The sequence below is a fragment of the Zootoca vivipara genome, chromosome 11 (assembly GCF_965207765.1).
Source record: "Zootoca vivipara chromosome 11, rZooViv2.hap1.1, whole genome shotgun sequence".
NCBI classification, from domain to species: domain Eukaryota; kingdom Metazoa; phylum Chordata; class Lepidosauria; order Squamata; family Lacertidae; genus Zootoca; species Zootoca vivipara.
The window spans coordinates 16934898-17079076 of NC_142594.1; the positions used below are offsets into that span (position 1 = coordinate 16934898).

At 43.9% G+C, this 144179-nt stretch overlaps 1 protein-coding gene across 5 annotated transcripts; it reads right to left on the minus strand.

Moving 5' to 3' along the window:
- Positions 1-33902: 33902 nt before the first annotated feature.
- Positions 33903-97622, minus strand: LRRC3B (leucine rich repeat containing 3B). Of its 5 annotated transcripts, none has more exons than XM_088653790.1 (3): positions 97475-97622; positions 39763-39930; positions 33903-35171 (listed from the first exon to the last, which is right to left on the minus strand). In XM_088653790.1, exon 3 carries the CDS (start codon positions 35009-35011, stop codon positions 34235-34237), a length of 777 nt encoding a protein of 258 aa, XP_088509916.1. In that variant the 5' UTR covers positions 35012-35171; positions 39763-39930; positions 97475-97622; the 3' UTR covers positions 33903-34234. The 5 variants fall into 5 exon arrangements, with proteins under 5 accessions (XP_088509916.1, XP_088509914.1, XP_088509917.1 ...); XM_088653788.1 differs by lacking the exon at positions 97475-97622 and adding an exon at positions 95411-96715; XM_088653791.1 differs by lacking the exon at positions 97475-97622 and adding an exon at positions 96383-96662.
- Positions 97623-144179: the final 46557 nt, after the last annotated feature.

Sequence of the window (144179 nt, forward strand, 5' to 3'; positions counted from 1 at the left end):
GCATTTACTAATAATTGAAAGCTTTTAAACAGACAGCCATGGGGCTGAGCTTATTGATGATAAAATTGATCCCTTAATTGCAGAGTGACAATAGGACAGTTCTTCAGAACCTCAGATTCTCCTTCTCCTCCTCCTTCTCCTCCTTCTTCTCCTTCTTCTGTTTGGGTGCTGTATATTTAAGTCATTGGGGAAGGGCAGATATTTTGCTTGAATAAACAAGTTCTCCTCATGCTGAGACATTTGAGGATCTCTGCCACTGAACAGAAGGCTGAAACCACCAATCCTTTCCACCTGCCTCCCAAAATGAAAACCCTCTTTCCCTATTAATAAATGAAACACCTTACCTTCTTGATATCTGAAACCTTAGCACAAAATAATGCTTTCTCACAGCGGTGATGCAAATCTTTTCTAGCAGGTTATTTGGCAAAACTCTAATTCCTGCAGCCCATTCTGCACCGGTCTATGCATGTATTTATTCATCAATCATCTGCAAAACAAGCCATCTGTTATCGCTCAAAATGCTTCAGAGATATCCGACAATGTGATATCAGTGCCGAAACACACATTCTGAGATGTCTCTGCAGTTACAAAAAATTAATTTCCCTTCACATTAAAAAATTAAAAAGTAATTGTCAAACCTTGACTTGAAAAGATCAAATAATATCACAATGATTTAATTAAGTTTTATGCAAAAAGATGAGCTGAGAATGAAACCAAGAAATAAACTGCCTAATGTCAGCTTCTCTGTTATTAATGATGCATACTCAATAGGCTTATAGAAATACCAGAGGTAAATGATATAATCGTTTCATTCAGAATTGTGCCCTTGATAATTAAAGTAGATGTGTGCCTCATATAAAAGCAAATGCAGAAAGAGCTCTTGAGTTTGGAAGGGCATGCTCCATTTGAATAAATGAACTCCATCTGATGAAAACAACAACTGGTTTTGCCTATGGTAGTATTAGCATCTCTGTAGGGTGGTCAGGGTTGATATTTGGAGTCGAGATTTAATTCCTTCTCCAAGTAGTGGATGTCATGGTAGGGCTATACCGCTCACCCGGCCTCCCTTTCCCTGCATCACTGCTGTATAGGCACTGTGGTCTAAACCACTGAGCCTCTTGGGCTTGCTAATCAGAAGGTCGGTGGTTTGAATCCCTGCGACGGGGTGAGCTCCCGTTGCTCTGTCCCAGCTCCTGCCAACCTAGCAGTTCGAAAGCATGCCAGTGCAAGTAGACAAATAGGCACCACTGCGGCAAGAAGGTAAACAGTGTTTCCATGCACTCTGGTTTCTGTCACAGTGTCCCGGTGTGCCAGAAGTGGTTTAGTCCTGCTGGCCACATGACCCGGAAAGCTGTCGGTGGACAAACGCTGGCTCCCTTGGCCTGAAAGCGAGATGAGCTCCGCAACCCCATAATCGCCTTTGACTGGACTTAACCGTCCAGGGGTCCTTTACCTTTACTGGAATGCAGAGTAGTGGGGAGGGGGCAGTGAGATCAGCACATTGCAAATACGTTGGTGTGTTTACACTGCACCAACCTTGCTGTCTCCTTCATACCCTCCATCATTTCTCTGATGAAAATAGGGACGTCCCGTTCCATAAAGGTAATTTTACTATTTATACCACACACATCTGGCTGGGTAGCCCCAGCCACTCTGGGCGCCCTAGCACTCATGGTGGAGTACGGTTCCTGTCTCAGTGCTAGGTAGCTGGCAAGTAGCTTCCTGAATAAGTGTGGAGTTAGCACTGTTGTGGTGTGAACACTTCGATCCACTTTTGTGTTCACTGAATCCGTCTCAAAGCACTTTTTCCAAGGGTGTGTTGGTTTTGCTATGTTTGCAAACAGTGAATCCCATTCCTTGCTTTCTCTCTCTCTCTCCCCCCCCCAATCACTGCTGTGCTGTTGTGAGAGGAACATCACACTCTTCCTCTGCCTCAATGATTTTAATCAAAGCCAAGTCATGCAATCAGTTCTTTTTGAGCTCTTTCCACTGGCTCCCATTCCATTTCTGCTTCCAATGTAAAGTGCACATCAAGAAGATTGGGAATCCAGAGATCAGGTATAAAGCACCAAAACTGCCTGCAGAGATGGGCGGAATGACTCTTTCTTGCTTGCAATCAGCTGTGGCAAAGGCCAGAATGTGACAGTATATATCCCAACCTCCGTTCACAACCAATCACAAGAGAGTCTATGTTTATTTTTAGAAACACTGCATCATGTCTGTGTGAGCATTTGCTGGTTAACTGGCAATGCTGAAGGGGTCATTTTTGCTTATCGAATCTTTGCCCGGCAGAAACTCTTCGGCTCTTCTTATATTTTGATAAACCAATGATCCGATAAATCTGATAGCTGTTGACGGGGATGAAATGTATTAGTCACCCCACTAAATATTGAGTTATCCTTGAGATGCCCCAGAGTAGCAAACACTTTTCAGAGTTGGGCTGAGAGGCACAAAACAAGCCAAAAGATTCACCTCACTTTTTCAGCAGTTATGGACACTATGACTTCTTAAGCAGCAGCAGCAACAAAATTGCATCTCTTATCAAGAACAGTTGATGTCTCACATTGGTTGGAGGATAGCCTCTAACATTTCTCCAATAAACATAGGGAATATTCAACAACAACAACAACAACAACAACAACAGCAGCAGCAGCAGCAGCAGCACCCCACCCATTGGGTGGCCACAGCCACTCTGGGTGGCTTCATACATATAAAAAAACATATTAAAACATTATTATTATTTTTAAAAACTTCTCTCTCAGGACTGCCTTCAGATATCGTCTAAAGGTTGTATAGTTACTTATCTCCTTGGCTCAGAGAATGAATAAGTCCATACCCTCCAATATTTCTCAGACGAAAACAGGGATGTCCCAAGGAAAAGCAGAACATTTCAGGATCAAATCAGAAGCTGGGACGGCTTCTGTAAATTTGGGACTGTCCCTGAAAAATAGGGACACATAGAGGATCTGATGTTTTAGACCTTTGTGGCATGATGCCATGCAGATGTTTTGTCCTATAACTAGGTATGAGGACAAAATTTATCCGTACGCATTTAAAAGCAAACTTACAAAATGTGCACTTCCTGAAACAAGAGGTGAACTGAAACCCAGCCATCCTTCAAAACCCACACATCTCCAGATTTTGCAGTGTGGCTTCTTCAGCCAAGTCACGTGTACTAGGGAGAGGTCTGCACAATGAATGCATGTATCAGGTGCTCAAGGAAATTGTAGTCCGAAGGAGCTGGGGGGGGGGCGGGAAACAGGTTGTAGAAGGCTGCCACATTTCATGAAGGCTGTCAGAGAGCTTAGAGCACCCACAGTGAAAGCAACAAATGAAAACACCAAGCATGGCATGTCCCCAGCAGAAGGGACTTGCCATTTTAGAATCAGAGCAGGCGAGCTTTTCATAGAACAGCCATTATAAGTTTATCGAATTTGTTCCTATTTCCATGATGGACAGGCCTTAATGGGAAATGTAGGGTGACTGCAAAGCTTCTTCCTCTTTATATCCGTGCTGAAAACAAAAGGTAAAGGTTAAATATGGAAGAAGGATAGAAAAGCAATGAACTGGTCCTGTGGGCAATTCTACACTTCATTTCGTCATTGACCAAAGCTTTCACCTGCATATAAAGATACCACTTTCTCGTTCAAAAGGACTGGGTTTAAGATCACAGCGGCAGTCGCCAAATGGATGACAGCTGTCAAATTTCCATGCACACATAATTTTCACCCTCGTGGTAGCAGCATTCTCCCTGACTATAACGCCAGCAGAGTAATAAAAGATGAATTCGGTCATGCAGAGAGCACTGTAATAGTCTGGAACAGTGATTGCTAACTTCTGTATCTTCATGGCCAATCTGTCTTGCAGAGAGTGGTCTGGGAGATGGACATTTTCTCTGCACCCCAACTTCTTCGTGTGTCGTCAAGCCCAGTGAAGTCGGTGCCACCTAGCATTAATGGCTTCAGGGCTATGGAGCACATGCGTGTGGCTAGTAAATACAATACACAGAGATGCCTTATCCAAAACTTGTCTTAAGGCACATAATCCCGTTCCACTGCTGAGGTAAGCAGGCAGAGGTAAGGGTGTGTACAGACCACGAGTTTTGCTTCAGATCCTGATACGGTGCTTTGGGATCCAGCCCACTTTGGTCCAAAGAAGTTGCCTGGTTCAGCTCATGATCCAGATCAGTTTCAGAAAAAAAGCTTTGTTCCTCCCACGCCCCATTCACTATTATGGAGAAGGGAAAATTGCTGTAACACTTTCCTTTTGGCAGAAGTTGTTGGAATTTACCGAGTACAGGTAAATCGGACCATGGGCTGTTGTGCTGAGCACCTTTCAAGTGCATCACTGAGGAGTGGCCAGCAGGGAGAGCTATATTCTGCTTACAGCCACCCTGCTGGCACCACTCCCAAGTAGCGGGACCATGGGGAGGAGGGGCAGGGCAGAGTTTCATGGATGACCAGCTAGAGCTCCAGATTGGCACTGCAGCTCTGTACTCACTGCCTCCCCGCCCCTGCATCATCCTGATAAGTGGCTGGGACATGACTATCAGGAAGGCAGGGCAACCCACCTGTCAGGGTGTTGTCAGCGGCTCCTGGCTGGATGCCCAGGAAAGTAGAATCGTAGAATCATAGAGTTAGAAGAGACCACAAGGGCCATCCAGTCCAACCCCCTGCCAAGAAGGAAACACCACCAAAGCATTCTTGACATATGGCTGTCAAGCCTCTGCTTAAAGACCTCCAAAGAAGGAGACTCCACCACACTCCTTGGCTGCAAATTCCACTGCCGAACAGCTCTTATAAAGACAAGGAAAGTTTCTTACAGTCCTTTTTTATTTCAAACTTTACAGAGAGAGTCTATAGAACCCAGTCTCTTGGATAATGGCCCTGTCCCAAGTGAATCTCCATCCCCCGTCTCTCCCACTTCCTCATTCGTCATCATCATCACCTCCTCTACGGGTGCTGCTAAGTGTCCTCTGTCTTCGAGCTCTTTGCTCTCCTACTTTTAAGGCCCGCCACATTCTGCGAGATGGTGGGTCTGGAATGCTTTCTAACGACATGTCAACCAGCTATTCTGGCTCTCCCATGATTTCTCAACTTTCTCCCTCATCTGCCTCTGAGGTGTGACCTCCCTCAAACCCCTATTGTAAATCTATACTGTCTTCTTCTTCTTCTTCTTCCTCCTCCTCCCTGGAAGGGTCAGGATGGGGAGGCAGTCTCCACCACTCCTCTGCCCAGTCTCAGAGACCACCCATCCACTAGTTGTTCCCTCTATGCTGCTGGGCAGGGAGACCATCTTAAGAATCTCAGAGAGCAGGGTTTGTGCATGCGTTTGTGCATCTAAGTACAGGTTACCTCTCTGATGTAACTGTTTTCTTCTGGAGTGAAACCACGGGCACAGTTGCCATCTCTGATTTCATTGCTTATTTGCTTGTTTGTTTAAGAATGGATTTCTGCAGTCCAGAAAAATGCTCGCAGGGAATCTCAAAATCAGAATATCGCTGAAGGCAACTTGGCCTACCAGATTCATTTAGTTTGCAATGGTTTGCCTCCCACTGATTTATAAGCAAAAAGGATGCGTATTCGTGTGGTTAGAGATGCACTGGGAAAACTGTGGTGTTGACACATATAAAGATATCATTGATAACTTTGTTGTCGCTGAGGGTTATATTTGTTAATATGGCAGAACTGGTGGGACGTTGTTATCTGAAACACAACCTGCAGCGGCACAAGGCTGCTTGTGTGTTAAAATCCATATCTAAGGCCTTGCCCTCTGGCTCATCGCTGAAAGATGCTAGACTGGTGGATACCAGGAGCAGGGCCTTCTTGGTGGTGGCTCCATACCTATAGAATCCACTCCCCCCACTCTCACCTGAAAATATCATATCAATTTAGGCTGAAAACCTATATCCACTTATCAGTCTGCATTTCATTAAGCTTTGTGCTTTGGATCAATTTGTATCATTCATTGAATCATATAATTGTAGAGCTGTAGAGTTGGAAGTGATCCCGAGGGTCATCTAGTCCAACCCCCTGAACTGCAGGAATCTCAACTAGATCATACATGAGATGTGCACCATGACTTTAACAGGTGTATTGGTTTATATTGGTGTGCTGTATACAGTGTTACATTTTGTTTTACAACTGCACATCACCTTGTGAGGGCTATTACTCCCGGAACACAGTTTAGAAACCTTTCAAAATAAATAGAATGATAATGGTGAGTAGGGTTTTTAAAAATAAATAAATAAACAAAGGCACAAAATCATAAGTCATTGCCAGAACCAGCCCAAGGCATTTTGAAGCCTAATTCAGAGCCTAATGGTGGCCTCTGCTTATGTCAAGTCAAGATATATAGGATTCAAGACCAGCCAAGTTATTCTGCCACCTGCGGCAGAAAAGCTAACAAGCACCTCTCCTGCTCCCTAGCAGTAAAAAAATACAAAAATAGGAAATTAAATAACTTCCCTGACATTGCAAGCTGGCTGCCTGAGGCAGCCGCCTAATGGTAGGGCTGGCTCTGTTCAACAGTTTAGAAAGATTTATCAGCTGCTGCAGTGTTTGAAAAAACAGGCTATGTGGCCTCCCCGGTGCTTTGATGTTCATATGTATGCATGTGGGTACCACTGCTCTAGAGATAAGATGCATCCATCACCACCCACTAATTTCAGTGGGTGGTGATGGCAGCTGGCACTCCACTGGCAAGAGGCTATTGCTGTGGCGACCGACTCCTGCAGAAATCCTGGGAAGGGAATTGAACCCTGGAAAGTGATAATTTGTGCATTTGACACTAAACTGTTTTTTATACGTACCTCAGGGCAACAGCCGTATTTGGCCATTCAGCCTCCTCACGTGCAAGCAAGCATGTTAGGAGAAGCAAGGATGCATTGCCCAAGCCCTGCCCCATCTGCATGCTGTTGAGAGCCCTCCATGAGGTTGAAAGTGAAGTCTGGAGCCTCTTCAAGCCTCCATCCTCTATTTAAAATCCAGGTTTTGCCAGACTCCAAATCTGTACATGGACCTTTCGTCCCATGTCAGACCTCGCCCCTCAAACGCATGGATAGATGTCACACCAGAGGGGGCGGGGCTTGGCCATGCAACCCACTCTTCTTATTGTGACTTTACCTACATGTGAGGTGACTGAACCTGGAAAGGGTTTAAGTCAAGCCTTCACCGCTCCTTCTTTGCAGCTAGAGTATCTGGGTGCTACATATCAGCTGCTATTGAATGCAACATTTGGATAACACTGCCTGCACCCCTGTAAGTTTTCCATAATGCGGCAAAAAGCAACTGGGGAATGCAGGCAGGGGATCAGGGAGCCACGAGGAAAGGACTAATCCCATTGATCTGGGGGACATGTCCTAAATTTTTGCTATCTTCTGCCCCTCTCTCACCATCCAAGAACAAGACAACAAGGGGGAAGGCTTTAACTGTTGCATTTTGGCCTGGCACACAGGAAAGACTCTGCGAAGTAAACATCCTCCTGACTTCAGGCAATATCTAAAAGAACAACAGAACAACAGGTGCTGTAAAAGTTGATCTCCAGGATTTTAAAGCTCCTAGCCACACCATATATTTAAAGCACTCTTATGCCATGTTAACTGTCATGGAGAATACTGGGAACTGTGCTTGGAATTGTAACTTTGTGAGATCAGCACCATTCACAAACTACAATTCCCAATATTCCTTGGGGGACTCTAAAAAACAGTATAAGAGTGCTTAAGATATATGGTTTTCCCAGTAGTGATGTATGGAAGTGAGAGCTGGACCATAAAGAAGGCTGATCGCCGAAGAATTGATGCTTTTGAATTATGGTGCTGGAGGAGACTCTTGAGAGTCCCATGGACTGCAAGAAGATCAAGCCTATCCATTCTTAAGGAAATCAGCCCTGAGTGCTCACTGGAAGGACAGATCGTGAAGCTGAGGCTCCAATACTTTGGCCACCTCATGAGAAGAGAAGACTCCCTGGAAAAGACCCTGATGTTGGGAATGATTAGAGGGCACAAGGAGAAGGGGACGACAGAGGATGAGATGGTTGGACAGTGTTCTCGAAGCTACCAACATGAGTCTGAGCAAACTGCGGGGGGCAGTGCAAGACAGGAGTGCCTGGCATGCTCTGGTCCATGGGGTCATGAAGAGTCGGACATGACTAAACGACTAAACAACAACAACAAGAAGAAGATATATGGTGTTGATATGAGGGATTTCTTTTGCAAAAAAAAAAGCATTTCCTCCCCTGTGACCACTAGAGATACTGGGATTCTGATCCATGCTACTTATAGTTCATTAAGCAATGATTGATGAGGACAGCGTAATAGAGAAGTTGTTCTCCATTTCTTCCATCCCATCAATTTCCTTGCCTAGTATCTTCCCCGCCCACTTCCCACACAAAAGTCCTAGCTACAAAAAAGGTGATCAGGACTGACCTCTGCCTTTTACCACTCTCTCAGTGCTCTGATACCTTAATCTAAATCACCCTTGAGTGAAAAGTTTGCATTGCAGTAATTATTCTTAGCCTTAATGCTTTAAATAAGGTATTAAGGTTGGTTACAATGGCATCTAATTTCCTGTTTATTGTCTGCTTAAATGCTGTGACTTCCCCTGCTGTCCTTCAGTCAACTGGTAACTCATCTGTTTTTAATGAGTTGTCAAAAATGATTGATAACTGCCCTGTAATTGTCTCTGCCTGTTCTTTCAGGACCTCGGGGTGAATATTATGTATCAGGGTGAAAACTTGCATTTAGTTCCTTTACAAATCTTAATTCCTTTGCTTACCCCAGTCCTTTCCAGAAACTGCTTAATTTAAGAAGCTACAAGGAACCTCAGTGCCTACATTTTCCATTTAATCTTTCTCTGACTTATGAGCAATCGTTTCACATCATTACTGAAAAAACTCAGCCTCCAAATATTATGAAACAAATTTTTGCAATGTAGCAATGAACAAAACAGTCTGCAGTTTCTGAGTCTCAATTTTGGGGGTGTGGTGAGTTTTTGTTTGTGTTGTACTTAGACAGCTTTTGATTTTATGGTTTTATGTTTGATTTTATATTTAGAACTAGTGTATTTCAGCCCGTTCAATAACGGGCTCTAGAAAATTCTGGGGTTCGGAGAAGCGCTTGCGCAGCGCTTCTCCGAACCCTGGGACCTGTCATTGCTGTCGGCGGCAGGGGGACAGGAACGGAGGAGGAGAAAGCGCTGCTTTCTCCTCCTCCGTTCCTCTCCCGCAGCCGCCGACAGCAAGGAGACCTCCCAGGGTTCGGAGAAGCGCTTGCGCAGCGCTTCTCCGAACCCTGGGACCTGTCCTTGCTGTCGGCGGCAGGGGGACAGGAACGGAGGAGGAGAAAGCGCTGCTTTCTCCTCCTCCGTTCCTCTCCCGCAGCCGCCGACAGCAAGGAGACCTCCCAGGGTTCGGAGAAGCGCTTGCGCAGCGCTTCTCCGAACCCTGGGACCTGTCATTGCTGTCGGCGGCAGGGGGACAGGAACGGAGGAGGAGAAAGCGCTGCTTTCTCCTCCTCCGTTCCTCTCCCGCAGCCGCCGACAGCAAGGAGACCTCCCAGGGTTCGGAGAAGCGCTTGCGCAGCGCTTCTCCGAACCCTGGGACCTGTCCTTGCTGTCGGCGGCAGGGGGACAGGAACGGAGGAGCGCTTTCTCCTCCTTCCTTCCTCTCCCCCAGCCGCCGACAGGAAGGACGCGTGCACTCTCTCCCCCCCCACCTCCAACCGCCGCTCCTCTCACGGGCCAGGGAGGGTTGTGAGGAGGCCTTCGCCGGCCTCCACCCTCGCTTCCCTGACGTGCCCTGCAGTGAGGCAGTGTCCGGCGGGAGCGGCGGTTGGAGGAGGCAGAGGGGGGGGGAGAGTGCGCGCGCGCAGTCTCTGCTGTCCAATCCCTGTATCCCTGGGGCACATGCGCAGTACCCCAGGGACACACGGGACAGCTTGGACGCAGGGACATCTTGGACATTATTATATAGGATGTGGGTTTTGTGTTTACTTATTTATTGCAACCTGCTTTTTGTGTTATAGATCAGCACACAAATGCCTATATATCTATATATATCTCACTCTCTCACACACACTGTCACAGAGTGAGGTGGTCAGTAAATCGCACAGTCCAGAGTTGGAGCAAAACCATGATCTTTCCAGACTCGGCTGAGTGTCAGGCCTAACGAGCACAACAGCTCATTCCCCATAGGTCTTACTCCGTGATTTCATGGAGTCTTACTCCATAGGTCTTACTCCATGAAATCAGTTGCTGAGACTGAAAGTCCCTGCCTCCCCACAGCTGTCTGCTCCTCCCCAGGGCTTTTTCCAAGCAATCAGAGACTGAGCCTACCTGTCTGCCTTGGCTACTCCCTTTTCATGCCTTTTCTGGTTCTGGGAGTCAAGGGGGAATGGGAGCTTGTCTCAGCGGGACTCTTCACCAGCCTGACTCATCTATGCCTCTTTGCCTCCGCCTCCTCCTGTTTCAGCTTCTGCTTCTGGGCTTCTCTCTGCCACAGACTCGTCCAGCTCACTAAGCCCTGTTACCTCTGCAGCTTCCAAAACCTCCTCTTCCCAGTCTTTTCCCTCTGACCACTCATTGTCTTCCTGCCACCATTGCCTGGGCTCTGAATCGTCTTCCCTTGGTGGTTCCCCAACTGGTTCCTCCCACCATTCCTCTGCAACCAACCAATCCAACACACACACAAATGCAAACAGAATTAAACCCAGTTATGGGTCTAATTCAAAGTCATTCAGAAAGAATGTTGATGGAACAAGAAGCCACTGTGTGGTACTGAGCGATACAGCCCAAAATGAATGGATGCAGTCACTCAAAAACATTTGAGTGTACAAATTTCATGCTTCTGGTCTCTGCTAATTGTGTTCAGCTTTTGGCAGATTGCTGCTGCGATGATTCTGAGAAAACAGACTTTAGAAATGGGGGAGAGTAAATATTGCTTGAAAAGCGACTGTGTTGCTCTGAAAGGACAGCATGTTATTAAACTGTGTATGTGTGATTGAAGTGTTGTTAAACCCAAGCACTTTCTTCTTTAATTAAACATGCTCCTTTCTTTCTTTTAAGATGGAAATGTCAGCCTAGGAGCACAATGATAAAAAATTAATTATTCGGATTTGTCAACCAGGAGGTGATGCAATGGGAGGACAGGGAGGGAATATACTTTGGTTTTCGGTTTGTTTTTTTAATGCAGTTTATAGAAAACTAGTCAGTCTGCGATTTAGCTGAGGAGACCAAGAAGCAGTTGGGAAGAAGGAGGAGGAGGAGGAGGAGGAGGAGTTATTTATTTATAAAGTTATTTTTATACTGACCTCCTGAAAAACATCAGTACAATGACTTAAAAAAATACTCAAAAGCAATATGAAGCAATTGTCAAAATGACTGGCTACGCAAAGGACCTTTTGAACAACTGCATAGGCATAAAAAGCTCAAGAGATGCTTGAAAGTGAAAAGTGAGGGTGCTTCCTGAATCTCTGCTGGAGGAATGTTGCACAACATGGGGCCGCTAACACTAAGTACCTGGCTTCTAGTTGAGGACAACTGGGCCTTTGTAACACAGGCGGACAACTAGGAATGCTCCTCCAGATCTTCCCAGTGATTGATCTGAATTAAGGTAACCTAGACCCAAATGGTTCAGGGTTTTGTATATCCAGCACAAGAATCTTGACCATGACCCAGTATGGTGTTGGAAGCCAGTGTAGATATTTTAGCAGAGATGCTACATGCTGTCAGTTGTCTGCACCCTTCACCAGTCTAGGCTCTGTGTTCTTCACCAGCGGGAGTTCTGAACCAGGTGCAAGGGAAGCTCTTTACAAAGCCCATTGCAGTAGCCCAGCTACCATATGATTACCAGATTTTTTTTCAATGAATCCGGGGACACTTAAAAAAAATATATTCATGCTTTATTACCCATAATCACCGTATTTTTTCGGACCATAACAAGCACCTAGCTTTTTGAGGAGGAAAACCAGGGACCCCCCCCCCGGTTTTCCTCCTCTAAAAGGCTAGGGGGGCCACTGCAAAGGAGGCAGTGGGGGTTGGCGGTGAAGAACAAGCAGCATCCCTACGCTGCCCCCGCGGGATGACACATAATGGGAGAGATGGAGGGGGTGAGGTTTCACTCGGAGCAACACCATTACTCCAAGAGGCTGCATTTCTAAGCCTCTCTCTGTAAATATACCAATGAATAAACAACATTGGTAATAACTTTCCTCGTTTTATCGTTTTCTGGCAACCTACCCTGTGGGGGGTTGGATCCTCTGATGCCTGACAGGCCTAAACCAAGACTGAAGTGGATCCAGATGAGCTGTGGCATCCAAGCATAGCTGCCAAGTACCCCGTTTTCCCCGGGAAACCCCCATTTTTACTTACCTTTTCCTGGTGATCCCCCGTATCACTTCGTCTCCTGTTTTTCTCCGTTTTCTCCTGCCATTTTTTTTCTTTCTGATTTGCCCTTCTATGGGCACCAAAAATGACCGCCGCCGGCTTCAAAAGTCGCATCTACGCATGTCCGGAAGTGCATAGACGCGACTTCCGGTGTCAGCGGCGGCCATTTTTGGTCCCCATAGATGGGCAGAGCAACACCGGAAGTTGCGTCAACGCACTTCCTGACATGCGTAGAAGCGACTTTTGAAGCCGGCAGCAGCCATTTTTGGTGCCCATAGAAGGGCAAAACGACACTGGAAGTTACGTTGACGCAACTTCCGGTGTCACACGGCTGCCGGTCCCGGATTCTGCAGTCCGGGACTTGGAAGGTAAGCATCCAACAACACTTGCAGTTCCTCCGCAGCTGCCCTCCCCAAGAATGGGGGGAGCTGTTCCATAGCTCAATGACAGAGTGCATTCTGTGCATCCAGAAGGTCCTGGTTTTGCTCCATGGCAATGGCAAGGTTTTTTTTTTTTTAAAGGATCTCAAGATTGGGGGTGGAGAAGAAATTTGATTCAGTTCACCTTTAAGGGCAAACCTTCCTAATGCACACTGACATTGGTTTCACTAATGTATTCTTTAATATGCATGCTTTCTCCTAATGTATGCGCAGTTCAATCCTGTGTCCAGGGCGGCTGTCTATCAGCTCCATCTGGTATGCAGGCTGAGACCCTACTTGCCCGCAGACTGTCTTGCCAGAGTGGTGCATGCTCTAGTTATCTCTCGCTTGGACTACTGCAATGCGCTCTATGTGGGGCTACCTTTGAAGGTGACCTGGAAACTACAACTCATCCAGAATGTGGCAGCTAGACTGGTGACTGGGAGCAGCCACTGGGACCACGTAACACCCGTCCTGAAAGATCTACATTGGCTCCCAGTACGTTTCCGAGCACAATTCAAAGTGTTGGTGTTGACCTTTAAAGCCCTAAACGTCCTCAGTCCCGTATACCTGAAGGAGCGTCTCCACCCCCATCGTTCAGCCCGGACACTGAGATCCGGCGCCGAGGGCTTTCTGGCAGTTCCCTCACTGCAAGAAGCAAAGCTACAGGGAACCAGGCAGAGGGCCTTCTCTGTAGTGGCACCCACCCTGTGGAACGCCCTCCCATCAGAGGTCAGAGAGATAAACAACTGCCAGACATTTAGAAAATACCTAAAGGCAGCCCTGTTTAGGGAAGTTTTTAATCTGTGATATTTTAATGTATTTTAATGTGTGTTGGAAGCCGCCCAGAGTGGCGGGGGCGGGGGGGGGGCTGGCCAGATGGGTGGGGTATAAATAATGTTATTATTATTATTATTATTATTATTATTATTATTATTATTATTATTATGCATTTTTGTATGTCTTGGTTGCTGGTGAAGTGCATTGCAAAAATGGGAAATGTGCAAATTTCATCCCAAAAAATTTATTGAGAATTTTGAGATAAGCTACAATAAGAATCAAACTAGTGCAAAATTTGGAAATGTACAAAATTAAGATAATAGCTATGCTTCGGTTAGCATATTGGCTTGGACTGTGTGGATTAGGAATCTTCTCATTCAAATGCAGACAAAACCAGATTTCTCATCTGTCCCTAATGTCAGCCTAGATCCGCCATTCCTGCTAAGCCCTTCAGTTCATAGGGAGAGAAGATCTTTAAAAGGAGCGTGATGATAAAGGTCAATTCGGGAAGCGCGACAGTGAGGGCCAGTCACAGAGACAAGCTGGAATCCGTTCCAGGGAAAGGAAACAGTGGCAGGGGGAAGGGATTGAAAAGACACTCGTCTATATTTAGAAAGACAGGTGTTGACTTTACTGGTGCAACTGGATGGAAACTGAGTAGCGGTGCTAAGAATAGAAGAGAACAAAAGGAAAACATTCAGCCTCTACACAAGCTAGGCTAGGTGCTCCGTTTCCAGGGAGTTTTGAACAACGTAACCCCATCAAAGTATTTATTACCCAAGTGTTTGTGGCCGCTAAGCCTCTGAGCCAATGTGTCCATGTGAAGAAGAGACAAATATAGCCTTTGTGGTTGCAACATTAGCCAAGGCAAAGGGGAGCCCCCTTAGCATTCTAATTGGCAGTCTTCTAAACAGGCTGCGAGTCTATCCAAACGGCACATCGATTGAACATTTGAAATACATGATCTTGTGAAGAAATGTGGCGGCACAGTTTACAAGGAGTAAAGAGAATTTGCTTGTGTTGATGTTTTGCTTGAAGGCGGTGCTTCTGAAACAGCAGCTGTTGAAACAAGACATGGCAAACAGGGTAATCCCCGAGCTGAATAGTGGTGGATCTGTCCGCAGCGATGATTGTTAAAAACTGCATGACCACACACAGGGCATCCCTGCAGGTTATGCCTATCTATGGTGGGCCTGAAATTACCCTCTGAATAGGGCAGAGGATGTTCCAACAAACAGAATCCCCACTCCAGATGATGCAAGTTGATAGCCAATGGGATGTGCCCTGCTTGTTCTGGAGGAGATACTGGCTACCAGAGATGCACAAATCTGTCAAATTCTCTCCGTTTCCTCATTTTCCCAAATCCTCCTAACTGCAGACATTTTTGCAAAGCAATCTTGCTTGATTACACATTTCCCCAAAGCTATTTTCCCTAACAGAATGCATTTTTTGTATTATATATGCATTTTAGGCACACTTTACAACAGTATTTTGCATTTTTGCATACATTACTTGGCTAGAGAACTGTGTTGCAAATTCAGGTAAATGCAAGTATTGAAGGATGGCTAATTGTATCAGCTTGCATATGGTTTCAGAAAGTGTCAGTCAGGTAAGGTTTGCCTTTAAATATGAACTGAATCAAAGCCTAACCTTAACTGCAGTCTCCAAGTGACATGAGATTCTTGGGGTTCCAGGGTTTGTGTTTCCTTTGGAATAAGGTACAGGAGAGACTGTGATGTCTTTATGATATATGGTTTATTTACACACTAGCTGGCCCTGCCATGCGTTGCTGTAGGTTATTTGTATGATTTCCCCTACCCTGTGCTGATCCATGATGTATCCCTGTGATTCCCCCCTCACCCCCTCCCTCACCCCTGTGAATCTCCCAACTCTGTCCTGATCCATGACCTATTATGCCCCTTCTTCCCCCCATCCCGGCTTATCCCTGTGATTTCCCCCCTCTCCGCCCCCTAACCCCCCCACTTACCCCTGTGATTTCCCTCCTCTCCTCCGTTCAACCCCCCCCCCCCCGGTTATCCCTGTGACCCGTTCATTTTGCACACAATAATTTCCCCAATGCGCATGTTCTGTAAAATTTTGCCCTGTCCCAACCCTGACCCCCCTACCCACGTGTGTTATGTGAAATAACATTTATTCTACCCAAAGGCACGGCCCTGTAAAAGGCCCATATTCAGTTAGTTCTATGCTGCGGCCTATTCTGCCTCCCCACTCCACTTAAATCCACTCAGCCTAGTCTGCAAAGCCGAGACGAGATACTGTGGAGAGGGCAGGTTTCCTCCCTGTGTCTCCCCCCACCCTGTTCTGACCCATTACCTATCCCTGCCCCCTATTTGGCCCGCCCACCCCAACCAGACAGGCCCCTACCTCCACTTGGCAATGATGGGCCTTGTTGCTGCAAAAGGCCTGTTTTCAGTTGGTTGCTGTGGAAATTTGTGATGTCATCTGGTGGTGCGGCTTTGGAGGCAGCAGTGGGCGATCTGCCTTTCTATTGGATGCTGCTGAGAGCTGCTGAGAGCTTCAGAGCTTCTGCTGGTGACGTCTAATTTGGGCGCCACTTTTTTGTGTTTAATCATTATTTTAGGTATGAAAGGTTTGCTTTTTTGGGGGAAATTTTTTATGCCAGATCCCTCACTGGTGGGCATGGAACGTTGTGGCCAAATTTGTTACGTTACAGTTCAACGGTTCAACGGTTCAACTGTTACGGAGAAAGGCTGTTACATCTACGTGCGCAATGCCTACATTTATATATAGATATAGATATATACAACCCGAGCCTACGATGGAGGGGTTCACAGCATTAACACTCCAAGAGGGTCTTGCTTCTTCCATAGCTGCAGCCTTGGGATTCCAGCAGAAATCAGGCATGGCTCTGTCGCTCAGCTGCCCAGCCTGCAGCTCTGCTTCTAGCTTCTTGCTCACATAACTCCACTCTCAGCTCTGCCCTTTGTCTTTCTAACTACCAGCCAGTTGTGGGAAGGGTGCCCACTCATTATCGCACAAGGAAGCTAGCCTGGTTATTCCAGGAATTTAAAGGGTCTTTGCATACAACCTACCCCCCCCTCCAACTCATAACAGTAGATTGGAAGGAACTTATCTAGGTTGGGAGGAACTGTATCTAAAAGTCAAGGACCTTTATGCATATTACAAAATCAGCAGTACAAGTCTATATACAGTATGTTGTATCTGTGATGTATGCTAGACATATGGAAGCACTGCCCACCTCTCTCTCTCCCCCCTTCACCACATGTGCACATGCCAAAGAAAGCAATGATTCATTCAGAATAAATGCAGCAAACAACAACAATGAAGTTTTGCAGTCTCATTGTAGTGGGTGTCTGTAGGGTACAGATGATGCGGCTGCTAATTTCATAGTTCAGTTCAGTTCAAGTTTATTAATAGTCCACAGAGCTTCAAATGCAGCCCTCCCCTAAACGGTTCTGTACAATCAGAGGGGAATAGACTAAATTCACGGGAAGACTCCCTAACAATGCATTTTAAATTATAAACCTGAAATTAAGGGTGGAGAATAACTTCATTGGGCCAGATTTTCCCATTGAAGAGACCTAATTTGGACCTCCCATACTAACATATGGCTTATGGTGTAATTGTCTTTTGGATTTCACAAATCTCTGAATTTTATAATACAAGTTTCGATTTAAAAAATAATAACACCAGAATACAGGTATTCTAGGATCAAATACATTTGGAAATGCATACAGTATGATGAGCTAAAACATGTATTTATGTATGAATCTTGTGATAAGACACATATCTGAAAACAGATATTTATATGGATTTTAAAGAAAACCAGGTTAATGGGAAAAGGAGACAGAACAGACTTATGAGCATGTGAGATCAACACAGGTCGAAAATCTGTCAATCTCTACTCTGAATAGCAAATGCTGGGGACAAACAGCAAGGGAGGGCTATTTCCATCACACCCTGTTTTGCAAAAAGTGTCTGGCTGACTCCTCTTGGGAACAGATGGCTGGACCAGAGGAACGCCTGATCCGATATGTCAAACACTGCGGAGCTGTGCCTGCCCTTATCAAAGATGGTCATGTGAAATGGGAACCACCACACTGCATACTAAACAGGCAGCTTTGAAAGCAGCCAGCCAATCGGAGAATGAATCTCACACAAGACTGGCATCCCTTAGAATCTGTGTGACTCATGGAGAAGGTGACAGTGCAAGAACTGGCCCCAAGTGCTCAACTGTGCCAAACAGGAGGGCAAATTGCATTTCAGGAAAGGCTCGTGTTTTCCTCAGCAGCAAATATGGCCCCGGAAAATGAGGATACGATCCTCCACCACAGTAATCACCTTTTGCCAGTTACGGTAAGTAAAGGTGGGCCAAAAACACGAACACGCTTTCAGGTTCTTTCACTTTTTATCACCTGCAAAATGGGGGCATTGTGCCATTCATGGGGGTGGGGTCCCCCTGGAATTTTGCTAACATTTTGGTGGTAGTGGTTGTCTACACTTAGCTTGCTTAACTCCATAAGGTGGCCAACTCCATAAGGTGGCTTTTTAAACTTAAATTTAAACTTTAACATTCACTTATCACAATGTCTCTCCAGGAATCTAGGCCAGAATACTCCTGGGAACTATGTTAAGACATGACATAGCATGTCTCCCAGGGACATTCTTATGGAATAACGTTACACGTCAATTAATATATCCCCATGCACTTCAAAAAACCTCCCCATTTTCTCACTGCAATTACCCTTCCCTTTCTCATGGGGTGCATTTTCCATTTCAGGGGCACTGAAAAATATCCCAGCAGGTGACAGTGTTTCTATTTTACTGAATACAGTATATGGTGGTGGTGGCGGCGGGGTTTGTCAGCGTCGCTTGTGCAGGTTCTCTGTTGTTCGCTTGTGTTCCTTTGGTGGTGAGAGATGGGGTTGGTCTCCCCCATCTACCTCGTTTCCCCCTTTCCTTCCCAATGTCTCAACATATGAAACTGATCTGTAAAAATGTTACGAGAGACATAATAATAATAATAATATCCAACAGAAATATTAAAATACAATAATTTATTAAACATTAAAAGCTTCCCTAAACAGGGCTGCCTTCAGATGTCCTCTAAAAGTCTGGTAGTTGTTTTTCTCTTTGACATCTGGCGGGAGGGCATTCCACAGGGCATTCCACAGGGTGGGTGCCACTACCGAGAAGGCCCTCTGCCTGGTTCCTTGTAACTTGGCTTCTCGCAGTGAGGGAACTGCCAGAAGGCCCTTGGTGCTGGACCTCGGTGTCCGGGCAGAACGATGGAGGTGGAGACACTCCTTCAGGTATACTTAGCTACTATGCTAAGTCCTGCCTTCATCACCAGTTCTCTCCTTGTGGCATCATTCCAAGAGAGATCTAGGAGACCACCTTCTCTCCCACAAACCTGCTTGCCACTTCAGACCTCTTTCCAAAGCTCTTCTTTAGCCCTTGAAGTTTGGATTTATGACTATCAGAGAAAGGGCCTTTTCTGCAGCACTGTTGGGCTTCTGGGACTCTGCTGTGACATGTTCAGTTGGTGCCAACTTTCTGATCTTCTAGGCAGCAGGCAAAGTCTATCTTGCACTTTCGTGCTTGTGACAGCTTTTGATGGTTTTTATGACCCTTATAAATTACCTTTCACATGGAGCACATCCATATGAGTTGTTTATTGAACATTCATCCTGAATTGTTTGCAGGGAGATTAGACCAGGCACCCCCAAACTGCGGCCCTCCAGATGTTTTGGCCTACAACTCCCATGATCCCTAGCTAACAGGACCAGTGGTCGGGGAAGATGGGAATTGTAGTCCAAAACATCTGGAGGGCTGAGGTTTGGGGGTGCCTGGATTAGACTATTTAAAGAGCATTCATTCTGATTTAATTGCAAGAGGTTAGATGATGCTGTGTTAGAGCAATTGATAGGCTACACTTTCCAGAACATCACTTTCCTTACTGCAAAAAGTCCAGAACCTCGATATTAACTATAATAGTGCAACCTGAATTTATTAAGTTTGTGATTGAATCCCAAGCCAAAATAGCAACATTCAAGAAGTGCTCTTGCTGTCTTTTATCTTGATTGCTACTTGCTGGTTCTACTGATCTTTTTGGCTGATTGTGTGGGTGTATTTTAGTAGCTTTTCTGAGTGTGGTGAAGTTTCAGGATTAGTGTACCAGGTTCACTGAGATAATGTGCTTCTGTTTGCCTTCGTCCAAAGCATCTCTCTGCGATTTATTATTATTAATCCAGGCAGGTGAATTTCACACCATAGCTGCATCTAAGTATACAAACAGAAAAATGTGGGGTCGAGTTAGCATTTTTGCAAGCAAGAGAAGAAGGAAGCTTTGCTTTTATGCATTAGGGAACAAGCCCATATTAGAATGAAAGCGCTGGTTTCCACTCTGGCAATTCCTAAGCCAATCCTATTGCAGAGTCCTAATCTCCAAGAGCTGACATTTCATGCCTCAGTCAAGAGTTAAAGCTCTGCTTCCATTTGAGAACTTATCACAGAAAGCTGTTATGCACTGCTCACATATTCTATTTAAATATTGGGTACCCGCTGGATGAAGAAGCTCGGTTATCTGACCTTTTTTTTTTTAAAAGACAACCAACTTCCTTGCAATATTCATATTATAAAAACCACTATGCACATTTATCAATGGCTCCTTTGCTAAAGACTCAGACTGCAGTTCATAAGGCATTGCTACTCTAAGGTGGCCTACTTTACCACAGCCTTCTAACCGAAGTTATTCTCTGCACTGGGCAGAGAATAAATAGGTTTATGGAGTTTAAATCCAGCTTTCTCTCTTATTGAAGTCTTGTATTATTCCTAATCATATAAAACCACTGCAGATTCAACAAAGTGGGTCCGAAGAAGAAGAAGAAGAAGAAGAAGAAGAAGAAGAAGAAGAGGAGTAGTAGTAGTAGTTTGGATTTGATATCCCGCTTTATCACTACCCGAAGGAGTCTCAAAGCGGCTAACATTCTCCTTTCCCTTCCTCCCCCAGAACAAACACTCTGTGAGGTGGGTGGGGCTGAGAGACTTCAGACAAGTGTGACTAGCCCAAGGTCACCCAGCAGCTGCATGTGGAGGAGAGGAGACACGAACCCGGTTCCCCAGATTACAAGTCTACCGCTCTTAACCACACCACCACACTGGCTCTAAGGTAGCCCAGTCCTCCAAAATCTCATGCGTGTTTCTTATTCTCCTATGCATTGCTTTTTTAAAATATGGGTTTATTTCTCCTAGAACTACAGCTTTTAGTTTTTAATTCCCAACCACCAATGGCTGAATTTTCATAAGCCAACCTTTGATCACAATTAAATTCAAGGCAGGGTGCCCCCCAAAATGCCTCCTTCGTCAAAATGAGGAATGCACGTCAGGATCATTAGCTAGTGGGTGCCGAAGGGCCATCAGAGTTATAGACTGGTTGTGATTTCTGCCTCTGGCATCACCAGCTGCCTCAGTTTTTCTGCAGTTTGGTTTATGCCACATTCATCTTGCTGTCCACTATTTAACGTAATTTCCGTAATGAGTTATGCAAGATACAAATAATCAACGTAATCCGTGATGTGATTATTTCCACACCATAAATTCCAATGCAAAGGAAACAATTTATATAGCAGGGTGGGGGTGGAGGAATGCAATCAGTTGTGTATTGTTAGCAGACTGAAAACAACAGCAGAAGCAAATACGGTTTGGAGTCGCTGGATTGATTTCTATTCTGGACCGTAATGTGCCACGTGGTTGCCATTAGTCACATCTAGGCAGGTGGTAAACAACAGGATTGAGGAATGAGTTGCCCTGCAGATGTTAAGAGTCACAGAATCATACAGCTGGAAGGGACTGTGCAGGTCATCTAGTCCAGCCCCCTGCATTATTTTGCCCAAGGTGGGGCTGGAACCCACGACCCTGAGATTAAGAGTCTCATGCTCTACCAACTGAGCTGTCCCAGCTTTGCCAGACTACAGCTTCCATCCTCCCTGATTTACCATAGTGGCTGGGGGTGATGAGACTTTGAATCCAACAACATCCCCATCCCTGCAAAGACCAGACCTCTGTTTCCATAGGTTATTTACCCTGTGGCGCTGTGGTCTAAACCACTGAGCCTAGGGCTTGCCGATCGGAAGGTTGGCGGTTCGAATCCCTGTGATAGGGTGAGCTCCCGTTGCTCGGTCCCAGCTCCTGCCAACCTAGCAGTTCGAAAGCACGTCAAAGTGCAAGTAAATAAATAGGTACCACTCCAGCGGGAAGGTAAACGGCGTCCTTTACCTTTACCAATTTATTTCCTCTGCCTACACTTCTTAAATATTGTCCTCTCCCCCTTTGTTGGTGCTGCTCTCAGTGCTCCAAGTGATAGGGAAGAGAGCAAAAGTACCCACTTTGTTAGAGAGAAAGGACCGCTTCAGTCGGTGGCTGATTTTGCTCTGGGCTGCCATTACACTTCTTTGTGTGTCTAGAGTCCTCCCTCTCATCCGATTTAAATTCAAAGCTTTCAAACAGGCACGGAGTAATTCACAGACTGAACAGAAAGGGCGTAACAAGGCAAAGCTTTAAGTTTCTTGCAAAGCTTGAGTTGTCTTGAAGAAAGTTGCTGCTCAGGCACTGAACCTTCAAATCTTTGTGTCTAATGCAAGAAAACAAGCAAGATCTTTAAGCCACGAAATCCATAACTGCCAGGCACCTGGAGGCAGAAACCTTTTCCCTAAAGCCTGCCCTCAGGCTCTGTGCTATAATAAACTAGGAGACAACCTGGAGGAGTCAACCTCCTCTGGTTGTACATTTGTCATTTTCCAAGCAATCTCTTGCGGGCTTGTATTGTATAACCCGCTAACATGATACACATACTTACCATGCGCATAACTGTAACACCTGATGGCAATCCAAAAAAGAGTACACTGCACATCAGTGAATGTGCAAAGCATTCTAGGATCTTAGCCTTTGTGACATCATCATCGGTCCTGCTGCTTGACACTCACTTTAGAACAGAGGTTTGAACAGCCCATGGGCTGAACGTCACATCCAGCCCACAATTATTATTATTATTATGAACGCTCCCCCTAAAAAAATTGCGGACTCTTCCCAAAGGTTCCAAAGCTATTGTACTGTGACATCCAAAAATTTCTATGGTTCTTCAAAACAACAACAAATTTGCCTAGTTAATATGCTTTTAGAAGAAGAAGAAGAGTTTGGATTTGATATCCACCTTTATCACTACCCAAAGGAGTCTCAAAGCAGCTATCATTCTCCTTTCCCTCCCTCCCTCACAACAAACCCTCTGTGAGGTGAGTGGGGCTGAGAGACTTCAAAGAAATGTGACTAGCCCAAGGTCAACCCAGCAGCTGCATGCGGAGGAGCGGGGAATCGAACCCTGTTCACCAGATTAAGAGTCCACCGCTCTTAACCACTACACCACACTGGCTCACGCTTAATTTTTACAAAATTAAACTTTAAAAAAAAGTTTCATTAGTTGCTCCCAGAGATACACTTTAGGTAATGCCAAAAGGTTTTTTTGTGGGGGGGGGGGGGCCATTGTCCTTTTTTAAAAAGAAAAAAGAAAAGAAAATTATATGTATGTTTCCTGCTGTGATTTGTTTTGACCCTCTCAATACACCCTTTAAAAAGACCACACCTACTTTCCATTTTTGACATACCCACTTTGACATGCCCCTGCAGCCCATGAAGAGTTAACCACATACAGTATCTGTGTGTCCCTTGTCCCTTTCTGTCAAATGCTAGTCATCCTTGCTTTATTTTATATGCAATATTTCTTACCTGCCCTTTACTGTAATGTCCCAGTGCAAGTCAACAACTGTAAAATATATAGAGAGCTATAAAACCAGGTGTAATTATATTAAAAAAACAAGTAAAACTGTACCAATGAGGGGGGGAAACCCAGAATAAATTCAGCAAAAGAAGTGAGTACAACAAAACAAAACATCTTAACTGCTGAAGACCAGGGTAAAGAGGGATGCCTTCAGCAAATGGGGAAAGCTATACAGTGGTACCTTGGGTTACAGACGCTTCAGGTTACAGATGCTTCAGATTACAGACTCCGCTAACCCAGAAATAGTACCTCGGGTTAAGAACTTTACCTGAGGATGAGAACAGAAATTGTGTGCCAGCGGCATGGCGGCAGTGGAAGGCCCCATTAGCTAAAGTGGTACCTCAGGTTAAGAACAGTTTCAGGTTAAGAACGGACCTCCAGAACGAATTAAGTTCTTAACCTGAGGTACCACTGTACAGTGAAGCTGGTAGAAACAACTCTGTGGAGAGGGAGGTCCACAATTTTTGGACTGCCACGGGGAAAGACCTCTCCTGGGCCACAGTTTCCCACACTTCTGAGAATGGCAGAACTACCAAGAGAGCCCACTCTGTAGATCTCAACCCCCAAGAGGATTTGGGGGGGTGGGAGATAAGGTGTTTAAGGGTTTAAAACACTAACATGAATACCTTGAATAGCACCCAGAAACAAACAGGCAACTTGTGTAGCTTGTTTTGAAGCAGGGTTTATATGAACTCTGAATGGAACCCACAAGTTTCCGAATAACCCCTTGTAAAGCGCATTGCAATTGTCCAATCTGGAGGCTACTATAGCATTTATTTATTTTTAATGCTTCCTTTTCCTCCAAAGAGCTCTAGGTGGTGTGCATGGTGATCTCTCCCCTCATTTAATCCCCACAACAACCCTGTGAGGTAGGCCACGCTGAGAGGCAGTGACTGACCCAAGGTCACCCAGCAGGCTTCGTGGCCAAGAGGGGATTTGAGCCCTGGTTTCCCAGGTCCTAGTCCAAAACTCTAACCATTATACCACAGTCACCAAGTGACCTCTGTTTAAGGGGAGCTGCAGCTGGCAAGCCAGCCAGAGCTGAAAACAGACACTCCTAGACACTGGGGGTGACCTCCAGTGACATGACCTGTTCCTTCTTAGAGAGTGCTCATCTCCATTGAAAACTGGCTGCCCCCCCCCAACCTCCTGAACTCAAGAACTCGGAATACACAACGCCTCTGCCTTTTCGGGATTCAGCAACAGTTTATTGGCTCACATCCAGCCCGTCACCGCCTCTGCAATGATGTCCCCCCCCCCAGGGGATGAGCAGCTGTTCTGTTTGTCAGCATCGTTCGGCTGACCCCTTCTCAGCAATTAGAAAGCTGCGGATATTTCCTATTGCTTCAGTTGAGCCAAAGGCTATGATAAGCAATGTGGAAGCCTCATTACTCTGGCCAGGTACAAACTTAGAAAACACACCTCCTCCTTGCATGCTCCCTTGTTTGTTTTGAAAAATTAGAGGATTGATTGGTGACCTTTAGTTTTTAATTCCACTTAAGCTCCTTACATTTCTGAATGCCCAAAATTGTATATTTAACTAACCACGGTGGCGCCGATTGTATTGCATTCATTATACACAAGTGTTGTTGTTGTTGTTGTTGTTGAATGCTGTTTAGACACTGTTCTCTGTCCCTTGTGTCCAGCGCCAGCTCTTCTATACACTCTCGAGACTAGAGGCTTAACTCATTTCCTCTCTTGTATGATTGCTTGCAAATCATTGCTTGCACTCAGCCTGTAGGCTCTCGGAGAAGATGAAAAACCACAATACAACAAGTGGTAAAACAGCAGGAAAACAAATAAAACTCGTGATGGCCTGCCACCAGCCATAGCTCAAACAGGATCAGTACAGAAATAAACGCAAGCTGTTTTTCTGCTAACGTCAGCTTGTTTCCCAAGCCCACCTGACTTTGGAAGTTATGCCAACCTCTTTCTCTCTCCGACCCAGCCACCTCAATTCTCCTAACATCCCATCAGCATCTTGATTCTTCAAAGTCTTCCCCCACTTTGCTTTGAACCAGAAATGGACCCTCCAGATGTTGCTGAAATCCCGTTGGCTCAAACCAGCATAGCCACTGATGGAGAGTTGCAGTTAGGGAACGGGCCACTAAGCATTGCTCTTCTTCCCTCTCCAGACGTTCAGTACACACACAGGAGAAGAGGGATGTTTGAAGCTCCCTCGTTTCTCAAGAACTGCAGGGCAGAAAGTCCCAACAGGTTGTGACAGTCACTTGGCAGCAAGAGACAAGGGCAAGAGCCATAGTAATAAAGGACAGTGAGATATAAGGGGCAGTGGGAGCTGCTTCTTTCTCTCACCCACATCTAGAAGCTAAGCTCTGCTTCCGAGGCTGTTCTGTGTCCCCCTGAAGCAAGGCAATTGGCGAATGGTATAGAGCAGGTATCCCCAAACTTCGGCCCTCCAGATGTTTTGGACTACAATTCCCATCATCCCTGACCACTGGTCCTGTTACCTAGGGTTCATGGGAGTTGTAGGCCAAAACATCTGGAGGGCCGCAGTTTGGGGATGCCTGGTATAGAGTCTTTTTGGTGGTGGCACACCAGCTAAGTAGGGAACAGCGGCTCACTGATCAGAATGTTGCTTTTTCTGTTCTTACACTGCTTCTAAGTGGCTCCAGCATATCTCAAAAGCTCTTACAGGAACTGGATACCCCCAAACACAAAACAAGTTTTCATAAACACCCTCAAATAAAAACCGCAGACTAGTCTGAAACCATTTTGAACTGACATAACTTGTGGCTGCTATAGAACACAGAATCTCTACACTGTAATAAACAAACAATAATTTGAACTAATTTTGGGATCTTCCGGAGTGGCTGTTCATTGAGCGTTCCTGCAGAGAGGTTTGCACAAAACCTCCGGAGAAGTTATACAACACTTCCTGTTTCCTGAGCATCCACCCTGATACATTCATGCAGAGGCGATATGACATTGCCAGGTTTCAGTGCAATTTCCCCATCACTTTTCACTTAGGCAAGTGACAGGATGGAGAGTGTAGATAGCAATTTAGAAATATCAAGCAGCCTGTATGGAAGTGCCCTTAGCCTCAGTTGCACCATATATCTGCTGTTACAATGCCAGGTTTAATCCTACCTCCAGCTGAAAAAAAAATCAGGTAGGAGGTGCTGGAATGTGTATGTGGGGGGAAATCTCTCTACCTGAGACCCTGCGGAGACATGGTCTGTCAAAGTAGACTATGCTGCACTAGACAGCACAAAGGGTGCTTCCAGACTGTTGCTATTTTGGGTGGGATCCAATCACATCCCAGAAAAAAATAGGTTACATTGATTGGGAGGTCTTCCACAACAAACTGCTTCCCTCAAAGGACAGACTTTTTGTGATAAGGATAGTGACGAGGAAACACACTTGAAAATGTGGGATGACACTGGCTTTAATACAACACCATCTAACCTCCGCACTAACAAATCAGGATGAAAGCATAATAAACAGGTCACATGGAATCAGCCAAAGGCATAAGGCAGATTATAATGTTCCTATAATCAGGAAAAAATGAACTAAAAAAATAATCTGCATCAGAAAGTTTACAGCCTGCATCAGAAATTTTTCAGATGTCTTAAGAGACTGATCTCATTTAGCTTGTTTATTTTACTTGCATTTAGTAAACAAAGCTAAAAATCTTTTGAACCTGTCAAGCTTCCCTAATATCATATTTTCAATCGGCATCTGTTGTTACTAATGAACTTATGAAACAGCAGAAAAAACCATGGAAAAATAAGGCACCCAAAAATTTTCCATGATCCTTACTTTAGGAATACATCATTCCTTTTTGCCTTTCATCCCTTTGCTGTTCTATGGATTTATTTCTAATTACCTAACTTTTTTCAATAATAATTTTTTATTAGTTTTCAATTAAAGTCCAATAATAGCCTCATTATAACAATACGAATTTATAATACAATTATTAATACTAATTGTTCAAATACCAAATTATATAATTTAGATAAAGTGCCGCCCCTGTGTGCTAGATTTGATGGTTATTTTCTTTATTTCTGCGTTCCAAAATTATATTCTGGTCATAATAATAATCCCTCATACAACAACTGCAACATTAATAACTTCTATTTGTGTTGACACATTAAATGATTTATAAAATTACAAGTGAGGTACTCAAACTATATCCTTGTTCTTCCTTTGTGTGGCAATTATTCTGTCTGTGGTGTTTCTTCTAGTCCTTGTTAGATGTTATGTCTTTCTTTCCTCCGGTTGTTGCTGTTATCCATCATGTCTTGGGTGGAGCTGATATTCCATTGCGTTGTTCCAGAAAGTTCTCCATTGCTCTTTTCGATGCATTGTTGCATTGCAACTTTAACAACAGCTGAAAAAGTCACTCTGTTCCAGTAAATATTACCTGTTGTCACCATTTTACCTCTCAGTCTGGGAAGAAGAGCGGTCTGTCAAACTGCAGATGACTCAATAAAGAACCTTAGCAGTTCCTTGGCAGTTCACAGACTCCTTTCATCCTTCCTTCCAACTGAAGATATATGAGCAATTATACTTCCAATTAAATTAAATTCCAAGTCCTCTTAGCGTTATTCAGTTCACTTCGTAAACAATAAGGGATGGGGAAGACTCAGCTCTAGGTTTCCATCATAAACCTTTTGCAAAATTGAGCTTCTCTCCCCCCCCTTTTTTTACACACAGTTCCATTTGATGTTATATTCCATATTTATAATCCAATTTCTTCCATCCTCGCTTGTACAAATATAATTTGAACTAACATTTAGAGGAGGGTTGCCGAATCATAAATGTAGAGAAGAAAACTTTAAATAAAGAAAATGTAGACCCCCCTCCCCCCCACTGTCTTTTGCACCAAATGAAGTTTATCTCAAGTTCAAACCTTAAAGTCCTTGCAGATGGTTTGTTCCGCAGTTTCTGATCTCATCTCTTCTAGCATGTGCCTGTACTTTTGTCCAATTATGCTCTAATTAACAGAACCTCTGCTTCTTAATGGTGGCGTTCAAGGATTTTCGGCAAGCGAAGTGCTTTTGCAGTCACCACTTCCCTGCCCCCCCCATTGCATGCAGGAGTGAGAGCCAGGTACCGAGATGAACTGCAAGTGAAGTCCGTTCACCCCCGGGGGGGAATTTGCAAGGATAATTACCCTCGATCATCCTTGTTTTTCCTTCGCCAACAACCTGCTGTTGTGGAGGCTGCCTCCATTAAGGCAGAGTGGAATCGGAAACCTATTTTCTAATTACCTAACTAGCAACTTTCCTGAAATTAGATGTTCTCTGGTCCTCTTTCTTTCACCACCATTTTATGTTGATCTGACTAATCCAGCTGTAAATCCCTGCAGTCACCCTGACCCCCCCCCAAAACAAAGCAAAACACCACTTTAGATGATTGCATTTTTTTTCAAGTGAGAGATTTGCATCATGAGTGAATCCAGAGGAAATTAAGCAAATATGCGTCCTATGCAAAGACTTTTACAATCCATTGTGCTTTCCTTTAAAAGTGACTCACAATGCATTTCTTCTGAAGAACGCACTTAAGTCTTTTGTATTGATACAAAATGAAACGTTAATATTATGTTTATACAAAAGCACTGATTTTCTCCTCTTATAGACCTGAGGCACTCAGTGAACAATGAGTGGTGCTTTTTCCCATTTCCTCTTTCAGCTTGGTGTGCCTTTTGTTGTTGTTTTTGGCATCTGTCTCTCTTGAGAGACAACCGAGTGTACCTCTGGGGGTGAAGTCAAACCACTGCATTAGCACCACTGAAGTGACCTCCCCAGGGCTCAAGCCTGGGCAGTGTGCATGGAGGTCCTGGGTTGCCTAGGCAACAAGACTAGGCCTCACTGTTGCGGTCCAAAGGAAATCAGAACAATACATTTGGCACCAGCTTGGCTGTAGGAGTTGCTGGAAGGAGGTACAGTCATACCTCTGTTTAAGTACGCCTCAGTTTGAGTATTTTCAGTTTAAGTACTCTGCAGACCCATCTGGAATGGATTAATCCACTTTCCATTACTTTCAATGGGAAAGTTTGCTTCAGGTTAAGTACGCTTCAAGTTAAGTACGGATTTCCGGAACCAATTACACTCATACCTCAGGTTAAGTACGCTTCAGGTTGAGTACTCCGCGGACCCGTCTGGAACAGATTAATCCACTTTCCATTACTTTCAATGGGAAAATAAAAAAAATTCCTTCAGTAGCACCTTAAAGACCAACTAAGTTTTTATTTTGGTATGAGCTTTCGTGTGCATGCACACTTCTTCAGATACACTGAACATTCAATGGGAACATTCAATGGGAACATTCAATGGGAAAGTTCGCTTTAGGTTAAGTACGCTTCATTTTAAGTACTCCACGGACTGTCTGGAACGGATCAATCCACTTTCCATTACTTTCAATGGGAAAGTTCGCTTCAGGTTAAGTACGCTTCAGGTTAAGTACAGACTTCCGGAACCAATTGTGTTTGTAAACCGAGGTACCACTGTATACCAGTTGCCATCCAACCATCTTAGGGACGCCACTCCTCATTTTTGTAGGGTTTACTCCTCACTTATTTCCCCTAGATGGGCTATCTTCCTTGGTTGACGAGCCCCATCTGCCCCTCATTTTCCTCTACAACATGTGCAGAAACCGACTTCATCTGCCTCATCTGCTCAATCTGCCAGAACCTGTGTTTGCATGCAGGAGAAGTCCCTAATTCACTGAGGGATTGAGACCCATAGACTACCAGGTTTAGCCGGGCAGTCAAAGCTTTTTAAGGCTTAGATTAATATTACTGGATCTGAGTAGAAGTCAGATCCTTGGAAAAAATCTGTGTGATGCATTTTTTTTGTCTTTCTGTGTGCTTGGTAGGGGAGATGATCTGGGGGAGGGGAGAGGATCCCAAAAGGTTGGTGCCCACAACACTCACTGAAAAATTAAAATGTATCCACAGGCCTTGAAAGGCTGGAAATAGAAATTGTTGAATGCACCAAAAAGTAGACAGGATTGCAGGTTGCGTCCTGAGCAGAGGCAATTCAGCTCTGTGCCTTGGGCCCCCCAGCATCTGGTTGAACTCTTGTTGTTTTTGCAACCCTTAAGAGAGGTTCCCAGGCAAAAAATAGCCAAGGATATTGCAGAGGCAGTGGCTGGCCTTGCAATTTGAAGAGAAGGACAAGGGAAAGTTGAAGCTGAAAATGAGTATATATATCTACCTGTGGACTTTCCCCCACCCCCACCCCCGGAAGCCAACTCTTTGGGGGGGGGGGAAACACAGCCAATTTAACACCTCTGATGGGAATACTGGAGCATGAACATTACAATTTTAAAACCCGAGGCTAAGAAGGTAATGGAGAAAAATCACACATCACCAAGGGACTGATGAGGATCAGGGAGGGAAATTCCACAGCACAGAAAGCTGCTTCCAAGGTAGTGAGATGAAGCAGTTGATTAGCTAGGGAGCCTCTTGGCTTATTCCCAGTCCTCAGCTAGACGTTGCCCGCCTGCTTGAAGACAGAAGCGCTCTGGCCCGTGATCAGGGGGAGGAGAGAAGCAGCAAAGGAATGGCAGAGGCCTTTGGCCTTCCTCAGCCGAGAGGCAGCCTCACTTTCCACCAGGATCCCATGAAGAAAAAGGCATGGCCTACGGAGTGAGTTCTTCAACCTGACCAGACCTTTGATCCCAGCCTGCAGCTTGAGGCCCTATTTAAAATACTTCAGCACATTTGTCTACCCTCCTCCTTTTCTCTGTGAGGAACAGGTGGAAATGGAGACAGGAGGACAGGATACCTTCATTAGACAAAGAGCAAGCAATAAGCTACTGACCAGGAGAGGCATCAGAAAAAGATGAAGAAAAGTTTACTAAGAACAGGATCTTCTGAATGGTGGCTCACCGACTGTGGAATGCTCCCCACAGAGAAATATTCCTAGCACCATCACTATCAACCTTTAGGCACCAAAGATGCTCCCATTCACACAGGCATTTTGTTATTAGTTTGTTGTTCATCCTTTAGTTGGGTGGGGTAGGATGTGATGATGATGATGATGACGATGATAATTTATACCCCGCCCATCTGGCTGGGTTTCCCCAGCCACTCTGGGCAGCTCCCAACAGAATATTAAAAACACGATAAAAGATCAATAAAAGATGTTTATTTCCTTGACATCTGATGGGAGGGCATTCCACAGGGTGGGCGCAACTACCAAGAAGGCCCTCTGCCTGGTTCCCTGTAACCTCACATCTCGCAGCAAGGGACCTGCCAGAAGGCCCTCGGAGCTGGACCTCAGTATCCGGGCTGAACGATGGGGGTGGAGATGCTCCTTCTACTATACTGTTTCATTTTTAAAATAATAATTACAAAAATGAATACTGGGATAAAGTGTCGATAAAGCTGTTAACAAAATTAACATACAAAAATGCATTACGTTAGGCAAAATGTATTTGCTTGTATGTGCATATAAGGCAAAACTGCATGCAAACATGTATATTGCAATAAAAATGCTGATGAATTTTCATGAGGACTTTTTTTTTTTAATGCAAACTGATGATGTATGATTGGACAGCTTCTAATGGCATCATCCTATTTCCATTTTCTCCTTACATGAGCAGACTTGTGCAAGACCTGTGCAAGAGCAATTTCAGCCTTAAATGGAAACTCTGGACTTTGAAGTCATCTTCTTTTTACTTGCCATTTCGTATTGTATTGTTTAATTAATGTTTTGCATTTATTTTAAATTTATGTGGAGTGCCTTATCTGAGTGGATGGAGCAGCCGAGTAATTTCGTTGTTCCCGCAGGGAGGCAATGACAATACAGTGGTGCCTCGCTAGACAAATTTAATTCGTTCCACGGGTCTTTTCTTATAACGAAAAATTCGTCTAGCGAATCCCATAGGAATGCATTGAATTTTTTTGAATTTTTTTTTTGCCCATAGGAACGCATTAATTGAATTTCAATGCATTCCTATAGGAAACCATGATTCGCTAGATGAATTTTTCATAAAACGAATTCGTCTAGCGAGGCAACCTCCGTTCGAAAAATCCTTTCGTTAAGCGGAAATTTCGTTAAGCAGGGCATTCGTTAAGCGAGGCACCACTGTAAAGATTATCTTATCTTATCTTACAAAATATTGGGGCTGCATATATGTGTGTGCCAATCTTCCTGTAGATTAAGGAAATGCCCCTCTTTCTGCCTTCTCTGACATTCAACTTTACTCAGAGTAGGAAGGACAATCAAATCAGTCCTGAGTCTCTTCCTGCTGCTCCCCCCCCCCAATGCTCTGGGAGTTACCTGCAACATGAGGAAGCCTGTCTGCACACTTTGGGGTGTGGGGAACTTTAGGAAAAGGCAAGTATCTCCACTAGGAATGTTAGAGGAATTCAATTCAGTACTCATTTAAAGGCAAACTTGTCAAATTTGCCCTTTCCAAAATATTATGAAAGCACAGTCATCCTTTGAAATCCTCACTTCTTCCTAGTTTTGCAATGCAGTTCTTCAGTCAAGCAATCTGTACAAAAACGCAGATACTAGGGTAGTGTGCAGAAAGATATGCATATATCAATGCAAATGACATAATACAAAAATGCACTTTGGGGGAATTGAAATGCAAATTGTGCATATTAGGAAAAAATGCATATAATAATCATAGCTGCCAAGTTATCCCTTTTTTTAAGGGAAATTCCCTTATGCTGAATAGGCTTCCTCGCGAGAAAAGGGAAAACTTGGCAGCTATGATAATAATGTGTTTATTAGGATCAATTTGCAGCAAAATAACTGACGGATTTTCATGAGGCCTTTGAAAACAACAACAAATAAACTGCAAACTCTTGTGGGAATGTGCAGAACCAAACTAAAGAATGGAAAAAATGGGAATCGGAGAGAAAGTGAAATTGACAAATTCATCCATTTCTAATCTCTACACAGAAGGAAGCCTCCTTGCGCTCTCTCTCTCTCTCTCTCTCTCTCTCTCTCTCTCTCTCTCTCTCTCTCTCTGTGTGTGTGTTTTTTTTAAAACCCTCTGATGTAGCAGGATTATCTTGGGAGGTTTGAAAGAACAGCTAGTTATTGGATTTCCTTCCCTCCTCTCAGCAACACGATCGGTTTCCCTTGATGCTTTAAGCTAAAGCTTGATGCCAATTGGAGAGGGATGGGAGAGAGGCGAAAGATTACAGACAGACTGGCACTGACACACACACACACACACACACACACACACAGTACTAAGCAGTCACAATGTGTTCTTATCGTTACAGATTTTGCCCAATTCTGTGAAATTGTACAAATATTTTTTTAAAAAAGATAAAGCTGAACAGTGGCAGGATTTTCCAGGATGAAAATCACCCTATTTTGTAGGGTGATCACCCCTGATATTTTGTACGAGTTAGTGGTTTACAAACAGTCTTATAATTCTATACCACAGCCATTCTAGACTCCGTCTCCCCCCCCCCACTTTCCCCTCTCTCATATTAACATGCACACGCGCGCACATCGGGCAGACTTCGGTTCAATAAATCAGCCTGTATTTACATGGTTCAAAGTTAAGCTTTTATTTGGTTTCAAATTAAAAAAATAAATTTCATTATTAAAGAGTGGAATGGGTCTAAACTAATGTTTACATATTAGTTTTACTTTGTTTGGAATACCACCAGAGAAAACAATAAAGGTGTACTGTTATCACCCCAAACAGAAATCTTTTTGTTAGAAAGTTTTGACAGTGGTATAATTCAGCTTAATGGGGGGGGGCGGGGCGGGAGAAGTCTTACAGGTTTACAACGAATGTTAGAAGTAAACACCTGGCGTCCGTGCTATGCACACCTAATTTCCACCTTGTAGCCAATCACTGAACCCGGGGCACTATACGACAGTGCTTATGTCATCTGCTTCCTCTGGCTTCTTTTGCCTGCTTGGTAGGGATTTCAAGTACTCGAGGTGCCTGCGCGCATCCTCCTGATTTTGCCGCACGTAGTAAACGACGTAGGAAATCACCATGGTGAACCAGCCAAACATGGTGACTAGCATAGCATAATCAGTAGTCTTTTTAGGGAGGTTGCAGAGGTCGGCGTCGGCAGCGTTGAGGAACGGCCTCCCGGCGTGTTCGTCGATTTCCGAAGTCTTGCAGATGATGCTGTTGGCCGTTTCGTGGTTGGAGGCCATGCTCCTCAAGACCTGCTGCAGAGTGCAATCGCAGTGCCAGGGATTGTTTGCAATCCTAGCCCTGGCCTTTAAGTTGTTGAACGCGTTTTTGTGCACGCTTTTAATCCGGTTGTCCGACAAGTCCAACATCTGCAAGGTTTCGGCCACCCCTTTGAAGGAGTGTTCGTCGATGAATTCGATGATGTTCTTGGATAAGTTGAGGACTTTCAACTGGTGCAAGTCCTTGAAGATTTCATTTGGGATGGAGGTGATCTGATTGGAGTCCAGGTAAAGTAAGACAGTTTCAGGAGGGAGATCCCGGGGTATTTCCTTGAGGTTTGCATTGCTGCAACTGACATTCAAACCTCCAGAATGGGAACAAAGGCAACCTTTGGGGCACATACTGGCAGAATGAAAGCACAGTATCATGAGGACAAAGCTTTGTAAGAGCAGACACATGGAGAGGGAGCGAGTTAACCACAGGTCGACCAGATGCATGCTGGGATGTCAGCATAATCACACAGCCACTTCTCATTTACCCAACAGTGGTGGCAAAGGGTCTCAGGCACAAAAATCTCATCCTCTTCGGCGACGTTGCTCAAGAATGTGTTAATGCGCGGGCTTCCTCATGGTCGGTTTTCCTTTCGAAAGAACATTCCTGGAAAATCAAAACAAAAGAACAACAGCCACCAATCAGACTAGAAAAGACACTCATTTCAACAAGGCACAAATGCAATTTACTGTGCACTCCTTGGCATGTCTACTCAGAAGTAAGCCCCAATGAGGTTCAGGAGGACTTACGTTGCTGTACTCCAACTCCCATCATCTGCAATGTTCAGGCATGATGGGAGTCCAACACACCTAAAGAGTTGTAAATTCCCCATCCTTGATGAATAGGAGTATAGTCTTAATTGAAAAATTCAATGGGGTAGTCTATTATTTTATTAACGCACAGTGCCAACGTGAGTTTCATATATATATTTCCTTCAGAGAACAGACATCATCCCATCTAATATTACCATTCCTGAGGGACATTGTTTCCCCGCCTTTTCTTTTTTAAAAACAGAGTTTTTCTAGAACAATAGTAATAAAACTTAATTACTTTCTTCCTTTTACAGTAGCAGACACATTAATAAGATTTACAGTGGGTCTCCAGCAGCAGTAACAAATTAGGCAAGCGTTTTTGTGGTTAATGGCCTTGCAACAAAGTATTCCGTATAGCTTTCAATTCAAATAAAACTATTTAAAGGAGGGCACATTCTTACAAGAAGAATGCACTCGTTTTCAAGGCAAAACAAAATATTGCTGGATTTCATGGCACAAATACAAGCTTTCTTGCCCAGTTTCCTTTTCCTTCAGAATATTCCAATCTACCTGCATGATAAGGAATTTTGCTACATGTTTGTGGCAGGGACACTGGAAATAAAGAATCTTAAACAATAATACATTTTATTTTAAATTATCACTAGCACTATAACAGAAATGATGGAATACACTCCACTGTAATAATCAAAAAGCTCTCTACAATTTTACAGTACCTAAGTGGAACAATGAAAACAAATGAATGTATTTTTGTCTTTGAACTCTCTGAAGAAAAATGAAAATATTCAAATAGTTTCCCCTTAATTAAATTTGAACAGAACAGGAGAGCAGACAGTGAAATGTTAACATACAAGATTTTGCAACACAATTGCTTTATTGTCCTTTTATTATGAACTACAGTCCAGTTTTATAAATCAAAGCAGGTTCTTTATATAGAGACATTTTCTTTTATGTAGAAGCTGAGAGATTTGCCCACCTTCCAAGCTATATTTACATATAAATTATCCTTATTTTATACACAAAAGGAAGTTACTGCTAATTGAATTCCTAGAATGTAAGCTGTGTGAATCATCTTCAATTTTGAGTCCTAAATTTGGGGATAATTTACACATCGTCTGTTCTCTTAATTAAGGACTGGGTGCAGTATACTGGATATAAAGTGAGGGACAAGCATATGAGAAATCTCTAAGAACCCTAATTTAGCTATAGATATTGTGAATTTTGGCAACTCCCAACATTTTAGTCTTTGCTTCCCATCTGTAAAATGGGAACAATAATGACCCAACTTAAAGAGCAATTAAGAAATGGAACAAACCCAACTTGCACACCTAAAATGCTATATAATATGGAGGTATTAGCAATTTGATTTTTTTTCCCCCAAAATGAAAGTGTTGCAAGGTAAAGCATTTCTATTCTGGAATCCCTGCCACAATATAAGTTAGTAGAAGGCCATTTTTAAATAAATACCAAACATGCACAACTTGTCAACAGAAAACCATGAGTTTTGTGTGTGTGTGTTTTTGGCGCCTGACTGCTTTTCTTTTTAATTTTAAAAAAAATATCACGGAAAGGTAGCATTTATTTATTTATTAAGACATTTGTGCTTAATATTTCAAACATCTCTAAATGGTGTACAGTCAAACAAACAAACAAACAAACAAAGAAACAGAATATCATTAAAAGACTAAAAAACCCAACCCCCCTGTAACCTAAAACTAGTAAACCAGCAATATAAAAGCAAATAAAACAAAAATTCTGAGAAAACATCTAAAAATTGTCCAATCTTATGGGTTGGAGAACGCTTGGGCAAAAAGACAAATCTTCCCAAGACGGCTGAGCATGGAGCTCCTCCAAAGCACATGCAGTTTGGCCCCAAGAATGTAATCCTTGAGCTTCCATTGTTTCCTACCATAAGTACATTGATGGGCTAAATGCTCTATGCTTCCGGAAGCCATTGCCCTGAGGGACTCAACTCATTCCAATACTGAAGGTTCCATGTGGGCATTTCAGTGGTGTAATCACTGTCTCAAAATTTCACAAAGTACATGTTGTGGCTATAAATCCATAGATGTAAGTTTATCATACAGACACAGATGGGCTCACATTAGCGATTGTCCACCTGAATTCAGGTGCAGAAATTTCAGAATCTCATCAGTAGGGCTTAAACGAATCTTGGTATTGAATGGGTTTTGTTCTGCTTTCTGCATATTGAATCCTAAGTACTAGTTTGGAACAACTGCATGAGAGCTTTTATGGAATACAGTGGTACCTCGGTTTACGAAATTAATCCGTCCCGGAAGTCCGTTCTTAAACCCAAACCATTCTTAAACTAAGACGTGCTTTCCCTAATGAGGCCTCCTGTGCCCTTCCACCGTTCGGCTTCCATTCTTAGACCGAGGTAAAGTTCGCAAACCGGGACACTAATTCCAGTTTTGAGGAGTTTGTAAACCGAATAGTTCGTAAACAGGGCTGTTCTTAAACTGAGGTACCACTGTATCGGATAATGCTGGATATAAAATTGATAGATCTTGGCTTATCCCAACCTATGTCACATGGTTTTTCTAAGATAGGAAAATCACAAGGAAGCAGCCCTGAACTGCTTGGAGGGATGCTGAGATACTGTTAGGGCTCAGCCAAAGAAGACCACCCAACATAAGTAGATAGGAAAAGGCGTGATGGATACAGGGGTCCCCAGACTATGGCCTGGGAGCCACATACGGCCCCCGAGGCTCTTTTATGCAGCCCCTGGGGACCCCCACCGCCCGCTCTTACCAGCGCAGCGGCCGACTTCCGACCCGGAAAAGCAATGGAAATAGCTTGTGTGCACGCGCAAGCATCATTTCCGGTGTACTTCCGGGTCGGAGGAGGCTTCTGCATAAGCGCACAAGCTATTTCCGGCGCTTTCCAGTTCGGGAGTGTGCCAGAAATAGTGTTTGCGCACGCGCACGCGCAGCCGCACGCTCCCGCACCCCCTCCCGCACTCCCCCACCCTCCGGCCCACCATGCAATCGGCGTGGCGGGCACCTGGCCCAAAGCCGGGTAAGTTTGGGGACCCCTGGATCAGGATGCAGAATCCTGTTCTCACAGTAGCCAGCCAGACCTGACCACAACAGTGGTCTCCCCACTTGTGATTCCTAGCATCTGATATTCAGAGGTGGATCATCAGATGTGGAACATAGCCAACAATATTCTCTGCAAATTTGTCTAATTCTGTTTTAAAGCCATCCAAGTTGGTGGCCATTTCTACATTTTGTGGGAGAACATTGCATACAGTGGTACCTCGGGTTACAGACGCTTCAGGTTACAGACTCCACTAACCCAGAAATAGTACCTCGGGTTAAGAACTTTGCTTCAGGATGAGAACAGAAATTGCATGACAACAGCGCAGCGGTAGCAGGAGGCCCCATTAACTAAAGTGGTACCTCAGGTTAAGAACAGTTTCAGGTTAAGAATGGATCTCCGGAATAAATTAAGTTCTTAACCAGAGGTACCACTGTAGTTAAAACTATGCACTGTGTGAAGCAGTACAGTACTTACTTTTGTCGAACCTGAATTCTGCAACATTCAGATTCGTTGGATGGCTCTGAGTTCTAGTTACAGGTAGGTACAAAATAACAAAATAAAAAATTCCTTCAGAAGGTATCTGAAGTTATCTGAAGAAGTTATCTGAAGAAGTGTGCATGCACACGAAAGCTCATACCAAAATAAAAACTTAGTTGGTCTTTAAGGTGCTACTGAAGGATTTTTTTTATTTTGTTCTGAGTTCTAGTATTATGGTGTGTGGGGGTGTGTTTCTATCCACTTCCTCCATAGGGGAAATGTCGCCACCATGACTGAGACTGAAAAGTTGGGGACTCTTTTCAGCGGTTGGGGTACGGGAGCAGAGATCAAGTACAAGCATACATTTACCATTGGTGCTTATTCACGCTTCTCACTACAGTTCTACTCAGAAGACACCAGAGAGAGCAGGAAGCATTGCTTTTATCCTTAACTCAGATCTGGCGTAATGGCAATGGCATGCACCAATTAAGAGCACAATTGTTTTTCCACCAGGTAGCGATGGCAGTGGAAAAGGTGAGGGGGGGAGCAACCATTGTGTGAAACCATTTTTATGCCTTTCCCCATATGACACCCTCTCGACCATTTTGAGCTGAACATTCATCTCCGTCAAAGTTTTGGCTCAGCTGAGCTCTAAAATATTTTTTACAAATACGACAAATAACAACATAAATAAAATTAACAGTGATGTATGCATGTGGGGCTGAATTCAAACTATTGGTTCTCATATAAAAACAAAACAAAAAAACCGAGTTCTGAGTTTTGGGAAGTAGCTGCTATGCCATCTAAATAATCTTTTAAAAAATTAGAGCTGGGTATGAGGAAATTCAGAGACATGGTGTGTAATAAAAGAAATCTGAAGAACCTGCCAACTTATCGTAGCTTTGATGTTTTTGGTGAGAAGCCTTGGAAGTTGCCAGGTAGCCTCTTATCTGATGATATCCTCATAGGGTGCTGCTTTTTTCTGACAAAGAGGTAGAAAGAGATCTTGCTGAATGAATCACATGGTGCCATCTCATATCTTATGGGCGGGAGGTCTTGGGGACAAAAAGAAAGAAAACGATTGTAGAAAAGGTTGCGCAAAAATGTTTATTTAATGTTTAAAAACTACTCTTCTCTTCCTTCTAATTTCATAATATGGAACTTATCATAGCAATCAAGCCAAACAAAAAAAAATCTACTGTGCCTTATCCCTGTTGCTAATAATGATGATGGTAAAGGCGGTGATGGGGTGAAACAGTTCTAAATATTTTTAAGTGACGAAATATGGTAGGATGAATACTCCTGCAGACAAATCGCAAGCAATGAAAACCGATTTCGATGAACCAAATGTGTAGTGCTAGTCCGTAAGATATCTCTAAGCAATGAGAGGTTTCTAGTAGGGATCTTAAGTGAAATGCAAATTTTGCCAATGACTCTCCAGAACTTGATAGTAAGAGATAACAGCCTTGAAAAGGATACTGAAAATAGCAAGTTGAATGCTGAAAGAAACTAAGGGGGCATTTACAATGTGCGTTTGCAAATTTTCAACAATGAAGCAAAACATTTCTGTAGCTCTGTGAGGAGTAAGTTCACTTTTAAACAGAGTTCTTACGATTTGATTCTTGCACTCATACATTAAGCATTACATAACAAAACAGGGGTAAAACAGTTGTTTGTTGTACTGAGAACAATAATTTATCCAATCTTGTACCCCCGTTTCACCTCTTAGGCATACATTTTGGGGGGGCAGAATAAACAAAGGAAAAGTATATGGAAATCTTGAACCTCATTGCAAGACTTCCTTGCAAAAGATTCGTAAGACCCAGAACCTTATGAATTCATCTCATTTGATGATTTTCTGTTTCCATAATTCAGGAATATCTCAAGAATATGTCCTAAGCTAAATCCTGGCAATAACCTTTTAAAGAAAGCTTTCTATACAGTCTTTAAAAAGTTTACCAAAGTCATAGTTCTAATCACTGAAAAACAATATTTCAAAGGCATCAAACCTTTAAGCCTTTAGTAACCAAGCATCTGGGATTCTGAATTACCTCTATAGACTTTCCAAATCAGTTCCTTTATAAACGCAGCAGAAGCTGGCTGAGGGACATACACAGGGAACCCATTAATCACCATCTGCTACATTTAGCAACAATCCACAATACTATATAAACCCATAAATTCACAACCAAGGAGCTGTATACTTCTCTGAGCAAAAACATTTCTACACTTGTACCTGTATCTTCCTGAATGGTGCATCTGAACACAAAGTGAGGAGTTATCCTGATAAGATAAAAACAGTGCTTTTATGCTGCTGCTGTTTTATTTAAAAAATATCCCTCACTGTAGAGAAAGTTAAAGGGCTCCTGTTGTTTTCTTAACCCTGTCTTTCAAAAACCCTAAAGAAAATGAAAAGCACTCCCAGATTAACTGGGCTCCGGCCACAGCCAGAGTTGGCTAAAGCCAGCCAATCATAAAATGATATACAGTGGTACCTCTACTTACGAATTAAATGCGTTCCGAACGCACATTTGTAAGTTGAAAAAATGTGTAAGTCGAATCCCATAGGGATGCATTGGGAGAAAAAAATTGTAAGTCGAAGCAACCCTATCTAAAAATTCGTAAGTAGAAAAAATCCTATCTAAACCGCACCCAAGATGGCGGACGGAGCTCCGTTCGTAAGTAGAAACATTTGTAAGTAGAGTTATTCGTAAGTAGAGGTACCACTGTATGAAGAAGGGACTAGAAAAGAGCCAATGTTGGCAACTGTGGCCAGCAAGGAAGTTGCAGAGGTAGACAAAATATTGGCAAGGTTACATAGAGGCGAATGGGTAAAAGGGTAATTTGTACTTGAAAACACAGGTGCTAAACTGGAAAAAAAATAAAAATTAGAAGTTCTGTGAGTCACTATAAAAGTCCCAGGCCATTATTTTTTTTCCAGAGAGCATTGTCTCACAAAACGGTTGCCACTTCTGCAGATGGCAATGGACATTTGTGTTCATAGAATTGTAAAGCTGGAAGGGACCACGAGGGTTACCTTGCCTATGCTATGCCCTGCAATGCAGCAATCTTTTGCCCAACATAGGGCTTGAAGAACATTACATGATGGAAACACACTCTTCTGCAAACTAACACACACACACACCACACACACGTGTTTGTGTGTAAATACATGATGAATACATACAACCACAAACACTCATCCAGTTACTATATAGCTCTTACATGTATCTTCAGAATTCAAGAAGGCTTACTCGCAGGTAAGGAAGTACAGAAAGGCAGCCTAAAATACCAACTCCGAGTTAAAACTGAACAAAGCTGCTACCCATAGCTCTATCCCAGGCACCCCCAAACTGCGGCCCTCCAGATGTTTTGTCCTACAACTCCCATGATCCCTAGCTAACAGGATCAATGCTTGGGGAAGATGGGAATTGTAGTCCAAAACATCTGGAGGGCCAAAGTTTGGGGATGCCTGCTCTATCCTGTTACGGCAACTGTTTGCATTTTGTGGAAAAATATATATATAATAATATATATAATCTGTGTGTATGTATTAAAGGAGAAAACATTATGTAGTAACTCCATGACTGAAAAATGCAAAAAGAGAAAGAACATTAAGGGATTGGGGGCATAGCTGCCAAGTTTTCCCTTTTCTCGCGAGGAAGCCTATTCAGCATAAGGGAAAATCCCTTAAAAAAAGGGATAACTTGGCAGCTATGATTGGGGGAAATCCATTAAGAATGTTTTTACTTATTACACCCCTAGTAAAAAGGTATCGCTGCTAAAGTGATTAAGACAACTAAATCAGATTTTTTTGTTCTATTAAAGAACATCGTGAGAAGTCACTTGAATGAAGATAATCTATGCCGGCGTGGGAGCAGATCATGTTGTTAAAGAGAACAACAGAACCAAATGAGACAAATGCTCTAAAACAAAAGAGGACCAGATAATACCAGTGCTTTTTTCTTGGGGGTACGCAGGGATACCCATACTTCTAAACATTTTGTGAATTTAAAGTTTGGCCTCATTGAGGGGTAGTATTTCAATATGAGTAGGAAAATGAGAGTATCCCTAAACATTTTTAAAGAAAAAGAGCACTGCATATATTGCATCATTAAGAAGTGTGGCAATAGGAACATAAATAGTCACCATCTGAACACAATGTTGAACACTTCTGAAATTTTAAAGAAAAGCAGAACGGCTAACCACCAACAAGTACAATTAGGAATGCAATATTTCAAGCCACTGTAATACAGTAAAGGTAAAGGGACCCCTGACCATTAGGTCCAGTCGTGACCGACTCTGGGGTTGCGCGCTCATCTCGCATTATTGGCCGAGGGAGCCGGCGTATAGCTTCCAGGTCATGTGGCCAGCATGACAAAGCTGCTTCTGGCAAACCAGAGCAGCGCACAGAAACGCCGTTTACCTTCCCGCTATAGCGGTTCCTATTTATCTACTTGCATTTTGACATGCTTTCGAACTGCTAGGTTGGCAGGAGCTGGGACCAAGCAACGGGAGCTCACCCCGTCACAGGGATTCGAACCGCCGACCTTCTGATCAGCAAGCCCTAGGCTCTGTGGTTTAACCCACGGCGCCACCCGCGTCCCCATAAATTACAAGTTACAAAATGTAACTTAGAAGGATGCAATTATAAGATTTGAAGCCATTGTCTAAGGCAGGAGATGACAAGAGGGACCACTGCTGCCTTGGTATACAAATCTCCACAGGAGGTAACTGGAACTGAATAGCTAGTAACAATCACGGCCATGCAATTAAATCCAATACCCTCTTAGGAAGCAAACTGCAAAACAAACAACCACAGAAGATATAATTTCAGAAAAGGGAATAATAAAAGAATGGCATGTGGTCCCCAATTACCAGTTAGAAAGCGGCTAATAGGAGAGGTAACACACATACAAACTGTGTAGAGACCAGTTAAGAACACCAAAATGGAGGCTTGGGGAGAAAGCATGCCCCCAATCCATTTATTTAATTTTTAAATAGATAATCATTCTACTATGGGGAGTGCTTTGCAGTATTTTGAAATAAAAATTCAAAGTAAGTTTTTCATTTATACTTAAAATAATAATAATAATCTGGAATCGGTTTACAAAGGATTTGCGCCTGCTGTCTCAGCTTGGAACCCTTAGATGTTTGGAAGAAATACAGGAAGAATTCAAAACCAACAATTCAGAACCTAAACTGGTGCATTCTAGTAAATTCTCATTCATACACACCCACCCAGGCACACACCTCAGTTAAGGATCAAAAGAAGAAAAATGCCAGAAGTGTACTGCACTGTAGTGTGTGCTCATAGCAGGGAAAGCAGGGGAGCTGGTACATTTTTATGTTTGTTTAGTTTGTGTATAATAAAAATGCAAACACACACACAAACACACAAAAAGCAGTAATAATAATAATAATTAATAATAATAATATATTATTTATACCCCGCCCATCTGGCTGGGTTTCCCCAGCCACTCTGGGCAGCTTCCAACTGAATATTCAAACAGTACAGCATTAAACATTAAAAACTTCCCTAAACAGGGCCGCCTTCAGTTGTCTTCTAAAAGTAAAATAGTTACTTATTGCCTTGACATCTGCTGGGAGGGCATTCCACAGGGCGGGTGCCACTACCGAGAAGGCCCTCTGTCTGGTTCCCTGTAACCTCACTTCTCGCAATGAGGGAACCGCCAGAAGGCCCTCGGTGCTGGATCTCAGTGTCCGGGCTGAATGGTGAAGCAGACATGCACTGAAGTAGGACTGCTGCCTTGCCCCTGTGACTGGGGGGTCCTGGGGTCCTGCGGCATTGACTATGACACCAGCACGCCTTGTGGCATGCATTTTTGGCAACCGCAAAACTTTGGGGGCCCTTTCATTGTAAATATTGGGGGTGCCTATACTCGACGCCTATCACTGAAGCAAAGCCAAGGAAGGGCTATCGTGGGGCTTAATGGTACGGTGGAACCTTGGTTTTTGAACTTGATCCATTCCAGAATACTTTTCCGCTTCCAAAAGGTTCGAAAACAGAGGATCAATGGGTTGGCTACAAAATCAATGGGGGGATGGACGAAAAACAAGGAGCGGAAGCTGTTTGACTCCTGAAAATCATTTGAAAACCAGAGCAGTTACTTCTGGGTTTTTGGCATTCTGGAGCCGAAACGTTCCAAAACGGAGGTGTTCGGGAACCAAGGTTTTACTGTAGCATTTTTATATCTTGCTGAAGAGCCAACCAGCAGAATATCAGGAAAGTAGCCGAGATTTAATTCCTTGTGCTATGGAATGGAAGTTATCCCCTTCACTTTTGCCATTCTTTGGTGGTAACTTTTACCACCCTGCTACCGCATGAACAGCTTGTAGCTCTTACTTCATCATGGTCTTTTAAGAATTATCAAGAGGTGGTGTCCTCGCTGGTGGCTCGGGGCCACTGGTGCTCTGGCACAATAAACTGTGGAGCAAAAACAGAGCTATACTTGTCGCATAAGACCATGGAATACTTAGCCTCACAAAGTCTTAATACTTAGTCCTTGCTCACTCCAAATTGTGGAATACAGCTGAACCACAAATAAATAATAATAATTATTATTATTATTATTATTATTTATTATTATTTCTACCCCGCCCATCTGGCTGGTTTCCCCCAACCATTCTGGGTGGCTTCCAACAAAAGATTAAAAATACATTAAAACATCAGTCATTAAAAACTTCCCAATACATAGCTGCCTTCAGGTGTCTTCTGAATGTCAGATAGTTGTTTATTTCCTTGACATCTGATGGGAGGGCGTTCCACAGGGCGGGAGCCACTACTGAGAAGGCCCTCTGCCTGGTGACTAAGAGGGCCTTTGTCTCTTTGCATGGTCCTATGGGAGTTCACAAATTGCAATGCTCATCAGACTGGCTCTTGAGACATTTGCATAGTTAATTTTGTATCATCAAAGGAATCCATGCTGTTTTCCCACTGTGGTCCACAGTTCAGCCTAAACTTCTTTTTAAATGCTACTGATATGCATATAGGATATTTAACATTCTATATTTAAAGAAACAAAAATCTAAGATGGAACCTCTGTACACAGCAAGATGAACCACTGTATCAAGTGCATTTATGAAAAACAGGAGCAATATGAACTATTAAGTATTTTATTGTTACCAATGGAAAACACAACAATGTTTACTGAGTTGTCATTCGGCTACCGTTTACAAGGGAGAAATAATTAGAATTGTAATGGTCTGTGAGCACACACGTAAGTGTAATAAAAGGGCTCTATTTCATGTACAACAAGAGCACTAGAGGCCATTTAATGGTTGGCGTAATTTGGGAAAGCTGAATCCATGTAATCAGTTTCATCAAAACCTGAATTTCCAACTTCAATGCCAGATACCCAGCTTTTTAATTGCTATCAAGGTGCCAATTCCACTACCTAATCTTGTAAATTTCATTTCCTATAACATTACACTGAAAACACAACTTAAAAAATAAAAATGCAGATCATCATTAAGGCAAATGGCTAATCAAACAGACAGACAGACACACACACACCTTTAAAGGCCTGAAGGTATATAAAAAAGTCTTCAAGAGATACCTGAAGGTGGAGACCAAAGATTCCTGCTGAATTATTATTTATTTTGTATTTCTTAGTTGCTTTATCTCACCCAGGGCAACCCAAAGCAACTTACAACCAACACACCTCCCCCACAGATACATCAACACCAGGAGGGAAAAGAAATACATTAAAAACATCCCACCTACTTCTAAAAGGCCACAGATAGTTAAAGGCCAAGGCCTGGTTATAGAGGAAAGTTCGTGCTTAGCGCCTAAAGATATATAACGATGGCGCTAGGTGAGCCTCCCTGGGGGAAAGCATTCCCTAAATGGGGAGCCGCCATGGAAAAGTCCCCATTCTTGTGTTGCCACCCTCTTGTGGAGGGGGAACCCAAAGAAGGGCTTCCGATGAAGAATGCAGTGTTCAAATCTCCAATGGAGGACTGCTCCATAGCTAATGGCAACTAGTGCTGGGTAATGTATTGATACATCGTCAAAAAGCAGTTTGAATCATTTTAGACATGGCGATAGTTCGTGAATCACGATGTGTGTGTTTGTGTGTGCTATGCAAAAAATTGTGATGTGGGAAAACTGTGAAGCCGGTCATCGCTTCTCTCATGACACCTGCCACCCCTGTTGCTCTGTATTATAAAATAAAGTTGTCTTAATATATTAAAGGTAAGTGGAAACGTATCATTTTTAAATAGTAACAGTTGTCTGAACATTGGACCATTTGCCCCTTATTTCAGACGTCGTGATATATCGATACAGTGGTACCTTGGTTGTCGAACAGCTTGGCTCCCAAACAAATCGGCTCTCAAATGCCGCAAGCCTGGAAGTGAGTGTTCTGGTTTGCAAACGTTCTTTGGAAGCCGAATGTCTGACGCGGCTTCTGATTGAGTTCAGGAAGCTCCTGCAGCCAATCGGAAGCCGCACCTTGGTTTCCAAACGGTTCCGGGAGCCAAAGGGACTCCCGGAACAGATTAAGTCTGACAACCAAGGTACCACTGTATATTGCGATGTTCAACTGGTTCAACATCATGATGTTGAAAACCAGACATCACTCAGCCCTACTGGCAACACTAAATGCTAGACCACTGGTTGAGGCCAGTCTGGCTTCTATGACGCAAAAGGAGAACTAAGATACTGCAATGCATAGAAAACTAGCACATTAACGAGAAGGGTTCACTCTTTCCTCCTTCTTCATAGGAAGGAATGTTACTGTCTCGCTAGCTTGCTAGCGTCTCAGTTCTGAGTGGCACCTGGCAAAGGACAGAGTGCCACCGGCTCCTAATGAATGACCAAAACACCTTGAAGGACGGAACACTAATGGAATAGGAGAAAATAATTTTTTTAAAGTGAACAGCAGATTAGGCAGAAAGAAAGAAGTTCAAAAGATCACTGATTCAATGAATAATAGAGATGTCATCATTGAACAGTAAGCCTCGCCTTCAAATTATGTAATACCACTATTATCTAATGAAATAGCCTCTGGTAGCCCTGGTATCAGGAGTCACATTTAGAAAGGAGACCTCTGGACTCTGGGGGATCTGCCGAGTTGTCTTCTGTAAATTCTTCTTTACTTTACAACTGTTTTTCATAGCGTCTGGAAGGGCTAATGGCCGGATAGAGTTAAGGACCTCACACTATCAACCGTTGGCTCTTAACAATTATGGAATTATAAAATGGTAAGGAGAGCCACAAGAACATTTATAGGCATAATTATGCTATGATTTCACAGTCATTGAATGCACTGCTCCTTAGTACTTAGACTTGCTTAATTATACTCTGTGTGTAAGTGAATCAGCACTCTCCAACTGATGGGTGCGCAACATGCTAAAAATGAATTCAACTCTGCTTTCCCACCTCTCGAGTCAAAATTATTGAGAAAATATTACTTCATTGTTTGACTGTGTAAGTGCCCCCAACCTTTGCATTCTAAAGAATTGGAGGGAGGGAGGAAGTCACCTCTTTCCTTCAGCTTGTTTTGTCCTTCAAAGTGCCAATTATATAAAAATAGGTAGATTTAAGTGAAAGCCTGATTTTCATATAAGAAACATCCATTAAAAATAATGAACAGCCATGAAGGAAAGCAGTCCAGATGACAAAAGGACTTTTTGAAAATTGCTATTCAGTTTCTTAAAGTTCAGAATCTCTGCCATTCAATTTCCTTGCCTCCCTTTTCTTCTTCTTCTATCCTGTCCTTCCCTTACACACTTAAGAACAGAATTGGTGGTGTTAAATATACCATGGTCGTGACCTTACCCTGAATTCAAGAAATGTGGGTTCTGAATGTTGAATATAATAACCTCTAGACTCTCTGTTCAGACTTTATTTTCATGGCATATTCCTAACATGCATTAAGAGGAACAGAAAGCATGTCAACTGGCCTCTCCCTTTGTATGTCCTTGTCCCCACCGTCAGTGTAAGGGTATTTTGACCCCAAAGGTGTCATGGACTTTGAAGATGCTTGAACTCAGGACGCAAGGGAGAAACGTGCTAAGAGGAAGGCACACTTGGCAAACTTTCACCATCATCAACTCCCACCAGGGAACCTATGTTCCCGCTGTGGAAGGATGTGTGGATCCAGAATTGGCTTCCACAGTCACTTATGGACTCACGGTTAAGACCTTGTTCATGGAAGACAATCTTACTCGGCTACGAGTGATCACCAAAGAAGAAGATTTTGAGCTCTATGAGTTGCTGCCACCTACTTTACTTACAAAAATAACACTCCAAACATGCTCAGAGGAAACACACTTTCTGCTCGCCCCACATGCCCCACCTCAAAGTAAGCTTTTAGGTCTAGGAGCCCCACAAAGCCTCAGAAGGAGTGGGTTGTCTTTAGCATATGCGCCCCCAAATTCAGTTTAGCCGCCCCCAGATTTTTTTAGTTGTTGAGGTTTTTGGGGAGGGGGGGAAGCCAAAGTTGTTGACCTTTTTTGGGGGGGAGGATCACTCACCTGTAACAACGACGCAGTGGAAATAACTGCTTTTGTTTCCTGACTCGCCGGGAATATTTGACGGAGTAACAGAGTGATGGAGGAGGGGGCGGGGAATTTTGCTCCGTTGCTTTTCACTGCCATCGATCGAGAGGGACCGGTATACAGTAGGTATACATTTGGCACTCCCCAGAATTCGGCGCCCAGGTGCATCACACCCCTTGCACTCCTGGGTAAAGACGGCCCTGGGTCTATGCCACTGGTCTCCAACAAGTGGTTGATGATTTTGATTTTGAAGAAATTCTGGTGCTTTGCGGTACTTTCCTCTTGGTGTCTATGAAAACTCCAGAGCCCCTGCCATTTCCCAGTGGTCTGAGAGACCACCGGGGAGCAAAATGCTGAAGTGCACAGGCACACATACCGGTCTGAAGTTGCCCAGGGCATGGGCGTACCCAGGATCAAAACTAGGGGGGGGCAAGGGGAGGGGCCAAGGCACGGAAGGGGAGGGGCCACAAAGTGGGCGGGAACAGCGAACTCGCGCTCCGCCGGGCTGTGCCCCTCCCTAGAAGCAAGGCTGGTGGGCGGAGGCGGAGCCCAGCCCAGCGGAGCGCGAGTTCAGCGTTCCCGCCTGCCGCGCCGCGCTCTCTGGTTCCCCGCCGCGCTTGGCCTTGCCAGAGGGCGCGACGGGGAGCTGGAGGGAGGGCGCAGCGCGGCGGGCGGGAACGGCGAACTCGCGCTCCGCCGGGCTGTGCCCCTCCCTAGCAGCAGGGCTGGTGGGCGGAGGCGGAGCCCAGCCCAGCGGAGCGCGAGTTCAGCGTTCCTGCCTGCCGCGCCGCGCTCTCTGGTTCCCCGCCGCGCTTGGCCTTGCCAGAGGGCGCGACGGGGAGCTGGAGGGAGGGCGCAGCGCGGCGGGCGCGGGCGGGAACGGCGAACTCGCGCTCCGCCGGGCTGTGCCCCTCCCTAGCAGCAGGGCTGGTGGGCGGAGGCGGAGCCCAGCCCAGCGGAGCGCGAGTTCGGCGTTCCCGCCAACCGCGCCGCGCTCCCTGGTTCCCCGCCGCGCTTGGCCTTGCCTGAGGGCGCGCCGGGGAGCTGGAGAGAGGGTGCGGCGTGGTGCGGCGGGAATGGCGAACTCGCGCTCCGCCGGGCTGTGCTCCGCCTCTGCCCACCAGCTCTGCTTCTAGAGTAGGGCAGCTGCCCTAACTTGCCGCATGGTGGGTACGCCCTTGGCCCAGGGACACTTGTGGCATCAGCCAGGAGTTCTCTGACCATCAGCCAGTACTTGAGAACGGGAAGCAACTGCACTGGGTACCAATAGTTTTCAGTTAAGGCAGGAAGCACTATTCCAGGAAGTTGAATGCCTTCTATGCTGTTGGCCACCAAGTTCCGCTTGAGAAAGTAGCTGACAAAATTGGGATTAAGTCACATAAAAGAGAATCTGACCAGTTTGTTGTGGCGCATGTGCCTAAATTATGCTCTCGCCACTACCATTCTAATGTTTGAAAACGTCCTGAAATGCTATTGACTGCGGATGAAAAATTATTTTTATTTAAGGAGTTTATTCCAAAGTTTACCTACCAGCACATAAGCAGTAGAAACCTAATATTTTGCTAAACTGCCCACTGCATTGTACAGTTTCTTCCTGTTTAGACAATAGCTTTCTCCTGCATAGTGTAAAATAAGGCCAGTTGACATGTGCAAGTGTCTAAAGGGTTCAGGAAATCTCTTTTCTATACCCCATTCAGTGGGCAGCATATAGACTAGGAGTGCTTGAAGAATTTGATCTTTGACAATTCCAACAGAAACAAATCTGATTCTAGCCTTCTGGACTAATGAACAATTAGCGCTTGGCTCTTCACGAGCCTTCACAGTTTCTAAACATTGTGATGTATTTCTCTGCTAAAGAAAACACATCAAAATGTGTTTAGAGATGTGTATTTTGAGAGAAAATGCATTTAAAAATAAGGGTTATTTAAAATGTGTATTAAAAAAAATCAGATTAAAGATGAAACAGAACACGTTTAATGAGTGAATGTATGCAAACCTGACATATTGGAGATAGGCTGATTTACCATTCCCTAGTGCAGCCCCATCACTTTGTCAGAAAACAGAGAATTTCAGGCTTTTGCTTTCTCGTTATTTTTTAGAGAGAAAGGTAGATAAGCAAGGGCACCCAATTTACTAGGCTTTTCATCATCTAGTACAGTGCCAGCTCATTTCTTGCAATTAACAATTCCAGATGATGTTTGCCACAAGCAGAAGTTTCAATTTTGCACACCACTGCTCACCTCATATCAAGGAAGACGGGATATATTTTTTAAAATGCAGTTTTACTCATAGCTAAACCATATAATTTCTACCCCTGACTTGGCTCTGCAGTTCACTTTCATGATTAAGAGTATTCTGGGAAATGATTTATAATGAGATTTTAAAAATGCTGAAATATACATTTTCAAAACACAAACACACACACACACACACACACACACACACACACACACACACAAAACAGAAGTCCTTTTACTTGGTACAGAGATTTACAAGCATGATAAAAATTGTTTTTATATGTGACAACTGCAACATGAATACTATTAGCCCAGCGATGGAAGCAAGAGGAACTACCAGCGAAAGAAGAGTGGCAGGTGAAACTGATGGACTATGCCAAATTGGCGAAATTAACTAGAAAAATTCGGAACCAGCAAGGCCAGGCTTTCCTGAAAGATTGGAAGAAATTTATGATATATTTGAAAGACAATTGTAATAAACTGACATCGCTTGTAGGGTTGCAAGAAGTTTTGTAAGGAGAATTATATGAATTATTGCGAAAAGGGACTAAGAAGGGAGCTTATTTAAGATTTGGATGTTATAGCAAAAACTATTATAATAAAATGCAAAATCAGAAAAAAAAGTTAGAAAACCATTAGTCGAGGTTGACGGAAGTCCTAGGCTGTTTGTTATATTGTGTAAGATGGGATGTTATGTTTGGAAAACATGTGCAAAAACCAATATTACATGTGCAAAAACCAATATATATATGGTCATTAGTCCATACACACATACACACACACACACACACACACACACATGGAGTGTTTTGCAGCAGTCAATAACTTACTTTATTTATATTGTTATCGATCTGTAGATGCTAAATGATTTGGTTAAAGAAATGTTAGGATTTAATTAGAACAGGCACGTCTAACAGGTAGATCATGATCTACTGGTAGATCACTGGACGCCTGTGGTAGATCACTGGTAGATCACTGGCTCCCCCCCCCAAGAAGCTCAAGAACTTTGGCTCCCCTAAAAATGCTCAACATTTTAGCCCTTCACCTCCCAAAAAGAGGGCTTTCCTCCCACCTCAGAAAAGCTCAACAACTCTAACCTGAACCCCTAAAAACGGGGCTTTCCTCCTCCCTAAAAAAAGCTTAACAACTTTGACCTGAACCCCCCAAAAGGGGGTAGATCACTGCCAGTTTTTAACTCTGTGAGTAGATCGCAGTCTCTTCGGAGTTGGCCACCCCTGAATTAGAATGTTAGGACCAGTAATAGCCAGTCTCATGTGTGTTTATGATGTGGGTTAGCTGCTGTTAATCCCCTGGAATTAGCATATGTGAAGAGTAAATTAACTTTAGCACACTACTTGGGTTGTTTGTTGGACACTGTAATCGTAGCCAAATCAACAAGTGTTAAGGAAGTGGGACAGACATCTTGTAAGGTGACCGCCTAGGGGGATAAATAATTAGGGAGTCCAGGATTATGCATTAACACAACACAGGATCAAAGGAAATAGGCGTGAGAATGCAAGTGTGAGGCCTCTCCCCAGGCAGAAAAAGAAAGCTTAGAAGCAATGGGGTTGGTGTTAAGAATGAAGTAACCTGCCAACCTAGCAGTTCGAAAGCACCTCAGAGTGCAAGTAGATAAATAGGTACCACTCCAGCAGGAAGGTAAACGGCGTTTCCGTGTGCTGCTCTGGTTCGCCAGAAGCGGCTTAGTCATGCTGGCCACATGACCTGGAAGCTGCACGCCAGCTCCCTCGGCCAGTAACGTGAGATGAGCTCCGCAACCCCAGAGTCGGTCACGACTGGACCTAATGGTCAGTGGTCCCTTTACCTTTTTAACCAGGAAGCAGAGAGGCTGCAGAGGAGGGATGATACTATGGAATAAGCTGGTGTATTTGGGGGTGCTGCTGCTGCTCCATAAGTAAGCTTAGGTTGTATATATGTAAATAAGCCACATTATTATTATTATTATTATTATTATTATTATTATTAATTTGCATACTACCCTTCACCCACATATCTCAGGGTGGTTCACAACATAAAAATACAATAAAACAAAAAAACCAAAAAAAAGTAAGAACACTAAATAAAAACAAAGACACTGTGGCCTCTGTGGTGCCTGGTTTTCCAAAGGAACACAAACCCTGGAATCTCGCTACCGCTCAACAGATTGGGGGTGGCATGAAACAATATTAGGGCACCTATTCTATTTGTCTCAGTTGCAAAATTTGTTTCCAGCTTATTTGATGCAGAGGCTTTAATTCTTTTATGTTAGTACTGTCCACATTTGCCTAGTTTTTTTTGGGGGGGTGGACTGCATGCAGAAATAAAACCTTTTGCACGTAAAAAGGAAAAGCACAAAAACTACTGGTAGTTAGTCCATTTGCCACAGGCCAGAGAGAGAGAGAGAAGTTTTGATCACTATCAGAATCATCTGCAGGCTGTTATTTGGCAGCTAACATAGAAGACAACGGCAATAAGTGTAAAAACCAGCACTATTTTTTTCCCCAGGGGGTACTCAAGGGCACGCAATACCGGCACCTCTTTTGTTGTTGTTAGAAAGTGTGGCACTTACTGTACCAACTTCACGGTGAGTACTGGCACCTATTTTTCTAGGAAAAAAAGCACCAGTAAAAATCTATGCACATTTATCTGGGAATAAACTCCACTGAACTCAGCTTGCTTCCTCAGTAAACATGCATAGGATTGTGTTGTAAGGTAGTTTTGTGTGTGTGATACTCCTTTCTTATGTGCATGAAGATTCCAGCCAGGCTTTTAGTGGCAAACAGATTCCTGGCTGTGCTTTGATAAGTGTCTGGGCATAAGATTAATGCTTTCAGCAAGACAGGAGACATGATGTAATGTGTACATTTTCACGGTTCTACGCAAAGGATGGGCCACTGATAGAGATGAAGCTCAGTCTATATTGGGCAAGGGGCAGGGAGTACCGATTCTCTGTTGTTTCATCCTATCAGCAAATTCACTGTATATTCACATGCCACCAACAATCAAATCTTTTAAAAATGAAGTTTGAAGTCTAGTTTTAATAGCCTGCATTGATTAAAACAAGAGAGTTTAAAAAGCCCATACCAAAAAAATTCCCCTTTCCTCTTTGTGATAGTTGTTTCCTTTCTTCCCTGGGTCTCTTCAAAGCTACCTCATGCTTTCTCTAAAACCAGCTGATGGGAGTTGTAACACCAAACATCAGGTTGGTAAAAGGCTGCTTTAAATACAGTCGCACCTTGGATCCCAAACGCCTTGCGAGTCAAACGTTTTGGCTCCCGAACGCTGCAATCTCGGAAGTGAGTGTTCCAGTTTGCAAACCTTCTTTGGAACCCGAACATCCGATGCGGCTTCTGTAGGTTCCAATTGAGTGCAGGAGCTTCCTGCAACCAAATGGAAGCCGTACCTTGGTTTCGGAATGTTCCGGAAGTCGAACGGACTTCGGAACGTATTAATGGACTTCCGGAATGGATTCCGTTCAAAGTACCACTGTATACTGCACAATGTATAGATCTATGAATACACCACACAGGGAAATTTCAGAGGTCTTTGGAAATGGACTGCTTGGGGTGAAGAAAGGGAATTCCACCTGTATTGAACTGCAAGGCAAAGCCTACCAACGGATGCAGCAAGTCACATAAACAGCCCATAGTTGTGTGACATAGGTAAAGGACCCCTGGACGGTTAAGTCCCATCAAAGGCAACTATGGGGTGCAGCGCTCATCTCGCTTTCAGGCCAAAGGAGCCGGCGTTTGTCCAGACAGCTTTCCGAGTCACGTGGCCAGCATGACTAAACCAGAGCACACGGAAACATCAGTTACCTTTCTGCCACAGCTGCTTTCAAACTGCTAGGTTGGCAGGAGCTGGGACAGAGCTCACCCCGTCGTGGGGATTCGAACCGCCAACCTTCTGATGAGCAAGTCTAAACCACTGAGCCACCCGCGTGCCTTTTACATAGGGACATAGGGAAACATGCGTAAGCAAGGAAGCCTCGGGAAGTAATAAGGCAGAGCGCAATATTTCAGCACCTGCTAGCCTGCCCTAATTAACACATGTTTTATACAGTGAGACTGTTTGGAAAGAATAATGAACGAGCTGCAAATACCAGGAACTCAAAACAGGAAACACCAAAGAAAGCATCGGGGTAATTAGCCGGAGGAAGATCTGTTGATAATAAGGTCAGCGAGGTGGAAAAGACGTAAACAACGATGGGATATATTCAGCAAGGAACACATTAGTACATAGTACCTACAAAATGTTAATTCACCGCGGCAGCACAAATCGTTTAAGAAAGATGGCTCCACCAGCCACTTGAGGATCTCCTGCCAAGAGGGAATTCAGGCAAACGTAAGAGAAAAAAAATGAACCGGAGGCCGCTGTTGAAAAGAATGGCTAAAATGGAATGACATTCGCATCGCTGCATCTGAATTATTGCAACTTGGGGGTCTTATTGCTTTGCAGGGCTTGCTTGCTGGTAGCTCAGATGGTGCATGTTCCAAGGAACTCTGCAATCCTACCCTAGGTAGGCTTCCTTGGAAGCTAACAGGGTTGAGTAGGATTTAACGGTAAAGGGACCCCTGACTGTTAGGTCCAGTCGTGGACGACTCTGGGGTTGCGGCGCTCATCTCGCTTTATTGGCCGAGGCAGCTGACGTTTGTCCGCAGACATTTTTTCCATGTCATGTGGCCAGCATGACTTAGCTGCTTCTGGCTCAGTGGTTTAGACCACAGCGTCCCCTGCCCCCCATTGGAAGTAGGGCGACGTATCAATACATCATCCAAAATCGGTTTGAAGTCCACATCATGGTAATGGATTCATAATGTTCGACATGGCTATATATCGCAAATCGTGATGTGTGTGTGCTATGTAAAAAATCGTGATGTGGGGAAAACAGTGAAGCCATTTGTCACTTCTCTCATGATTCCTGCAGCCCCTGTTGCTCTGTACTGTACAGTGGTACCTCGGGTTACAAACGCTTCAGGTTACAAACTCCGCGAACCCAGAAATAGTACCTCAGGTTAAGAACTTTGCTTCAGGATGAGAACAGAAATCGTGAGGCCCCATTAGCTAAAGTGGTGCTTCAGGTTAAGAACAGTTTCAGGTTAAGAACGGACCTCCAGAACGAATTAAGTTCTTAACCAGAGGTACCACTGTACTATAAAACAGCAGTCGTAACAATATGTTAAACATTAAGTAAAAATGCATCCGTTTTAGACCCGCCAAGTAGTAACAGTTGCCAGGACACTATCCCATTTGCCTCTACATACAGTAGTTAGAACCTTATTTCAGACATCATGATATATTGGTATATTTCTGGTGATATATCACAATGTTGAAAACCAGGCATTTCTCAGACCTAGCTGGAAGAGCCATGCCTACCTTACAACTGGATGAAGAAGAGAGCTTTCTGAGAAAACATTATATTCTTGCAGCAGGCATGCAGCCTTGAGGAAAGGTGTTTATTTTCTGCAATGCATAAATCAGTGATCAAAAGAAACTATTGCTGAGAGAGACTGAGCAGTCCAATCCTACGCATCTTTACTTGCTTGAATGGCAGGGTTGAATTTCTAAAGCTTTAAAAACTTGTACTTAATAAAAATAAATAAATCTTTTTAAAGATTTTTGCATTTTCTCAGAAAAGCAGCATTTATGTTTACATGTGTGTGTTTTACTTTAATACATACTCTTTTATATGTATCTGCCCGGACACTGAGGTCCAGTACCGAGGGCCTTCTGGCGGTTCCCTTGTTGCGAGAAGCCAAGTTGCAGGGAACCAGGTAGAGGGCCTTCTCGGTGGTGGCGCCCGCCCTGTGGAACGCCCTCCCATCAGATGTCAAAGAGAAAAACAGCTACCAGATTTTTAGAAGACATCTGAAGGCAGCCCTGTTTAGGGAAGCTTTTAATGTTTAATAGATTATCTTATTTCATTTTTCTGTTGGAAGCCGCCCAGAGTGGCTGGGGAAACCCAGCCAGATGGGCGGGGTACAAACAATAAATTATTATTATTATTATTATTATTATTATTATTATTATTATTATGCCACATTCAATCTAGTTTATGCTCAGGTAAGTGTCCAAAGGGTTATAGCTATAAATAAGTCACACTGAATATAGTGGGATTTATTTCTCCCCTACGCATAGAAGCCTAATTACACTTTTGTGCACTGCTCTACACCGAAGTCTCTAACTAAATTAAACAAAAAGGCCCTCATAACTAGTCTTGTTGATGTTCATGGAAATATATGCTCACGTGGTTCATCATCAGTACCTATCCCTCCTCGACTCTACGCTGAAAGGGCTATTTTTGTCTTCCTAAGAAGTACAAACATATCTATTGATGCCAAAAATATAATTAACAACAACAACAACCCACTGTGTGCTTGCAGAGAGAAATGCAAAGGCAGAAAATTTGCTTCTCACACAGAAGCCCTAAGATTCAACCCCTGGAATCTCTAGGTAGGCCCGGGAATAATCCCTCTCTGAAACCCTGCCAGTCACTGAGGGCAATACTGAGATACATGGACCAGAGATCTCACTTGGTAGAATGCAGCTTCCGATGTCCAGCAGTAACAGGTATTGTGTAGATACATCTGGTCTGCAAATCCAAAGCCATCAGTTGGTTTAATGGTTTAATGGTTTAAAGGGACCCCTGACCATTAGGTCCAGTCACGGACGACTCTGGGGTTGCGGCGCTCATCTCGCTTTATTGGCCGAGGGAGCCGGCGTACAGCTTCCAGGTCATGTGGCCAGCATGACTAAGCCGCTTCTGGCGAACCAGAGCAGTGCATGGAAACGCCATTTACCTTCCCGCCAGAGTGGTACCTATTTATCTACTTGCACTTTGACATGCTTTCAAACTGCTAGGTTTGCAGAAGCAGGGACCAAGCAACGGGAGCTCACCCCGTGGCGGGGATTCGAACCTCCGACCTTCTGATCAGCAAGCCCTAGGCTCTGTGGTTTAACCCACAGCACCAGCCACATCCTTTTTTATTGTCCACAAACTACCATCCATACAAAGTGTCCAAAACAACAGGACTTTTATCTGCTCAGAGACTTAATTTTTTTCTGGCTTCCAACACTTCATGAGATGCAAAGTTCATGCTTTCCATAATGTTGCGCTCAAAACATATAAGCTGAAATAAGGAGCAATAGCCTCCATAAGGAGTGGGGTGCAAAATGAACTATGATACTGTATTGCTATGAAATCAGATGACAATGAAAGATTTAATCCAGGACTGCAAGAAAAATAACGAGTAGCACAAACTGTGACCCACCGCTTAGGGAAAAACAACCCTATGAAAAAGCAAAGGAATAATGAATTCTTCACCTAAATAGGAATATCTTTCAAGTGAAAAAGCTCAAAAGGCTCAGAAATTCTTTTTAACGTGTGATTTAAGCGCAGAACGAATGTTCATGATGATAAAAGCAGTTTATTTCATTTGAACTATTTTAAGCTGCTTGAAAGGGGAGGGAACCCCCCCTCCCAAGGTGGCTTGTAATTAAAATAAAATACGGTACAACAACAAATGCATTAAAAGTCAGCAAAAATAAACCACAAACATCAAGCCCCCAAATACCAGAATACATAAGTATCAGCAGAACAAAATGAAGAAAAAGCAGGCAAAAATAAGTGGGTTTTCCAAACATCTGACGTGATGAGCTGTCATTCACTGATCTTCTACATTAAAAAATTAAGTCAATCATCTATTCAGCATAAATGTTACAAGAGGCTATGCCAAGTGCTTGCAAGCTGACAAGACACACTTAATCACAGCATAATTTGCAGGCATTTATTAAGGATTTTGTTTCCACTTCACCATAGCATTTCTTCAAATGTACAAAAGCAACTTTGGACATGTGCTAAAAACCCGAACAAATTTCCTAGGAAAACAAAAATGGCAAAGGCTTGCAAGTGCAAACAATATGATTTAATTTGTCTGGCCTGGGTGTTGTGGGGGTGGAAGGGGGGGGGAGAAAAAAAGAGATTAACATGTTTTTGTATATCTAAAGACTTCTACGCAGCAATTACAATCATTCCCCAGAGCCATTCAAGGGAAGGGCAAAAAATAAATGGGATCTGGTATATGTGAGCCCATTTGAGGAAGAGCTGGGAGATTCATATTCCTTGACAAAGTTCATTGGAGAACTTGCTACTAAGTACTACCTCGCTTTTACCTACCTCATGGTGAAGGTAAGATGAATCTCAACCCAAAATACATTAATTAGCAATGGTTGCAAGGGAATTTTTTTCTCGCCATAAGAACTAGGTCAATTCCACAGAGATCCTCTCTTCCTCGCATACCTTCTTTGGCATACATTCCAATTCCCCATTCTTTCTAACTGGGGAAAAAAATCTTTTATTTGAAGTTGATAGACCGGAAAAACTTCTCTCTTTCTTTCCTGAATATTAGGTCAGTTAAATATGCAGCTGGGTCATTTTAAAACATCCATCATAGGACGTTTAATTCTCATACTCTGTAGACAGAAATCTTGTACAGCCGTACTTTGGTTTTCGAACAGCTTAGTTCCCGAACGTTTTGGCTCCCGAACGTCGCAAACCCAGAAGTGACTGTTCCAGTTTGCGAACTATTTTTGGAAGCCGAACGTCCGATGGGGCTTCTGATTGGCTGCCTTTGGGTTTTGAATGTTTTGGAAGTCGAACAGACTTCCGGAACGGATTCCATTCGACTTCCAAGTTACGACTGTGCACCATACAGCAGATGTTGCCAATTGGACACCCACAAAGTCCTTCACTGGAGACTCCAGACTCTCACCGCTGTTTTTATGTGATTAAAACAAAGGTAAATGTAAAGAACCCCTGACAGTTAAGTCCAGTCGCAGAGGACTCTGGGGTTGCGGCGCTCATCTCGCTTTACAGGTCGAGGGAGCCAGCATTTGTCTGCAGTTTTTCTGGGTCATGCGGCCAGCATAACTAAGCTACTTCGGGCGCAGCGGAACACCAAAACCAGAGCAGCGCACGGAAACGCTGTTTACCTTCTCGCTGGAGCGGTACCTATTTATCTACTTGCACTTTTTGGTGTGCTTTCAAACTGCTAGGTTGGCAGGAGCTGGGACAGAGCAACAGGAGCTCACCCCATCGCAGGGATTCGAACCACCGACCTTCCGATCAGCAAGCCCAATAGGCTCAGTGATTTAGACCACAGCGCCACCCGCATCCCTTTTATGTAATAGCAAACCCTTATTAAGTGCAGGGGAGATTCCTGCTCTCTCACCCCTATCCAACTCCCCCGTCCCACAACTATGTCTACAACATTAGTAACTGGTACATTAAGGCCACTTTGAATGGATGGTCAATAATTACAGATAACCAGTTCACAGGGTCACAGATGCCTCGTTTTCAGAGGATACAGGTGTCCGTCATGAAAGCTCAGTCATCATCTCATACTACTAGAAGGAAGCTAACAAATAACCGCAGAAAGAAAAAGGACCATTTGCAATGTCAAACATCAGTAACTAAGGAGGAGAGCCAGGCAAGGAAACGAAATTAAAATTTACTGAAGCAAGTAATATGAATTATTTTGATCTTTCAATTAAAGATCTTCCAAAACGTTATTGCAAAAAAACAGAACAAAACAAAACCTTCGGCCTGCAAGCCCAGACATGCAAATTACAGAAACTTAATATTAACAAAAAAATCCTTTATAAGTTTATATGCTTTCATCCGCACATGGCTTTACAAAATAAACAAGGTTCATATTTTGGTTAGTTTAAGCAATTAAGTGTAAAGTCGCTTTTAACGAAAATAGCACCTGAAAGGACTGTTTGAGTAAGCACTTCTTTGTCTACAGAATTCCGGCCCACATAGTGGTATGTGTTTTAAATACTGACAATTTGTAACTCTTTGTGATTAAAAAACCTGAAAATGACTAACAACATAATCCTACATGTGCATGCTCAAAATTCAACAGAGCTTATTCCATTGCTTACTCCACAGCACAATGGGCCTTATGCCCAGGTAAAGTAGATTTAAGACTGCAATCCTATGGCTCATTGAGTTTGGAGGAAGACCAGTTGAATAAAATAGGCCTTAGCACATAGCATTTGTCTATGCATTTGCAATCCTGTGCGCACAGGGCAAAACTAAGATGACATCCGAACCCATTTTGGTAAATTGGGGGGGGGGCCTCAGGGGTGCCTACATTTGCAAATTGGAAAAATGCTCAGGGCACTCCTCTTACCTTGCAAACTATTCTACTGCCTGCAACAGAGTGCCGCTTTCATGGCTAATTTTGGTGGGGCAACCGGGGGGGGGGCACCAGAGAAGGCCGTGGGCCGCCTGGCATATATCACGCCACCAACTGGAACAGATCGGCAGGCATGCTGGCACTGTGTTTTCTTTGATGCTATGTGAAGGTCCTGTGTGAGTGCCTGGAGGCAGTTGGAGGATGGATGACGGCTAACAGAGGTTGAATCCTGACAAGACGGAAGTACTGTTTGTGGGGGACAGGAGGCGGGCAGGTGTGGAGGACTCCCTGGTCCTGAATAGGGTAACTGTGCCCCTGAAGGACCAGGTACACAGCCTGGGAGTCATTTTAGACTCACAGCTGTCCATGGAGGTGCAGGTCAATTCTGTGTCCAGGGCAGCTGTCTATCAGCTCCATCTGGTACGCGGGCTGAGACCCTACCTGCCTGCGGACTGCCTCACCAGAGTGGTGCATGCTCTAGTTATCTCCCGCTTGGACTACTGCAATGCGCTCTACGTGGGGCTACCTTTGAAGGTGACCCAGAAACTACAAGTAACCCAGAATGCGGCAGAAGGACTGGTGACTGGGAGTGGCCGCCAAGACCACATAACCAAGGCCACAGATCTTGAAAGATCTACATTGGCTCCCAGTACGTTTCCGAGCACAATTCAAAGTGTTGGTGCTGACCTTTAAAGCCCTAAATGGCCTTGGTCCAGTATACCTGAAGGAGCGCCTCCACCCCCATCATTCTGCCCGGACACTGAGGTCCAGTACCGAGGGCCTTCTAGCAGTTCCCTCATTGCGAGAAGCCAAGTTGCAGGGAACCAGGCAGAGGGCCTTCTCGGTAGTGGCACCCGCCCTGTGGAATGCCCTCCCAGAGAAAAACAGCTACCAGATTTTTAGAAGACATCTGAAGGCAGCCCTGTTTATGGAGGCTTTTAATGTTTAATATATTATTTTATTTTTCTGTTGGAAGCTGCCCAGAGTGGCTAGGGAAACCCAGCCAGATGGGTGGGGTAATAATAATAATAATAATAATAATAATAATAATAATAATAATAATAATAATAAGGTTAAGGTTAGTCCTTTGGTCTGCCAAGCTCAGTGTTGTCTACTCGGACTGGCAGAGGTTCTCCATGGAGCTTTTCAGAGGCCTTTACAGTGGTACCTTGGGTTACAGATGCTTCAGGTTACAGACTCTGCAAACCCAGAAATAGTACTTCGGGTTAAGAACTTTGCTTCAGGATGAGAACAGAAATCGTGCGGCAGCAGCAGGAGGCCCCATTAGCTAAAGTGGTACCTCAGGTTAAGAACAGTTTCAGGTTAAGAACGGACCTCCAGAACGAATTAAGTTCTTAACCCGAGGTACCACTGTATGGAGACACCAAGGGTTGGGCCTGGGACCTTTTCCGTGCAAGGCATCTGCTCTACCACTACGGTCTGGTTTTCTACACTGATATATCACCAGCTAAACGCCACAATATACTGATATATCACAATGTCTGAAATGATGGTGTTATGTCCAGGCGTCGGCTGGCTTCACAGTTTTCTCCGCATTGTGATTCTTGCAAAAGCACACATACACACATAATGATTCGCGATATATTGGTCAAACATTATGAAACCGTTATCACATGTATGGCCTTTAAACGGGTTTGGGACAATATTCTGATATATGACCCAGCCCTATCTACCATTGAGCGATGATCCTCATTATAGCAGCTCTGTGTGGGAGGGGAGGGATGTGGAAGAGAACTGCAGTGGGCCGGGAAATGTTTTAAGCAGACAAGAGCACCATACGGTTGCTTCTCCACTTCATGCTGCCCACGTGGCGAGCCCAATTTCCCCCAGGCAAAAATAGTAGGGCTGCCGAGGGCTTGTCACACACACATTTTGACCCGAACTCTAAAGTGCAAACAACCACAGCAGACACGCTGCAGAAGATCTTGGTGGTGTTCCAGGGGGGGGGGGAATCATTCTGTGGCAGTACAAGATCTACCCTTGGATGCTGTTAACATCTCATTAGAAACCTATTAGACCTTGTAGGTGCGTTAAGCGATAGAATCAGCTACAAAAAGTCAGCAAGGCAAAGGGGTGAGTCATCCGTCTGCTTGCTGAACAGCAGCCCACATTGTATTTTCAGTCCAAATGAAGCGCTGCATTGAATGAAAAACCAGTTCATAAAAACTACACCTCTGGGGAAGCAATCGAGAGAGAGCAAACACACGAACATAACACGTGCATTGCCCAGGATTAAACCACGCAAAATAAAATACACCGTGAGCATTTTAGAAATTTCCCATATGATTTGTATTTCCATACGATTTCCCATAACATTCTGAAGAGCTCAAGAGAAACCTGATTGCATATGTCTTCCCCATTCTCTCCCTGTTCAGGTGGAGCCAGCTCTGCCATTAGGCAATTTGAGGCGGCTGCCTCAGGTAGCAGAAGCCCACGAGACGGGAAGAGGCGGCACTGGTATTTGGCGCCTGAAATTGACATTGAACTACACACATTGCTTGTTGCATATCTGTGCTTAATCTGTAGACCCCCCCCCCCCAAATCTGGAACATCTTCCTGATCTAGATCAGGGGCCCTGCACCAGTTTTCTGCTGAAAATTGCTCCCTCTGGGATGCTTTTCGGCTCTGAAAGTGACATTTGGTGTGAACAGCCTCTTTAGGGGCAACCAGGTAGGGGGAGACATTCAGCAGAAAATGAGCACAGGGATTCAGATCAGGCTCTGCAGCTGTTTCTCCTCTAGAATTCCACGCTTTAGGCATTTTACCCATCTATGAAAACGAGACGGAATCAATCTAATTGATTCCATTGATTGAAATGGAGCCTAAATGGTGGTGCCTCGCTAGACGAATTTAATTTGTTCCACGGGTCTTTTCTTATAACGAAAAATTTTTCTAGTGAATCCCATAGGAATGCATTGAAGTTTTTTTGAAGTTTTTTTTTTTTTGCCCATAGGAACACATTAATTGAATTTCAATGCATTCCTATGGGAAACCGCGATTCGCTAGACGAATTTTTCATAAAATGAATTCGTCTAGCGAGGCAACCTCTGCTCGAAAAATCCTTTCGTTAAGCGGAAATTTAGTTAAGCAGGGCATTCGTTAAGCGAGGCACCACTGTACGGTAATTTCATCTTGATCCAAAAATATGATTCCAGCATCCTACTGCTAATGATAAAACAGGATGAGACAAACTCTCCTTTCACGTATCAAATGCCTTAGTTCGAAGATTCAATACGGCTTCACGAAGAGCGGTACAGCCCATTAAAAAGTAAAGAAGCCAAACCTCGGATCTTGCAAGCAATACACAACGAAGGTCACAGTAAACAGTCAATGTTCATTCAAGGGTTTCTGTTTTTTTTTTTTTTTTGTCACTGAACAGCAGAAACATGACCCCAAAGTACAAGTCTACAGCAGATGTGAATTGCTACCGATAAGAAACCCAGTAAGCCCTTCAGGATACTCTTGTGAATTAAAAACTGATCCGCAGCCAAGAACATTGTGATACAATGGTACAGGTTTATGCGCCTATTATTGGAGCTTTAGTATCATGTAAAAGGATATAGCCTGTGTTTCAAGGTACTGTGGGAGAGAACCAGAAAACCAATTTCCCCCCAACTTCCTTTCAAGTACGTCTATTTACAATAGGCCAGGCAGAAGAAGTGTGTGCTATCAAACTTACCGCACCGAAGTGCTTGCAGCAAGATTATGTGTCATGGGCGTACCCAGCGAGTGGCAGGGGGGGCAGCTGTGCCCCCCCGAAGCAAAAAAAATTACCGTATTTTACGGACCATAACCCGCACTTTTCCCCTCTGAAAACTGAAGGGGAAAAGTCACTGCGGGTTATGGAAATCAGGCTGTTTCCGCCCCCTCTGCGGCTGCAGCCAGCGACAGGAACGTGGGGGGGGGAGCAGCCCGAAATCAGGCTGTTTTTTGCCCCCTCCACGGCTGCAGCCAGCGACAGGAACGTGGGAGGGGGGAGGAGCTCCATCCTTCCTTTCCCCCCTTCCTTCCTTCCTTCCTTCATTTTTCTCTCTCCCTCCATCCCTTCCCTTCTTTCTCTCACCCCTTCTTTCCTTCTTCTCTCTCCTCCCTCCCTCCCTCCTTCCTTCCCTCTCTCTTCCCCTCTCTCCCCCCCCCCAGTTTTGATCCTGGGTACGCCCCTGTTATGCGTTGCAATTATCCTGCATTTGTCTTCCAAATCACTCTTGCTTTAAGCAGAGTGCCCTCTGCTTAGCCCCTTCTTCCATCCATGCGCCCTGGTGGGCTTACCTGACAATTGTGGGAGGCAAGCAGCAGCACTCCAAGCAGCCCGGTCTTGCTGGCATTTAAAATTCCTCGAAGCCTGGCTCCCAATATCATGTCTATCAGAACTCAGGTCTGTCTGGAGTGCCCAAACCATTGGACTGTTTCTGTTTTGTTTTAAATGGGGGCACTGAGCAAGCATCAGCGTTTGAGCTCGGGAAGCTACCTAAGGATGCCACGTTTTGACGTTGGCCCTGCCTGATGGTCACCATATTAACCCATCGGACAGATCCAGACCTGCTTAGCTGCTTAGTGATGTACCTGCACAGTGTGCTTTCAAAATATTTGACCCATGAGCGCTCACTTGAAGTGCTGACAAAAAGCTCGTAAAAAGGCTCGTGCAGAGAGACAGTGTGGTATAGTGATTAGAGTGCCGGACTAAGACCTTGGAGAGCCAGTTCAGATGCTTTAATTGGCCATGAAGTTTAGCAAGTGACGTTGCGCCAGTCACTGTCTCTCTTCCCAGTGTACCTCACAAAGGAGTTGTGAGGATGCAATGAGGAGGGTGAGCTCCCTGGAGGGAAAGTGGCATACAAATTTAATAATAAATTAAATTAAATTTCAGTTCAGTTCAGAGTTTATTACGGCTATAAGCCCATTAGGTATAGAATGCACAACATAAAATACAAAAATATAGAGATCAGATTTCAGCAGACGGCCACACCACAGCCATTGGAGGTAAACGTAAACATAAACATAAGCATATAAAAACTACTATTAGAAATAAAACTTTCAGTGGCCATACAACAGACCACTTCGTCTCTTTTGGGAGAGAACTGAAGTTAAAAACCTCGCTACTTGCAAGGTTATATGGGGGTCGTAGTCCTGTAAAATTAAGGCATAAATTAAATTAAATTAAAGGCACTCAGATTAAGCTCCACTTCCATTTCTTCCCCACCCCCAAAGGCCAAGGACTTACCACCGAATGCAGCAAAGGGGGAAAGCGATGATCAAGCTACCCCAAGAAGATAATCCCAGAGGGGAAATGCTGCTGCTTATATATTACTTCTACTAGGGAGAAGGCTTGCAAAGTCCCAGCTCTGATGATGGAAGAGGCTCCTTTAAGGAGACAGAAATATGTGCCATTTCCCTACTGCTCAAGCCAAATGCAAGTTCCTGCCTTTGGGGCCAGGGAATGGGGAGGCAACAGAATGTGATGAGCAGGCTGTGCTCACCTTGGGTGCACACATTTGAATTAGGGGTGTTCAACCCTGGTCAAATGCTCATGATGCTTTTACAGAAGTTTTTTTTAGGGGTACAGGGTCCTGAGATGCAATCATGTGACACCATCTCTTTGGGAACTGGGCCCAATTTAAGGTTCTGAAACATGTACAGTGGAACCTCGGAAGCCGAACACCTTTAAACTCGAACGTTTCGGCTCCCGAACGATCGAAAACCAGAAGTGATTGTTCCAGTTTTCGAACAATTTTCGGAAGCCGAACGTCTGGTACGGCTTCCAATTGGCTGCAGGAGACTCCTGCAACCAATCAGAAGCCACGCCTTGGTTTTCAAACTCGTCCGGGATTCGAATGTACTCCCGGAACGGATTAAATTCTAAAAGCAAACTGTATTTTAATGGCTTGGGACCCAAATACTTGAAGGAGGCATCTAGCCCAATATGTACAGGCCCATGCAGGAGGGCGTTTGTCCCCAACTCTGTGAATCTATCAAGAGGCACAATATTTTTCTCTAAGGATTTCACTTCTTTGTTCAAGCCTCAGTCACCCATGATCTTCAAAAGGTGTTTCTTGCACACTGTGCTAATCCTCTGAGGGGAAATGTAAATGCAGCTAGTGAGAAAAGTGCTTTTCTGTGTGTGTTTTTTTCCATATGAAGGATCAATCCATCACAACCCCCCACGTACAATCTGAAGTAGCACAGCACAGCACAGCACAGCCCCGAAACATTGTGAGTCAAAGCCTGCAGTGAAACTGTTATGAGGTGATGTGCAAAACTCAGTTGGGAGATATCCACTTTTGCAGCGCACCCAAGCCTCATTTTCAATTCCTCCTGAAACCAGAACAATTACATACCAGCACAGCTAATACAGTCCACATCAACAGGAAACAAGTTACAATACTCTGTTTCCTAGCGCACAACCTTTTACCAAAAGTTAAGTTTGCCATTAACATGGCCTTCGCATAATTCTCAAGGGATTAATTAAAACCAACAGCCCAGACCAACAATGCTTAACTCCTAAGTTCTTTTGGTTTTTATTTTTAATTATTTTTTTGAAATAACTTTTATTTGATTTTACAAGCATAAAGTTGTAACAACACAACCATCCACATTTACAGATTCCTCTGAATCTCTGGACTTCCCATCTCCCCTCCATGGGTCCTATCATTAAACCTTTTATATTGCATCTTTTCCAATAATCCATATTTTATTGTCTCTACAGTACTTGCTACATTACAAGTGTTACTACAATCCTGCTAATGTTTTCATCTGCTTACAGTGGTCTCCAAGATAAATAAATAAAAAACCCCATTCTTTGTTAAAGTTTTGGTCTTCTTGGTTCCTGAGCTTTCTGGTCCATTTTGCCATTTCTGCAGAGTCCAACTATTTAATTTGCCATTCTTCTCTGGTAGGGACTTTATCATCTTCCCATCTCTGGGCTAATAGCATCCATGCGGCTGTCATCGCATTAAGTCATAAGTTCTAAAGAGACTCATGTTTATCTGGGGAAGGGGCAAGCACCTGCTTTGCATGTAGAACGCCCCTGGTTCACAGAGAGAGGCCCTGGTCTGAAACTCTGGTCAGCCACTGACAGTCAGTGGACAATACTGAGTTAGATGAGCCACGGGCTCAACATAAGGAAGCTTCCTATGTATCAAATACAAAAGACGACAGGGCTCCTGCAACTCTAATGATTGTGTAGAAAGGAGAATTTCAAGTACAGCTTGTGGTGCATTCAAGATTTTAAGGCAGCAATAGAAACAACTGCTGCCCCAGCTAGGCATCATCAGTTGCTGGGCAGCTCTATAAACTCTGCCTGCCCTGGGGGCTGGGATGCCCCCAGCCGGGCCATCCCTGAAGGGGAGACGCCAAGGGAGTCATCCCTTGGGAGGTGGCACTTCAGGGGCAGAAGAAGGGTGTGGGCTCTTTTGCCAAAATTATTTAATGGGGCATGGAGTTTTAACTTGGGTCGGTGTTGTTTCATTTGGGAGGGTTGTTTTAAATTGTTTAAAATGTTAATGTGAATTTGGATGTTTGTATTTGTGGGCTAGGGCTTTTGTCGGGGAGTGTATTTTTACTATAGTGGTACCTCGCAAGACGAATTTAATTCGTTCCGCGAGTCAATTCGTTTTGCGAAAAATCCGTCTTGCGAATCGCGGTTTCCCATAGGAATGCATTGAAATTTCTTTTTTTCCCCATAGGAACGCATTAATTAAATTTCAGTGCATTCCTATGGGAAACTGCGGTTCGCAAGACAAATTTTTCGCAAAATGAATTCGCCTTACGGGTCACCATCAGATCGCATGACGCATTCGTCTTGCGAAAAATTCATCTTGCAGGGCATTCGTCTTGCGAGGTACCACTGTAGTTTGTATACCTATGGTCAATGGTTATACCGAAATGTATTTTGTGCTTTTATATTGTGCAATCCTGTGTTGCGAACCACCCTGAAACCTACGGATATAGGGCAGTATACAAATTTAATAAATAATAATAATAATAAAGGTAAAGAAGACCTGTTCCCTTTTGAGTAAGGGCTGTTGCACATTTTACACAGGAGGCAAATAAAAGTTTTCCACCCATGTACATCCAACAGATAGTTGCAGCCAGGGCTTTTTTTCAGTAGGAGCTCAGGCAAAGCAGTTCTCAGGTGGGCACCATTTGCCATTCTAAGAGAACAAGGGTGAGTTCTGGCATCTCTTTTTCTAGAAAAACAGCCCTGTTTGCAGCCAATCATGATTTTAGATGAGGGTGCCTGTACAATGCAAGCATTGATCGTATTCGCATTTTACTTTTTCGATGCACATCTTAAACATGGAGTGCAAAACATGGGTTAAGGATAGAGCTTTAGGGCTTTACAGATATCCTGTCTGAACCCTGGTTTGTGCTTTTCCATTACCAGCCACGACTGTTGCTTCCATCAAGCTAATTCACTTTTTTTTCCCCAGTTGCTGCTTCCCTTTTCAAGGGAAGAGCTAATCCTAGAACCTAATTGCTTTAATTTTCAAACAAAATCTTTGCTTACCGCTTCAAATAAAATGACTATGCCAAATTACCAGAAAAATATCAGCTGTGGGCATCTTTACTATTGTAAGGTACTGAACGCCAAAGAATAGAAATGGAAAGGCTTATGGAACAAAGCAGAATCCAGAGGATTTTGAATTTATTCCCATATTCTCCTGTTAAAAAATTACAACATCATTCATAACAAAGCTCAGAAATGAAAACTTGAAAAAAAAATGCATGCTAAGAGATAAAGGGATTATCTTTTCAGGATTGCAGGCAAGACAACTTTAAACGGATGCACGTTTTGAGTGATTGAGGCTGCAAGCGCATTTACAATAATTATTTCCGACTACATGCTGATTGCAAGATACCAACCTAAATAAAATCTGCTGTTCAGAGGCTTCCATTCTTACTAAGACGCCTTGAATATATTAAAAACGAATGGTTATTTAGAAGCATTTGTACACAAGGCATCAAAGCTTTTATTTAATTCTTATGGGTATGTCAGAGTTCATAACCAAAAAAAAAAAAGTCTTGATGACATTTCATCTTTCAGCAGAAATAAACCAAGTTGGGCAAAATTCTAGAGCTCATTTTAAAAAATCAAGTTGCCTTTGGTCTCAAATCACAGCTGCTTCTGCAATATCACAACACTATAATTTGGAGGTCCTCTGTCTTCCCTATTTTTTGTTTTGTTTCTGTTTTTTGTTGTATTTTGAAATGTCTCAATAAAATTATATTTTAAAAAGAGGCATATTATTTGTAACTTCAACTTTAATCTGCAGACGTGGTAACAACTGAAAACATCCCCACATTTTTCATTTAAGACCAACAGAAGCGAATAGCATCGAAGCTCTGATAACTTTTAATGTATTACACTAGGCACCCACGTCGTTTATGCCCAGGCTTCATGTTTCCCTACACCAGGGATGGGAAACCTACGGCCCTCCAAATCTTGACCCAGTATAGCTGAAGGAGGGTCTCCACCCTCATCGTTCAGCCCGGACACTGAGGTCCAGCGCCGAGGGCCTTCTGGCGGTTCCCTTGTTGCGAGAAGCCAAGTTGCAGGGAACTAGGCAGAGGGCCTTTTTGGTAGTGGCACCCGCCCTGTGGAACGCCCTCCCGTCAGATGTCAAGGAAATAAACAACCTGACTTTTAGAAGACATCTGAAGCCCTGTTCAAGGAAGTGTTTAATGTCTGATGTTTTATTGCATTTTAAATATTTTGTTGGGAGCTCCCAGAGTGGCTGGGGAAACCCAGCCAGATGGGTGGGGTATAAATAATAAATAAATAAATTATTATCATTATTATTGAACTCCAACTCCCATCAGTCACAGCCAGCATAACCAATGGTCAGGCATGATGGGAGCCATAGTCCCACAACATCTGGAGGGCGACAGGTTCTCCAAGCCTGCTGTATACTGTGTTTGCTGAAGACACACACTGCCAGAGCAAGACGTTCTCTACTGCCCAAGGAAGACCTGCTGCCCTAGACACCACCACCCCATATGCAGGCCATCCCCTGTTGTTGTTGTTGCTGCTGCATCAGTAGTTGCAGTACTACTCCAGCCGGAGGAACCTTCAGAATGGAGTTGCTGCCACAAGCATTATGTGGACGTGTGTTTTAATGAGCTGAATAGAATGAAAGTTTACGAGTCACAGGGCTTAGTTTATTTTTTGGCTGCTATTTTGTTTACTATTGTTTCTTAGATTATAAATGTTGTCTTGATTTGTTAATCGTATCATAAGACTTTTGCTTTAATTGTGATGTTTAGTCGCAGCCAGACACTGGAGAGACCTGTCAGGAGTAAGCATGGACCAATGGTATCAAATAGAATGGGAAACAGCCTTATTAGAAAAACTAACCAGGAAATTGAAACAGACATGGGGACAAATAGAAGAGGGCGCCTTCACTCCAATATGGTTACCCTTTCATAGCCCAACAAGACAACAACAAGAACCCGCCAACAGCATTCGAATCAATCTGGCTAACCTGACCCAAAACACACACACACACACCCCAGTCACATATGGAAACAAAGTTCACTATAGCCAATCACAAACAAATAGCCACACCCTAGGCCAATCCCAAGCTCTCTCACCACTAAAGGAATACAAGCGAATAGTAAAGAGGACCCACACAAGTGACGCTGACCCAAAACCCCACACATAAACTAAGTAGAATAGAAACATTTCCCCCCTACCCCACTCACCATTCCCCCCCCACCTCTTTCCCCCTTTTCTTCCTAATGTAACACTAATGTCTCAATGAACAAAACTGATCTGTAGAAAATGTAACTTGCAAAATGAGATATTGCACATACTTTTGTAAATAAACCAAGAAATCTTTAGTAAAAAAAGGACCATCTCGTCCTCTGTCGTCCCCTTCTCCTTGTGAATCTTTCCCAACATCAGGGTCTTTTCCAGGGAGTCTTCTCTTCTCATGAGGTGGCCAAAGTATTGGAGCCTCAGCTTCACGATCTGTCCTTCCAGTGAGCACTCAGGGCTGATTTCCTTCAGAATGGAGAGGTTTGATCTTCTTGCAGTCCATGGGACTCAAGAGTCTCCTCCAGCACCATAATTCAAAAGCATCAATTCTTTGGCGATCAGCCTTCTTTATGGTCCAGCTCTCACTTCCATACATCACTACTGGGAAAACCATAGCTTTAACTATACGGACCTTTGTAGGCAAGGTGATGTCTCTGCTTTTTAAGATGCTGTCTAGGTTTGTCATTGCTTTTCTCCCAAGAAGCAGGCGTCTTTTAATTTCGTGACTGCTGTCACCACCTGCAGTGATCATGGAACCCAAGAAAGTAAAATCTCTCACTGCCTCCATGTCTTCCCCTTCTATTTGCCAGGAGGTGATGGGACCAGTGGCCATGATCTTGTTTTTTTTGATGTTGAGCTTCAGGCCATATTTTGCGCTCTCCTCTTTCACCCTCATTAAAAGGTTCTTTAATTCCTCCTCACTTTCTGCCATCAAGGTTGTGTCATCTGCATATCTGAGGTTGTTGATATTTCTTCTGACAATCTTAATTCCAGTTTGGGATTCATCCAGCCCTGTAAATCCTTGCGACAACTCTGTGAAGTATGGCAGTTTTTAAATACTGTCTTCCTTTGCTCTTACCCACTGACAATTAAAAACTGAGAATAAAAATAATACAGTTCTCAATTTCTATTCCCTGTTCCGCAGTTTTAATCAAGGGCTGGTAAAAAAAAGTAGCTCACTATAAATGGATTCAGCTGGAGCTTTGGGGGGTGGAGAGGAAGAATGCACAAAGAAACAAGTTTTTGGATGCCTTTCAAAAAATACAGCAAATAAAAAAGTATTCATGCTGGTACCAGCAGTTTTGAGATGTTGCATCTTATTATACTTTGTTTCACTTCGTCACCTTCCTTCACAAAGTCTTGTTGTTTGAACAGGATCACCATCCATGAAAACTGAAGAATACCATTTTGACTCAAGAGAGCAGGAGGTTTTTAATGCCCTGCTGAACTCCTCATACTAAAGCAAAACTCCAAAAGAAAGTGGTGCTACGATATGAGACATTTGAAATAAGCTACGGGTAATTTGGGTGGGCAGAGAACGAAGTGCCCACGGTTCCTGACATGACAATACAAGTCTATGCTTCACATTTCTAAATGGCATTTGAAAACGCCAGTCAGCACAATCCTTTGAATATCTGCTCAGAAGGTAAGTCTGGAATTCTAAGCACATTCATTCATCCCACCGGTCCTGAGAGATCTACACCGGCTCCCAGTATGTTTCTGAGCACAGTTCTAAGTGTTGGCACTGACATTTAAAGCCCTAAATGGCCTTGGTCCTGTATACCTGAAGGAGCGTCTCCACCCCCATCATTCAGCCCGGACACTGAGATCCAGCACCGAGGGCCTTCTGGCAGTTCCCTCATTGCGAGAGGTGAGGTTGCAGTGAACCAAACAGAGGGCCTTCTCGGTAGTGGCACCCGCCCTGTGGAACGCACTCCCAGCAGATGTCAAGACAATAAGCAATTATTTTACTTTTAGAAGACAACTGAAGGCGGCCCTGTTTAGGGAAGTTTTTAATGTTTGATGCTGTACTGTTTTTAATATTTGCTTGGAAGCCGCCCAGAGTGGCTGGGGAAACCCAGCCAGATGGGCGGGGTATAAATAAATTATTATTATTATTATTGGGAATAAGTCCTATTGAATCCAAGGAACTTACTTATTGGGCTTATTTGGGGGGGGGATGGTGGACAGAAGATGGATTTGGAAAGAGATGCCATTCTCGCAGGAACTGGTTTTTTCAGCTATTATGTGCAATTTATTTCTGACTTTACACCAGCCTCAGGTCAGGAAAGGTTGCTTATACATGGCTTTCTACCCCAACTCCATCTCTGCTTGCTATAAAAGATTTGCTGAAATCTGTCCCACTGAGATAAGGTGGGCTAGGTACTTTTTTTAAAAAAAAGTAAAAGTAAAAGTAGCATGCATACCCTCCAGCTACAACATGAACCCAATTTTGACTTTCATTCTACATCAACTCCCCAAATCAAGCTGATTCCTGGGCTATATGGGAGTTGGTTACCATAAATCCCAGATAGAGTTCTTTGTATCCCAATGGCTGGCTGCCTCAAGAGAACCTCTCTGCATTGGAGTAACCTTGCTGAACTTGTGGTTAATTAAAAACAGCTTTGCTGGCAAGCTCCACAGCGAAACAGGACAAGGACAAAGAGAATTTGACCCCCGCTTAAATATGCAATAATATATCATGATCAATGGAAACCAACTATGGTTGGTTTTTTTTAATTTAAAAAACAGTACTCTCGATAACAGGGGGGGGGAGGATGCTCTTTTCAAGGGTAAAGTTATATTTCAACCAGACAAGTTCCGAACCTTCTGAAGAAGCTGGTGGCTTATCTGCATAGAATTTGGAATAAGGGAAACCTTTGGAAGCTCATACTTTATGCATTTTCATACCAGGAAGATCACGGCGTTTCTGCAGCAGTTTGTCATCTCATCTGCTATGACTTTGCCAAGCCCATAATTGCACTTTAAAAAATGTATTAAGGTCATATGAGCTGCAGTACCAATGCCAACCTTGGATTTAAGCCCTGGCCTGGTAGCCATAGGCGACAAGGAATTCCATGCAGGTGAGTGAGCAAACTACCGGGGCAGAATTTGAGTGTTCTATTTTCCTTCAGTGGGCCAGCACAAAAACTAAGTAGGAAGCCGGAAGAGGGAATTCTCTTGTGTCCATCACAGAAAGGCAGTGGATGAATGCAAGTGAAATCTCAGTCTCTCCTCTGTCAGCCCCCAGCAGACTAATAACATTTGTGGGCTTATTTACAAAGCAGGACTACACGAGAGCTGTAGTTTGCTTTTACAGTAACCCAAATGGTACCAAACATTATCTGCCAAACATACAAAACTCACATTATTGGTAAACAAACAGAATGAAAATACAAACAGCTATCACAACATTACATGCAGAAAAAGGAAATGTTTCAGGTATTCTCAACAGAAGCTTGACTGGTATCAATCTGCAGGTTCGGATCCTGACTTAAACCCTAGCTAACTTTGCTCTCAGTTAACACTCAGTTAACTTTGCTCTAGCTAACTTTGCTCTAGCTAACTTTGCACTAGCTAACTTTGCTCTCAGTTAACACTTACAGTTGCATTAATCCAGGCATAGGCAACCTCAGCCCTCCAGGTGTTTTGAGGCTACAATTCCCACCATCCCTGACCACTGGCCCTGTTAGCTAGGGATGATGGGAGTTGTAGTGCCAAAACATCTGGAGGGCCGAGTTTGCCTATGCCTGCATTAATCCAATTAAGCTGTGGGAGGACAGGCTCAATCAGACTCCAATAACTTGCAACATTAACGCAAATGTAGTACTTTACTACATTTAAATGTAGATTTAAATTTAAATGTAAATTTACTACATTTAAATGTAGTACTACTTTAAATGTAGTACTTTAAATGTAGTACTTTCTACGGTTTTTCTACGTGTGTGTTTTAATGAACTCTTTCTCCCACTTCAACTATGGCATGATTAGACTCGCTCAGATCCAATAGTCAAATACCACTGCAGTTTAAAAATCTTTATGAACTGATTAGCAACTGCCACAGGCCATAAACCCCAGTACAGGTCAATTCATAAACTGCCATATTCCTTTCATTTGCTTGTCCCGCATAGTTTCAGTACCAGATAGCATAGCAGACTCGGCCAGCAAATTCTGTCAAGGGCACTTAACGAAGGATTTTTCTTACACAGTTATCATTTCCCTTTGGATGGGTCAAGAAACAACCACATGTTAAAGACGTATTGTAAACAGTCTTTCAGGAAACATACATACAGTGGGACCTTGGTTCTCGAACAGCTTAGTTGTTGAACAAATTGGCTCCCAAACACTGCAAACCCGGAAGTGTTCCAGTTTGTGAAAGTTTTTCGGAATCTGACGTGGCTTCCACTTGAGTGCAGGAAGCTCCTGCAGCCAATCAGAGGCTGCGCCTTGGTTTTCGAACAGTTTCGGGAGTCGAATGGACTCCCAGAACAGATTAAGTTCGAAAACCAAGGTACCACTGTAGATTAATTTCACTGGGTATACATGCAACAGGAATCTACAACGGGCAGCAGCTTCTGAGACTTGTACATCCTGCTAATTAAATGTTTTTTACTGTTTTCACTCAGATGGCACACACAAATGTCATGTGTGAAGCCGTCCCCATTCTTGAACACACACACACAAGGCAATTTATCCCACACTTATCTGCAGTTACATGGGAGATTCTGGATTTTCGTTTAGTTACGAGCGAAAAGAAACGTGGGGGAGGAGGAAGAAGCTGGCTCATCGACAGAACAGAACCTTCAAAAAGCTAAAATTAGTGATCTTTCTAAAAAGCAATGAACTCTGGGGGAAAAACCCACACATTTTGGATGGCAATGCAACAGGGTGGCTTCTAATTTCCCATTCACCTTTGATGAGCATCAATGTCAGAATTCGGATGGGAAAACCAAGATGCAAGATAGGGACGAGAGCAACCAGTGGAAAGTTGGCCCCACGATTACAATGCTCTCTCTCTAGCTTTATCCAAAGAAGAAAAGAGAAGAAAATCAGGGAGCCTAACATGGTGGCGACATGGAAACTTGAACGGAATGAGTCCCTATGCTATTTCTGGTCGGGAGAATTGGGCTTGTGGGTCCAGGAAAGGCAAGATGAAGGGGCAGCACAGAGGGAAAGCGAGGCAGAGACTAGACGTGACTGCAGGCCAGAAACCAGAGTGGGAATTAGTTGCAAGGCTTCGGTATTAGTCACTTATAATCCTGTCCTCTCTCTATGTGGTTTAGACAAGCATAGATAGTTCTCCTCCCACTCAGGTTATTAATCTGGCAACCCTGTTGTTGTTGTTGTTGTTGTTGTTGTTGTTATTGTTGTTGTTGTTGTTGTTTTAAAAAAAGTCAGGCTGGGAGAAAGTGACTAGTGCAAAGTCAACTGGCGAGCTTTAAGGGCAAGTAGGGATTTCTATGATTTCTGAAACGCTAGAACAGGGGTCAGCAAACTTTTTCAGCAGTCCATTGTCCCTCAGACCTCGCCGGGGGCCGGACTATATTTTGAAAGAAAAAAAAGGAACGAATTCCTATGCCCCACAAATAACCCAGAGATGCATTTTAAATAAAAGCACACATTCTACTCATGTGAAACAAGCTGATTTCCAGACCGTCCGTGGGCCGGATTGAGGAGGCGATTGGGCCAGATCCGGTCCCTGGGCCTTAGTTTGCCTACCCATGTGCTAGAGTAAGAAAGCTGGAAGAGACCTCAAAGATAGTCTATTCCACCCCACTTGCCAATGCAGGAAATCTAGCTGTATTTTGTACTGTATTATTATTTTATTTTATTTTATAAGTTTTAATTATCTCAATGTAAACCCCCTTGACAGTTTATAAATATTGTTATAGATATATAAATCTCTTAAAATATCTCCAATACATCATAAGCAGTATGCTAATCAGAAATATGCTGCCCGTCCTAAAAACGTTAACCAGACTAGACACTGGATAGTCAAAAACAGTGGCCCCATAGCATCCATACTGCAGTCACCTGTCAGGAATAACAGCTGAAGTTTTATTTATTATGTATTTTATGTATTACGTATTTTGTGTTCCCATGTTGCATTTTTATGTTGTGAACCACCCAGTGATTTTCAGATGAAAGGCAGTTTATTATTGTTATTGTTGTTGCTATTGTTATGAAGCCAAAGTTAAACATTTTTTCAGCCCCACTGATTTAGGGGAAAGTTTAAGTACATTGAAAAATGTAATTTCTGGAAGTCAACGGGATTTAGAAGTGTTTGTTTTTAGTAGAATTGTGCCCACAGCAATTATCTTTAAGAAGCTTTCTTCTCTATTTTATTCTTTCTCCTCTTTTTCACCTTTCTCTGGGCTTTTACTACTCTACAGAACCTTCAGAGCTTCCCAATTATCCTCATTTAAATGCCCAGGGTAAACATTCAAATATTGGTGCTCCTGTATCTTACTAAAAACCCCTCTGACTGGAGGTGGGGGGTTTTCCCCCAAAAGAGCATATACTAAGAAAAGATCCTTCAACAGCCCAATCCTACCCCTCTGTGGGACTTTTCTGCTGGATATATTTGCGCCTAGAGACCAATTAGCAGCTAAGGCACAGCTGATGAGAATATAATGAGGAAATGGAAAGAGATAAACCGAGCTCTAGGGGGAGAAAGGAGTTTGACAGGGAACTGGAACTTAAGCAGGTGTAAAAGGAGTCTTCAGAAAACTCTTGATAGACTTGCAGACTGACTCAAATGGAAAATTAACAAAGCAGTAGACTCTTGCAAGGGAGAATTTGTACACTGGCCAAATTACATGTTTTTCATTATTGCCTCACATTCAAAAGTCAAAAACGACAGATTCACAGTTCAATGGGAACTGTAACAAAAGGTTTCTACAGTTCTAAAAGCTGAAGCTTTTCGGTTCCAGCGTGCAATTCTAAATAAGAACAGATCAGGCCGGTGGCCCGTCTAGTCCGGCATTCTGTCTGGCCACAACACAGATTGCTACAAATAATGGCCTACGCAATTACTGGGAAGAATGGTTGAATTAATTATAAGAAAATGAAAGCGAACCTTTTCCCTCACAACATCAGCTCATCTTCGCCAAACAAAGCAACCATCTTCAAAGGCCAGACAACCATTCCAGGTTGACATTTCAGCTAATGTACACCATACTGTACAATCTACATGCAATTAGGTGTGAACAATTATTCTTTAATCGTGAGTAATCTACTTTGTGGTGCTTTGCAGCATGAGCTTTAGGTCTATGCCAGGCATAGGCAACCTTGGCTCCCCAGATGTTTTGGAACTACAACTCCCATGATCCCTGACCACTGGCCCTGTTAGCTAGGGATCATGGGAGTTGTAGTTCCAGAACATCTGGAGAGCCAAGCTTGCCTATGCCTGGTCTATGCCCTCCCCCACAGCCATTTAAAACTCTGCTCAGCTGCAGACTCAACACCTCCACTTCTCCTCTTACTTTTACTATCTGTCAAATGGAGCTGCAAATTTTGGCCTTCTAATGCTTGTTACCAGAATTACAGAGGTGTACATCGAGCACTGAAAATCCATACCCTTTAAAAAAAAACACAGTGTTCCCACGTAATGTCTGCTGGAGAACGAGTAACACCCAAGAATTTGAATTTGTTTTGTTTTATCACTAAGAGCAAGCTAATGCTTATTTTAAAAAATGAGACAATACATTGTTAATATTCAGTGCCAAGAAATATATAATAAAAATGCGTTACTTTTGTCCCAGTATATGTCCGAGTCAGACAGAATCCCCTCCTCCCCATAACTAGTTTCCAAAAACGGAACGTATAACATACGAGTAGGAAACACTGTTCAGACCGAGGGCCACATTTCCTTACGGTAAACCTTTTAGGGACCGCATGCTGGTGATGGGAAGAGCCAGTGTCAAAATTGGGGCAGAACAATGGGCGTATTTATTCAGCAATATAGGGGTGGCAGGGGGACCGTGACCCCGGGTGCAAAATTATGAGGGGGCACAACCAGGTACCCCCATGCAGGCGCTGGCTTCCACAGGGATCCCTGCCCTGCCTAAGCAAAGGCAGCAGAGCAGCTCAGGGCCACAGTGAGCGGGCGCAGATGGGGGTAGGCAAGGGGCAACCCCAGCATGGCCCAGCCTGCTTCTGCTCTCTGCAGACGTTGGGTGGATTCACCCGCCAAGCACCACGTCAGCCGGTTGGGCTCCCTTGGCTCTGGTGGGGTGTGTGTGCTCAGGCGGCGTTGGCAGCTTGCCTGCCCCGGATGCCGGCAACCGATGCTACACCACTTCATCTATTATCTATTAGACTGGCCTTGATTAGAGCCAGGGCGTTTTCGGCCATGGCCCCGGCCTGGTGGAACGCTCTCTAACAAGAGACCAGGGCCCTGCGAGATTTGACATCTTTCCGCAGGGCCTGCAAGACGGAGATGTTCCGCCAGGCCTTTGGTCAAGGTTCAGTCTGACTCATTTTCTCTTAGTATAAGAACAAGCACGAAGGAGGTTTCCCAGCCTGCTCACAGGTTCTTATAGTGGAAACAGTTGGTCTTGCAGAGCATTAACCGCTTTCAGTTTTAACCTGAGGATTGCCATTTGTTCAGTTTTAACTTTAATTTTAATTTATTTGAATTAATTTTGGGGTGCATTTTAATTGATTGATTGATTGTTTTTATGCATGTTGTATTATTTATATGATGTTAGCCGCTCTGAGCCCGGCTCCAGCCGGGGGGGGGGGTAGAAATATTATTATTATTATTATTACTATCTTTCTACAGTAGGATACATTCCCACCATGCTAAAAGTAGAGGCTTCTTTCTACAAATATATACACACACACTGCAAGCAAGAGGCATTATTATTAAGCTCGGTGTTCCATTCCAGACAGGCAAGAGAATTTCAAGTTGAGTGCAGAGCACAATTGAGCGGGTGGCGCTGTGGGTTAAACCACAGAGCCTAGGGCTTTCCGATCAGAAGGTCAGCGGTTCGAATTCCCACGACAGGGTGAGCTCCCGTTGCTCGGTCCCTGCTCCTGCCAACCTAGCAGTTCGAAAGCATGTCAAAGTGCAAGTAGATAAATAGGTACCGCTCCGGCTGGAAGGTAAACGGTGTTTCCGTGCGCTGTTCTGTTCGCCAGAAGCGGCTTAGTCATGACCTGGAAGCGGTACGCCGGCTCCCTCGGCCAATAATGTGAGATGAGCGCCGCAACCCCAGAGTCAGTCACGACTGGACCTAATGGTCAGGGGTCCCTCTACCTGGAAAAGTGATATGGCCTAGGGAGAGGCCTGAGGGCCAGATAAAGCAGTTTGAAGCCACTTCTAGGCCTTAGGCCTGAGGCTCTCCACCCCTGTATAAGAGCTCTCCTGGTTCAAGCATGCGCATAAGCAGGACTTTTTCCCCCCAACCAGAACTACCTCTCAGGTGGGCGCCATTGCCATTCTAAGAGAATGAGGGAGATGTTCGTTGTGAGTTCCTCATCAACCTGGATTAGATTCTACACTCTGTGTTCCTTCATTGTGAGTTCCAGCACCTCTTTTTCTAGGACAACAGCACTGCGTATGAGCTGAAAACACCTATCAACACATTTCCTCATTTTTAGATGCCTACTGTACTTTAAACAAGCATGTGGTCCACCAAACTGCCTGAGGGCCTCCCTAATTCTCCCGCTTTGCTGCATACCTAGAACTACAAAAATGAGGCAGCTGTCGAGGAGGCAGGCCACCATGCAAGGCTTGGGTTCAGTTTTCTTGCTGGAGAGCACTGTTGCAGTGTCATTTTGTGTGTCCTCGCCCAAACACCTTCATGCAAAAAGCTACATTTTGCCCAGGAAGACAAATGCTCGTGAGGACCTAGCAAACTAGGAGAAGGTGCATTTGAAAGTTTCCTGGCAAACCCCTCTACTGAAATTGGAGAGGCCAGGGGGTCTGGTCTTTTCGTTGTCATGCGAGTCAGATGAAGTAATGCAAGTACTGGGCCTGTAGTTGGAGGCAGTAATGGGCTGGATGATGGGTAATAAACTGAGGCTGAATCCCAATGGTAGCGAGCAATATATTTCCCATAATATCCCAACTAGACTAAAGGATGCCGAGAGACAAAATATTGTGGCAGCTGTAAACAAAATTTGCTCCCCTATATTCTATGATTTAAATATCCTAGATAGCAGAGCCAATTACGTCACTAAGTTAATAATCCCAGCCCAACGTAGGGCTTTCATGTTGGCCCGTCTAAATGTTTTTCCCTCGGCATTTGTCAGGGGAAGATATCAAAACATTCCTAGAAACAAGAGATTCTGCAGATGTTCTATGAATGCCCCGGACACTGTAGAGCATATTCTCTTTCATTGTCCATTGTATAATACGTGTGCTGTCCCCTCTTTTGGGTGGTCCGGAACCCCAGCAAGGTGAAAGTGTGGTGATTCTGCCTATCTGATGTTGACCAAAGGGTAAGGGCGGGGGTGGCCGAGTTTTTAGTAGCAGTCCTCCAAGGAACAGGTTAACAGGGAAAACCACAGATTCTACATACAGTGGTACCTCTACTTACAAATAACTCTACTTATGAATGTTTCTACTTACGAATGGAGCTCTGTCCGCCATCTTGGATGCGGTTTAGATAGGATTTTTTCTACTTATGAATTTTTAGATAGGGTTGCTTCGACTTACGAATTTTTTCTCCCAATGCATTCCTATGGGATTCGACTTACAAATTTTTCCTACAGTGGAACCTCGGTTTATGAACACCTCGGTTTGTGAATTTTCGGTTTATGAACACCGCGGACCCATCTGGAACGGATTAATTCACTTTCCATTACTTTTAATGGGAAAGTTCGCTTCAGTTTATGAACGCTTCAGTTTATGAACAGACTTCCGGAACCAATTACACCCATGTTTCAGTTTATGAACGCTTCAGTTTAAGTACTTCACAGACCCGTCTGGAACGGATTAATCCACTTTCCATTACTTTCAATGGAAAAGTTTGCTTCAGTTTATGAACGCTTACTCCGCGGACCGTCTGGAACGGATTAATTCACTTTCCATTACTTTCAATGGGAAAGTTCGCTTCAGTTTATGAACGCTTCAGTTTATGAACAGACTTCCGGAACCAATTGTGTTCATAAACCGAGGTACCACTGTACTTACAAATGTGTGTTCGGAACACATTAAATTCGTAAGTAGAGGTACCACTGTATATATATATATATATATATATATATATATATATATATATATATATATATATATATATATACAATCAGTCTATGTAGCCAACTGCTGCCTTTTTAAATATATATTTCAAGGCTCTTATATGTGATTTTCTCTTTTATGGTTTTATTGGTAAAATGCCTAATAAAGGTCTCATAAGTAAGAATCCCAATGGGATGCAGGGCAGATGGGGAAGGGGGTTTCTCAGGTCCGGTAACTGGGTAGGCCGCCTGTTCTGGAGGGAGCTGCATTCCTCTTGAAAGAGCAGGTGTGCAGACTAGGATTACTCCTTCATCCAGGCTTGTCACTAGATGCTCAGGTCGCTTCAGAAGAAAGAGTGCCATTGCGCCAGCTGTGACTGACTCACCAGCTATGGCCATTTGTAGACTGAGATAACCTAGCCACAATGACCCATGCTATGGTGACCTCCCGCTTGGCTTACTAAGACGCACCTTACACCTTGAAAACGGTCTGGAAGATAGAGTTACTGTATTGGAGAACACAGCTGCCAGAATGTTGACTGGAGGAGTTAGCAGGGATCATGACACTGACTCTGAAAGATCTACAGCGGCTTCCTATTCATTTAAGATACTGATAAACAGGTTAGGATCCAAATATAGGAAGGAACGCATCTCCCTGTATCAGCCTTCCCAGGTCCTTTGCTTTGCCCTACCGTGGTGGATATACACCAGGTGGTGTCACATTGTAGGGTTTACTCTGTGGTGGCATCCCGACTAAGGAATTCTCTCCCCACTCCATACCTTGAAACATGAGTGGAGTCAACACTTAGGTATTTTCCTGTTGCCCAAATGCCCAGTCTGTTTCGCTGGCTTCTGCCACGATTCTGGGTGTTTGTGTGGATGAACTCTAAATGCTGTGTTTTTAACCTGCATTTAACTTAAAATTGTTTAGGGAAGTTTTTAAAGTTTGAGGTTTTATTCTGCTTTTAATGTTCTGTTGAAAGCCACCCAGAGTGACTGCGGAAATAATAAGTTGTTGTTGTTGTTGTTGTTGTTGTTTCAATTATGTTGCAACCAACCATAGGATCACTTTGTGAAGCATAAGCTAAAGAAACAAGCAAACATTAGCAGGAGACATCCTGAAATGCTTAATGACCAGCATTCCTCCAATTCCTAATCTAGTAAAAGCCACACTATGAAGAGCCCTGAAATCTCTAGTCTGTTTTGTAGTACCGTGTTTCTCATAAAATAAGACACCATCTTATATTTATTTTACTCAAGAAAATAAGCCTATGGCTTATTTTGGGGGGTGTCTTATTTTTTAAAAAATAGTACCTCCTCTTCCTGCCGCAGCTCGGCGCCCGGAACTGACTGCTGCGCGCTTTGTCGGCGCTTCAGCAGGGCACGCTGCTGGGTCCTGCCGGGTCCGGGCTCCACGCGGCGAACGCTGCACCTCTTGCCGCGTCCCGCCGCCGGGTCGGCGCTCGGCGTGGCGCATGCTGCTGGGCGTTTTGGAGAGGCAGCAGCATCCGGTTCCGGGTGCTGAGAGGCATCTTCCTCTTCCATGGCACCATCCAGACCTGCTCCCACCACTATGGCTTATTTTTGGGGTATGTCTTATATTTTTTCAACCCAGGAAAATCCTGCCATGGCTTATTTTCTAGGTGCGTCTTATTTTATGAGAAACATGGTAAGTACTTTAACTCCACTCCACCTAAAGCCTAGACCCTCCCTCTGTTAAGCAGGAAGAAGACAATGACCTCCCCTTTCTGTACCTAGAAATCAACAGGGCATGATCGCCCTACTCTTTGGTGAGTCCTTGTCATCAAAGGCTATAGTTGGGTTTCAGAGCCCAAGATTCCCCTTAGATATTTCCAGAGAAACGCTACAAGGCAGCACAAGTGATTTGATTTCAGAGGCAGTTTTATATTTCTTTGATGGTTGCCTGCTCTTTCATCTCCGGAACCTTGAAGTCCAGGTGTTCCCACAAAAGGATCTTGCTGGAATAAGCTCAGCTTGGCTTAATCAAGAGTCCTGGCTTTGGTGCTCTTTTTCTGCACAACCATTCCAGCGGACTCCGTCCAGGAAAGCCTTGCCATAGCCAATGACAGTCTCCTCTTTTTACTTTCTCTTTTGGAGCTTAGCCTAATGTGAATAGTTCCTGCACTGGACAGAGCATATGGAAGGGAAGGTACAACCCCCCTTTTCTCTCAATGGGATTTTCAGTTTCTATGCAATACCCCCCCCCAGTTTCCCCCTGTAGCCTCTGTGGCTAAATACAGCATCACTTCTCCTTCTTTACTTTCCCTCCTACCCCCAAAACAGCCTCCACAGTCATCTATCCACAGCCAACTATCACACTGGAATTTTGCTATTCTCTCCCAATAATCAACCAACCAATCAATCAATCAATCAATGATGTCATTTGTATGCCATATCAATAACCAATTATTATATTCAGTGCTATTTTTCTAGAAAAAGAGGTGCCAGAGCTCACCATGAACTTACCCCTTGTTCTCTTAGAATGGCAATGGTGCCCACCTGAGAGGTGCTAACTTACTTGTGGAGGGTGGAAAGTGGAAGGGGGACATGGGTATCCTGGGCTGGGGGAGATATCAGCCACCGTGAGCATCGCTCATGAAAGTGGCTATCACCATTTCTCACAATACTGATCTCAAAGTCACTGCTGATCTGGATTTCCTTTCTGGTCCCCTCTGCTTCCCTGCACCCCCTACTCTGAGCCTCTCTGATTTGTAGGTAAGAGGAGATCAAAGTGACCCCCATCTCTGAAAAAACTCTGCCTGACCATACCCCACCTAATATCAAATACGTGGGAGCAGACTGGGACCAGCTACTCCTAGCCATAGAGCATCATCAGGAAGATGCCCACTCTCCTCCTAGCCTTTGCCCTGTGTTTTCCAAACGAGAGGGGAGCTGTTCTTGCACCTGGCTTTCCTTGCTCCTTAAACTGCTGTCTGCTCCATCTACCAAAAGGGAATCCTGAACTTGGAAAGCTGATGGGCAGCAGGGAGGGGTGGGCGCAGACATAATTTCTAGCGGGCCTCTTCTCCTCTCCACCCCGACGTGGCTCCCCCTTGACAAGTGCACGGAGCGCTTGGGGGGGGGAACGGGCTTAGCAGGGCGCAGGCGCGCTCCTCAATCCCACTCCAGAGGGCTTCCCAGGCGTTCGCGGCGGCCAGAGCTGAGCTCCACTAAGCTCCAGCTGGGGGGGGGAGCCCTTCTTATTATTATGATGCTGTTTTTCCAAGGTTAAAACTATGCTCAAAGCGGCTTGCCACATGTAAACAATTACATAACTACGAAGATAGCAAAAGTAGTCATTAACAATAAACAAAATATCAGAAGTACACAACCAAATCAATCCGTTTCCACATAAAAACGTAAGATCCATTACGAAAAAATTAGCATCAGCAACAGCAACAAACCCACTCCCAACAAAAACCCCAGTCCGAGACTCTGTTCAGCAGTCTCTGCTTTTGTAGCTGGAGTCAGTCAAGGCTGCCTTCCCAGGCCTGATGGGGAAAGGCCTGCAAGGCAGGGAGCAGGTCTTCTAGGACTCACCTTTCCAAGAGTTCACTTCTAGAAAAGCTCTGATGTTATATCAGTCGGTCCTTTACAAGGGAACTCCACTACCTTGACTAAACAATCCGAAGTTACTTGCAATGCGCTCCTGTGCATTTGGAAAATGTGTTAATATCTGGGCCAGCAATGCCTGATATAAGCAGCCTGTCTTCTAGCAGAACAGAGCCAGGGTTGCAGTGGAAAACAATTCCCCTAGAACATTTACACTAAATTCCAACACGTGTTTTCCGTTTTTGTTTTCCATAAGGGCTTCTTCTTCCCTCGACACAGAGCCATAGTCCATATAGAGAGTAACACATGTCAAAGCAAGGGTGGGAACAGTTTGGTGGGTCCTTACATTTTACAAGCTTTCCACATGTAAAGCAAGCCTGAGATTAGAGCAGGGAGAAACCACATTTAAACCCCGTGTTTCCTCCTCCCTCCCCACCTATTTTTGTGTACCTTGTGGTTTGGAAACCCCCTTTGCTGCAAAAGTCCTCAACCCCCTTTGCGGCTGTCCTCAATAAACATTCATAAATGAAATCAAACATGGCTCTGTTCTATGTCACTGTTAAAAATACGCATGCTGCTTGCTGGGCAGGGTGACCACCAGCCAGCAGAAATATGACTTGATCCACAATAGCAGAACATTCCGTCATTCTGCCACAGCATGACTGAAGGGTAAGCCATCTGTTAAGAAGCGCATCTTGTAACATTCACACCAGTGTTTAAGAGCTTTTTCTTTTCTTTTCTTTTTAAGTGTTGGGACGCAAGTCTGCCTAGAAGCCACAGCCTTTGACCCAGAAGCTTTGCGCTTTAATTACAAGTGACTGATAAGTTGCGTAGGCACAGAGGTGCTTGCTCCACAAGCTCCAGAGCTAAGCCTGGGCACTAAAGGCAGAAACCAAGGCACAAAAGCAGGCTGAATTCTCCACTTCCTTGGCTAGGGACTCCAGAAAGTCAAAAACGCTTTGATGCTTTCTTGTTACAGGTAGGTAGCCGTGTTGGTCTGAGTCAAAGCAAAATAAAAAAAATTCCTTCAGTAGCACCTTAAAGACCAACTAAGTTTTTATTTTTGTATGAGCTTTCGTGTGCATGCACACTTCGTCAGATACACTGAAACAGAATCAACCAAACCATTATGTATATTCAGAGGGTGGGTGGGTGGGTGGGTGGGAATGGGTGATGGATTCTTATCTCATTATGCATGATCTAGCTTCCTTTTGTGCCTCAGCCCTTGCTTTTTCCCCCCGCAGGACCAATTGCAGTCATCAGCAGTCGTTAACAGCCATCAACAGGTTCACCACTCCTATCAGCCCATCACCCATTCCCACCCACCCACCCTCTGAATATACATAAGGGTCTGGTTGATTCTGTTTCAGTGTATCTGACGAAGTGTGCATGCACACGAAAGCTCATACCAAAATAAAAACTTAGTTGGTCTTTAAGGTGCTACTGAAGGATTTTTTTTTATTTTGATGCTTTCTTGTTACCCTGTTGCCTGGAATTTCTCCTTCAATAAAAAGAAGAATGAATGTGTGTTGTGTACTAGGGTCTCCAAAGCAGTGCCCCACAGAGCAGTAAAAAGAAGAAGTAATAACTCTTAAGGTCATGCTTTCAATTTCTAATAAACCCAATATTTGGAAAAACAGGTCCCTTGGCTCTCATGGGGAGCTCTGTCTACCAATGTGACACAGATTCTCCTGCCTTTCATTTGCTAGTTCTGTGGCTTCAAATACTCCAGCCACTACTCTGAAATCCTCAAATATCACCCTCCTGTTGCCAGAATGCTTGTGGCTGTTCCTTTTTTTACTTGATTTTAGCAGGAGGAAGCCTACCTGGGGCCAAATCTAAGGAAGGATAATTAAGCAAAACAGTTGACTGCAAGCACAGGACCCCAAGGGAAAGGTACTTACTGTAACTATGATGGCTAGTAGTCTTCTGATTGACACAATACATAAATGCCTTATCCCCCCCCCCTTTCTTCTTACGTAGCCAAGCACCTGCTTAATCTTCCTTTTGCCCATCCTTCGTGCATCCCCCCCCCCGCTTTACCCTTTCAAATAATCTCTATCCTGAAAGCTGAACGAGTAATGGTAGATGTCATTTCGCCCAGTACTCCCTTAGTAGGGAGACTCAATGGTTAGGAGTTGTCAGGGGTAGACCTTGGTAATACAGCGTCCTGTGCAAGGCCAAAATTTGATACACACGCCCCAAAGCCCTTGGGGGTGCCTTCCCGAAGTCAGGTAAGGGAAGTGGACTTTGGGAAGGAGGCGTGAGGCTTTGGCAGCATCCTAGAGCCTTCCTGCCTCCTTCCCAAAGCTGGTAGGATGTGGGGGAACTGGTCGTGCTCCCCTAAACCCGCCTCTGGAGTTGTGATCACTCTGTTGGGGGGGGGGAGGAATTTAGACAGCAGCAGAGCATCTGCTTTGCACCCAGAAGGTCTCAACTTTCATCCCCAGCATCTCCAGGGAGCCTGGGAAAGGTTCCACACTGGGATCCTAGAAAGCCACTGCCGAACAGTGTAGACTACTGGTTTTCAACTAGTGGGTTGGGACCCACTAAGTCATAGCTGCCAAGTACCCCGTTTTCTCCGGGAAAACCCCGATTTTACTTACCTTTTCCCGGTGGTCCCCCGTATCACTTCGTCTCCTGTTTTTCTCCGTTATTTTCTCCTGCCGGCGGCCATTTTTTCTTTCCGATTTGCCCTTCTATGGGCACAAAAAATGGCCGCCGCTGGCTTCAAAAGTCGCATCTACGCATGTCCGGAAGTGCATAGACGCGACTTCCGGTGTCGGCAGCAGCCATTTTGGGTGCCCATAGATGGGCGGAGCGACACCAGAAGTTGTGTCGACGCACTTCCTGACATGCGTACAAGCAACTTTCGAAGCCGGCGGCGGCCATTTTTGGTGCCCATAGAAGGGCAAAGCGACACCGGAAGTTACGTCGACGCAACTTCCAGTGTCACACGGCTGCCGGTCCCGGATTCTGCAGTCCGGGACTTGGAAGGTAAACTAAGTGAGTTGAAACGGAAGCACTGGCACCATGCAAAGATTAAGAAATGGGTCCCCGAATGCATGCTTGGGTTAAAGGCGGGCCTGAAAAGGTCGAAGATACCTGGTGTCCTGGAGCAAAATGGACCAGTGGGTGACTAAGCATAAGGCACTTTCCTATTTTCTATGAATGAGACACGCCTTCACAATTGTACTCATGACATAGAGCCGTCATAATGTGAAGAATGGAAATGTTATCCATAGAATTGCACTGGCCATAATTAGAAACAACCATCGTATGCTCTGAACATTGGCACAAGGCGCTTTCCCTCCCCTTAGTCGTTGATGATAACAAGCTTTTCGGCTTGACAACTCCCTAAATCAAGACCTGGAATCAAATACTGGATCAGGAAATGGGATCAGGAAAAAGATGCTTTTCACATCGACATCGGCTAATGTTCACAAAAAAACTGAAAGCTTAATTTCAAACAGGATGCAGCTTAAATATATATCTCAGTAAGGACTGGATGAAGAAAGAAGTTCCCTGAACAAAAGCAGGTCCTAGTTGTGCTTGTCAAGAGCTGTTTGCACTTCTCCAAGCTTTGCAGCAGTATTTTAACATCAACTTTTGTATGTAGGTAAAAATACACACACACACACACAGCCCAACACACACAGCCCAACACACATAGATAGATAAGATATAGATAGATAAATATACATACAGAGTCACAAATGACCGACCCTCAGAAGTATTTTAATTTATTCTCTGTGTGTATTTTCTCTGAATACAGTGGGGGGGGGAGCAATTCAAAGTTTGTACACATGCTACTGCTTCAAGGGGTCTTCCCTGCCAAACAGATGGTGCTGTCGGCTCTGACAGGACTTTTCACTGGTGGGATAATGGGAGGGAGGATGACTGCAAATCGGTGGCTTCCTCCCAAAACAGGTGGCTACAGTGCTGGGGAGGGTGAACCAAGATTTATATCTCACTGCTATTTTAACTAAATGCGAAGAATGGCATAATTGAAAAGTCTGGATCCACTGAAAGCCACAAGCATATGCAAAACAGTTCCCAATGATTCAGCAAAATTGCGCCACCAGGAGCAATAGGTTGCGCCCAGGCAAAAGGTTAAAGTTCTATACCCGGGCAATCCTTTCCCACTCACCTGGAAGTAATTTCCATGTATGATCATTATTTGAGCATTGGTGTCAATGGGAACTAAGTGCAACTAACTTAGGGATCCAACCATGTGTCATTTTCAAGCATAAAATGTTTCAGTTACTGTTGCATCATTGTGAACATGCAAAGCTTAAATCACTGGGTTATATGGAGCTCTGTAACAAGGGCCTCATTGGTAAGTGGTTGCCCAAGGAGAGCACTGTTTTCGTTAAGAGGAAGCACATTTATCTACACAGAAATAAATGTCTATGAGGCCCTACCTCTTGTTGACACACACTGTTCAGAGCCAAATTATAATGCCCATGAAGCAACAGCTGTCTGCTCCGAAATAAATACGGTCAGACTTGAACTACTGTTTGCTGTTTTCATTCCTCCATTGAGACAGCTCTAACCAGACATTCTAAATCGATCACAGAGTGGGGAGGAAACTGCTAGCTCGGTCCCCCAACCACTTCGTCATCATCTTTCCTGACTCGGAGGCAAATGTCTGCAGAGGGGAGCCTGGTCTTCTGCAGGTTCTCCACAAGATTTAGAACCATGAAGGATCAATGTGATGAATGCTTTAAACTGGTCCCCAGGACACCCAATTAGGTGAACACAAGCGTATTTCCTCATCAGATTAAACCAAATGACTTCTTATTAACAAAACTGTTTTAAAAGCCTTACCAAAGCTTTCAAAATGCATTTGCTAAATAAATTCCAGTGCTTTAGAAATTGTCTTGTGCGGTTTTTAAATCACTTGCTAGAAATTCATTGAATTCAGTTGATATTCTGTAGGGCCTCTACCATTTTAAAAATTCATATGACCATTCCCCCCCCCTTTCTTTTTTTGGAGAAAACTCCAAGCCCAGTGAAATATGTGGAAATATTCTTATTGTTCTGGTCTCTAGAATCAATGAAATCATACAAAGGGATAGACAAATATTTCAAAAGTGGAATTTAACAACTCTATAGAGTTATTCTTCCCCTTTCCCCACACTGCAATTTGACAACAACAACGAAACCAGCTGCTCACCAAGGGTCTAATCCTGACAAAGCTAAGTACTTTAATTTCCCATATGATTTAAGTATATATTTGACTCTCCCACTGAAATCAATGGGATTGAAAAATTTCTTCACTTGGTTGGACCATGCCTTCATTTTTTTCAAACACTAGCCTTGTATTATAGCCTTGAGCCATAAACTATGGTTTATAGCATGAATGAGCTCCAAACAACCCACAAATGATAACTAAGGTTTGTTCTTGTTTGGGGAAAACAAATTACGAGCCCAGGGTTTACATGCCATGCTAAGTCAAACCATGGCTTAGTTCCCTCCAGTGCAGCAGCAACATAGGAGTAGCAAAGTGGTTGAAATTTTCCAAGTGTGCACAAGCATGCTTCCTCGTTCACACTAGGCCAAAGTTTGACTTAGTGTTATGTGCAAACTGAGCCAGTATCTTTTTGATATGCATGGCAAGTTACTATATCCTTCATTTTTTTGGTCAAGTAACTAATCAAGGCCAAGGAAATTCCCCCATAAATAAGGCAAAGCAGACTTATGTGATTGCAAAAGTAGGCAAACTACATTAAATATGAATTAGTATGCTACCCTTTTTTAGTGTCAAATGGAAATGTGATTATCTTTAATTTTTTAGTAGTTTCCAATACTTTGTCTTCAGATGAGTAAGGACTGAAATTTTCACTAGGCTTCTGTTCACCTTCAAATCGCTGATGTCATGCTAATAAAGCTTCTGAGCTTCTTGAGGGTATTGGCTTAGGACTGTCAACCTGGGATCCTTAGTTGCTGATTGAACTAACCAGCAATACATCCTCACTAACAATTTCAGGTTATTAATGCACCATCATTGGGCTTGCACAGAGCAAAACACCCCACCAGAGTTTGCACAGAACAAATAACGATCCTGTTGTTGTTCATACAATTGCTTATCCTGGGTTAAAAGAGCAGGAAGTCAACAGTTCCTGACTGTCATTTCACAACTCACTTTATCTTCCAGTTCATCCCTTGAGTGCGTAAACAAACCGAGAGCTAAAGTGAATTAATGGCTTGTGATCCCAGGATAAATGATCACATAAACAAGCCCTCCATTACAGATGGCCTTGCTTTCAAAAGCTGTTTCAGATGCTTCCCATTTGAGCGACTTGCAGTGCAATCTATAATCATTATATTATATTATTATTATATTTATTTATACCCCAACATTTCGCTTGACAGGGACAGATCTACTCAGAAGCACGTCTTATTGAGTTCAATAGGCTTTACTCTCAGGTCAACAGTTACAGCTTTAGCTTGGTTCAATATACAATGACAAGCACAAAAGATACAAACTGGCCCAAGACACTTGAGACTTTTGAGCCAACTCCCCATTTAAAGCACTACAAACTCCCAACCCATCTTCATTTTACTCCATCTTAATTCACAGTTCATCATCTGAATATATACTTATTTCTTGCAATTAAGGTTAGATTTGAGGCCTTTTAAAAAGAATTATGAAGAGAAACTCTTGACCCATCCAATCTGAATATATCCTTACTTCATTGGAATCAAACCTCATCAGACAAATACGGTACATGCTTATTTCATTTATTACAATTAAATCTTTATTTCCATTGCCTTCTCCTTCTGGCACAACATGTGACTTACTAGTAATCTTCTTTCTCAACATCAAAAAGCTACAAAATTATGATTTCTGCAGTCTCACTCGGAAAATAAATCACTCAAGGCCCAAATGGCACAAAATGTTAAATGTCTCCCGAGAGGTAGAAGTACTTAGCAACTTAAAGGCAATGGAAATTTAGGCTGTAGCTGGGGGGTTTTTTCTGCTGGAAGACAAACAGAATATTACTCATTGATTTCAGAGGTCAGAAGGACTAAGTCAAACTTTAATTTTGAGTGGAAGCCACAACCTCTTGAGGTCAGTGGCAAGACTCCCATTCACATTTAAGAACCTGGATTTTACCCTTTACAGTATATCATTACTCTTTTAATTCTGTAAGCAAAACAAAAACCAAAAAACTTATCTGAACACATATTTTGCTATCAAATATTATTTGAAGCAATGGGGAATGCAGAATTGGTCCAAACATTCCTCCAATTATTGTGGCTGCACTAAACTGGACCGAATACAGAAATATCAGAAACTGATACTGTACTGGCCATGGCTGAAGTAGAAGAGAGTCGGTTGATAAAACAGGTTATATATTCTGGTCTCTGTCAACAAACCACACACTAATTTACATCTGTCATGTACAGTCCAGTAATGGAAGTCAGATGCAAAAGTTAAGCCTGCAAAATGTTCTGTATCCCATCACAACAGATTTCCAAGATTCGAGTTCTCAACAGGCCCCAACATACACCACACAAGGCATGGAAATGTTACAATATCACCAGAATCTTCTCTGTCTCAAGTTTTCAGTTTAATGTTTTCCTTTTGTGGGATCAATATACTTTTGTTTGTATTTTAAAAACAGGTTCCCGCAACCTCTTGTGTGACATTTCAAATTTCATTTTATATTGCCCTATTTCTTACGGAGTTTTCCAGTTTGCTCACCTCTTCCAAGTTATCAAAACACTGGACCAAAGCATACAATATCATTTGGCACAGCTTCGCTCTCTAATACTGTGTGTCAATATAATCAATACACCAAAGGTGGGGAGTCTGAGACACATACATTGCAATGCACACACACACACACACACACAGAGAGAGAGAGAGAGAGAGAGAGAGAGAGAGAGAGAGAGAGAGAGAGAGAGAGAGAGCCAGTTCCCACTTGCTGAGAACATCTACTATGCACAGCCATAAAATTTCTCTCCTAAGTGCCACATTTTAAGGTGTCCCAGCTAGAGCATTCCAATGTCCTAGATCACCCATTTCTGATCTTTAGGATACAAACTCCCCACCCTTTCCCCTCTACTACAGGCGTCACCAACCATGGGAAGAAGGGGGTTAGTAGGGGAACTGCACAAATTTCAAGAAAAAGGAGGGGGGAACCACACCTTACCGCTCCCCGCCGCGTATGAAAGTGAAGTTGGGAGAGGGCACTTTGCTAACCCCCCACCCGAGGGACTGGGGATTCGAGCGCCTTACCGGGTGCAGCGGGGTGACTCAGGCGGCGTGGAAGGCGAGGCGCAGGCGGGCATGGAAAGCTGCAGCTTGCCGAGCCTTTGCGCCTCACCTGGGAGTCGCTGCTGCTGCTACCGCAGCCCGGATCACAGACCTGGCTGCCATTTGTTGCGCGCCTTCCCGGGGGCGACGCAAGCGAGGCATTGGAGGGGGAGAGAGAGAGACAGAGAGCCTTTCCTCCCCACGATCCCGGCGGAGAGTCCGCTCCGTAGCAACCGATCCGGATTAAAGGGTTTCCCCGCTTGTTTTGGGTCTCCACCACCACGACGACGCCGCCCAGCCTTTTTCAGTGTGGCAAAATCCCAAGGCAACCCGAGGCGCTCCCCGCCGCTGGGCTCGGCTGCTCGCTCGCTCTTCGCCTCATGGTGCGCGGAGGTGGCCAGCCGGCGGGCACGTCCCGATCGCCCGATCGCTTGCCCCTATCGCCCCCCGAATGCTGATCAGCAGGAGCGGCGGCGGCACCAGCAGCTCGGCAGCGTCCTGCAAACCCGGGCGTGGCAAAAAAAAAGCAGCGCCTTGCAAGAGACACGAGCACATGCACGACTTCGATTCGCTCTGCGGAGCCGTGGGGAGGTTGCGGGAGGGTGGAGGGAGAGGCAATGGACTCGATCGCCTCGTGCTCTACAGGTGCTGCCGCCTAGGAGATCGAGGGGGGGCTCCTACACTGGGAAGCAAGTCCCCCTCCCCAGCCATGGGGGCTTTTTGCCTTTCGGCGGCAGGACGCTTTGGCGACGCGCAGCCACAGCGATCGGGGAGATGACTTGCTTCGGGCGGGCCAGATCCCCCTCTCCCGCTCCACGGCCGCGAGAGTTTCTTGGGACGTGCAGCCGGAGAGTCACGGACTCCGGGTGTCTGGCACGATCCCCGCCCTTCCCTACTCCTGGGAGCCTGTGCGCGAAAGAGGCGAGGCCGTTATGCTGCTTCCTGAATGGGCACCTGATCTTTCCAGGTCCCTCGCCTCCTCCTCCTCCTCCTCCAGCCCGGGAAAGCGTTTGCGATCTCGGGCAGCGATCTCTTCTCTTCCACCCTGGCATGTCAATCCATGACCCGCCCGCCGATCGGCCGCTCTGTCTTCTCCGAGAACACGTCCTCTGCCATGTACTCCGCGGTTACTCCTGATTTACACTCCTCTTACTCAATCTGGGCAGCTCTCCGTTTTAATTCCAAGCAACCCGGGGGAGGCGAGGGCTGTGTGTGTAAGGATCTCCTCGGAAGTAAAGAGACTTGCTGCTGGGGTTTGGCGTCCTACCCTCTTCCCCCTGCACCTGCTAAGGCAGACCTTCCAACCTCCCCCCGCCTCCCCCCCAACAAACTCCTGCTCCTGTTGCGCTTGCAGCCTTGTCATTCAGGGACACCCCTCCACCCCACCCCGCGGTCCCCTCTGGCTGTAGATCCCCGTAGAAAATACTAGGTGCTGCCCACCGAACTATGGGATCGGTACCAGCCACTTTGCTGCAATCTCCCCCCCCCCTTTTTAAAATAATACGGTAGGCTATGTGGATTTAGCAGTCTCATTTCCCAATGATGCAGCTTTATCGAGGCTCAGAAATAGGTACGTGCGCAGATCGATTCCGGTTTAAAAACGGGAGTTGCGGGGGGGGGGGAGGAAAGCGGGAAGGAAATGGGGTTTTGAGGATGGGGAGATTTGCCACCGGGTGGGGGAGTTCGGTTCCGTGGTGCCTCGTGCGCAATGCTTTGGGCACCGGATTAAATCCGCGCACATCATACACAAGCACACTGCGCCCGAAGCTTCCCTCCGCGTTTTTCCATTTTTATCAACTTTAAAAGGCGTGTTGTTACGGTGCTGCTGGTGGGGGGGGGGACGGGGACGACGACGCCTAGGCAACGACGCCGTTGAATCCTTGCCTGCCACGAAACCAAATCCGTTTGTCTATGTAATGCATTCGGAGCCGTCAGGCTCCCCCCACCCCGACCCCATCCGCCCTTCCCTGGGAATCAATGGAGGGGCAGCGGAGAGCGCGCGCCAATTCCTGGCAGGAAATGCAACAGGCGGCGGCGGCGGCTTACCTTCCTTTGCCCAAGTCTTGCGCCTGCCCGCCTGACCATATAAGCAGAAGAGAAGGAGTGGACGCTTTCCCCCCTCTTTCTTACAGAGGGAAGAAATGGCTACTTAAGGATGGACTCCGCTCGCTTCTGCCTGCCGAAAGGAGCAGCCCCGAGGCTCTCGCGGGGCCAAAGGAGGTTCTGCCTTGAAAACCAAAAGCCCGCCACGAGGGAGGGCTAGAGGAATGGCTTGAGGGGGGTATAAGGCCAGCTCGGGGGTCTTCCTTTCTAGGACAAATAGGGTCTAAAGTCCCTCTGCACTTTTGCATAGCATTATTACCTTACGTGTACTATGTAATTAATTAATTAAATTAATTTTTAATTTATACTTTTCAGATACAGTGGTACCTTGGTTCCCAAACTTAATCCGATCTGGAAGTCCGTTCCAAAACCAAAGCTTCCAGAACCAAGGCGCACCTTCACCTAGAAAGTAATGCAAAATAGATTAATCGGTTCCAGACTTTTAAAAAAAACAACAACCCCTGAAACAGCAATTTAACATGAATTTTACTATCTAACGAGACCATTGATCCATAAAATGAAAGCAATGATCAACGTACTGTACTATAAAAATAAATAAGACAGTATTGTAGATGATGAAAATTAAAATTAATTTCTCCCCCTTATGTGCACTGATGGTAGTCATTGTTTGGATGGGGGGGGGCTTTTATCCATTTCTGCAGTCACACAATCTATCAGTAGCTGAACTGGGTTCCACACAGTAAGAAAAACAAGTCACAAAAACAAAGTCACAAGTGAGTCCCATAAAACGAAGAACAAGTTACAGTCACAAAAACAGAAAAGCCACTCAAACAAAAACGTCCCAAAAAGTCTCTAATCACAATCACGCCACACATTTAAATCATATTTGAATGAAAATGCCCATCAACTTGGGGGGGGGGGCTCAAATATTCTATTGGGGCGAAGGGATCTCAACCTCTAGGAGTTGACTCCTATGGATCACATTCGCACCACCACATGGCTTCGCCCCAAAAGAATTGTGGGAACTGTAGTTTGCCCCTCAAACAGCTGCAGTTCCCGGCAACTTTGGCAAACCACAGTTCCCAGGATTCTTTGGGGGAAGCCATGTGCTTTAAAGGTATGGTGTGAATGTGACCAATAGAGGAGCCAAGTTCTAGGGGCTGAGATCCTTTCACACACACCCATAAAATATTTGAGGGCTCTCCCCCCCCCAAAAAAGTTGATGGACATTGCTATTCAAATGGTGTGTGTGTGTGTGTGTGTGTGTGTGTGTGTAGCATGTCACGTGATCAACTAGGATACAGGGCAGGGCTTCTCTGGGCCCACCAATATTTTATTCAAGTTGGCACCCCTGAATGTGACCTCGCAAAAGAACAAAATATTACAATACTAGTTAAAAGGACAATGAAAGTGGGTGCAAAAATCAATTCAATCAAAGCGCAAACAGCTGCAACATGAGCGCTTAAGATGTTTAGATGTCATAACCTTTAGATTTTTGCTGTTCCTTCAGATCGCTGTAGCATATAGACACTAGCGTCCTCGATTTTAAGACTGAAGGGAATTCTCAAAGGTAAATTGCTGGATTCAGTTTCAAAGCAAAATGGTTGGTTTTTTACTAATCAAAAGGGTAGCTTTTTTGAAGACAAGCTGCACTACAAGCAACAAATATTGTACTGCCCAGGAACCAATTATCGTGCTGGGAACATAATTACTGTATTTGAGTACAGTTCAAGAGTATGATATTGATCCTTGCAGGGAGAAATCAAGCATAATGTAGGCTAAGGCAATTCACCAGTTATCTGTAGAGTTCAAGATAATTTTTATTTTTGGTAAATACATTTTATATATCAACGTCCTATCCTGCTGTGCTAGGCAAAATAACATTCTGTTACTGCTTCCATGGTCAAAGTCAAAATGAGGTTTTTGCCACAGTTGTGGGGGTTGGGGAACCAGATGCACCCCCAATTTACCTTTAATTAGTTCCTAAATCCAGTATACAAAATCGTTAAAACTTAGGACACAACAGAGCTATTGTGCAAGGTAGGCAATCTTTGGAATGATATCCTGCCTAGTCCAAACATCATTTATTCTATCCTCTTCACCCATCATCTAAGCACAGATAACAACTTCTTCCGCACTATTAACAAAAAATAGTAATCAGTTTAGGATGTTAGGCTGTATGTTGAGACTCTTCTAATCCCTGTATTCAGCAAGTGTTAAAATTTAATCAAGGCTTCTAAATATTGGAATAGCCAGGCTAGCCTCCTGGTGAGGTGATAGCCTGGGTGATGTGCCATTATGGAGAGCGAAGGAAGGATCTCTATGGGATACAGCAAATGGGTGGGAGCCCCTCTCTCAACTCACAGGTAGTTGTAAAGAAAGAGGCAGAGTTGAGGGCAGAGAATTTTGCCATGCTAGAAGCAAAAGCAGCAAGCTGGAGAGCAAGTCAGAACAGTGTTTGATTTATGCTTGAATCCAAAGCTGTGGCTACTGGAGAAACAAGATCCTTTTGAGGTGTTCATGCTGTGAACCCCTCCATTGTAGGCTCAGGTTGTATAAATGTGTAAATAAACCATATATCATAAAGACACCGCGGTTTCTGCTGTGCCTCATTTCCAAAAGGAAAAAAATAGATCCTGGAAACCCTAGAATCTCAAACCGCTCAGAGATTGGAGTGTTCTTCTACAATCATATACCACAGGACTAAAATCACTTGTGTTTGTGGAATGCATTTCAACTCGTTATATTATCCAAAACCCTCACAGTTAGTCCCAGTCATTTTCTGTAAATGGAGAGGCACTATGGGTGAGTCTCACAGTGGCTGCCATTGACTTTTGTAGAAGAGGTTTATAGGGTTGCAGCAGAGGTGTAGACAAAAAAAAAGTCCCTCCTGTGGATCACCTACTTTTGAGATCATAGAATTGTAGAGTTGGGAGGGACCCTGAGGGTCATCTAATCGAACCCCCTCCATTCAAGAATCTCAACTAAAGAATGACCATCTTTAGATGACCATCTAAACTCTGCATAAAAACCACCAATGAAGAGGAGCCCACCAGCTTCAGAGGGAGTTCTTTCCACAGTCGAACAGCTCTTACTGTCAGATGGAAGACAGGTTTGTAAACCTCCACACATACACCCTGGTATTCTCAATTGCAGCTGCTTTGCTTTTTCTCACAGTTTAATTAAAGTTAAAGTTAAAGAGACTGAAGATGGGCCTAGTGATGGATGAGCAACTTGGATGAAATAAGGCATTGGAGCATTTCTTCCAAATGTTTGAAGACCTCCAAGGGGAGAGAGGCAAGTCTCTCACTGGCCAATGTAATTTCCCACTAGGAATCTCAGTGGGTCATGAAAAAGATTGCTAGCATCTTGCTAGCCAGGAGTTGAGAAAGAGGCCCAGTAAGCCTCTTCCATATCTGTGGCAGCCTTCCACTTCCTACTACTACGTGCCTGTTCCCAAAACAGCTTTTTCTTACCTTTAGCTTTTTCCTCCCTTTCGGGTAGCAGGGAGCAATGGGAATTGGGCGTGCAAGCAGAATCAAGGCAGGGTGGACTTCTTACAGCAGGCAGAACCTGCTTCAATCCTGCAAGCAATTCAAGCACGGGGCTTACTTCTAATTCTCAGGGCATCCCTCCTTTGATAAATAGTTGGGGTGCAGGAATTATCTCTCCAAAATATAGCTATCTGGTCATCAGTTTCTTATGGGTGCAGATTTGCCCTCTTTTCTCCCATAGAATTTAAGGGAAATTATTTACAGTACTTCCATGAGGAATGGGGATTATATTAGAGTGCTGGACACATTTGCTTAAAAAAACAAAACATAGTTGCAAGTTCAATAGGATACAAGCATTAACAGCTAGCTTGAACATCTGGTTTTGTTTTCCAGCTTGTGAAACAAAGAAAAAGACTGCAAAATGCATTTGATATGGAAGCTCTGCCCAGCCTGTGCTTCAGTGTTTTTCTGTCACAGAGCCTGGGAAGCTACCTTTCCCCCACATTTGGTGGAGAAGCCGAAGCACCATTATAAAGGGTGAAAAATCAAATGTCTTCTCAGCTGGCTCCAGGGCAAATGTGTTTGCTACTGAATCAAAAGAAATCCACTTTCCCACACAATTGTTCTTCTACAGTGGAAGGATTTTAAATATTCTGTCTATGAATCAAGTTTAAAAAAATAATAATACTGCACACGATGTGTTTGGTCCTTCAAAATTTTACTTATATATTTGCCTGTATTCATAGACTCCCTGTGGCAGCATGTATGTAAAGGCTTTTGTGTGAAATCATTGTTTTGTTCATTGTCCTGAACTGCAGACCACAAGAGTGGTTGGGTTGGTGCAGGGACACCAAAAAGGGATGCCAAAAATATCAGAATGGCCAGGACTAGCACTTTATTAAGAAGGTGTAGACAGGGCCGTCTTAAGCTCATCGGGCACCCTGGTGCAGGGATCCCTCGGGTGCCCCCCCACCCCCCTCTTTTAAATAAAAGGAAAAAGGAAAGCTCTTACCTTCCCTGGAGGTGCTCACGCCGGAAGGCAGAGGCCAGATGGGCACGCCATGGAGCCAGCGGGGAGAGCCTCCCTGGCACAGTGTTAGGGCTTGGCGTGCCGGGCGGTGGGGGGAGCCTCACGGAAGCCCCTGCACCTCACAGCGGGGCCGTGTTGTGCCGGAGGCCACCCGGTGGCTTCTCATGGCCCTGTCTGTCTCCCGTGGGGAGGCTCCGCACAGCCTTCCTCCCTTCTCCCAGCGAGCGGGGGTGCCTGGGCGGGCCCAGGCCGCGCCGGGGCCTTCCCGACCATCTCCCGCGACTCTGGCGCTTGCTGGGTCCACATGGCCTCCCCCCTTCTGTGGGTGGGCTGCAGGGTCCGGGTGGGTCCAGGCAGTGCCAGGAGGCCTCCCGGCCGTTTCCTTGCACCAACAGGGCGCTGCGTTCCTTCCCGCCAACAAGGCGCTGCGTTTCACTGGTAGAGCTGCTGCCATGTGGCGTTGCCTCTACCAATGAAACGCAGCGCCGGGGTGAGGGATGACCCTGGCGCTGCATAGCGGAACAGGGTCCTAGTGCCCCTGTTCCCTGCTCTCCCCTGAGCAGCGTGGCTGGCGGGCATGCAAGACTCAGAGGAGGGAAAAGGGAGGCCGCCGCGCAGCTCCTCCACTTGCTGGGGCACCCCTCAGTGCCCCTCAGCGCCCAGGCACCCTGCGCCACTAGAGCCAATGGGTGAGCCGGCCCTGGGTGTAGACTTACAGCAAAGCAGCCTGCCAGTTCTCCTAGCCTTTGCAGACATAGGACAGGCACCTCAGCAAGGAGATGGCTTGTCTGCGCCCAAGCAAAGGTTCACACATTCTTTATACACAAAGCAGCATATGTCACTTTAGGACTTCCCATTGTTTCCCCTGCCCAGAATGAGGATACAGGTGACAAATACCCAAATCTTACAGATAGTTCCCCTTGCTGAGCTCAGAGCCCAGCACCCCAAGCCCACAGATAAGGATAACATCAAAGCAAGCCAATCAGCTTATATCAAAACAAATGAATATAAACATATATATATATATGAGCTCATTGCTACAACCACCACCAATTAATTGTGGCATTATCTTGACTATCAAGATGGCGTTAGCACAAAAAAAATAAAAAACCAACCCTCCAACATTGCAAAAAGTACAGAAAATAATTTAGGTCAGGGATGGGCAATCTGTGGTCCTTGAGATGCTATTTGATTTAACTCCCATCAGACCCAGTCCAGTGTTCAGGGAGGATAGGAGTTGTAGCCTAGCAATGATTAGAGGACGTGTTTCTTAAGGGATGTGGGGTGGGCAGAACAACCCAGTGTGGACTGAGCGTGCTCATGTGCATGGACTGTTGTCTGACTGTTGGAAAGGGTGATAAGGAAAGTCCGGGAACAGAGAAAATACACAGAGCAGCAAGAAACCTGAGCAGGAACACCATTCTGTTGCAAAAGCACCCACCTGTCAATCTTTTGCTGCTGTCTAGAAGAACATCGAGAAATTGCCTTGAGGAGAGTGGCTTTGGGGTTATCCTAAGGACTCCCGCAAGTAGTTTGCTCCATGACTGGCCACTGCTGAACACAGGAAGAACTGTACTGTTCCTGAACATGATTCTCAGAGAAAGCTTGCAAGTCTGGTCAAAGTTATCTGAAGGACTGCCTCCAGGACCCATACTCCTGTGTCCTCCTCTGAGAACAGTTAGGCTAGTGAAAGGAAGAGAGCCTTCTCATTACCAGGTGCCCTTGAACAAGCAGCATTTAGGAAAGCCCTAAAATCTCACCTATTTTTGTCTGCTTTCTCCTAAGTTGCTGCTGTTGTTTTTTTCATCTGCTAATGGGTTTGGCCATGGTTATGCATGGTGTTTTAGTATTTTGTTTTATGTGCCAGAGTGTTGCTTTTAACCAGGCTTCCTCAACCTCGGCCCTCCAGATGTTTTTGGCCTACAACTCCCATGATCCCTAGCTAGCAGGACCAGTGGTCAGGGATGATGGGAATTGTAGTCTCAAAACATCTGGAGAGCCGAGGTTGAGGAAGCCTGTTTTTAACATTGGCTTTCATTAACTGTTTTAATGGTTGCAGTTGGAATTTATAAGGAAACCTTGTGTGGGTTTTTACCCTTAACGACAGCCTAGAAGCAATGATAGCAATCAGTGCTATTTTTCTAGAAAAAGAGGTGCTGGAACTCACCACGAACGCTTCCTTTGTTCTCTTTTAATAACAATGGCGTCCACCTGAGAGGTGCTGGAACTGAGTTCGGGTGAATTCTGACTGGGGGAAAAGCCGTGGTAATAGAAGTATCAGGAATGATCCACTGGGCTTACTGCTATGTATGTTTGTATGCAGTCCAAGACGATTGATGTCTTAGAAATCACAATGTGACGAAATCACATGACCACCCTATCCTCCAGATTCTGCGTAACCACATTCTGTACTTCCATTTGTGTGAGCTGGCCCCATTCCATCACGAGGTGTCAGTAAGGCACACATTGCTTGACCAAGTGTACGCCTCAGATTAAAAATGAGAATTCTGCTTCTTTTATTACAGCGTTTGTTATTGCTTTTGTTCTTTCAGTATGGAATGGGTTTTAACTAGAAGAGCAAGTTAATTTTTGAGGACAGTTCTGTAGATAGCATACCTGGGAGCTTCTGTGCATTATCGCACCAGCTAGCATGTGATTTTTACACCATTGATAGAAAATGAAAGGGCTGATCCTCCTTTTTAAAAGAAGAATATGTATTTAATAGGTCAAACGAAGAGGTCACCAGGCTTCTCAGTGTAGTAATATGCAATAATATGCACATAGTCATAAAAATGAGGAAGGAATGCAGTATACCTCACAGTTTTGAACTTTCTATATTAAGATAATGTTAATTAGTATTTATAAATATTTAAGAATCAATTATGAAACTTTTGCTCAATGGAAGATCCAGACTCCATAAATATTTTTTATCTACCAAAGCAAAAGCATCTGTGTCGATGATAGCAGAGACTTAAAAATTATAAATATTCATTAAAATTGTTTAATCGGCTAATTAAGGAACTAAGCAGTGCAGTCCATTCATTTTAGTCACCTTGGCTGTGTGTAGAAGTCAGCAGACATTGCCCATACTCTAGGATGTGAAGAGCAGCCAAATGACCTTCTCTTTTGCTGTTAAACTTATATTCCTTTTTAATAGAGGATTAATCTGTTCACTTCTAATGGTGCTATAAAATTCATATGCTGGCTGATGCGTTAATGAACTAACTCTTCCTATTGACCAGCCCACACACACTGAAGAAAGCTGCAGAGGTTGGGGCCATCTAAAAAAATCAACCTAGGCCACAATCTTGGGACGCAGGTGGCGCTGTGGGTTAAACAACATAGCCTAGAGCTTGCCGATCAGAAAGTTGGCGGTTCGAATCCCTGCGACAGGGTGAGCTCCCATTGCTCAGTCCCAGCTCCTGCCAACCTAACAGTTTGAAAGCACGTCAAAGTGCAAGTAGATAAATAGGTACCGCTACAGCAGGAAGGTAAACGGCGTTTCTGTGCGCTGCTCTGGTTCACCAGAAGCGGCTTAGTCATGCTGGCCACATGACCTGGAAGCTGTATGCCGGCTCCCTCGGCCAGTAAAGCGAGATGAGCACTGCAACCCCAGAGTCGGTCACGGCTGGACCTAATGGTCAGGGGCCCCTTTACCTTTAGGCCACAATCTTATATGGAGAAAGATTGCAGTGATATTCATATGGCTGATATGCTTGTTCAAAGTAAACCCATGGGTGGAACGCACGGGTGAAACACATTCAAGTGCTTTCCAGGGGTCAGATATGTGTGAAGGTGTCCTCTTTCAACCCAGGCTTATCACCCCTTTGGGCTGATAAGAAAACATTAAGATGCCTTAAAGAGAGAACAGTTTGATAAGAAAACGTATTAAAAATTTCTTAAAGAGAGAACAGTTTGAAAGACTCCCCAGAGTTGCAATGGTAATTAAAGAGATATTTACTGTGTAACCCTCAGTCCATGTCAATATTTTTATCTGCTCACAACATGTATCTCAGAAGGGAAAGCAACATGCTTAATCTGTCAAAAGTAATTGTCCAGCAAAAGCGCATTTTTGTGTCCAAGGGGGAGCATATTTTTGAATGTTACAAGGGGGGGGCACAGTTTTATAAAGAACTTGGGGAGCTGCAAAGGTACATTGCTGCTTCTGAAGGACTGACACTGCTTTATTATTCCAACGCTAAAGTCATGCGGTTCCTAACTCCTTGTATATTTTTGTAAAGGAGTAGGGTTAGGATCCTATATTGTTGTTGCGGCTCTGTGAATGGAGGGGACTTTTGGTGTAGAGCAGGAGAGTTGCATTCATGGAAGGACCTCTTCCCTGATCAGAAGCTCACCTATTATGAAGAGAAACTCCCATCATTCGTGGACCAAAAGCTTAGGAACCAAGCCCATTTGCCTTTCCTCTGGGCCCACCACCACTCTCCAGTTCTCAAATGCAATGGGTGCAATGGCTTCCCATCCTATGGCTTTGTTCTCAGTCGTCCATATAACTTGTCCAGGAGGAACATCTCTGAAGTGTCCAAATAACAAGGACATACAGAATGGCATTTTGCTTCTATTAGAGACTTCCAAGGTCTTAGAAGACAGCAAAAAGTGTCGCGGCACTTTTAAAAAACCACCTAATTTATTGCAGCGCGAGCTCTTATAGGCAACAGCATTGTAAGATTCAGTCATGCTTGTGCTGAAGCTGCTACTTGGGATATGTAACAAATGGTTGGCTCCTGTGACATTTCTATCTGTTGGTTTATATGGAGTACTTTTACAGGCTTTTGGGTTGTTAAAAAAACAAAACAAAAACCCCCACCGACCCTACTGCAATTTGTGCTAAGCCCCAGAGATAAGATGGAAGAATGATTCAATCCATCAATCATAGCATTAACCATTTTTATTACTCAACCTAGCCTCTATTTTCAGGTCCCATTACGTTGCACATAAAGATGGTGCGGTGGTAAGAACTTCCCAATGCAAACGTCCCGGAGTTATCATCATCATCATCATGTGTGTATTTCGCTCAACTTACGCAGGGTGGGGGCAAAACCCCCCCCACACATTTAGTATACATTTTGGATTGGAACAGGTGGCCTGATCATGCATATTGCCTCTACTGTGGACAGCTGCTGATCAAAGTCCCATGATCTCTGCAAATGTCTTTGTCTTTTTTTGGGGTGGGTGGGGGTGCTATCGAGGTTGTGGCTATGGCTATTTTTAAAAAGCAGCATAAACAGTGCAGACAGAAGACACACAGCACAGATCAGCATTTCCGTCGCGTGGGCACACATTTTGTAGTTTTACAAGGGCATTTTAAAAAGAACGATTTCCACGCAAAGCTACGTTCAAAGGAAGTGAGGCTGCAGACCTATACAATGGGCAACATTTTTGGAGCAGAAGCTTCCTTTTCCAGGGTGGGGCCAAACTCAGTGGTGGGTGAGACCAGTGCTCCCTTGACTCCTTCTCATTCTTAAACACACATTCATTCACCAAAACCTCTGCCCCCCCCTCCTGCTACACACAATGAGGCATATCTAATGAAAAAGAGGTGCCGGAACTTACCAAGAACACCTCCTTCGTTCTTTTAGAAAGGCAACCTCATTCTAACTGAGTTCTGGTAAGTTACGGCTGGGGGGGAAAAGCCCTGGGCATATCCTTCCCCCCACTCTCATCTTCCTTTCACATGCACACAGACTTTTAACATTTCCCCTCCTGCATTAGGATTGCTGAAGGGGGAGGCATCAACCTCCCCAACTCCCGCAAAGCTGATGCTGCAAAGATTGCTGTGAAAAATGGGCAGGGTTCTCCAAGGCTTGGCAGACAGAGTGCGCACAATCACTATACACACTTATCTGTGAGTAAGCCCCTCTGAAAACAATGGGACTTAATTCCGAATAAGTAGGACAACTGAACTTGTGATCTAACTGGTTTAACTATTATAATTGTTATGCTGTTGAACTGGCTTGCTGTATTAGGTTTTAGTCCCTTTGGTGGATTTGTTTTATTGCATATTTTATACTTGTAAACTGCTTAGAATCCATATTGGCATGTAAGCAGTGTACAAATCAAAATGTAATAGTAACTACTAGTAGTAGTAGCTACTACTACTAGCAGCTACTACTACTAGTAGTAGTGATGATGATGATGATGATAGACATGCACAGAAGTGTGCTGTGAATGTGTCCCCCTACCAAGCTCCAGGATTCCTTGGCTTCTGGAGTTTATTATTACATGTATGTTTAAACAAAAAGAAAGGAAACTGATTCAATGTTATTAAAGTTACATCTAAGACAATGGGATGCTGGATTTTCTGCATTCCTGGTTTGATTTCTAAGGCTAAACAAGAGAGACATGATGTTTATGTTAGCCAAGAAAATGTGCAGACCAATTTTAAAATCAAAACAACACTAACAGTTGGCATTAGCAATGTCGCTCCTCACTATTTATTTGTTTATAATGAAGTGTAAAGCTTAGTGTACACTGTTAAGATATATGCCAAGATATATGCCAATGTCAATTAAGGCGACAATCCTACGCCCCCTTAGTTGGAAGGAAGGCCAATTTACTTCAAGGGGACTTATTTCTTTAATGGGACTTACTTCTAAGTAAACATGCTGCAAGATGCACATCACAACATACAGAAGATAGCTACCAACAGGCCAATAATCATAGCTGCCAAGTTTTCCCTTTTCTCGCGAGGAAGCCTATTCAGCATAAGGGAATTTCCCTTAAAAAAAGGGAGAACTTGGCAGCTATGCCAATAATGAAACAGCTCATTTCATTATAGAGAATCAGCAACCCTAAAACACTGACTAATAATGCCAAGATGGAAATTATAGAAATTTTCTTGTTGAGGATATGTTCCCTTTTGTAAATTAAACATACCTTTAAGATCTCAATGAATTGCTTGTCATCTTTGGCTTGGTTCCTTGACTTCCACTGAAAAAAGACCTGTGGAATGCCTTCCGCTTAGTTTTGCAATAGATGCCTTTCACCTTCTGCAACATGCCATCCAGCCAGAGAGCACTGACACTCCCTGATTGATGAATTTGGCTCTCTAAATGTAGCACTGTTAAATTGTGGTTAACCCAAAGCAGAAGCTTCAGGAGCCAAGAAAGGCACACCTGTGTTTCTAAAGTGCTTGGGGAATTGAAATGATGCGTAACAAGGACAGGTTGCCAGGACACTGGGAAAATGGGGGAGAAGGCTAAAGATTCGGCGGCAGACTGTGAAGATGCAGATGGATGGACTAAACCTTGCCAAAATAAGGATTTGGGCACTGGTCATTGCTCTGGGAAGTTGGCCTGGTGGAGGGGTTGCAGCAAATGGAATATGTGGCAAAGTGAAGAAAAAGAGAACAAGGAATGACTGATTTGCACCCTGGTTCATTCATTGATGTCCACCATATTTTTTATACGTTGTGGATTGGTTGACTCTCATTGGGAAAGCTGGTTGGAACACCAAACCATAGTTCAGCATGACATGAATGAGCTTTAGGCTCATTTGCTTCCCTCTCTCCGCTGGCACAGCTAAAATGAGGAGGCTGGAAACATCTATTTTCATTATATAGTTATTGCAATTTCTTATTTCATCTAAACTGCGACAGACTCGGAAATGTTATAAATATCAGAATGTACCCTCCCCCCCGACTGCTGGAATATCATAGAAAATTTGTATGTATAGGATTTGGCAAGATCTACTCATTCAGTGTGAAGGGATGTAGGTGGTGCTGTGGGTTAAACCACAGAACCTAGGGCTTGCCGATCAGAAGGTCGGCGGTTCAAATCCCCGTGATGGGGTGAGCTCCCATTGCTCGGTCCCAGCTCCTGCCAACCTAGCAGTTCGAAAGCACGTCAAAGTGCAAGTAGATAAATAGGTAGTTATAATAAATAAATAAGTAGATACAGTGGGAAGGTAAACGGCGTTTCCGTGTGCTGCTCTGGTTCGCCAGAAGCGGCTTTGTCATGCTGGCCACATGACCTGGAAGCTGTACGCCGGCTCCCTCGGCCAATAACATGAGATGAGCGCCACAACCACAGAGTCGGTCACGACTGGACCTAATGGTCAGGGGTCCCTTTACCTTTAACTTTACTCATTCAGTGTAATAAATCAAGATTCAAGGTTTTCATAAATGAAATATAATTGGAAACATTCTAGAATAAAAGGGCTGTAGCACGTTACTAGGAAGTAACGTGATTCTGCTAGTAGTTCAGCTCACCATTCTGTTCACATTTGCTTTATGTTTTTATCTCTCCAACTGCATAGGGCAAACATTATATAACAATTCACAATTATAAAACAAATAGGGGAGGTGTCCTTATGAATGCAAGTGCTTTTTAATATACATTTTAATAATTCATTGTCTCTTCTTGGGGATTTTTGTAATCATTTTTCCATTTTGAAAAGCATTCTGGATCTTGATTAAAAAGCGTTCTAATGGGTTGAGCCTGACAACCCATCAGTTTGCCAGCAAATCCAATTTTTCTATCACTCTTCGTCTCAAGTGGCTTTGATTACAACAAAATCAAAGAGAAAGGGGTAGGCAGTTGCTGTCACTGAAATGAATGAAAAGGAGATCCTCCATTCAGCTGGGTTGTAAGGCCATTCACAATTATTTAGGAATTAAAAGAGAACTACTGTTGTCAGTCAAATATAGCAGTTCTGTTGGAAATACAGAGAAATTGACTCCGATGAATTGTTCTCTATTTTTTGTACTTGTGTGTGAACCCATACTAGCCTCCTATAAAACCACATAAACGCAATTGAGTATAAACCAATCATTTCAATCTGTAAGTTTTTCACCTCTCACCCATTTCACTGAAACTGGAGAGCCACATCACTTATTTTAAGAGCGTACTTGGATGGGATGCCTATTTTCTCTAAAGTTTATTTGGAACCTCACCACTGGCTATGAAAATCCATGGAATTAATGTTTAAAACATTAATTAAACAGTGTTGTTGTATAGCAGGCCCACCCTGTTGTATACCAGGGCAGAATATTTGTTCCCTTCCTAGGCTTCCTATCAGGACATCAAGCGGAGGTCTTTCACATCACATACCACTGAATCCTTTTGGAGGGAAAACAACCACCACCTGGAGTTACCAGAAATTGGCTCTGGGACCTTTACTATCTATAACATACTGTACACTAGGGTGATGACTTTTTTACAACTTCATTTCCCTGTATCATAATTTGATGAGCTTTCATTAAAGATTAGATAAAATCTTACTTTCAAAGAGATTTGATTAAAAAAACCTCACGCACAAAATGATTTTTAAAATTTTATTTATCAGTTTTTTGACCATTTTTGAAGTCACTGTAAGCAGATATAAAATTGAACCCAAGCTTTAGAGTCACATATATACAGCATTATATAGGGCCATCAAACACACAAGGAAGCTTTTTTTAGCTGCAGTAACAGTATAGACGCCGCTAGAGGCCGATGTTTTGCTACCTCTCCTGTAAGTTCTTTTCCCAGCATGCCCGGCAGGGCCTGCTGGCTGAGTTTTGAGGTCCCAAAAAGGGGCTTTTACCTTGCGCAGGTGTGACATTTGTATACCCTATGTTGCTAAGAACACTCCCCATTGTGGAATGTGGCGTTCTGTCCAAATTTGATACGAAAGATATATAGAATTGTTAATACAATTTTATGAAATGGTAAAACGGCATACAAAAAATTAAAAATGGGTTGTGCGTGATCTTTTTAAATATTTCAATGGAATATACCTCATTTTAGTCATTAATAGGCAAAAGTTCATCCATTTGTGCTACAGGACATACCGGTAATTTTTGAGAGAAAAAAATTGAAAAAGTCATCACCCTACTGTACACTTTACCACCAAGCAGTTCTCCCGCCCTGCTTGGCGTGAGGTTCCACCCCCAAGCCAGCACTAATGTTCTCCACTACTTACAAGGAGCAGAACTGCTATGCTAGCTTCCTGTCAGCTGGGCCACTGTTGCTTACCAGGAGGGACACAGGCAGGGAGGTCATTGTAGTGCAAACGCACTAACGAAGCCACTCTGCTGCTTTGCAAGGTGTGTTTGCATTGTAGCAACCTCCCTGCTGCCTCATCCCTGTGCCTCCCCCTCCTAATAAGCAACAGTGATGCACCTGCCAGGAAACCAGCATAGTAGATCTGCCTCAATAGGCAAGATGTTTCTTGACTCCACCGCCTTGCCTGCAAGGCTCCAGCCTCTGAGGCGTTTACATGAAATGCAAATAGTCGACCACTGAAGTCTGGCCCGTGTTATTAAAGTATAAGATTATAATGTTTATTTATGTATTTATTGCTTTTAACTTGTTTTTAACTTTTTATGATTTTACTGTCTGGTTTTATGTTTTTATATTGTTGTAAATCTCTGCCTTCCTCTGTCTCGGTTGCAACAAAACATGTCTGTCCTGTATCAGTCTCTACAGCCACAGCAGGCGCTGTAACTCTCCGACGGTTTGACTTCACCCCCCCAAAGGCACATTCTTCAATTGTCTCCTAAAACAGATGGATGCTGACACCTACATCTATCTATCTATCTATCTATCATCTATCTATCTATCTATCTATCTATCTATCTATCATCTATCTATCTATCATCTATCTAATATATATTTTGATAAATTAATTAAATAAAAGCATAGATAATGGAAATGTTGGAAGTGCCCTTCCATTGAATTGCAGTACATTGGAGAACAATGCACACAATGGAATTCAGCTATGTTCCTAGGCAGAACAATAAGAACCCCAATAAAGCAGAATGTCAAGATCTGACCCTCATCACCATTTTATTGCAAATTTCTCATCATAAACATATTTTTGTATGCAATTTTGCCTGTACTGTATCTTTGCAAGGCCGTTTCCTCTAATATAATGTATTTTGTATACTACTTTCACTGATACCTTGCTAGACGAATGCCCTGCTAGACGAATGGGTTTTGCGATTGGAGGTTGCCTCGCAAGACAAATTCGTTTTGTGAAAAAATCGTCTAGCGAATCGCGGTTTCCCATAGGAATGCATTGAAATTCAATTAATGCGTTCCTATGGGGGAAATTCCCCCCAATGCATTCCTATGGGATTCGCAAGACGGATTTTTCGCAAAACGAATTGACTCACAGAACGAATTAAATTCGTCTTGCGAGGCACCACTGTATATGTTTTTGATGCACATTTACCCCAGTATGTGCATTTTTAGACATATTACTTAGCTGGGGAACTGCATTGCAAAAGATGGAGCAGTGACCATTTGAAAGGATGGTTGAGTTTCAGTTTACGTATTTTTTTCAGAAAGCACAAATTAGGGTAGGTTTGTCTTTAAATGCTAATTGAATCAATACCGTGCACCATCCCTACTAACAACAAAACTCTTAAACAACCAAACAGGAGTGTCTCTGCAGCATTAACAGCCCTTACAATGCTGGTACAACATTTTGTTTTATGGCATTGCATTGCATTGAACCAATTGTTATTTGTAAACATCACAAAAGAACTTTGCAACCAACCAAATGCAGGTTGGTTTACATGCTCAGGTCAGGGGGTGTTCATGCATGTTCATGTGTATGTGCATGTGTGAGGGGAAAAATAGATGTATAATTCCACTCTAAGATTAGCAGCCTCTGGTGTTCTGTGGGCAAGAAACCTCTGAGAAAGTCACTTCAGTGATAGAGAGAAAAGCTACACACATTTCTCTCTCTTTAGTTAAAACCTCATTAATCTAATCCACAGTCTAAACTCTCCAGAGTAATTCTGGTAACAGGCTTCTTAAATAAAGCTCCTAAAAAAAATCTTTACTAGCTCCGAAAATGAAGAGAATAAACCTTTCCAGTTTCACAAGAGAAAAGAAAGATTGTTTTTCATTGTGGCATCTCCAATCAGATCATCTCCTTTAGGAGGGGGGAAAAGGCAAGAGATTAATTAAGATTGCTTGCTAGGAGGTTTTAATTCTTTCATTTTATATGTCAGCTCAGACAGAAATCTAGAGGAGAAAGCTAGAGGAAAGGAGATGTCTTTCATTAATGTAGTTTCAAATGAATGCTTATCACACCATTAGCTGCAGTACTAATTAGGAATACCATTAATTTCCGAACTATTTCAAATTATTTTTACTTGGGGCTAAATATGAAGCAGCATTATGGTTCCTCAAAAGTGATGGAATAAAAACAAACCAAGAAACATTTGTTTTGATTTAGGTCATTTTATCAATAACATTACTGATCCCCCCCCAACTGAGAACAAATACAACAACATGCAAATAAAGTAAATAGTAACAAAGAAAGTGAAGTACCGTTCTGAAAGCTTTACTGAAACTTTAACATAATGTTTAAACTATTGTTTCATTGTTGAGATCCATTAGGCACTTTCCCAACACTGAGGTCACATTCGCATGAAACAGTTGAAACAGTCATGATTCCCCCAAGGATCGTGGGAAGTGTCGTTTGTTAAGGTTGCTAAGAATAGTTAAGGAGACCCCTATCTCCCCACTGAGCTAAAATTCCCAGAGTGGCTGAACAGTCAATCCCTCTAACCCAGAGAACACTTGGAATTGTAGCTCTGGGAAGAGAACAGGGGGGTCTCCTAACCATAGCTGCCAAGTTTTCACTTTTCTCGCGAGGAAGCCTATTCAGCATAAGGGAAAATCCCTGTAAAAAAGGGATAACTTGGCAGCTATGCTCCTAACAGCTCCCAGCACAAACTTAACAAACAACAGCTCCCAGAATTCTTTGGGATGTATAGTGTGAATGTGGCCTGCATTAGGCATGCATAAACACAGTGTTGACCATATTATTAAACAGAGTAATAATTTGCTACTGTTTTTTGTAATAATGTATATAATAACTAGCTCTGAAAGCAGAAACAGTCAGAATAATGGCAAGTACTCTGTCCGTTTCCCTCCACCCACCCACCCTCCACGTGGCCCCGGGTGTAAGCACCCCATGCTATAACACTGTGTTGTGGTCTTGCTACTATGTATATGCCCTGTGTATTATTTGCTGGTCATTATCATGGAATTTCCTTCTAATGAAGGTTAGTGCCAGCTAGGTGTGCCATCACAGACTTGATTTGGTGTTCCCTTTCACACATGTGAAGTTTTCTTCTTGTTCATGTTCTAACACATGAAAGCAACAAAGCCCCCCCCCCTCTCTCTCTCACACACACAGTACATAGCTGCCAAGTTATCCCTTTTTTAAAGGGATTTTCCCTTATGCTGAATAGGCTTCCTCGTGAGAAAAGGGAAAACTTGGCAGCTATGACAGTAGATGAGGTGGTTAAATCTGTTCCATTCCTGGACTGTATCACTTCAAGTGGCAGGTAATAGGTTGCATGAGTAAATGTTCCTCCATACCAAATGACTTCCCTGCAAATAGAAAACTAATATATCGGGCAGGAGGCTACTCTGAAGCCCTTCTCTGCTGCATCCACGTATTCTACGTGCAGGGACATTTTTTAGCTCGGGGGGGGGTATTCATTCTTGATCCCCCCGCCCCACACATATAACTTGTCTCAAATGATTAAATAAATAAATCACAATAATGTACTGTCCGATTTATTATGCACTCTGGAAGCACAATAGTGTTCAATAAGAATATTCTCTCGGTGAGGACTTAATCCTGAGCAAGTTTGTAGACGACACCAAATTGGGAGGGGTGGCTAATACCCCAGAGGACAGGATCACACTTCAAAATGACCTTAACAGATTAGACAACTGGCCAAAGCAAACAAGATGAATTTTAACAAGGAGAAATGTAAAGTACTACACTTGGGCAAAAAAGAAAGAAAGAAAGGCACAAATACAGGATGGGAGACACCTGGCTTGAGAGCAGTACATGTGAAAAGGATCTAGGAGTCTTGGTAGACCACAAACTTGACATGAGTCAACAGTGTGATGCAGCAGCTAAAAAAGCCAATGCAATTCTGGGCTGCATCAATAGGAGTATAGCATCTAGATAAAGGGAAGTAATAGTACCACTGTATTCTGCTCTGGTCAGACCTCACCTGGAGTACTGTGTCCAGTTCTGGGCACCACAGTTCAAGAAGGATACTGACAAGCTGGAACATGTCCAGAAGAGGGCAACCAAAGGCTTAGGGAGCAGGGTATGTTTAGCCTGGAGAAGAGAAGGTTAAGGGGTGATATGATAGCCATGTTCAAATATATAAAAGGATGCCATTATAGAGGAGGGAGAAAGGTTGTTTTCTGCTGCTCCAGAGAAGCGGACACGGAGCAATGGATTCAAACTACAAGAAAGAAGATTCCACCTAAACATTAGGAAGAACTTCCTGACAGTAAGAGCTGCTCGGCAGTGGAATTTGCTACCAAGGAGTGTGGTGGAGCCTCCTTCTTTGGAGGTCTTTAAGCAGAGGCTTGACAGCCATATGTCAAGAATGCTTTGATGGTGTTTCCTGCTTGGCAGGGGGTTGGACTGCGTGGCCCTTGTGGTCTCTTCCAACTCTGATTCTATGATTCTATGATTTGATCTTAAGAGACAGACAGCAGGATTGATCATTATCAATCCATCCCTATATACAGGCAGCAGGTGGCCACTATGCCGGGTCAAAATATTCATATTTAACATTAATGCCAAAGCACATTTTCTGAGTTATGATCCCACTGTTGTGAAAAGCACAATAAACTGGGGATATATTGCATGCCTTTAGAGGGTTGTTTGTAAGAATACAACTGATTTGTCCTGGCACATGAATTATATTTATAGAATATGAACTCCTTTTTTCATTACAGAGTGCATACCAGGGTGTGAACTATTATATTTTTATCCTAGTGGAATCTAGTGAAATAAAAGAGGAGCCTTAAGCAATGTTTAGGAGAAGTAGCGACAGTCACTTGAATGAAAAAATGCTTTCGCCTTCTGCACTGCAAGCTTTCTGAAGAAGCCGTAACAGCCTACAAACATGGACATGCATGCCTATTTTTGAATGAATTAATTTTCAATTTGGAAATACTTTCCCCTTAATTTATTTGTCTGACAAGGGGTCGTGAGTACTTGTACTTATGTACTAGTACATAAATTAGATTTTATATAAATAACTGCAGGATAAAGTGGATGGAAGTAGTATAGCAAAAATCTGCTATTCAGAATGTACTGTTTTCCCCTAAAACATTAGCGAACAATTTCTGTGAATTTGAACTAGCCCCGAGTGTATCGTTCTAGCAGCCAAATCTTGTGCTGCTGCTGTTCAGCTGAGAAAAAAAAACAAGAGTATGTTCATATTAGCAGCTTGAAAAGCTGTGAGGTCGATTTCCTCTGCTGCCTTTCCAAGTCGCTTTCTTCTGCTGCTGTAATGTGAACATAACCCAAGTTCCATTCTAGGAATGGTGTACTGAAATAATTTTCTCAAATCCTGAAGTTAAAAGTGTGTGAGTTGTGTACCTGTTGGAATCTCATAGGCTGGAATGTACCACTTCCAACTTCTATAAGCTCAGCTTGGGAAATATCTCTTACACCAAAATCCCATGATTTTAGTGGCTTTGGACAAGCTCAACGGTTCGTGGTACACACTATGCCATTGATATTTCATTGAGGAAAAATATAGCATCATCTTGCCCTCTTCATGGGCCTTACAGAGTTTGGCAGAGAGGGGGTGGGGGAGCTAGAGAGCAGGGCTGTCTTAAGCATGCCGGCACCCTGGCGCCGTGGTGTGACTGATCCCTCCGGTGCCCCGCCCCTGCCCCGTTTCCTAGTGTGGCGGGCGGGCGCCGCTGCACTGCGCCACCCAGCCTGCCGTAGGGGCGGCCCTGGGCCAGGGGGCACTGCCCGCCCCCTGTTGCGATGCCCCTGCGCACGGCGGAGGCGGCCCCAGGCCCGCGTGCCTCTGGAGAGCGGCCTGGAGCCTCTGAACAGCTATGGGGTGCGCCTGGGGCAGCCTCAGCCGCGCCTCTCAGTGGGCGCAGTGGCGCCCCTGTTGGCCTGGCTCCCTGGTGCCCTGCGCCACCATAGCCGGGCCTAGAGACAGCCCTGCTAGAGAGGGCAATTTGAATCAGTGGTGTGCAGTGATTTCTGCAGGCAAACAGTTAAGAGTCAGAGGCACCAGCTTGTGATGGTGATTATGGGGGACCGCCGTGCGCGCGAACATCACACCTCCCTCCCTAAGCCAGCCAGAAGCTTCCTGAGCTTTGGGAAGGAGGCACTAGGGGAACATTTAGGGGACGAACCTAGTCCCCCTGATCCACTGACTGCACACCACTAATTTGAATGAATAGGCAACACTAGCCTTGAGGAAAAATGGAAACATAGGCTTCTCCCACGTAGTCAGAAGCATCTCACAGTGGTCTGGTGGAGTGGGTAGATATTAATGTACCATTGGCAAACAGACTCCTGTACCACTGGTGCAAGGGCTAAACATGGTTTAACCCTTTCCCACTGTTTGATCACTCATTGATCTCCTGTCATTGCTTTTATTTATACTAAATGCAGTCCTGGGGTGCTAATTTGATCAGAAAAGCAACATGGTTTAACCCTTTCCCACTGTTTCAGTCTAAACCAGGTGCATACTCAACAATGCTCCATGAAAGTGGGGGCAGCGATAATTCAAGTCCCTGTGTTTTCCACCTTTGAGCAAATAGCAGCTTGTGTGGGGGCTGATTTATACCTGGAAACGGGGTTAAATTCCTTCACAACATGTGTTGGCTTTCCTTTAAATTAGGCCGCACGCATATCTGTTCTTAGTTCACAAAAAGGTGTTGGTCTTTCTCTATAATGCGGACTCACACAGGAAAAATTTTTTATCACTCACACAGGAAAAATTCTTACCACTTCAGACATCTGGGAGATTTTTAAGTAGAGGGGCATTTAAAAATATTACCACCTACTTGCAGTCTGGAGTGGTAAATTTCAGAGCATACCATCACCTCCATTTAACACCTCATTCTCTGTAGTGTGTAAAAAGGCTCGTTCTCTGTGAACATCGTATATGCTAGTAGTGAACTCAGCTCTCAGAGTGCAGATCATTATGTAGCCAAAATAGCTCCCACACACAAGAGGGAGGCATCAACAGACTTGGGCAAACTGCAAGGCTTTGCAAAATTACAGTAAAAGAGTTGCAGGCGCCCCAAAGTCAGCCCAGTGGGAACTGGTCTTGCTCAGTAGCCACTCAGTAGCTGGACATAAGCAGCTTGCTGGCTGAGGCAAGACAACTACACTAGCTTCCTGGCAGGTGGGTGACTGTTTCTTACCAGGAGAGAGAAGGGTGAAGTGCAGCGCAAATCCAGTCCTCCCTAACAAGAGGGCACATGTTGCGGTGTGACCTGGCAACCAGACCCCTTGTTGTGGGTTGGCATGTTTGGATACCCACAATACCCTATTGGTGGTCCCTCTAACGGGGAGCAATTGGGCCAGAGGGACGCCAGTCAAAGCAATCGAGGGACCCTATTTAAGCCAATGCACGTGTCCCTGAGCTTCCTCTTTTGGGCTCTGTGCATCGGAACAGCCGCCCACCTCTCCCTATATTTAGGGCTTGCGCTTGACCTTGTTATGCCGTCATGTGTCACCTGTTCTTGGGACAGGGGCACGGCAGAAATTTCCCACCTTTTGGCTGATTGGCTGGTGCCACTTGGGTTTCACCTGCCATGTAGCAAATCGTCACAATTTGTAAGGTTGCAGATAGGCTCTGGTTCTGGAGATAGGGGTGGCAGGATACCTAGCCATCCCTATGCATTGGGAAGGAATCTACAGACTCATGGTTGGTCTTCCCTGTGAGGGGTTGTGCCCTGAGCCTGAGTCCAGGGCTCATCTGGGTGGAGGCCTAGCAGACCCCCCCCCCCGCTTGCCACTATCCCAGGTGTTCACCCAAGGCTGGCTTATGGTTGGTGCCCAGAGTCAGCGCTGCCTGCAGGGCTGTAGGTAGGTAGTCGAACCAGAGCCTATGCAACCACTCACTTGATTTGTAATAAATAAAGTTGTGGCCTAGATTCTGCCAAAAAGCAAACCAAAAATTTGAGTCTTGCCTGAATTTATTTCTTGGGGGTGGTTAAAAGGTCTCTACATGCAAAAGCAACAGCAGAGCCAACTGGATGCTCCTGCAAGCGCATTTGAACCATATTGGACTTCCCTCTGCCTCGCCCCCTGCTCCTCCCAGTAAGAACAAGTGACCCACTTGCTGGGAAGTTAGCAGAGTAGCTCCTCAGCCCCACCTGGTGAGCCACAGCTGGAAGAGGGAAATGGAAAAGCAGAGAGAGGGGAATGGAATGGAGTGTCCTCGAAGAGGGCCTGCCTACCTGGATGGATGGCATCCTGAAGAGGAGCAGTCCACGCTAGTGCATATCTGCCAAGTCTCCCGTTTTCCCCGGGAAAACCCCCTTTTTACTTACCTTTTCCCGGTGGTCCCCCATATCACTTCGTCTCCCATTTTTCTCCGTTATTTTCTCCTGCCAGCGGCCATTTTTTTTCTTTCCGATTTGCCCTTCAATGGGCACCAAAAATGGCCGCCGCCAGCTTCAAAAGTCGCATCTACGCATGTCCGGAAGTGCATAGTTGGCGGCGGCCATTTTTGGTGCCCATAGATGGGCGGAACACCGGAAGTTGCGTCGGCGCACTTCCTGACATGCGTACAAGCGACTTTCGAAGCTGCCGGTGGCCATTTTTGGTGCCCATAGAAGGGCAAAGCGACATCGGAAGTTACATCGACGCAACGTCCAGTGTCAAATGGCTGCCGGTCCCGGATTCTGCAGTCCGGAACTTGGAAGGTAAGCGCTAGTGGCGTGCAGTGAAATTTTTGTAGGGAAACAGTTAGGGGCAGAGGCACCAGCTTGCGAGGATCTCTGGGGAATGGAGAAGCACGCATGATGTTGGGAGGGTGGGAGGGCTCTTGGACCCATCCTAGTATTGCTCCCCCCTTCCTAAGCTGGGCAGAAGCTTCTTGGGCTGTGAGAAAGAGGTGCCGGGGGAACATTTAGGTGACTAGCCTAGTCCCCCGAGTTCACTGACTGCACACCACTGCTGAACACATTTTGTTGCTAATCCCGCTTGCCTTCTCCTTTGTCTTAGAGTGCTGACAGTTTTTTCTTGAACATGAGCCCTTGGCACTGAATTCTGTTGGAAAGAAAATGTATCACAACAGCAAGGCACTTACTTGCTATTTCTCCCCTTATGCGTTATTCATGCAAATCTGTCTTCCGAAATTTCAGAAACAAGCAATGGGGGAAAAAACCAACAGCTCAGCTCTTGCTCCCCAGCTAGCACAGGGCTGTTGCTTACAGGGTACTTGGCAATGCTTCTTGTCAAGTGATTTGATTGTTTCAAGCAACAGGGCCTCTTCAACATCTCCCCTGGGAGTCTATTTGGAATTCAGCAAAAACGGAACGTGAGGAAGTCTCCCAGTAGGCACTGCAGAGTAACCCATAACAAACAACCTCTATGTGAAAAAAGCAAGCAGTAAAATCAGCTTTATGAATAATTTTTAAAAGCTTCTATCAACACACACCATCTAATTAGAAGCTGCCTCTTATTTCATCGTTTGGTCATCTTTCAGGTGTTGTTGTTTAGTCGTTTAGTCGTGTCCGACTCTTCGTGACCCCATGGACCATAGCACGCCAGGCACTCCTGTCTTGCACTGCCTCCCGCAGTTTGGTCAAACTCATGTTCGTAGCTTCGAGAACACTGTCCAACCATCTTGTCCTCTGACGTCCCCTTCTCCTAGTGCCCTCAATCTTTCCCAACATCAGGGTCTTTCCCAAGGATTCTTCTCTTCTCATGAGGTGGCCAAAGTATTGGAGCCTCAGCTTCACGATCTGTCCTTCCAGGGAGCACTCAGGGCTGATTTCCTTAAGAATGGATAGGTTTGATCTTCTAGCAGTCCATGGGACTCTCAAGAGTCTCCTCCAGCACCACAATTCAAAAGCATCAATTCTTCGGCGATCAGCCTTCTTTATGGTCCAGCTCTCACTTCCATACATCACTACTGGGAAAACCATAGCTTTAACTATACGGACCTTTGTAGGCAAGGTGATGTCTCTGCTTTTTAAGATGCTGTCTAGGTTTGTCATTGCTTTTCTCCCAAGAAGCAGGCGTCTTTTAATTTCGTGACTGCTGTCACCATCTGCAGTGATCAAGGAGCCCAAGAAGGTGAAATCTCTCACTGCTTCCATTTCTTCCCCTTCTATTTGCCAGGAGGTGATGGGACCAGTGGCCATGATCTTGGTTTTTTTGATGTTGAGCTTCAGACCATATTTTGCACTCTCCTCTTTCACCCTCATTAAAAGGTTCTTTAATTCCTCCTCGCTTTCTGCCATCAAGGTTGTGTCATCTGCATATCTGAGGTTGTTGATATTTCTTCCGGCAATCTTAATTCCGGCTTGGGATTCATCTAGTCCAGCCTTTCGCATGATGAATTCTGCATATAAGTTAAATAAGCAGGGAGACAATATACAACCTTGTCGTACTCCTTTCCCAATTTTGAACCACTCAGTTGTTCCATATCCAGTTCTAACTGTAGCTTCTTGTCCCACATAGAGATTTCTCAGGAGACAGATGAGGTGATCAGGCACTCCCATTTCTTTAAGAACTTGCCATAGTTTGCTGTGGTCGACACAGTCAAAGGCTTTTGCATAGTCAATGAAGCAGAAGTAGACGTTTTTCTGGAACTCTCTAGCTTTCTCCATAATCCAGCACATGTTTGCTATTTGGTCTCTGGTTCCTCTGCCCTTTCGAAATCCAGCTTGCACTTCTGGGAGTTCTCGGTCCACATACTGCTTAAGCCTGCCTTGTAGAATTTTAAGCATAACCTTGCTAGCGTGTGAAATGAGCGCAATTGTGCGGTAGTTGGAGCATTCTTTGGCACTGCCCTTCTTTGGAATTGGGATGTAGACTGATCTTCTCCAATCCTCTGGCCATTGCTGAGTTTTCCAAACTTGCTGGCATATTGGGTGTAGCACCTTAACAGCATCATCTTTTAAAATTTTAAATAGTTCAGCTGGAATATCATCACTTCCACTGGCCTTGTTATTAGCAGTGCTTTCTAAGGCCCATTTGACTTCACTCTCCAAGATGTCTGGCTCAAGGTCAGCAACCACACTACCTGGGGTGTGCGAGACCTCCATATCTTTCTGGTATAATTCCTCTGTGTATTCTTGCCACCTCTTCTTGATGTCTTCTGCTTCTGTTAGGTCCTTACCACTTTTGTCCTTGATTATGGTAATCTTTGTATGAAATGTTCCTTTCATGTCTCCAATTTTCTTGAACAGATCTCTGGTTTTCCCCATTCTATTGTTTTCCTCTATTTCTTTGCATTGCTCATTTAAGAAGACCCTCTTGTCTCTCCTTGCTGTTTTTTGGAAATCTGCATTCAGTTTCCTGTATCTTTCCCTTTCTCCCTTGCATTTTGCTTGCCTCCTCTCCTCCGCTATTTGTAAGGCCTCATTGGACAGCCATTTTGCTTTCTTGCATTTCCTTTTCCTTGGGATGGTTTTCGTTGCTGCCTCCTGTATAATGTTACGAGCCTCTATCCATAGTTCTTCAGGCACTCTGTCCACCAAATCTAAATCCTTAAACCTGTTCCTCACTTCCACTGTGTATTCATAAGGGATTTGATTCAGATTGTATCTTACTGGCCCAGTGGTTTTTCCTACTTTCTTCAGTTTAAGCTGGAATTTTGCTATAAGAAGCTGATGATCTGAGTTACAGTCAGCTCCAGGTCTTGTTTTTGCTGACTGTATAGAGCTTCTCCATCTTTGGCTGCAGAGAATATAATCAATCTGATTTCGATGCTGCCCATTTGGTGATATCCATGTGTAGAGTCGTCTCTTGTGTTGTTGGAAGAGAATGTTTGTGATGACCAGCTTGTTCTCTTGACAGAACTCTATTAGCCTTTGCCCTGCTTCATTTTGAACTCCCAGGCCAAACTTGCCAGTTGTTCCTTTTATCTCTTGATTCCCTACTTTAGCATTCCAATCCCCTGTAATGAGAAGAACATCCTTCTTTGGTGTCATTTCTAGAAGGTGTTGTAGGTCTTCATAGAATTGGTCAATTTCACTTTCTTCAGCTCCAGTAGTTGGTGCATAAACTTGGATTACTGTGATGTTAAAAGGTCTGCCTTGGATTCGTATCGAGATCATTCTGTCATTTTTGAGATTGCATCCCATTACAGCTTTTGCCACTCTTTTGTTGACTATGAGGGCCACTCCATTTCTACTATGGGATTCTTGCCCACAGTAGTAGATATGATAGTCACCCGAACTGAATTCGCCCATTCCCTTCCATTTTAGTTCACTGATGCCCAGGATGTCGATATTTATTCTTGTCATCTCATTTTTGACCACATCCAGCTTACCTCCATTCATGGTTCTTACATTCCAGGTTCCTATGCAATATTTTTCTTTACAGCATCGGACTTTCCTTTCGCTTCCAGGCATATCCGCAACTGAGCGTCCTTTCGGCTTTGGCCCAGCCACTTCATCAGCTCTGAATCTACTTGTACTTGTCCTCCGCTCTTCCTCAGTAGCATGTTGGACGCCTTCCGACCTGAGGGGCTCATCTTCCAGCGTCATAACTTTTATATGCCTGTTGTCTTTGTCCATGGAGTTTTCTTGGCAGGGATACTGGAGTGGCTTGCCAGTTCCTTCTCCAGGTGGATCACGTTTAGTCAAAACTCTCCACTATGACCTGTCCATCTTGGGTGGCCCTGCATGGCATAGCTCATAGCTTCTCTGAGTTATTCAAGCCCCTTCGCCACGACAAGGCATTGATCCATGAAGGGGCATCTTTCAGGTAGGACATAGATTAAACATAGTTCTCTGTTTCCATCATCAAAACCATAAAGTACTTCACTTTAGGAACTAGTTTGATAGGCTCAAATTACGATATCCTTTCCTTTGCATTTTTTAAAGATTCGAAGTAAGCCTAGGCAGGCTGCTAATATGAAAGTAGGAAGGCTATGGAGAGAAGGAGCTCTGATTCTTTGCTCTGATTTCTGTGAGTTTCCCCCTGCAAGATTTTTTAAAAACAGATTGGGAAGGGTAATCTATACCTGGAGGCAAAATGCTTAAGCGGTCTCTCCCCACCTGCCTTCCTGCACTCAGAATTGCACCCAAGTTGTTTGAGTTTAAAAAAAAACAAACAAAAAAAAAACAACCCTCAGAGGAAGGAATAACTGACACCCAGCTGAGTTATAGTAACCTGCTGCCTCCAAAAACCAAACACTGATGTTCTGTTAGTTGGGAAACTAAAGGCACTGCAATAGAAAAATCAAGGGATTCAGTGATTCAAGGGAATCACTGGGTGCTTGCTTGCTAAGTCCATGCCCCACATTGCTGTTCCCAAGCGTCTCCTGGCCCCTGTTTGTCTGCCTATTCACTTCCTCTTTCTCCAGCCAAGGAACTACTTGTAGGAGCAAGTGGAAGGAGCAGCAACCTTCACATGCCTTGTCTTCTCATCTTTAAGACGGCATGGATTAGGTGCAAAGGGACAAGCAAGTGAATGAGCAGCAGGGAAGAAGAGGTGATGGGCACATGGAGAGGAGCCAACGAGAGCATCTTGCCCAAGAGGCCTCAAAAATTTTAACTAGTATTGAATATTTTAAATTCAAGGCTTCATTGCTCTTGTGCTTGACCTTCATATTAACATACCGAGCCGTAAAAGACTTAATAAAAAACATGCCCAATTTGGAAGAATGCTTGTGTAAATGCAACTACGGTACATTCTTCCTAAGCTTTATATAGCAATTCTGGTGTTAAAGTTCATGGGCTCGTTATTGCAGGATGGGGGAAAGAAGGAAACAGATGGGTAGCAATAAGCCACAGCTTCAAAAGAACAAGACACAATAAGCAGGACCAATGCAGAGATTGATCACTGCAGATGGTGACAGCAGTCACGAAATTAAAAGACGCCTGCTTCTTGGGAGAAAAGCAATGACAAACCTAGACACATAGCTGCCAAGTTTTCCCTTTTCTCGTGAGGAAGCCTATTCAGCATAAGGGAAAATCCCTTTAAAAAAGGGATAACTTGGCAGCTATGCCTAGACAGCATCTTAAAAAGCAGAGACATCACCTTGCCTACAAAGGTCCATATAGTTAAAGCTATGGTTTTCCCAGTAGTGATGTATGGAAGTGAGAGCTGGACCATAAAGAAGGCTGATCGACGAAGAATTGATGCTTTTGAATTATGGTGCTGGAGGAGACTCTTGAGAGTCCCATGGACTGCTAGAAGATCAAACCTATCCATTCTGAAGGAAATCACCCCTGAGTGCTCACTGGAAGGACAGATCCTGAAGCTGAGGCTACAATACTTTGGCCACCTCATGAGAAGAGAAGAATCCTTGGAAAAGACCCTGATGTTGGGAAAGATTGAGGGCACTAGGAGAAGGGGACGACAGAGGACGAGATGGTTGGACAGTGTTCTCGAAGCTACCGACATGAGTCTGACCAAACTGCGGGAGGCAGTGCAAGACAGGAGTGCCTGGCGTGCTATGGTCCATGGGGTCACAAAGAGTCGGACACGACTAAACGAGTAAACAACAACAATGCAGAGATGCTGGTTCTAACTCCCAGGGTGATTCTCCAGATGTTGGACTGCAACTCCCATTATCCTCAGCCAATGGTCAGGAGTAATGGATAATTGGAGTCAAATAACCTCTATATGGGGGAAAGTTAGCTGAAGCTCTTCCTCTCGTTAACTGGCAACGGACTTCGTTGTATCTAAGAGGAGTCAGGAGTTTCCTGTGACTGTTCTCCCCTGTTTTCTGTTTGCCACACCCCAATATACCCAGTGTTCTGTGGTCACTGAACATGTTTAGTCCTCACTTGGGTAGTTTTATGGGGTTTTTTTTTCACCATTAAGGGTTTTTTCCTGAATCATTTTTTTCTTCTTCCCCCATAGCTGCCAAGTTATCCCCTTTTTAAAGGGATTTTCCATTATGCTGAATAGGCTTCCTCGCGAGAAAAGGGAAAACTTGGCAGCTATGTCTTCCCCTGCAAATTTTGAGGTTCCCCTGAGCATGCTAACCTTTCCCTTCCCCCCCTCTCTCTTTTACTGATTCAGTGTTGGCAATGTAATTGGTATAACTTGGCACCTGGGTTTGCTATCCGTGTAAGTGATTCTAAATGATGTACACAATGAAATATAAAAGAGACGTTACATTTATATGTGTATGTTTTTATAGACTAATAGAGCATCCCTCTGACGGGTGGCCCTTTCCTCTTTTTTCCACTCCTCCATTCACCCACGCAGATTACGAATCATTGTTTATCTCAATGATGCATGTCTCCCCAAAGGCTGGGAATTTACTGCAGCTCCCTCCCTGTCAATAGAATCTATGTGTCGAATCATTAAATTGTATTCCTCAGCTATTCTATTCTGCAAGAGAAGCAAATAAAATACTTGAGGATCATTCTTTGAATGTATGTGTCCCAGGATAAAATCCCTGCATTATGTGAAACCCTAAAAGCAATCCACCATCATCTGCGACACTATAATGATTGTATTATACTTGACGTATTTAATATTCTTATTTTATTAGAGGTCTTGTCAAAGGCTGACTGCCAGGAGATACACACTCAAATTTGTCCCCCACTAATAGGAATTAGCTGGTCATTTAATATACATCATCATGGTGGTTTTTACAACAACCCTGTATCATAGCTGCCAAGTCTCCCGTATTCCCCAGGAAACCCCCGTTTTTCCAGCTGTCCCCAGCCGGAAAAACAGTTTTTGTTTTTTGTTTTCCTGGTTTATTCTGGTGTGGCGGCCATTTTGGAACTGGGTGGCTCAGAAGCGACTTTTGATGCTGCTTTGCCCAGTTCCAAAATGGCTGCAGCGTGACTTCTGGTGCGACGGCCATTTTGGAACAGGGCAGAGCAGCATCAAAAGTAGCTTCTGAGCATGCTCCGCCCAGTTCCAAAATGGCAGCAGCGCTACTTCCGGTCCAGTCCCTTATTTCTCAGGCCGGAACTTGGCAGCTATGCCCTGTATGGTAGGTCAGTATTATTATCCCCAGGTGAACCTCCCTGGGGAGAGCATTCTTCAAACAGGGAGCCACTACAGAGAAGACCCGTTCCCGTGTTGCCACCCTCCAGACTTCACATGGAGGAGGAACACGAAGGGCCTTAGGAGATGAATGTCCAGGACAGTTTATATGGGGAGAGGTAGGCCTTCAGGTATTGCAGTGCTGAGCCATTTAAGTCCATTGATTTCAGTGGGTCTACCTTGTCTATTTCTTAATCAGGCACCCATTGGTTTTAGTTTGCTTATTTTTTAATCCTGCCCTTCAGCATTAGTGCTCTCAGGATGGACTGATAAGTCTTCCTGGAAAGTACATTCCAATGGCAGGGTCCCATCACTGAAAAGATTCTGTTCTCTGTTGCCATCCACCTGACCAAAGAGATACCAATGGATTAAAGCTGACCGAAAGTCCGGAGGTAGCATTCTGATCAATTTACGATGGGGTGGAAGGTTCGCAGGCTATGAAGGACTTGCTCACAAATTTATTGACAGCTGCACGAATTATTATAGCTAGGAAGTGGGAGGGGCAAGCAAAATATAAATTAGAAGAATGGGATAAAGAGGTGTGGGATATGGCTATTAATGGTAAATTAACATGTGAACAATGATAAAGCCGCCTATTAATTCTCAGCGGACAATAGTTAAAGGGAACTATCCCTCATTAAATTTTAACCCAATTTTAATTTAAAATAGGATTATGAAACAGTATTGTTCAAAGATGATACTGAAGAACTATCTATTTTATGTATTATTGGTTTTCTTTTTCTTTTTTTGCTGGTCTATGACCGTAATAAAGATATTATTATAAATTAACATGTGCCATTAAGGTAAGGCGGGGAATATGCAGGAGAAATGATTTTGAGGAGATGTGCAGGGTGTTTTTAGAATTTGTACTGTTAAAGCGGAAAGGGGTCAAACCATCGCAAGAGGTGCTGAAATTTTGGGAGGTTGGGCAGTTACAATGAAATGGTCTCGGCGGTGGGGTGCATATTTTTATTCTTATTTATTTATGATTATTACCTTGTCAAAAAAGAGAGAGAGAAGGAGGGAGATACACAGAAAGGGACTTCTGAATAACATATACAAACTAAGAAAGGTCTATAATTTTGAAATCACAAGGGTTTTGTTTTTGTTCTTTAATGCAATAGAAACTGACCTGTGGGGTCCACTATCAGTATCGCCAGTTTCCAGACATTTTAAAGCAGATGAACAACCAGCGGAAGTGAGCCCAAGTAAGCCCAATGGGTCTGTAGCGACTACAAAGCTGCCAAAATTACGAGAGGAATGAGGCAGCACAAATCCTCCCACTTTTCATCTGTCTCCCATATATCATCTGTCTCCTAATAATTACAGCTGTGTTCCAAGCCATTCCACTCTCTGGCTTTACAGCTAAGGGAGTTGTTGTTGTTTAGTCGTTTAGTCGTGTCCGACTCTTCGTGACCCCATGGACCATAGCACGCCAGGCACTCCTGTCTTGCACTGCCTCCCGTAGTTTGGTCAAACTCATGTTCGTAGCTTCGAGAACACTGTCCAACCATCTTGTCCTCTGTCGTCCCCTTCTCCTAGTGCCCTCAATCTTTCCCAACATCAGGGTCTTTTCCAAGGATTCTTCTCTTCTCATGAGGTGGCCAAAGTATTGGAGCCTCAGTTTCACGATCTGTCCTTCCAGGGAGCACTCAGGGCTGATTTCCTTAAGAATTGATAGGTTTGATCTTCTAGCAGTCCATGGGACTCTCAAGAGTCTCCTCCAGCACCATAATTCAAAAGCATCAATTCTTCGGCGATCAGCCTTCTTTATGGTCCAGCTCTCACTTCCATACATCACTACTGGGAAAACCATAGCTTTAACTATACGGACCTTTGTCGGCAAGGTGATGTCTCTGCTTTTTAAGATGCTGTCTAGGTTTGTCATTGCTTTTCTCCCAAGGGAGTACTGTGACCTTTCTCAGAGCAATGAGTCCAGTACGGCACCAGAGAACCTAGAAGCGAAGACTCCAGGCCTTAGCAGGTGAGGGGTGGGTTAAGTCATGGTAATCGCTAAATGATTCTGCTAACATGTCAGAGTCTGATGGGCACATGGGATGTTAGCACCCTTGTTGAAGCAACACAGGTCTGGGTCTAGTTAGTGCCTGATTAGGAAACATATTGTCAGAGGTTATTACGGCTACTCCTGAGTAACGACTCTCCACAACCTTGCCTTTCAGAGTCTTTATTGGTGCACATTATTTACAGTGTGATGAGCTGTCGGTTTCATGTCCTCTCATTCCGTGTCAGAATCCGGCACTGCCCCTTTCCGCCCCTTGGACCAACATAAGAGCCTGGGGACAGCGAATCCCCTCCCTTTTCTCCTCCTCCTTAATTCCGCTGCCGGGGGAAAGGGTCTACGCTCGGTCTTTCCCCTCTCCCCCCTTTCTGTCTCTCTCTCTTCCCGCCTGTGGAGCAGGGGCTCTTCCCTGCTGCCGGAGCCCTGGCTCTCCCTCTCAGCTTCCTGACTCCCTCCTTCAGACCCTGCGCTTCCGTGGCTGCTTGGGGAGGAGCTGCTCCTGATGATAGGGGGAGGCTCTCTATACTCTCTCCCCCTTACACATATGTTCCCTTGATTCCATGGTGGAAGAAAGATGAGATATACATTTAACAAATTACCATATTTGTCCTGCCCTGTCATCTAATACAGGGGCAGATCACCACACTGGCTTCCCCAATCTAACCCAATTTAGGTGTGTTTGACTATGTGACTTGAAAACTATTTTTCTTACCGTGCGCAAGTTAGTTTCCAGCGAAGTCGTTGCCATGGGAACAGTGCTCAAACTATGTCCTTCTATAAATTCCCTCCTATATTTTTAATCAAATGACTGCGGTATTTAGCTCCTTCGACAAAAATATGCATATATCAAATATAAATGCATAAGCTAATCTCCCTAACGCTACATGTCTAAGGCTATATGTCTTTTCTCTGGACAAATGTTAATCTTAGCTCAGTGAAGTTATCTTAACAGCAATGAGAAATTTGCAGTAACGAGAAATTTAATCCACAAACGAAACCCTGCCTCACTAACGGCTTTTCTCCCCCTAGTGTTCTGCTTAATTGTGTGACCAATGAACGTTCCCCATATAAAAGGTGTGCGCATTTTGCGCGGTCGCGTGTAGCACCCTGGGAGCCTCAGGCAGCCCCCAGCAGTTTGGAGGCTGGCACCACCTTCCTGGGCTGGATACCTGTGGTCTCCGCCCACACAGCTAGCCATCCAATCCAGCCGGGGGAGGTGTTGCCCGGGTGGGATTGGCCAGGTAGCTATCTGCTTGAACATATTTTCTCCAGAGCTAGCCCAACTCCCATATATGCTGGATAACCTGGAAATTACCCAGACCCCCGGCTGGGGGCTGGGAGAATAAACGCCCATTGCCTGTGCCAAGGTCTCCCTACATCTGAATCTTCTTTTTTTTAAAGATGTATTTATTACAGCTTTTTTTAAAACAACAAAAACATACAAAAATACAAAACACAAAAAAATACAAAACACAAAAAATGCAAAATACAAAAAATACAAAAATACAGAAAACAAAAATTCTAACTTATATTCCTTATTTCTTATCTATTGACTCCCTCTTTCCCCCTTCTACTGCGGTTCTTTACAATTCATACTTAGTAAATTCTAAATCTTATATAAACTCTAATTATTACTTCAATATTACCTTATTACTATATCTTTTATGTCTCATCCATATAAACTCAATCTATATCTACTTCTTAATTAATTTATCCTCATCTTCTTTCAATACATATTTCACACCCTTGTATTATCTACAACCTCTTTGTATCTCCCTACATCTGAATCTTAATAAAGTTGTGGCCAATTTTAATCCCATAGAACGTCGTCTGGTGTCGTTATTCCGCTCGGGGGCTGCCTGTTTGGGGGTCTCCGCCTGACCGCGCAAAACAAAAAGCTCAGGAACCAAAATATCCCAAGGACCGTCTCTCCCCGTATAAGGCAGACCGCCCTAAATCTGCCTCCATCGTGGCGGCATAACATCATCGCAAAACTAACTTCTGCTTTTTGAAAGAAAAGTGGGAAGATGGCAGGGATGGAAACCATGGTTTGGGATAGTCAAAGGAGGCAAGAGTCAATAACACAGGAGTATTGATGAACATTTATGTAGTAGGAAGAGGAGCTGATGGTCCAGTACAAATCTACGCGGGAAATGTAAAACACTTGTTGCTGCATGCAACAGCAAATATTTAATACACCTGTCTGTAGGCGCCTTTGGTATAAAGCAATTTCCTATGTTAACTCTCATCACCCCTGACCATTGGCCATGATGGCCGGGGCTGATGAAAGCTAGAATCCAACAATATCTCAAGGGTCACAGCTCCACATCACTGGAGAATGTATTTGTTCTGGATACCCTACCAGGAAAAAAGAAACTTATTGTTGACGATTCTGTTATTTGTGGCAAGAGATAGTTGCAGATTTACTGTAGTACTTGTTTCAGTGCTGTATATATCCAGGACTGACTCTGTACTGAACCCTGACTATTGCTCAAATTGGGGACAGAATTTCTTTTAGCCAACAGAGAGAAAAGAAATGAGAAAAGTGTTTTTTTTGTGTGTGTGTGTGATAAGCGAGTCTTTATCTTTTGTTCTTATTGTAATTTTGTTTTTGTTGCTTCCTGTAGTCTAGACAAAACTGATCCAATAGCAATAGGAACTAAAGAATGAACTCAGCAGAGAAAAGGGAAAGAAAAAATGGGTGGGAAACCTTATATTATGCTGTCATCTTTGTAAAAACTAATGCCGATAATGGTAGATGTTGCTGTCCATAAATCTGCGGTTAGAAGAGAAAAGGTATGAAATCCAATTCAAAAACACCTCCGATTAGAACAGTTCAAATACTTTGATTTATATTCATCCTGTTGATAACAGAGGCCACAGATTTTCTAATTTTAGTCAAGCAAAATTCTTCACCTTACTCATTCCACTCAACTGGTCATATTATATAATTTTCTCTCTCTAAGGTGAGCAGACAATTATGATCTTTATCTCTGGAACGACTAAGGAGCTATTTTGCATACCGGGTCTCAAAAAGACGTTGTATAGAAGACATGATGTTCTATCAAAAATCATGGAACCGGAAGATGGAGAATTTACTTTAAAAGTATAGTTTGTTTGAACAGAAAGAAGTGAGGAGAAAGATGAGTCGGGCAGTCTAGATGAGACTTTTTGGTGATATTTTGGATGTTACCAAAAGCCAAACTAAGTGTGGTGCCGGATTTCCCATGGTTATTAAAATAAATGGCTTCCAAAGCAGCAATGGCTTCCAAAATTGAATTGTGGGGGCTGATTTGTTCCCACCACGTTCCATTTTCCTGATTAAAATTTCCCCAGAAGCTGTTGTTTGCCCTTGGAGGAATCCATACAGGTACCAATATGGTACCGGTGGGATTTAGCTCAGCTGTACAAATAACACCTTGGGGTGATTTTAACTGAGATGGACTCATTTCATTATAAAATGGAAAGTGAAAAGTTTAAAAGAAAAGAAAGAAATGAGGTTGCAAGACTCCTAAGGCCATAGAGTGGATTGTGCCATTTAACCCTACAGGAAGTGTCAAGGGTGGGGTGGAGGCAGTTTTGAATCAACACCCACCTGAAAACGAGTTGACTGCAAATAAAAAATGTGTGTTAGGGAGAGATGGTCTAGCCCAGTTTATTCTCTGTTGTCCTGTCTGCTATTTGCATATACTTCTTCTGCAGGAAGCATAAAAAATGTGATTACCTTGGTTCTCCAGTTTGATGGGATACAGTCCATCCTTCTTACTCAGAACACTTTTCTCCTGCACTCCTGCACTGGAAGACCTTTCTGGGCAGAGAAAGCAGGTCTGCGCACCTTCCCTCCACCCATATGTAGCAGGGGGGCCAGTACTGTATGTGTTTCCTTTGCCCGTTCAGAAGAGGAGGATAACACGGCTTTATGCCTGTAGTCTCTCTATGCATACTCAATAATAATAATAATAATTTTTATTTATACCCCGCCCTTCCCAGTCAAGACCGGGCTCAGGGGGGCTAACAACAAATAATAACACAAGTATAAAAGAAACAATTCAATTAAAACGCAGATTAATACAATGTTAAAATTCAATTTTAAAATTAAAAATCTACGAATAAGATAAAACCATTATGAAATAAAACCTTAGGGGAGGGTAACCGTGGGGTCAGGCTGTGTCAGTCCGAAGGCCAAACGGAACAGCTCTGTCTTGCAGGCGCCACGAAAAGATGACAAATCCTGCAGGGCCCTAGTCTCCTGGGACAGAGCGTTCCACCAGGTTGGGGCCAGTACTGAGAAGGCCCTGGCCCTGGTCGAGGCTAGCCTAACCACCTTGTGACTCGGGATCTCCAATATGTTATTATTTGTGGACCTTAATGTCCTCTGTGGGTCATACCGGGAGAGGCGGTCCCGAATGCACTTTATTCTGCATTGCTGCTATAATAGCATGGTTGGTGATGCTGGCAGTCACTGGATTCCAAAATCCACTGAAGGTACTGTATCTTTCCAAGCTTTGTTTACCCCAGAAGCGAGCTTCGTTAGGCAGCTTGAAAGCAAATGGGACTAATTTACTGCTGTGCTGTTTTCATTGCACTCCGTCAATACAGCTATAGCTGAGGCTTAGCAGCGGAGCAAAGGAAATCTATTCTGATTTTAATTTGCAACAGGTTTTTCAAAAGGGAATCATTATCATGATTATGATTTAATAAACAGAAACCTGAACCCAGGCCAGGCTCCTTCATGGCTGCCAGAGCAAACAGCAGGGGAAAAGCCCATAGAGTCCATTTTTTCAGGCTCAGGCGAAACTTAATACAGCAGGACATCAAGCAACATATTTACTTGTAAGCTGTTTGTTTCTAACGAACTAGGGAAAGTGCATGTTTTGCAACCAGAGTCATAGAACCGTGAGGTTATCTGACCTAACAGTGGATTTTGTTCATCCAAAAACTGGCCAAATTGGAAACAAGCAGGCAAGAACTCATTGATAACTGCTTGGGAGGAGAATACAAAAATAGTCACAGCGAGTATGAAATAAATTGCCTGCTCCCCCGGTGCGACTGTGCCGATGGCCACCGCCCTGGGCCCATCTTTTATTTCAATTAAACAATGACCTTTCTCTAATGCTGTTTAACAAAGCAGCCTGTTTGTTTCTTCAGTGCTGAGTGAGCAAGATATCAGCAGAACGAGCTGCAAATCAAAGGACGCGTGTAATAGCACAAGGCAGGTTGGGGCTTTTAAAAATAAAAACTGCACTTATACACGCAGTAACTGGATAAAGCAGAAAGCCAGCCTTCACGGAACACCTCACTCTTTCTCCACGGAGAAATCTCTTTGGCAGATTGTCTCACACACACAAATCAAAAAGAATACGCTGTATAAGCTGGTGACTGATGGGGTTTCTAAATCCTAGAGGTTGTTTGCAAATGGGAAGGCATTATATGCATTGAAGTCAGTTGTGTTCATCCGTCTTAAGAATGCATTCTCAGAAAGCTTGCAGAAATAAGAAAGGATGCTGTAAGCTGGGCTTGCTCTTAGGGATAGCTGGTCCACCTTGGATGGTCGATTCTGAGGTACCATTTCCAGTACCATTACCATTTACTACTCAACTGCTCAAAAATGAGATTGCTGGCTACATGAACATGTAACATAGAAAAGCAAAGTGCATATAAAACTACCTGTCTGAAAGTTGCTGTGGCAAGTAATTGAAAACATTATGTAGTTGGCCGTACTGCAGGATCTCATGTCAAGATAATCCTTGAGTTATAGATCAGTGGTTCTCAAAATCCCCACTCTGCCCCCACTGCCACAAACTTTATGAGGGTTTTTGGTGGACCACTTCATGATTTTTCTGCCCGTTGTAGCAATTTTAATGTGCTGTGATATATCCTGTATGACTTTTAATTGTATGTTTATTGCATAAATTTTGTATGTTTTGTTTTATCATATGAAAATTTCAATTCCATAGAATTCAGATTGAAAGTGTTCTTCCCAAACACACCATAGACCATCTGAATGAAGCTTGTGGACCTTTGGTGTTCCATGGACCACATTTTTAGGGGAACTCTTGGTCAATGAGTGGGTAGCCCAGCTAAGAGAGGGCCTCTCATTGTTGTCACCGCCCCCACCCACAGTTTGCCCAATCGCCTCATAACTCCTCCCAGTTCCAAGATGCTGATGCTGCCGCTTAAAGATGATGATGATGATAATAATAATAATAATAATAATAATAATAATAATATATTATTTATACGCCACCCATCTGGCTGGCTTTCCCCAGCCACTCTGGGCGGCTCCCAACAGAATACTAAAAACACAATAAAACATCAAAAATTAAAAACTTCCCTAAACACGGCTGCCTTCAGATGTCCTCTAAAAGTCAGATAGTTGTTTATTTCCTTGACATCTTTATGGGAGGGTGTGCCACAGGGCAGGCACCACTACCAAGAAGGCCCTCTGCCTGGTCCCTGTAACGTCACTTCTCACAGTGAGGGAACCGCCAGAAGGCCCTCAGAGCTGGACCTCAGTGTCCGGGCTGAACGATGGGGGTGGAGACGCTCCTTCAGGTATACTGGGCCGAGGCCATTTAGGGCTTTAAAGGTCAGCACCAACACTTTGAATTGTGCTTGGGGAATCAAGAAGAGAAAGTCTGTCACCCGGTTTTGGTGCCCTGTTCCTTCTGCCAGTGGCATGAAGAGAAGGGGCAAAAGCTTTCACCTCACCATTACCTCATGCTCTGCAAGTAGCACTGGGAGCAGGATCATGGGACTGGAGCGATTGGTGAGGGGATGAGAAAGGGGGAGTTTGGGGTCAACTGTGGGGGCATGGGCAACAGAGTAGGGGTGGTTTGGGGTTGAAGAAGCTATGGGGACAGCTGAGGGCAGAAGGACCTGTTGGGGGACATCTGGTGGCTGAAGGAGCCAAAGGGCTGGGAGGGTTGGATGGTGTGCAAAGGGTGGGGGGCTGGCAAGTGGGGTGGGGGGGATAGGTAGGGTTGGTGAGCAATTCGAGCTGCAGCGTCAGCCACTAGTCTTTAAAAAATCTAATGTTACAGTTAGGAGTAATTATTTCATTGGGAATTTCATATATGTGACAAACTTTGGAATAAGTTCATTTGGTTGAGGTATATTAAAACTGAAATTTAAGAACCTGACTTCAGCATTCCACTTTTTATTCCTTTCTGAAAGTGAACCGGCCAATAATTTTCATCTTCGATCTGTCAGACTTGCTTTACAAGCAGCTTGTCCGTACACCTTGAGCTATTTTAATTTTTAATTAACACTACCACTAAAATCGAAAAGAGCTTAGTGTTCCGGGAAAAAGAAAAAGAAAATTCAAATCTGCTATAAATACTGGGTCAGCAAGGCTTGGCTAGTTGAAGGGTGGATTTCAAGTGAGTGGGGATATCTTTGGTGGGGCGGCCCACCCCGTTTCTCCACCTGAGGCAAAATGGGAAGATGCTGCCCCGCCACTCCCTTGCCTAGGTTGTGTGGTGATGCCCACAAAGTGGTGGTTGAAGGTTCCAGTGAGATCTGGTGAGATATCACTGGAAGTTGCCATTGCTTCTCTGCCAATGGTGGGGCGGCCAGAGCACAGTGGGGCCATTGCCTTTTGGGATTCTGCCACCCAAGAGGCTGCCTCGGACATGTTTTAAGCCTTCTAAGGCTGCCTCCAGACTTTCAGTCTTTGTGGGAGGTATTCAAGCACTGAAAATGTACTTCCTTTGCCAAACCTTTATTAGGCATGACAAATATAAAGGTAAAGGTAAAGGGGCCCCGACCATCAGGTCCAGTCGTGTCCGACTCTGGGGTTGCGGCGTTCATCTCGCTCTATAGGCTGAGGGAGCCAGCGTTTGTCCAGAGACAGCTTCCGGGTCATGTGGCCAGCATGACAAAGCTGCTTCTGGTGAACCAGAGCAGCGCACGGAAACGCCGTTTACCTTCCCGCCGGAGCGGTCCCTATTTATCTACTTGCACTTTGATGTGCTTTCGAACTGCTAGGTTGGCAGGAGCTGGGACCGATCAACGGGAGCTCACCCCATTGCAGGGATTCGAACCGCCGACCTTCTGATCAGCAAGCCCTAGACTCTGTGGTTTAACCCACAGCGCCACCTGGGTCCCATTAGAGATGGCGGCCAGTCCTATGCTTTTGTTACCTGCACAGGTATGACAAATATAGGCCATCATAAAACATCCATATATTAAAAAAAAATGGGATGTGATCTATGAGGAAATAAAAAGAATGCTAAATACACATTTTTGAAGAAACCTATTAGGCATTCGAACAATAAGCATTCCAAACGAAAATGAAAGAGTGTTTCTCTACGTGACAACAGCGGCCAGAGTGCTAATAGCAAAATATTGGAAAAGTGAGTTAACCCCAACAAAAGATGAGTGGCAATTAATGTTGTGCACGTACCTCAAACTAGCCAAAATGACAGACCTAATAAGAAACCACTCAGGCAATAAGGTAAAAAAGGAATGGGATTGCTTCAAAAACTACCTGATAAAATATGGTTCCAAAAATAATACTTGGTTGTGCTCAGATTATTTTCACAGTTATATGGGATAAATTGATGTTAACAAATGAATACAGAATTCTCGCTACTTAAGGAAAGAATTGAAACCGCAAAGAGATAGAGGGAAGTCAACCAACATAGAAGGGATTCAAACTAGTTTCCCAGAACAGAAAGGAAGTGACTGGAAAGAAAGAAAGAAAGAAAGATAAGGAGTACAAATGTAATCTCTTTCCGGTAACTTGGTGTATAGAATAATCAAATCACTGTTTGTATCCTTTGAATAACTTGGTGTACTTGATCAATTAAAAAAAAATTTTAAAAAAAAATTCTCCTTTTCATTTTTTTCCAATTTTTTCCTTCTTACTTTCTTTTTTATAATTTTATTTTATTTTTATTCTTTGCTTGTTTTTTGTTTGGTATTTTTTCTTTTCTTTTCTGATTCTAGGTTTTGGATGTAATGTTTAATATATGCTTTCTTTGTAAATTTTAAAAATGCAATAATGAATAAAAAATAAAAAATAAAACATCCATATATAACATTTTAAAGTATATACAAATGAACAGCCATGTAAGAATATGTAATATCGAGGATTTTCATTGCAGTTTCCTCCGGCTAAATAGTGCCATTGACCACTCTAAGAGATACTGTTGATTAAAACTCAGCCACCCTTGCAGTTACTTCCGGGTTAATGTCAGACAGATAGAATCTGATATTTTCATTGTGCTGTGATGTTGGACTACCAAGAAAAAGGGATAGCATGCGTTTCCATAGCTGGCTGTACAATGGACAGCGCAAAATAATATGTTCTACTGTGTCCAGCACATTCAAAAAACATCCACAATGCCTATCATTTCTGAGGATGTTTAAATATCTGCCCTTGACAAAAGCTGAGGGGAAAACATTCAGCTGGGCTAGCATAAAGGCCCTGCATTGGACTGGAATTATTAATTTTGAAATCTAAGTGACCCCAATATCTGTTGTATTTAAACCATAACACCTAGGGGAGTCAGTTACAGCTGACTAGATGTTTTGTTTTTCAATGTCCCTTAATCTGATTTGAATATTACGATAAATATATTGCTCACTTGAATTATACAAGCGGCACTGGAAATGTAGGTTTGCAGAATTAATGGAGGTTAAAGTGCCCTGTCACCCCAGCCCAACAAATCCACTTAAAAAAAAAAAAGCCCAAACTTGTAGTGGTTAGGAAATTGATGGGGAAAAGGACTGAAAAGTGAGGGGTGAATGAATGGTTAACAGAAACACCCTGCAAGCAAATCAGAATGGTTGCTCATTGTTGTATAACCTCCTCACATACAAATCAGAACAAATGGACAATCTAAAGGCCAAACAGAGTCTAACCTCCTTATAAGCTTTGTACAAACAAATTAGAATGAATGCTCAAATAAATATGTCATCTGGAGGAGCCACAATAAACTAATACTCATCAGCCCTCACCAGACATCTAATAAATGAGTTTGTATGTGGTATCCAAGGAATTAACTATGTGAGATTTGTGAAGCCAGGAGAGAAACCAAAATATGGAAGACAGAAAAAAGAATGGGCGAGGTGCCCTACAGGAACCTGCAGGTCACTCACACCAGTGATTATATTAATAACTACTGTGAGCCATTCAGTTCGGAAGGCATCTACCATATTGTATCAGAGACTGAAAAGAGCGAAAGGGCTTTTATTTGAGGGTTATTTTAAGATGGCTGAAAACACGAACAACCCTCCACTAAGATCCACAAAATATCTTCCTCTGGAAAAAAATTACAAAGATTTCTCCTTTGGCATTATACTCTCACCAGCCATACAAGGAATGAAATGGTTGCATGTCTTTTAATAAGGATAGGATGCAGAAAGTATCCCAATTCTGGCACAATTGCTCAGGCTTCCTATTAGCTTCCAGGCCCAGTTCAAAGTGCTGCCATAGACTAGGGCAGTGGTTCCCAACAGGTGGTCCGGGGACCCCCAGGGGTCCGCGAGCTATGCCAGAGGGGTCCGCAAGATGCTATTAGAATAAAAAATATATTAAATATATTTCGTATGATAACAGATTTTTTTGTTTTGGCCGCTTCCTGCATGAGCAGAGTCTAGCGCAAAACTAGAATTAGATAGAGGCAGTAGTTCTGCTGTATGCCGTTAGGTGGCGCTTTACAAACACTACTGTTTTGCAAAGAGGCAGCGCGCACATTCTACTAACGCTCACCTCCCCAAGATGCTTCATTTGTGTGCTACTGCGCAGGTACCCTGTCTTCTCCATTCCCCTCCCTCCTCCCTGGTGCGCGCTGCCTCTTTGCAAAACAGTAGTGTTTGTAAACAAAGCGTTGTTTTTCGTGGAAGCTACAGTTCGCGTAGTTAAAAATGGACCGTTGGTTAAAAAGTGGTTCATTAAAATGACAAAGGCCTACAGATGAAGAGGAAGAACTGTAAAAAACGTATAAATATAAAATATAAAAAGACTCTTAATTTGGCTCTCACTTTTTAATTTTAGGATTAGGAATTAATGGGGGTCCTTGTCACAATAGTGGCTTGATGAGGGGTCCTCGAGAAAATTTTGTTGGGAACCCCTGGACTAGGGATGGGAAAGCTTTGGCTTTCCAGCGGTTTTTGGACAAAAATTATCATCCTTCATCATTGCCCACACTGGCTGGTGCTGTTGGGAAATGGACTCTAACATCTAGAGCAGAGTTTCCCAAACTTGGGTCTCCAGATTTTTTTGGACTACAGTTCCCGTCATCCCTGACCACTGGTCCTCCCAGCTAGGGATGATGGGAGTTGTAGTCCAAAAACAGCTTGGAGACCCAAGTTTGGGAAACCCTGATCTAGAGGACCATAGAGGAGCCCATTGATGCTCTACATGATCCAAGTACATTAGGGATCACTTCTCATATGTATCTCCTCTCATCCTTTGATCAATGGGATAGGTGCTGCTCTGTGACCCATTATTAAGGGACATAAAGGAGTTTGGGACCATGACGTCTTCATGGCAGCACCTACCTATAATAGTTTTGGGGCAAATTGTCAAGTCATGGCTGTGCAGGATGGGAAAAAGACTTTTTGGAGTTTGGTTTTTTTGTTCTTGATTGTTCTGCACCATTTCTTATGAACTGGAGCAGCATTCGTCACAGCCAGCAAATGTACAGCTGTTGGGTGTGTGGCCAGTTTGCACAATCCCACTCCATCTTCAGGTATACACTGATCACACAAGAAGAGTACAGTGGTGCCTCGACTTACGAATTTAATCCATTCCAAAAGCACCTTCGTACGTCGAAGAATTCGTAAGTCGAAAAACGCCATTGGAAATGCGGTTTCCCATAGGAATGCATTGAAAACGGAAAAATTCGTAAGTCGAAGCAACCCTATCTAAAAATTCGTAAGTCAGAAAATCCCTATCTAAAACCGCCGCGGTTTTTTTCTGGATGTCGAGACATTCATAAGTGCGCAGCCATTACCCCCATTCGTAAGTCGAAAAATTCGGTTGTCGAGTTATTCGTAAGTCAAGGTACCACTGTACTTAAGAACACTCCTTTTGTTCCACTGCTTCTCTTCTCTTCCATTCCCCAATTACCCTGTTTGATTTACAATCTACTTTTTTTACGTTTCAGGTATGGGCGCATTCCTATTTTCTAAAAGAACAACCGTTTTCACCAGCACAACATCCCTGAAGCCTGCAACAACAAGAATATTGGCATATAATGTCATGCCAGTAATTTGCAGCCGACATACCTGAAGCTTAGGTACCCTAAACTCCTGTTTATCCAAATTAATTCAAGAGATGCATGCAAATATTTTGCTTCCATTCTGAACATCACACTTGTCTCCCAGTCACTGTTGTGTGTGTGTATCTTCTGTGAATATTACAGAATTAATAATTACAGTGGTACCTCATGTTACAGACGCTTCAGGTTACAGATGCTTCAGGTTACAGACTCCGCTAAACCAGAAATAGTACCTCGGGTTAAGAACTTTTCTTCAGGATGAGAACAGAAATCGTGCGGCAGCGGCAGTGGGAGGCCCCATTAGCTCAAGTGGTACCTCCGGTTAAGAACAGTTTCAGGTTAAGAACAGACCTCCAGAACAAATTAAGTTCTTAACTTGAAGTACCACTATATAAGAAAACCATAATTATACAGTGGTACCTCGGCTTACGAAGGCGATCCGTTCCGCGGCACTCTTCATAAGTCAAAACCTTCGGATGTCGAAGCGTCCATTTTGCGCATGTGCGTAAGTCGAAACCTTCGGAAGTTGAGGTACCAATGTACCAGTGAAACATATGTGGAATGATGTGGTTGGGTATTGTGTTCTAAAGAGCATTGTGTGGTTTGGAGAACTGTTGTTTCATTTACTTATTTTTACAATGGCTTGTAACCATAGCTGCCAAGTTTTCCCTTTTCTCGCAAGGAAGCCTATTCAGCATAAGGGAAAATCCCTTAAAAAAAGGGATAACTTGGCAGCTATGCTTGTAACTATGAATGGCTTTGTCAAAACGGCAAGTGGTTAAGTAAACCACAAGAATATCAAGTAGTGTTTGTTTTTGAAGTGGTCAGCTTCTGACCACTTTAAAACCACCAGCCTTTTCACATGTCAAAATCAACAGAGAACTAGAGTCCAGTTAGGAGAAAAATTAACCCACAATCTGCAATTATAATGTGTGTGGGGAGGGGGGCGGATCCTAAAATTTCCCCTTCAATCTTTGTTGGAGAATGTGCTTTCTGAAAACAGTGACACTATATATGATTAAAGAGCTTGTGAGCTTAGCTTATTTAAGTAATACAAAACTTTGTATGCAGAATAGTGTTAGTATTTTTAATCTAGGGTAGTTTGTCATTGTTGTTTATAAGAAGTTACAAGAATAGATTACATCCAGAGCCAGCACTTCTACAGTTCAGCAACCATTTATTTTCTTACAGGCAGTGAATCCTCATGTTGTCTGAAATGCAAAAGCCAGGCTGCTATTTTAAGAACAGTTGTTCTACAGTGTGTGATCCTATTCAGGTTTACTCAGAAATAAGTCATACTAAGCTCACTGATACCTATTTCCAAGTGAGCATGCATACGATTGTCACATTAAAATCCAAACTATTAGCAGAGTCACTTAAATAACACAGAGTCTAGAGAGAGAGAGAGAGAGAGAGAGAGAGAATCCTGATTACCCTTTACTGAGAAAACTCAACAACATGAGGAGAAAGGAACAAAGAGATTTTGCCTTTCTCTCTTGGAGGCCTTCATCAAAGCAGAGCGACATATAACGGAATGTACAGAGGGAAAACTCCCTCAGAACTACAGAGCCAATCAGGGCAAGAGTTACCTCAGCAAACATCATGCTACCCTGAGTGCTAAGCAACACCTCCTCCTCTCCCTGTCTTGGCAAGCTGACTTTATACTAAGACAATTAACCCTTCAATTGCACATGGAATGATCTCTGCTGTTACACTTCCAACACAAACCGCTTGTCAGAAATGGGGTGGAGGCAGACATTTTATTAGAGTCAAGCTACACATCAAGTTAGTCATGTGTTTAAAACAAATGTGCTCAACCTGCTTTTATTTTGGAGAAAATGCAGCCACGGGTGTCTAATCTAGAATCAGGGCTGTCTTAAGCACCTGGCGCCGTGGTGCGACGGATCCCTCCGCCGCCCCCCGCCGCCCCATTTTCCAGCACGGT

Bases quoted from the DNA above. Each gene is read 5' to 3' on its own strand.
- LRRC3B (XM_088653790.1), bottom strand. From the start codon at position 35,011: ATGCATCTGGTCGACCTGTGGTTAACTCGCTCCCTCTCCATGTGTCTG.